The following is a 128,854-nucleotide window of genomic DNA, read 5'->3' as shown; positions in this document are numbered from 1 at the left end:
CAGAAATCTGCAAGGTGCTACAATACTAAAGACAATTGCGTCTCAGATTGAATGTGGTGAAGGAATATAATACAATTATTGTTGTGGTGCAGCTGATGTGTTCCTTATCTCTCACTTGTGAAAGGCAACAGTGTTAAAGGTAAGATTTCCTCAATCTGGAAATACAATTTATTTTCATTTGTGAAAAGGCTCGTCTGTGAAAGATAAAGTATTGGATTTGGAAATTTTTAGGACCAAGTTAATGCGTGGGCAGGTTCTAATTTATGGTGGTTCCTTTTTAAAAAAATAAAAGTTTTTTTATGGTGAATATATATTGAAACGGTGTTGTTTTTCTTTTAGTGAGTTGAAATATTTGAAGTGAGAGTATCTTTGGAAGATATAAATTGTGTGTGCTTCAATGTGTGGAGAAATTTTAAGTGATTAAGAAGTGTTATTAAAGAGTTATTGTGAAGTGAAAGTGGGTAAATTTGTGTGGAAAAGATAAATTTGATAAAGTTGTTTTAAGTCCTTGTTTGATTTGTTCATAAGAAGGCCAATATCAAGGGTGGTTTTTGCTAGATGCTTGATGCTTATGTAATTGTGTGCATGTGTGTTGGTAATTGATTGGAAAATTAACTATGGCTGGTGAGATATCTAATCTTGTGGTTAGTGAAAAATTGGATGGTTCAAATTATGCTAATTGGAAATGTGAGATGGAGTTAATTTTACAAATGAAAGATTTATGGGAACTAGTCACAGAAGAAGAACTTGAGGATCAAGATAAACTTAATAAATGGAATAAAAAGGATATGAATGCACGTGCTACACTTTTGTGGCAAATTAGTCTAGGGATTAGGCCTCATGTTCAAGGTTTAAAAACAACAAAGGCAATATGGGAAACTTTACAAACAATGTATGAAAGAACAAGTAAGTTAAAAGCAATGGATATTAAGAGGCAATTAACTCATTTGAAAATGAAAGTAGGAGATAGCATGAATGATCATATTGCTAGATTGAAAAACTTAAGAAATCAGCTTGCAATGATGAAGGTTGAGTACGAAGATGATGAAATCATAGAATTTTTAATTGAAAGTCTTCCAGAGGAGTATAATGATTTCATTCGCACTTTAGAATTAACTGACAAATTTGAAAATATAAAATTGCAAGAAGTCTATGGTGCTTTGTTAAATGAAGAAGAAAGGCTTCACAAGTTTACAAGTGAGTCTAGCAAGAGTCGAGCATTTGTAGCTAGAGGGAAATACAAGTATTATAATCAAGAAAGAACTTATCAAAATCAAAGACCTAATCAAAGGAATCAATATAGAAATAATCAAAGACAATGGTCTCAACAAAGAGATAATCAAAATAGGCAAAATTATCAAAGGCCACAAAATGAAGGGAGAAATTACAATAATAATCTCAAAGGAGCAAATACTATCAAATGTTTCAAGTGTGGAAAAGGACATAAAAGTGATCAATGTTTTAAGAAATGGCAAAAGAGATTTAATCAAAGAAGGCAATCAAATTTTGTTCAAGAAGAGGGTGATCATCATATAATGATAGCTTCTTTGGCTACTCAAGGTGATTCAAGTAATGCATGGTATATTGATTCGGGAGCTAGACAACATCTAACTCACAACAAAAATATCTTTAACTCTTTAGAAGCAACAAAAGGTGCAAAAATATTTTTTAGTGATGATAGTTCACATGACATAGAAGGAATAGGTACAATTTCAATGAAAGGTAATGATGGTAAAAATTTGGAAATAACTAATGTGAATTTTGTACCTAGGTTGGCCAAAAATCTTCTATCAGTGAGTCAAATAACTCAACATGGATATAAGGTGGAATTTTATTCAGATAAGTGTTTAATCAAGAATATTAATGATGGATACAAAATAGTTGCTAGAGGAGTTGAGAATGATGGATTATATAAATTTCAAGCTAGTGTTGCTAAGAAGGCTTATATCACTACAAGATCATCCTTAAGTGAGTTATGGCATCAAAGATATGGTCATTTAAATTATCAAAGTTTGGCTATGCTTTCAAAGATGAATATGGTTGATGGATTACCTTGGATAAAATTAAATACAAATGTGTGCGAAGGATGCATGGTTGGTAAACAACATAGAGACACTTTTGAGAGGTCTACATGGAGAGCAAAGAGAAGTCTAGAACTTATCCATAGTGATTTGTGCGGTCCTATGAATCTAACATCAAAGGGAGGAGCTAGGTATATCTTGCCATTTATTGATGATTTTTCAAGGAAAATTTGGGTTTATTTCTTGAAACAAAAGGATGAAGTGTTTAACAAATTTGAAATATTTAAAGCTCTTGTGGAAAATGAAAGTGGAAATAAGATCAAGAGAATTAGAACTGACAATGGTGGAGAATATGTAAACAATAGGTTCAAATCATTTTGTGATCATCATGGGATCAAAAGAGAGATGACTAATAGATATACTCCTCAACAAAATGGTATTGCTGAAAGGAAGAATAGGACTTTAGTGGAAATGGCACGTTGTATGCTACAATCTAAGAATCTTCCTTTGTTTCTATGGGCTAAAGCTATTAATACCGCATCTCATGTTTTGAATAGATCTCCCACAAATGTTTTGCAAAACATTACTCTTGAAGAAGCTTGGAGTGGAAGAAAACCTAATGTTAAGTATTTTAGAGTGTTTGGATGTGAAGCCTATGCCCATGTGCCAGATGAGATTAGAGAAAAGAAATTTGATAAGAAAAGCATTAAGTGCATCTTTGTGGGGTATGATGACCAAAGGAAAGGATATAGGTTATATGATCCTAGTGTGGAAGATGTGTTTACAAGTAGGGATGTCAAGTTTAATGAAGGGTTTGATGATATGCCAATATCCACTCCTATTCCACATGTGGCCATTGAGAATCATGAAGATCCTAATGATTTTGAAACTGGTGAAAGTTCTAAGGAACCCTTTGACATGGATGAAGAATCTAGTCCTTCTCCAAAGACCAAGAGTATTCAAGAAATTTATCAAAGGACTCATCAAATTAATTATGCTTTGATGACCACCATAATGAAAACTAATGATCTTCAAACATATGAAGAGGCCAAAGGAAAACATGAATAGGAAGAAGCTATGAAAAATGAGTATGATTCATTGATAAAGAACAACACTTGGGAATTGGTAGAGTTTCCAAAAGGTAAGAATGTGGTTAACAATAAGTGGGTATATAAGACCAAGTTCAAGTCAAATGGGAGTATTGAAAAACATAAGGCAAGACTAGTAGCCAAAGGGTATTCACAATACGATGGAAATAGTAAATACAGTTGGGTAAAGTTGCACAATTATTCACATTTAAAAAAAAATTGTTTTCATTATATATATATATATATATATATCATTGTAAATATTTTCCTATGTAAATATTTTCTTGTACAAATAAATAGAGAATTACTTACAAAGAACCGGGCATAATTAGTTGTAAAATATGGGGAAGTGGGGAAATGCACCTATAATAGTTGGGTGGTCAAGGTGGTCGAAGCCATTCATTTATGCTTATTCATAAAAATTAAAGATTATAAGTGTTTTCATTTATTTTGAAGAATTTAAGATGATTATAGCAAATTAATGATGTATTCTTTTTTTTTTAAAAAAATTAATAAGCTCTTTTGGTATTGGATCACTTTCTAAGTGAAGCTAACTCATGGTAAATAATCAATATTTAATGTGACCATTATGTAATCTTAAGAGCTATTTATTTAATTAATATTATTTTTATACTAAGAGTGAAATTGTATGGATATTCTGATTAAGAGTTGGGGAAAATTTCCAAGATCACCCTCTCTCATTTATGCTGATTTCAATTAAAAACTATAGGATAATGTAGTTAATTGGTTGAAAATATAATAAGATAATGTTTATAAGATTAAAAGGTATTTTTATTAATTATATTTGTGTGCGTGTGGGTTTGTAAAAAATTTAAGATTTTCTATTGATAGGTTGTTTTATTTGTAAATTTGTTTAGAAGTCAAAATTATGTTTACAATTTCGTAATAAAATTTAGATCCTTTCTTTAAATATCAAATAAATCATTCATTTTATATAATCAATATTGATTTTTCTATTTATTTTAATAAAAAATAAGCTTTTATTTTTTAAAATTTTAAATATTAAAATTCCATCTTATTAAACTAATAAATTGTAGTATTTGTTTTCACTCAAAATTCTATGTTTCATGAGTAACAATTAACAAGAATCCCTCACATGAAAGCAAAAAAGAAAAGGAAATGTACTATACTACAATCTATCTACATGTGAAGATAACAATAAGTAAGTGTTCAATTCATTGCATAAAAGATAGTTTTGGTGAATAATACTCATGAAATATAGGTCAATAAGTTTGAATCATAATGACAATATATCACAATTTAACTTATCGTAGAACATATCTTCCTTTTGGTGTCTTTTATTTATATATATTCATCACATTCCAACATTCTCAAAACTTATAAAAGAACCTAAAAATAATATTATATAATTAATTATATAATAGTATCACAATTTAATTTTTTCTAATAAATATTTTATATTTATAGAAACTACAAATGACAAATTTACATCTTTACAAATGTCAAATTTGAATTTTGAATATGTTTTTTAAATATATATAAAGTTTTTCATCTTATCTTTACATACTTAAAACTTATTAAATATCTATAATAGTACTACTATCTACTATCAAGACATTGAAATTTTTCCACATATAAATACAAAATATTTATATCTATGTATGTTCACGTCTTTCGAAAATTGTGGATTTCATGTGGAATTATAAGTATGACAAGTGACGCAAGTGTCATAGTTCCTGCCATTTGAATTTTTAGTTTAAAAAAAATAGAAGTAGCAATGTTCCCATTCAAACATTGATAATTACATGAGACGGTCTATGTTGAATCTTGAAAGTAGCTTATTTGCATTAGATAGGAAATCTAGCTTCAAATAAGATGGTGCCTTGGTATATTAGCACCAAATTCACCTTATAATATAAGAAATATAAAAGATAAATAAGTTAAAAGAAAATAATGCAAGAATAGAGAAAAATATTGATAACAAAATATTCGAATTGTTGGTCTTTATATTGTTTAAAATTTGCAAATATAATTTAAAATGTAAAAAATTACTAAATTTTTATGGTAATTTCTTTGGTTTTTTAGAATGTAAAAGCTTAATTCCTAAAGTTTTTATAATGTTCTTAAATAAACTTTCATAAATAAATAATTATGAATAAAATAAAATCTAATATATTTATATTAAATTATTGTGATTAAATATTTATATAAATATTCTAGTTCGCAATCAATAATTGAAAAAGTAAAATCGATTAAATATTCTAGTTTTCTATCATATCTCATAGAAATTTTTTGTGGTTGAAAAGATGGAGAAGTTTGCTGTCATAGAAAGAATTGTCAAAGAGGGAGAATGAACTTGGCAGAAGTTCTAGCAAATAGAAGTTTTTTGACAGATGGAGAAACTGAAGGCAGAAAGAGTTCACACTGATAGAGGGAGTTCTCATGGATGAGAATCAAAATAAAACTAAGGATATGTTCCTTACTTTATTCTTGCTCCAAAATTTCATTGTACTATGACATGTTGTGTTTCCATCAATGCCAAAGAGGAAGATTGTTGGAACAATTGATTAATTGTGCATTATCTTTGATGTTACACAAAATGTCATATCATTTCCAGTCAACGCATGTTGAGCTCACTCGAGCATTGAAGACAATTTTCTATGGCCACCAAGCAATCCAAAGTTTGCCTAGTTCAGAAAGTAGTGTCTACCGAGTTCACTCAAGCGCCAAAGGAAAGTCTGTGAAAGATGAGTGTTAACTAAGCTCACTCGGTTAATGAAGGAAATGTTGGATGGAACCAGTGCTAACTGAGCACACTCGATTACTAAAGGAACTTTGTATGTATGTAATATTGATCGATTTTTAGTTGGTTAACACAGGAAAATCATTTTTGAGTTAGTGTCTACCAAGCAGGGTCGAGTAACAAAGGATTTTCTTGTTTTGACATATTGAGTTGAATTGTTTTATCTGTTGTTTCTAGTCGACTGAGAAGATGGATATTAATTATTCTAAGTTGTATTTGAGTCAACTTTATAATATTAAAGATATAAATAAAAGGTCAAGGATTAGAATGTGTGAAAGTGTGGTGTATGTGAATGAATGGAAGATTTTGAAGATCTAATGATGCAGAGAGGAAGCGAATCAGAAGGATAAGCAAAATATCCTTGAGAAGCTAAAAAGATATATTTGATCAGGAAGGATCAAGTATACAAGCTAGAATTGAGATCTATAATCAACAATTTAATTGCATCCAAATCAAGTCATGTCATTGTTACACTCTGACCGTTATAGCAGTGATCTAAATCTCTTAACAGAGTTGGCTTAACAGCTATTTGTAACTCCTCTAACAAGGTGGTAATTCTATTAAATTGTCTTAAAGACCTCTAACAAGGCCACTCCTAACAAGATGATTAAATTCTCTAATAGGGTCACACCTACTAGTGTGTTTTGTAACCTTTAACAGGGTTGGCTCCTGTTGGTGTAAATAAGTATTTACTTATTACACTTACTTAAGTTTTACTTAGGTTAATGCATTATTTAATTATTTTGCATTATTTTATTATTATTTTAGGTGAGACACTTAGGAGTTTGTGAACTCTCATTGAGTTACGCAACTCTAATTAGGCACATGGTGTCTACAACACAGGAGTATGCATCATTTACTTAGTTGTCATGGTGACAACACAGTTTTCCACACTCCTCATTTAGCACATGTTGTCTACTCCACTGATTTCCCCGCTACACCATTGTAGTCTTATCCTCACATCATCGCACTTATTCCCGTGCTTAATGGAGGATAATCCATATCTGGTGGACATGTGCCTGGTTGTATGACATGTCATGGTGCTAACTTCTAGGCATTCTAGAAGCTCTCCTGAGGCCTTTATATTCAGGCACTCCTAGTGTACTCAGAATATGTTGGTTTTATCCATTATTGAATGAATATCATCATTCTGATCATACTCCGCCTATTTTGGTCTACTGTGTGCTATTGTTGAGTTCTTTTGTTCTTGGGTGAATTCTGGCCTAAGCCAAATTCTTACATGGTATCAGAGCTGAGGATAATTCTCATCACGTAGCCGTTTGAGACCTTTCATGCTTCAGCACATCAATTCCAGAGGATCCGCAGAAATTGGGAGCGTCTAGAGCCAGATCTGACCTCTTCATTGCGTCCGGAGCGCTGAATCGGTGAAGATTGACTATAAACTCGCCTATATTGGGTGAAAGTTGATCATGAGGCAAAAAAAATTTTGCAAACCGGCACCCGAACACACCGATTTGCAATTGGGTATGATCTTTTTTTGATCTGATTTGCATTTTCGGATCTATTAAATTCTCTGTAATTTTCGAAATTATTTTCGATTTAATTGGCCCAACAGAGAAAAAATGTTTTGCCGAACCGGGCAGTGACACCTCGGCTCGGCTCTGTTATTATTTGGTGGAATTATTATTTCGCAGGCTTTATTTAAATCTATGGGCGCTACTATAATCTGCGGCCCGTACCCACCGGCAGCCAAATTCAATTTTTCGGCATTTGCATCACATTATAACCGGCCCGGCCACCAACATCCGGTGACCCGCTGTTTGGTTTGAGTCTGCGGGAGTTTCTTTTTAAACTACGCATTGCGCATTCAACCCACGCATGTGGGACTATTTGTAGAGACTTCTGGTTCCGGCATCGCCAAAGCAACATCCGGCGACGATAATTCATCTGCGACATATATTCTGGCCGCAAAGTGACATCCAGTTGCCGCTGCTTCTGCCCTCGTCACGCCTGTAGACCCCGCCACACGATCGAATCCGCCCGCACCACGCCAACTAATCAGGGTCCGACACGTCGCCAACAATTCCACTGCGCAGGCTCCGTAGCAGTGACTGGACTGCCCACGTCAGCACTGCATCAGCCGGACCAATCAACGCCACGTAGGCAGACACATCAGCATTGACACATCACCTTTCACGTTGGAATTTTCCGTACAATCCGTACAGTACGGAACGCCAAGTTAGTAGCCACGTCATCCAGAGGGCCAATTTTTTGCTGACGTCATCCATTTCGCGAGCCTAAAATTGACGCCTGTCTGGACGTCAACCCAGGCCGTTTTTTATCTGCTGCGACGGCCATATGACCATCAAATTTAACCCCATCTTTTGCTGGTGCAACCCCTCACCAAATTAATTTTGGTTTTGGCAGTCCGACTTCAAGAGGCTATAACTCGCACATCCGGACTCCAAATCAGGTGCAATTTTTTTTGAAATTGGGTAAAATTTTCTAAATTTTTCAATGGTGCAACTATTTTTTGGTTTTGGTGTACGGATTTTTTAGAATTTGCATTTTTTGGCGACTGTACCTAGATAATCTTGCATTTTGCAACTTCAAACGCTCCGTTCGGGCACATCTAGAGTCGAAAACAGGTTCCATTTTTTTTGAAAGTGCGTATTTTTTCATCTACTTTTCAGATCTGGCATCAGATTGTAGTGTTGTGTGGACAAAATTGTTACTTTCAGAATAGGACCTTTCTTTGCTTTGTATTGCTTCAGTTCTGTAGCACATTGTAAAGTTTCAGATTTATACTCTATTGAGAAGTTGTAACAAGCAAAATCAAAAGTCCACAAAGGCCAAAATTGGCAAGTGGCCCATTGTAATCGCACTACTGATAAAGTGTCCAAAGCATCTCTTTTGGGGGGGTTTCTTGATTTAGTGAAAAGGGGGGGTATTCTTGGTGTTGTGTTCTCTCTTTTCTGCAAATTTCTTTCATTTTTCTACATCATGGGCAACTTTAAGTTTCCTAAGTTAACTCCTCATAACTATGCTACGTGGTCTATCAAAATGTTGTATCACTTAATGCATAACGGAGTTTCACAATATGTAGATGGTACTCTTCCTAAACCAGCAGGTGATAATGTATCAACAAGTGAAATTTCTGAATGGGTAGCCATGGATAGGAAAGCCCTAGGTGATATATGTTTGGGGGTAGATGATAAGATCATGTATCAAATCATAAAATGTACTACATCCAATGAAGCTTGGGATATCCTCGAAAACCTTTATGGTAAAGTGTATGAAGAAGATGTGTTCAAAATAGAAGATGAGTTAGTTTCCTTAGATCCTAAGTCGTATGACTCAATACAGGACTTCATCATCAAGGTGAATGAATTAAGGACAAAGCTTACTAATTGTGGGAATTCTATCAAAGATGACAGACTGATCTATCTTATTCACAACAAGCTGCCATCTGAATATTCCACATTTGTATCTTCTTTTAACACCTCAAAGACTACCTTAGGGTCTGCCTACAAGAAAATAACTTTCGATGAATATGCTAAACTGTTGGATGATGAAGAAAAGAAGTTGAAAACAATGGGGATTCTCAAATCACCTCAGATCAAAGCATTGGTGGCCAATGAGGGTTCTCAACATTCAACTGGACAATCTTCAAACAAAGGAAAGGGTAAGAAGAAATGGAAGAGCAAATCTGAGGATGCAGAAAAGACAACACCTCAATCTAATCAACAAGGCAAGTCCTCGAATTCCAACAAGAAAGGGGACAACAATAATAAGGAGAAGAAGAAGTGTGCTTATTGCAAGAAAACGGGTCATGAAGAGCATGATTGCTATCTTAAAAAGATTGATGAATTGACCAACATCATGAAGAAACATAATGTTCCATTGCCTAATGCTTATAAGGAGAAGGGATCTTCTTCAGATTCAAAGAACAAAGGGCAAACACTCATGGAAAATGCAAACTCTTCGAAGGAATGGATATTTGACTCAGGTGCCTCATATCATACGGGTTCTTCAAAGGGGGATTTTTCTTCATTGAATAGCTCAAGGGTACCACACCTCTTCATGGGGAATGATAGCAAAATGGAAGTTGAAGGAAAAGGAAACGTGGAAATGGAAAATGGAGAGTTTCAAGAGGTTCTCTATGTTCCAAACCTAAGTTCAAATCTTCTTTCAATCTACCAAATTACACACCTTGGAGATGGACATAGAGTTGAGTTCCTTCCTGACTCAGTTCAAGTGCACAGTCTTAACGATAATTCCTTGGTTACAGTAGGGAAAGTGAATGATCACAAGAGGTTGTACTCTTTCTTGCATTTTGTATCCAAGACTCCTTCAAAGGCCTTGTTATCACAATCACATTCAAACATGCAATTATGGCATGAGCGGTATGGTCATCTTGACTATCGCTATCTTCAGCAACTTTGCACATACCACGTGGTCAAAGGTCTACCTCAAATCAACTTTTCTAAGGGTAAATGTTCATCAGATTCAGTGGATATGCATCCAGAGGGGAAGTTACAAAGAGGGAAGTCTTCTAGAGCAACAAGTGTTCTTCAAATGGTTCACATGGTATTAGCAGGTCCTTTTGCATTCAGCCAGGGTCGCTACATACTTACCTTAGTTGATGACTTTTCAAGGTTCACTTGGGTCTACTTTCTGCATAGTAAGGGTGAAGTTTTGGATGCATTTCTAGACTTCAAGGCTCATGTGGAACGACAATCCAGAAAGGCCATCAAAGTACTCCGCATGGACAATGGAAACATGGATGTGAACAGAAGACTTAAGGATTTTTGCAGACATGAGGGCATTGATCTTCAGATTCCTTCAGCATTTAATTCGCATAAGACCGATGTTGCAGCTTTGAGGATCTGAACTCTTAAGTCTATGGCAAGTTGCATGATTCATGCCAAGTCTCTAGATCCATCATTAGAAGTCGAAGCAATCTCAAGTGCCACTCACATTCTTAATCGTTCTCCTCATCCCGCCTTAGATGGAAAAACTCCTTTTGAGGCATGGTGTGGTAGAAAACCTATTGTGACACACTTCAGAGTCTTCGGTTGTCTTGCTTGGGCAAATAGATCTTCCAGGGGTCGCAAGGCACAGACATCTCGACCTTGTACTTTCATTGGTTATGAAGACAGTGTGAAGGCATATAGACTTCTTGATCCTGAGACACATCAGATTTTTGTGGAGAAGGATGTACATTTTGAGGAAAGTTCTCCGAGCTTGTTCTCTACTCCTCTTCGCACATCATACAGTGTGGAAACTGATAGTGACACCAGTGATAGTGCTTCAACAGCTTCAGACACGTGGAGTTCTGTCGACAGATACAGTGAGAGGTCACTTCATCAGTTCAGTCCGCATGCATACATCGCCACAGTGATAGGTCAAGAACAGCAGGGTACATTCAGTCTTCCAGATACAGGTTCAGTGACAGATTTGGGGGACAGTATTCATGATCTGCCTCTTCTTCTTGATGCAGAATTACCTTCTTCAGTTGTCACGAGAGTTTCAGACTCTCTTGTTCATTCTCTACATGATCGATCCTTACAGGTTGAAGTGAATGTGGATACTTATGATCAGTAGTTGCAGCAGGGTTCTTCATCAGTTGCAGGGACAGACAGTTCTTTGGGATAGGTTCTTCAGCTAAATGAGCAGGTTTCAAAGACATCACTTATCCATGGGATTCTTTCCACACACAGCGGAAGCGTCTCATTTGTACCCTTGGCATTGTTTCTTCCTAAGGGGAGGAACACCATTCTACAGTCTTGAATCAGCTTCTTTACTAGAGCATTCACTGTTCGACATTCTTCTTTGGGAGGGGGAGCCCATTCTGTCTCTCTTCCTTCTCTCATTCTCTTATGTATATATTGGATGTATGTCATAATGGGGGGGTCTTGATTACTCCATCCATCCATGCATCCTATCTATCTCTCTTTTTGGGGGAGGGTTTTTCCCATGAGGTTTTCCCTCTTTCCCCGCTTTATGGGAGATTGCATATCATTATGTACATGGGTACCTAACATGGCCTAGTAGCCGGGACCCATCTTGCATTTTCATCCTAGATTACGTAAGCTTAAGGGCATTCCCCTAACTTGCACTTAATGGGGGGTGTTGGTGTAAATAAGTATTTACTTATTACACTTACTTAAGTTTTACTTAGGTTAATGCATTATTTAATTATTTTGCATTATTTTATAATTATTTTAGGTGAGACACTTAGGAGTTTGTGAACTCCCATTGAGTTACGCAACTCTAATTAGGCACATGGTGTCTACAACATAGGAGTATGCATCATTTACTTAGTTGTCATGGTGACAACACAGTTTTTATCACTCCTCATTTAGCACATGTTGTCTACTCCACTGATTTCCGCGCTACACCATTGTAGTCTTATCCTCACATCATCGCACTTATTCCCGTGCTTGATGGAGGATAATCCATATCTAGTGGACATGTGCCTGGTTGTATGACATGTCATGGTGCTAACTTCTAGGCATTCTAGAAGCTCTCCTGAGACCTTTATATTCAGGCACTCCTAGTGTACTCAGAATATGTTGGTTTTATCCATTATTGAATGAATATCATCATTTTGATCATACTCTGCCTATTTTAGTCTACTGTGTGCTATTGTTGAGTTCTTTTGTTCTTGGGTGAATTCTGGCCTAAGCCAAATTCTTACAGCTCCTAACAGGGCTCACTTCAGAAGAGTGAAAAATAGTAACTAGTTGTAATTGGTGTTTTTTTCCAAATTAGGTTTCCACGTTAAATCTTGGTGTCAAATGTGTTCATGATATTTCTTTTATGTTTTTGCAACTAAGTTAAGGTAATAAGTAATCACAAATAGCATCTTAAGATTTGCATGTTAAGTGTTTGCTGAGCATTTACAATGTTTACTAAGTTATAACATTTCTTTGTTTGTTGAGCATCAACAGAATTAAGTTTTCACAAAATTGTTTTATACTGACATCAAAGGGATCTAGGATTTATTTTTGTAGTAACTGATTCACCCCTCCCCTCTCAGTTACTCCTCTTATATTTCCAATAGGTGGAGGGTGTTAGTATACAGTTTTTCCCTCTTCACGATGATAATTAAATCTTGGCTCTATTCCCAAATTAAGATAAAAATAAAAACACTAACAAATGATTTCTTTTGTTAACAAACTCTCTATATTCATAGGTGTGACTCCCAAACTTCAAAGATATAGCAATATGAAACTTATTATAAAAGAATTATTGCAACGATCAATTTTTACCAAAAAGCATAAGGTAAATTCAGTTCACAATGATGAAAAGAATGTGCAAATTGAAAAGTAACTAAAATTTCACAATAATTATTAGCCACATGACTACATATTACCATGAAACAATTTTAAATAAATGCTATAAGAATGAAGGCTACTCTGTTATATGGATTCAATGACCAATACATGATGCAAAGGAAAAATTGATTGCACATACAATTACTTCCATAAAAAAATAAGAATCTGTTTTAGAAAAATCATACGATTTACTAGCCAAAACTCATATATCAAAACCACACGATTTTAAATATTATTGCATTTAACCATATATCTATCACAAATCCAAAATTGATAGCTTAAAACAAAAGTATTAATAACTAGAGTCTTGACCCCATCAGAGTTTCTAAAACAAACTTATATAGCCATGCAGGGCTTTCAAGATTCAATTTTTCTAAACTAAATCCCGCGAGGAGTTGGAAACTAACTTCCTTCACCAAAGTATTTTTGCAACTAAAAATAAAAGAAGAACATACTAAGGCAATTAGCCCCTAAACCTATCTAATCAATTCCCAATTGTCACGAAAGGATTAGTCTATTGCTCCAAACTTTTAGGAAGTCTACCACTGGCGTCCTTCCACTTTTTATATGCAACAACGAATTCAACCAACTCCTTTTGTAAGGGCACTCCAATTAGTTCCAGCCTTAGCCTCCAGACATGCTCAATCTTGTGGATAAAGTCCACCTTCTTCTCATGTACTTCCAAATGGTCCCTGCACAAAATCACCATAGAGTCCACATGGGTGATGGTGATCATGAAATCTTTTATTGTCAATTCCCAGATTTCCTTCATTATATTAATTATGTCCTGAAAGGATGCCAATACTTCTTGGGTTCCCCTATTAGGTTTATCTTCATTTTCCATGATCTTGACATCAATGCACTTGATGTCATTGTCCATGATATGTTTGAGACATTTCATCTCCCTTAGTAGCTTTGAAACTTCTTCTAGGCCTTTATCAATGGTCATGTTCCTCCATTCTAGATTGATTCTCATGATGAATAGGAAATCAACATTTACAATGGCATCAAGTACATCTACCAAGAATTTGGCAATACTATGAAATTTTTGTGATTTTAATGATGTGTTCATCTAATTTCACTTTCTCATTCTCCCACACATTCAATTCATATTCTAGCTCTGTTACCATCTTAGCTACCCACACCTTAGTTTTGGTGAATTCAAAGATGTAGTTTATCCCATTAGTCAATATAGTTTCCACCCAATCATTGAAAACCTTGGGAACTAACATGTTCATCTTAACTATGTCAATGAATTTTTGACTAGTAGGAGAAGTGACATCTATCATCAAAGTATTACCTAGTATGGCTAATGCATCAGGGCTTTAGAGGACATAGATATATTCTTCCATTAATTGAATGGTATGTTTCATTTGCTTTTTGTCTTTCCAATTCTTCCAAATTCTATGCTTACTCTTCTTATTGCTAGCATTGAAAATCTTCATGTCTACAGCTCTACTCACCATCCCAAGATCAATCCTTTCAACCATGAAATCTTGTGGTTGAACTTCTTCCTAGATTTTGTCACTGGTGGGTTTGTAAATGTTTGTTATCCAATGCCCTATTTTATCATCTACATATAACATAGCCTCAACCTTTGGCTTCTTACTTTAAGGGGTCCTACCAAGGTATTTTCCCACCATTTCATGTACTAGAAGAGTGACTGGTACTATGCTTCTCTTCTTATTGACCAAAAGATCAAATCAATTAGGAGTAGAAACATTACCCTGAGTCTAAAAGCTTTGAGGTGCTACAGGGGTTCCAACAGCTAGTGTGCCCATATTAGGGGTACTAAATCCATCATTTTCCTTTTGATTCTGATCCATTTGATCCAACACCTTCACATGGCTCTTGATAGTGGACTCTATATTATGTTATCCTTTGCTAGGGTATTTGTCTAGAATCACTACAACTTGCTTAATCTTCTTCCCTTTTTGACTTTGAGAGTGAGTGATCCTCCCAGGCACCCAAATTTGAACTTGAATTGGCTCCTTTATATTGGGTTCAACTTCTTGTTCCAAAACATGTTCACTTGTAGGAGAATAGGGTGTAACCTTGTCAGTATCAGGGTGTGATATTGTTGAACTAGAACTAGTTGAGGTCATTTGTAGGGTATGATCTGCATCTTTTAGCCTTAGTTTTTTTTTAATCTTAAGCCAAGCTTTAGTTTGGTCAAGTACATAGATTTTTTAGCGTGGAGATATTCTTCTTCTAGCTTGCTCCAATCCAGGTTGGGCATAGGAAATTTTTTTACTTGTTCTATGAACACAGGGTCTAAGACCTCTTAACTTTCCACTTCTTCAATTTTCGAGACCTTCAATGGAAGCTTGAACTCTAAAATTTTCTTGATTTTGAACTGGGACCACAACCCCTTCCTTATTTCTAGATCATCCTTATAGTCCACCAAATAATCCTCTTCACGAGGTTCATGAACAATTGAAGGGTGAAATTCAAATTAAGAAATGGCAAAGTTCTTGCTATCAAAATTAGGTCAAGAAGATTACAATTACAAATTCATGGTTTTTTGTTCTTCTTTGAGGGAGAGAGCATCTTGAATACTTTTGCAATGGTAATGGCCTAGTTCAATAGGGAAAAAGTACCTTGAACTTTTCCTACCCTTGCAATTCTTATCAACTTTAGCCACTTGGAGACATGCTTCAATCAAAGCATATTTGTCTAAACAATCTCTAGGTAATTCCAAAGGCTTACCTTAGAAACCTCTAATTCTTAGATACATACAATTGGGAAACTGTATAAAGTAGCTACCATAAATTGTAATCAATAGTGTGGCCTCTTCTAACAATCTCTTATTTTCTCAGCCTTTTAGTTCAAAAACCAATTTTCTCAAGAATGTATCTTAAACCCTATGAAAATCCTTAGAATTCCTCTTTTTCTGCAATAGGGGGTAGAAATAAAAAATGACCATATTATCAACCCATATTTCATGGGTCAAACCTTCTCATTGTATACAAGAAGCTAAAACATAGAAGATACATGTGCCAAAATAAGAATGATGTCGCAGGCAAAACATATCATTGGGTGGGATAATTTGCCACATTGATACTTGCCACATGTTTGAATCCTAGCGAAAAAAGGGGATCATTGCATTCCTTCATGTTCAAACACCCACAATCTTGCCACATGTTTGCATCTCAACCAAAAGGCAGAGTGTTGCATTCCTTCCCACTCAAACACCCACAATCATATCATGTGTCCAGAGCTTTGTGTCATGCATCTTTTGATGGTTGATAAAGTTGAACCCTCATGACATGAGCCAAAGTCTTATTCTTGGGGATGTTCGTTTACCACTTGTCATCATTTTTCAATCCGTTATATCAACAATTCATATTGATTTCAAGGAATAAATGAGGAAATAAGTAATGAGAACCCATGAGAATGTGATATGTTGCCACATGTTCAGAGCCTCCGTACAACCCTTCACTTTTCATGAAATCTGGTCTTATAAAGATGCACCACCTTCAAATAGGAGAAGCAAATTTTTTTTTTTGACATGAGGATTTGGAAAAGGCAAATATTATTTTCGTCAGGCTCTAGACTTTCGGTTTCTAAAGGGAACCACTTTGCCTCCAATGCTAGAGAAGTTATTACACTTCTTTTTTGAACACTCATTATACTTAGCCTTTTCTCCTTTTCGGGAATCCTTAGAAACAAGTTCTCCCTAAGTACTTCCTTTAACATTTTCTCTGATTTACTTTCACTAAGCTTTAGACTTTCTCTTTGTCTAAAACTCCTTGAAAACACTTCACTTCTAGTTGAGGAGTAGCGAGATAATGGAAACTCTGAAAACTAAATTCCTTAAGAACATTGTGAACTTAGGCATACTTCTTCTCATCAAGGGGAAGCATAAATTGCTTCTAAGGGGAACATATTATAATGATGAGGCAACCCACAAGCTCACCTAACCAAGTGATTTTCCACACAAAGCCGATGAATGGAGTGCACACACACACAGTATTTCCTAAAACTCGACTAAAGAGAAAAGGGGCTTTCGATGAGAAGTAACTCCTAGCCAAATCCAACTTATGGACTTAACTAATTTTTTTATCATGATTTTGGAAACTAAGGGGAAAGATTGAAAAAATAGGGCGACCAAGAATGGGGTAACAACTAGCTCTAACTGGGTACTTAAGCATGCAAGTTCCTAAGCAAGAGAGCTAACAGCTTTGGTTTCTCAAAAGGATGACAAGAGACATGTAGCAAAATAGAAAAGGGAAACACACAACACAAAGCAAAGAAGACGGAAAGGAAAGTAGAAATAAAACCTAAGCTAACTATGTATAGCTTAGGGGTTACCTGCTTTCACTTCAAATCTAATGGAGCTTTAGGTCTTGACCATTGTAGGACGATGACAAGACTTCTCTAGATGGATACGCCAATTTGAATATGATGTGCTCGTCCACCTAATGGATCTTGAATATGCCTTTCCAAAGACTTTCAAATTTGGAATGCATGCCTTTCAGCTCTCACCTCTTATTCCATAACACAAAAAGATTTCCTTCCATGAACTTATAGGGTCATGCCTTCCTATTGAAGAGGTTCTTCATACACAACTAATGATGTGTGATCTTGTCAACCATTTTTTCTCGCACTTCCTCCTATTTAGTTAGATACAAAATTCTCTTCTCCAAGTTGTCTCATAAAATATTGTCTTCCACTGATGTATGCAACTTGCATACTAATAACTACAGGGGGAGTGGAAGATTTTCCTCTATCTCGTACACCATCTCAAATTGTGAAATCCTAATGGCTCACTTCAGAGTTATCTTGTCCGCCAACAAAGCCTCACGCAACCTCTTGTGACAGTTCTTTTGATTGTCAGAAACAGGCTTCTTCATAATGTTCACCAAGTTTTTATTGCTCAATTATGTCTACCCATTGCCTTGGGGGAAGTAATATGACAAATGGCTTAGGTGGATACCATGGTTGTAGAAAAATTCTATAATCTCCACCAAAGAGAAATAAGATGTGTTGACCATAACTAGCTTTAATGGAACTCCAAATCTTACTAAAATGATTTCCTTTAAGAACTCAAAAACTACTCTAGATATGGTCTTCTTTGTCAGCTTTGCTTCCACCCATTTCATGAAGTAATATTTCACAGTGATGATGTATATATGACCTGCACTCGAGGGGGGATTGACTGGACCAATGAAGTCTAACCCTCATAGCTAGAATGGGCCTTCAATCACCACTAGCTTCAATGGCAGGGAAACCAACTGTGATTTTCCTGAGAGCACCTTTCATTTCTCACATTGTGCTTCCCATTGGTATGCATCCTTAAACATCCCAGGCCAATAGTAACATTGTCTTGAAATTTTCAAGGTTGTGGCTAAGGAGGAATAATGCCTGCCACAAGCTTCATCATGAAATGTCCATAGCAACTTCTCTTGTTGAGGCTTGTCCACACATTTAAGGAATGTGTCATCAATTGCCTTCTTACACAATTGGTCTTCCCATATCACATATTTGGTGGATTTTATCATCATGTCTCTTCTCTGCTTATAAGTAAGACTACTCAAACATTCTTCATATGTTAAGAAATAAGAAATATTTGAGAACTAGGGGTCTCACAAACTCACCATTATAAATTTAGGCTTGGCATTGCACTTCTCTACTTGATTTTATGCAATCTTCTTACAAAGTATGTTTCCACGAAGTAGCTTGGTTGGCCCGATCTCTATGTCATACTCCTAAACCTTAGCAATCCATGTGCCTCTACTATTGCACCCAACTTCTTTCTATGTGAGAATGCTCTTCACTACTGATTTGAGAACGTAGAGTAGAACATGAGAATTGAGGATATAGAATCAAAAGTTCTTTAGAGCCTGCACTACTACATATGTGTATCTTTTAGTGGTATGCTCATGAATCCATTGATTCATCCTAATAAGTGCATCAGTCCCAAATCCTTTAATAGGGTGGACCTAACAATCCTTTGCAGAAACTCATAACAATAGTACATACTTAATTATATTGTATAAATCCTTTCACAAGGTGGACCTAATAGTCTTTATTACTCTTAACCAAGTAGATCACCAGAAGTGATCAATTGTAAGCCTTAACAGGCCAACTTTATTACCACAGTAGTGAAGCATTGGGGGTGTCATCCCAACCCTAGTTTTACCTTCTACTTGGAGGGTTTCTAGATTACCATGATAGAATAGAGACGCTAGAAGAAACAACTTTACCAATCAAAAAGCTATCACACCCTTCCCATTGAGAAATAAGAAAACTTATTCTATTTTCTTAACAAATGCAATAAAGAAAATTCTAATCCAAAATGACATCACCATAGGAAAGTTTAAAATAGACACTGCACCCTTGAACTTCTTATTTGGACACTCCAATATGCTAGAACAAAAAGCTTTGTTGTGATGCATATGCATACAAATGCATAGGAGTTGGCTAAACTCAGAGCTTTTCTCAAAGCTGTTAAGAAAATTGTCAACATGATATTGTTAAATGACATTTTAAACTCTTGGAGACCATCAACAACTTTGAGCCTTTTATAGCCATAGTACGATATGACAAAAACAATTCAAAAGACACTATTCTCCCTCATAGTTTATCAAATCTTATTAACTATTATGCTTTGATATCTTTCTATGCTTTAATTTGAGCTACCTGTTCATGATTTTCCTCATCTCAGAGAACGATCATGGATCATTGAATCGAACTGCCCTTCAGCGTCAAACTTCGTAATACCTGCATTAAATGTTAAAAGGGTGGATGGTTTTATGATTTTTGGGCATTCTGACAATATGAATGAATCATAAAATTTTGCAGTTGTAGGCATTTGATAAGTACCTGAGATAGAACATTGGACAAATCACATTCCAAACAATTACAGTAAGATATCGCATAATTCTTGGGAGTGTATTTTCTGCTACATTACTTTCTTTCAAGTTAAAAATGCAACATTGTAATATATTTTATTACAATGAAATGTTAAATGTCCGACGCATGTCCTATCTAATGTTTTTGGTTTTTTTTTCCAAAATTTCGGGATAACTTGTTAGTATTTTATTTTATTAATTAAATATAATTTTATTCTATTTCAACCTCATTTTAAAGATATTTTGGATCCACTTGTAGTTTGATATGCCCGAATTGAAGTGCAGATTTACGGAGCAGATAAACGAAAATTGATGTTGGTGCATCTTTTTGAAAAATTATAAATTTAGGGAAAAATATGAATTGAGATACTTATTTTAAATGTTTAGAAATATTCTTTTATTGCAAATATTTGTAATAAAATTTTCAATTAAAATCTAAATTCAAGCAATGACCAAGTTATACATTTAATACTTAAAAATTTAGTACAATTCAATTGTTTATTAAATTTTTAATTTTTTTCTTAGTTAATAGGATTTTATCAAAGCATATGGAAGAACAATTTTGATTCCATTGTTTAGCTAAAGTAACTAAACACATCCTTCAAAGAATCTATAATTAATTTTCACAATTAAAATTTATAGTGTCATATGCATTATCTATTTGTAGAAACTCAAAAATAAATAAATTAAAATTAAATTTTTTACATAATTTACATTTTTAATAATTATTAAATTATACAATAATAAATTCATTAAGTTTAAATATACATGTATGTTGCAAATTATATCATATATTTATTGACATAAAATTTAATAGAAGTTTAATTTTAGTTAAATATTGATTATGTTTTAATTTCACTATGTCAAATATTTTTCTTCAACATTTTGAGCCATCTATAAGGGGAGTGAAATGACAAGGAAACCAAGATCAAAAGGGCCAAAAGAGATTAACCATATTAATTCTTAATTATCACAATCAATACATAAACATTTTGGTATCATCCATGTTGTACTTTTACCAATTTGGTTTAAGGGTAAAGGAGTGACGGGTCCAAACATTTAGATATTTTATTTTAAAACTATTTTTAATTTATTATATTATAACCCAAATTAATTTCTTATATAAGATTTTTTTTTGTTTTTAATCATTTTCTTTTAATATATTTGTTATATATCTATGTATAATCATTCTTCCATGGCCAAAGAAATGGCTAGGGCAATCATATCCGCCCTTCTTTTCTAGTGGTTGTGAGTTAGATTCTTTTTCTTTTAGAATTTTTTTGTTTCTATTATTTTAGTCTATTTTTTAATGTCTTGGAGTGGAAGAAAAATATTATTATTTTTTAAATATGACAATATCAAATGATTTGAAAATATTTGGAAAAAAAATGAATTAATTAAGATAAAGTTTGGAGTTTAGGATTATAATTGAATTCAAGTAAGAATTAGCAACAGGGTTCAACTACCATATAAGTTCCTTAGATATAATGTAGATTAAAGATAGTATTAGGTTTACGATTTAATTAGTATTAGGAAAATGGTTAATATTATGTTTAGAGTTAATGTGCAATATACTAGGCTTGAACAATCTCTCAAATTCTCTTGACTATCGACCTAAAGCATTGCACCTCCTTTTAGTGCAAGTGCTAGTAGATATAGAGTGAATAATGATATACCTCATATTTTCTCTCAACTTTTTTGGACCTTGGGGATCAAAAAGTAGATTGCCTCCTTTTCTCTATGAGGTCTTCAAGACATGCTTCTCAGCGACATTGATATTATGGTGGTCGCAAAATTGGGGGAGATTATTTTTTGGATTGCTTGGACATACCAATACTCTAGCAACTAGGAGCAGTGGTTGTGAAATAGCTTTTCCATCTATGACTGGATTTTATATGCCTTACTGTTGAAGGTGAGTGGTTATTGGGTGAGACTTCCTAAGGAAATGGGTTGGTATTGATGATGTGAATGACGACCAATGGTTGGATGTTTTTGTTGACTCTATCTATACAAATTCCTTCTATGATAAGGCCTAAAGGGGTGTGTGTAGTTTTTTTTTTTAGTATTTGTCATAGGCTATATACTATTGCAATCATTTTTGTTAACTAGTTATTAATAGAACTTTATATTTGTAATGCCCCGCCAAGGGATCCAAAGAATTTTACTAAGTTTGCCAAACAATTTTTTTTTTAAACATGAAAGATAAAACCATTCATAACATTTGCGGAAGCAATAGCAACAATTCAAATGAAAATAAACATAACATATATACATAACAGGCTACATTCTTTAAAGATCCCTTAACATTGTATCACATCTAAATTAACTATTCATCTAACATCTCATCCTTATGAAATAACAATGATACATCCAATGTACTTAAGCAATATACAAGTGTCCTTTTGTAATTATATTCTAGTTTAGCTCAATCATCCACTGTACATATCACAGGGTATGAAAAGCTTAAAAGAATAAACATCCAAGTAAATAAAGTACATCATCATCATCTAATATTAATCCATGATGCAATAACATAAATGAAACCACATATCATACATGATACATCATCACAAAAGATATAAACATCCATCACAAAAGATAACCATATATCACAAACATAAATAACTAAGTGCACGGTTCCTCCCAACTGTAAATAGCATCATTAGACCATCGTGGATCCTAGCCATCCCTCTGTGCGTAACATTCCAAAGTACCGAAGAGATCATCGGTATTAACATAGTAGAAATGTCACTCCTAAAACATCCTGCTAACATGCAAAGTAAAGCATAATAAATCATCAACTAACATATGCAAAGTAAAACAAATCATCAATATAAGAAACATACCAGTAAATACATCCATCATAAGGTATATTATCTATCATAATGCTCCAAGAACATAATGAAGAATAAATACCAACCAAGGATACTCCAGCCACGGTGTCTCGAACGGATCTCAAATGATAAGAGTGAAAATACACTACCATCCGACCGCGTGGAACCTAAGTGGTCCACTCCCACCGTGCTGAGGAGATAATCTCAAGTCCCAAACAAGATATCAATACACATAGCATAAAAAGTTCAGGAATCCTAAAAGTATACTAACTCAAAAGTTCCATCACACAAAACCGACATCTAATTCTCAGAGGCACACAAAGACATGTAGGAAAACCTACTCTGCAAGCAGGAAAGTGTCATCGCAATTATCACGTACAAGTTACCCTAGCAGTTAGCTAAACTCCACGGGTCCATACTGATCTCATGCGGCCACTAGTATCCTCTCATACTGACGAGGCATACTACGGAATGCACGGTCGCAACCATGCGTTCTCACTACTCCCATCATAGCATGTACAAGCGCTCAAGGCATGGGCGATAACATCAAAACAATTATCTTTTTAGGTTCATTTAATCTCCATTTAGTGTGTAAATGTTATCACTTATTATCCAAACTTACAATGAGTTACCCTAGCAGCCACTTATGGCCTCAGCCCCCATTGCAAGCCACTTCCCGACACTACAAGTAGATTACCTACCCTAAGCTCATGGAATTATAAATCTCAAAATCATAAAAGATAATCCATAATAAAATCATTAAATATGCATAAAAGCATCAAACATCCATAATAAGAATTATCGAATCTCCAAGATAAGAATCATCAAATCTCCATGAGCATCTGAAAAAGCATCCATAGAAAATCATGACCACAACAGTTCTCTATTGGCAACTGAAGGCATCACTGATAATCATAAGTATCAATTGGTTCTCAATAACTAAAATATATCTCAAGATAAATGGTTCTCAACAAGCAACCAAGAATATCTCAAAATCATACTGATTGAAGACTCCAAAATAGTTGAGTCAAACATGTCACAACATGACATCATCAAGAAATAAATCCACATTTTAGTCCCATCATGGTGACTAAAAAAAAATCCAAGGATAACTGATCGATAACTCAAAAATGATTAGCTCAAGTGTCTCATACACATACATCTCAGCTTCACACATGAAGACTGATGAACAAATACAAACATTTCATAGAGCATAGGATCACATAACCATAGTTGGGCTTATAAAGATCGAGACCAAATAAGATCAACATGCCATCACAGCTCATAACCTCTGAGCCTCTGGTAACAACTTAGGACTGGTCAACACTAGTCAACCCAAAACTCAAAACAAGAAGCATATAGAATACACGATGCAAACACATGTTTTGGTTTACTAAATTCACATAATTGAATAATGTGTAGGGGTTTCCAGTTTTCTGTTTGCAAGTATACTTTCAAGTGTTTTAAATTTCATCATTTGACCTACAAGTCAACCCATTTGTTCCCCGATAGCATTATTCTAAGAATAACTTAAGGATAATTATTTACTCATTAAACTGATCATCACTGACCTTTAATTAAATTGTTTTCTTTATTTAACTAAGATCCATATTCTAATTGATTAACTCTTCTTCATAAATCAAAGATCATTATTCATTTATAAAAGAACCAATTATCAAACTAAGAAGAATTATAACTTTATTAAAATGATCAATTAAATCAAACAATTAACATAGGTACACCATCTATGACCTATTAACATCTAATAGTTTCCAATTCAATAATACTAAGTCTCACCATTAAAACATCTAAGGTCGTTATTCAAGTCATGAGAGTACGACTTATCAACTTCGATGTAAATACTTCACAATTTTGCTAGAGGAATCGATATTAACATATCAATTAAAACACTATTACATAACTTAATTGTTAATTAAATCTAATTAACTCTCATTGATTGATTTAATTAATAGTTACATAATCATAACAACGTTCCAATTAATATCAGTTGACTAATAATTAACTATAATTCTGTAAGTTAAAAGTCAACTATAATTCAATACTCAAATGATCATATTAATAATTCAATAATAATTATTGAAAATCTTAAATGACCATATTCGTCATCTTTCAAAGAATACCAACATTCTCTTAACAAATTCGTATTATCATTAATCTTTTCAAATAAGACTCTATCGCACAACTTAATTATTAATATCATAGTTATAATATCAACTCAATGAATATCAATTGATTAAAAATCAATTATAATCCAACTCCAAAAATTATTATCTTTTATCAAACTTCAATCAATAAATAATCTCCACTAGATTAATTCTAATCGTATTAATTGATAACTATTTAAACTATTTACACTATTATTTATTAATAGTTTGTTAGTCCCAACAAACATTAATAAATAATAAACTCATCAAAACTATTATTAATCGATCTAGAGAACTTTACATAAGCTTCATTAATTAACTCTTAATACCATTAAGGTATATCAATAATTTAGTTAATAATATATAACGTATTAATAATACCATAGTAATTCAAATTATAACAATGTTATAATAGTGACTTCATATCAATTAAATCTTAATCCATTATCATTAAAGTCTCTTCATTTAAAGACGTAATATAAAATTACCATCTCTAAATTATTTAATATATATTAAATAATATTTAATATACATTACAAAAAGTTCACTATATAAACTATATTAAAAATCTCTTTTCTTTTAATTTTCTCTTATTTAAAAATATATTTACTTAGATTGACTAATAATTAATTACACTCCTACTATTAACTAATCTTAATTAAATTTGATTTAATTAGATTAGATAATAAACCATATAAAACTAATGCATATTAATAAGATTCTAATAAAGGAAGATTGCAATAATATCTTAATTCATTTCATGCTTTTATATATTATTTTTGTGAAGTTTAAGCATAAAGAACTCTTGGTTATGAGAAATGGAGAAATATCTGTCCTTGAATAAAACAGTCTCAGTACGACGGCCATATCTCCCTAATGAACTGTTGGATCGGACTAAAATTTAAATATGTTGGAGAGGGCCAAGTTGCACTACTTCTGACTGGAGCGATCGAATAAATTTGATCCCAATAAAAAGTTATGAATGACTGAGTTCGGGTCTATCCAAGGGGCAGCGACAGGACAATCTGTGATGAATTAATAATTTCCTCTTAAAATGTAATTGTTTTCTAAATTTACCCATTCATCCATCTAATAGGTTTGTCCATATGCATCTGAAAATATAATTTGATAGAAAGATTACATCTAATCATACGAATTTTCAACTTAGAATTTCTATTTTAATTTCAAATCTTGTCTTTCTAATTTAATATAAATTCGAACCCAAACTCGATTAAGATCTAATTATTTCTTCTTAATTGGATCTAAGATTTTTTTATTGTTTTTTCTCATCCAAATAAAATATCTAGATTCCAATTTCAAATACAAAGAGTATTCAGACACATAAAACAGATATGATGAAGACAGGAAGAGAAAGAGTGCAAAGAGAATATGAGAATATCACGAGTGCACCTGGACACTGATGCTAATTTGTCATGCCTCAGAAGTCCATAGAAAATCTCTTCCTGCTCCATCATTCACAAATCTTCCAAAAATCCAAGCCGATCGAATCCTCCAAGTGATTAGAAGAGCTAGAAGGAGCATAGAAGCAAGTAGAAAATATATGAGCATATGAATCTTCTCCCATGCATGTAAGCTTTGAAGTTTCTATTTTTTTAATTTTTTATAGCTTATAGCTCGAGGCTTCCATTAAGCTTGTAGCTTCCATTCAACTTTTTCATTTAAGCTTCTATGAATGCCTGAATATCAAGAGCTCTCAAGAAACCTTTGGAATGCTTCTTAAAACCGCTGAAAAGTGTCACCAACTAAGCATGGGTTTTTTCCAACCTTTTTGATGAGTCATAGAATTGTAGACACCTTGTGCTTAATTGATGCACTAACCCCCGTGTTGTTGACACGTGTTAATTCTCATGCAAGTTTATAACTCCAATTTACTTTTTAAATAATCTCTATTTAAATTTTATAACTTTCATTTTAATTTTTATAACTTTTATTATTATTATTTGATTTATTACTTTATTATTATTTTATAATTATTATTAATTTTAATTTCTAGTTTTCTTTTATTTAATTCATTTTTCTCAATAATTCACATTTAATTAATTACAATCAAAATATCAAAGATCATAATATTTTATTAATTTTTTCAAATAAATAATTTATTAATTAAACCTATTTATTAAGATTTAATTAATGAAAAATTCACCATAGACTTCCAAGATAAAATATGAAAATTCATCATAGAACAAATCATACAAAATAAATCTAAAGGGTTAAAAATCACAAAATATGTCATCCGACACATTCGGTGGGTATTCAACTCAGATACTTCTCCTAATTTTTCAATTAGGACAAATGGCTCAAAGGGTTGAGATTTAGACTTGAGAATTTATCTCCCCTTTCTTATCATTGAGATAATGTGATAGGGTATGCTCATCTTGGCAATTCAGGGAAGTCGATACCTGGTACTTGCAACCTGCATAAAAACCATGCATGTACAAACACAATATATACTAAATTAAACAGACAATGGTAAGAAGTGGTGCATCATGTAGATCCTGACTAGCAGGTGACTACGACTCCCTTCCTTAATCACATCAGACACGCCATACAAAAGCAAACACGCAAGGTGAACACACACACCATACACATGCAATTATGGGGTAAGTATCCGTAAGAAAGCACATATGATAATAAATCATCTGACTAATCATCATTAATAATTGAAAGCAATGTAATAATCATCATCAATAATTGTGAACACTAAAAATAATCATCATACATACATAAAATGTAGAGTCTAAGTGATCTCATCACATAATAAACTGAATCCATAGCACAATATCTAATAATCTCAAAAGAATGTTGCTAACCAACAATATAAAACTAGCTCCAAAAGAGTTCAGCAACGATAACAAAATGTGAACCAGGGGCAGGCACTGCATCCACCCCCTCTGGGATTAGGCTTACTCCTGAAAGCCTACAGGAATGAAAAACTAAGATACTCACTATGTGGGTCCCATTGAACCCTTTCCCTCTATAGGGAAACATGTTTCCACTAAGGATATTACAACACTCTTAGAGCAATATGATTTTGCTTTAATGGTAAACTGAAAATCATATCGATCCAACATTGATTCTTTTAACAACTACTAGAATAGATCTCTTAATTCATTCTAAACAAGAGCAACTTAATGATTGCAAAGATAAACAGAGGTTTACTACCTTACAACATAAATAAAAGATACATGTTTTGTAGCTAGAATGAGTTTCAATTTTTAGTTTTGCCTTCGTTTAGATTATCAGTAAAATTTTTAGTTTTAAAAGCTAAGTGTTGAAATATAAAAAAAATATGCAAGTAACAGTTTTAAGTTCTGTTTCAGTTCACCTAGTTTCAAGTTTTCAGTTTGAAAAAAATACACATGATAGTTTTAAGTTTTCGTTTTATTCAACTAGTTAATAACTAGTAGCATTCCAATATATGCAGAGCTCCCAATGTTGAAACTCGGGTTCTGATACCAAATGTAATGCCCCACCAAAGGATCCAAAAAATTTTACTAAGTTGTCAAACAATTTTTTTTTTAAACATGAAAGATAAAACCATTCATAACATTTGCAGAAGCAATAGCAACAATTCAAATGAAAATAAACATAACATATATACATAACAAGCTACATTCTTTAAAGATCCATTAACGTTGAAGCACATCTAAATTAACTATTCATCTAACATCCCATCCTTATGAAATAACAATGATACATCTAATGAACTTAAGCAATATACAAGTGTTATTTTGTAATTATATTCTAGTTTAGCTCAATCATCCACTGTACATATCACAGAGTATGAAAAGCTTAAAAGAATAAACATCCAAATAAATAAAGTACATCATCATCATCTAATATTAATCCATGATGCAATAACATAAATGAAACCACATATCATACATGATACATCATCACAAAAGATATAAACATCCATCACAAAAGATAATCATATATCACAAACATAAATAACTAAGTGCAAGGTTCCTCCCAACCGTAAATAGCATCATTAGACCATCGTGGATCCTAGCCATCCCTCCGTGTGTAACATTCCAAAGCACCGAAGAGATCATCGGTATTAACATAGTAAGAATGTCACTCCTAAAACATCCTACTAACATGCAAAGTAAAGCATAATAAATCATCAACTAACATATGCAAAGTAAAGCAAATCATCAATATAAGAAACATACCAGTAAATACATCCATCATAAGGTATATTATCTATCATAATGCTCCAAGAACATAATGAAGAATAAATACCAACCAAGGATACTCCAGCCACGGTGTCTCGGACAGATCTCAAATGATAAGAGTGGAAATACACTAACACCTGACCGCATGGACCCTAAGTGGTCCACTCCCACCGTGCTAAGGAGATAATCTCAAGTCCCAAATAGGATATCAATACACATAGCATAAAAAGTTCAGAAATCCTAAAAGTATACTAACTCAAAAGTTTCATCACACAAAATCGACATCTAATTCCTAGAGGCACACAAAGACATGTAGGAAACCTACTCTGCAAGCGGAAAAGTGTCATCGCAATTATCACGTACAAGTTACCCTAGCAGTTAACTAAACTCCATGGGTCCATACTGATCTCATGCGGCCACTAGTATCCTCTCATACTGACGAGGCATACTACGAAATGCACGGTCGCAACCATACGTTCTCACTACTCCCATCATAGCCTGTACAAGTGCTCAAGGCATGGGCAAGAACATCAAAACAATTATCTTTTTAAGTTTATTTAATCCCCATTTAGTGTGTAAATGTTATCACTTATTATCCAAACTTACAATGAGTTACTCTAGCAGCCACTTAGGGCCCCGGCCCCCATTGCAAGCCACTTCTCGACACTACAAGTAGATTACCTACCCTAAGCTCATGGAATCATAAATCTCAAAATCATAAAAGATAATCCATAATAAAATCATCAAATATGCATAAAAGCATCAAATATCCATAATAAGAATCATCAAATCTCCAAGATAAGAATCATCAAATCTCCATGAGCATCTAAAAAAGCATCCATAGAAAATCATGACCACAACAGTTCTCTATTGGCAACTGAAGGCATCACTGATAATCATAAGTATCAATTGGTTCTCAATAACCAAAATATATCTCAAGATAAATGGTTCTCAACAAGCAACCAAGAATATCTCAAAATCATACTGATTGAAGACTCCAAAATGGTTGAGTCAAACATGTCACAACATGACATCATTAAGAAATAAATCCACATTTTAGTCCCATCATGGCGACTAGAAAATAATCCAAAGATAACTGATCGATGACTCAAAAATGATTAGCTCAAGTGTCGCATACACATACATCTCAGCTTCACACATGAAGACTGATGAATAAATACAAACATTTCATAGAGCATACGATCACATAACCATGGTTGGGCTTATAAAGATCAAGACCAAATAAAATCAACATGCCATCACATCTCATAACCTCCGAGCCTCTGGTAACAACCTAGGACTGGTCAACACTAGTCAACCCAAAACTCAAAACAAGAAGCATATAGAATACACGATGCAAACACATGTTTTGGTTTACTAAATTCACATAGTTGAATAATGTGTAGGAGTTTCCAGTTTTTTGTTCGTAAGTATACTTTCAAGTGTTTTAAGTTTCATCATTTGACCTACAAGTCAACCCATTTGTTCCCCAATAGCATTATTCTAAGAATAATTTAAAGATAATTATTTACTCATTAAACTGATCATCACTGACCTTTAATTAAATTACTTTCTTTATTTAACTAAAATCCATATTTTAATTGATTAACTCTCCTCCCTAAATCAATGATCATTATTCATTTATAAAAGAACCAATTATCAAACTAAGAAGAATTATAACTTTATTAAAATGATCAATTAAATCAAACAATTAACATAGGTACACCATCCATGACCTATTAATATCTAATAGTTTCCAATTCAATAATACTAAGTCTCACCATTAAAACATCTAAGGTCGTTATTCAAGTCATGAGAGTACGACTTATCAACTTCGATGTAAATACTTCACAACTTTGCTAGAAGAATCGATATTAACATATCAATTAAAACACTATTACATAACTTAATTGTTAATTAAATTTAATTAACTCTTATTGATTGATTTAATTAATAATTACATAATCATAGCAAAGTTTCAATTAATATCAGTTGACTAATAACTAACTATAATTTTGTAAGTTAAAAGTCAACTATAATTCAATACTCAAATGATCATATTAATAATTCAATAATAATTATTGAAAATATTAAATGACCATATTCGTCATCTTTCAAAGAATACCAACATTCCCTTAATAAATTCGTATTATCATTAATCTTTTCAAATAAGACTCTATCGCACAACTTAATTATTAATATCATAGTTATAATATCAACTCAATGAATATCAATTGATTAAAAATCAATTATAATCCAACTCCAAAAATTATTATCTTTTACCAAACTTCAATCAATAAATAATCTCCACTAGATTAACTCTAATCGTATTAATTGATAACTATTTAAACTATTTATACTATTATTTATTAATAATTTGTTAGTCCCAACAAACATTAATAAATAATAAACTCATCAAAACTATTATTAATCGATCTAGAGAACTTTACATAAGTTTCATTAGTTAACTCTTAATACCATTAAGGTATATCAATAATTTAGTTAATAATATATAACATATTAATAATACCATAGTAATTCAAATTATAACAATGTTATAATAGTGACTTTATGTCAATTAAATCTTCATCCATTATCATTAAAGTCTCTTCATTTAAAGACGTAATATAAAATTACCATCTCTAAATTATTTAATATATATTAAATAGTATTTAATATAAATTACAAAAAGTTCACTATATAAACTATATTAAAAATCTCTTTTCTTTTAATTTTCTCTCATTTAAAAATCTATTTACTTAGATTGACTAATAATTAATTACACTTCTTCTACTATTAACTAATCTTAATTAAATATGATTTAATTAGATTAGATAATAAACCATATAAAACTAATGCATATTAATAAGATTCTAATAAAGGAAGATTGCAATAATATCTTAATTCATTTCATGCTTTTATATATTATTTTTGTGAAGTTTAAGCATAAAGAACTCTTGGTTATGAGAAATTGAGAAATATCTGTCCTTGAATAAAACAGTCTCAGTATGATGGCCATATCTCCCTAATGAACTGTTGGATCGGGCTAAAATTTAAATATGTTGGAGAGGGCCAAGTCGCGCTACTTCTGATTGGAGCGATCGAATAAATTTGATCCCAATAAAAAGTTATGAGTGACTGAGTTCGGGTCTATCCAAGGGGCAGCGACAGGACAATCTGTGATGAATTAAGAATTTCCTCTTAAAATGTAATTGTTTTCTAAATTTACCTATTCATCCATCTAATAGGTTTGTCCATACGTATCTGAAAATATAATTTGATAGAAAGATTACATCTAATCATATGAATTTTCAACTTAGAATTTCTATTTTAATTTCAAATCTTGTCTTTCTAATTTAATATAAATTCGAACCCAAACCCGATTAAGATTTAATTATTTCTCCTTAATTGGATCTAGGATTTTTCTATTATTTTTTTCTCATCCAAATAAAATATCTAGATTCCAATTTCAAATACAGAGAGTATTCAGACATATAAAACATATATGATGAAGACAGGAAGAGAAAGAGTGCAAAGAGAATATGAGAATATCACGAGTGCACCTGGACACTGATGCTAATTTGTCATACCTCAAAAGTCCATAGAAAATCTCTTCCTTCTCCATCATTCACAATTCTTCCAAGAATCCAAGCCGATCGAATCCTCCAAGTGATTAGAAGAGCTAGAAAGAGCATAGAAGCAAGTAGAAAATATATGAGCATATGAATCTTCTCCCATGCATGTAAGCTTTGAAGTTTCTATTTTATTTTATTTTTTATTTAGCTTGTAGCTCGAGGCTTCCATTAAGCTTGTAGCTTCCATTCAGCTTTTTCATTTAAGCTTCTATGAATGCCTGAATATCAAGAGCTCTCAAGAAACTTTTGGAATGCTTCTTGAAACCGCTGAAATGTGTCACCAACTAAGCATGGGTCTTTTCCAACCTTTTTGACGAGTCATAGAATTGTAGACACCTTGTGCTTAATTGATGCACTAATCTCCGTGTTGTTGACACATGTTAATTCTCATGCAAGCTTATAACTCCAATTTACTTTTTAAATAATCTCTATTTAAATTTTATAACTTTCATTTTAATTTTTATAACTTTTATTATTATTATTTTATTTATTACTTTATTATTATTTTATAATTATTATTAATTTTAATTTCTAGTTTTCTTTTATTTAATTCCTTTTTCTCAATAATTCACATTTAATTAATTACAATCAAAATATCAAAGATCATGATATTTTATTAATTTTCTCAAATAAATAATTTATTAATTAAACCTATTTATTAAGACTTAATTAATGAAAAATTCATCATAGACCTCCGAGGTAAAATATGAAAACCCATCATAGAACAAATCATACAAAATAAATCTAAAGGGTTAAAAATCATGAAATATGTCATCCGACACATTCGGTGGGTATTCAACTCAGATACTTGTCCTAATTTTCCAATTAAGACAAATGGCTCAAAGGGTTGAGATTTGGACTTGAGAATTTATCTCCTCTTTCTTATCATTGAGATAATGTGATAGGGTACGCTCATCCTAGCAATTCAGGGAAGTCGATACCCGGTACCTGCAACTTGCATAAAAACTATACATGTACAAACACAATATATACTAAACCAAACAGACAATGGTAGGAAGTGGTGCATCGTGTAGATCTCGACTAGCAGGTGACTACGACTCCCTTCCTTAACCACATCAGACACGCCATATAAAAGCAAACATGCAAGGCGAACACGCACACCATACACATGCAAGTATGGGGTAAGTATCCATAAGAAAGCACATATGATAATAAATCATCTTACTAATCATCATTAATAATTTAAAGCAATGTAATAATCATCATCAATAATTGTGAACACTAAAAATAATCATCATACATGAAATGTAGAGTCTAAGTAATCTCATCACATGATAAACTGAATCCATAGCACAATATCTAATAATCTCAAAAGAATGTTGCTAACCAACAACATAAAACTAGCTCCAAAAGAGTTCAGCAACGATAACAAAATGTGAACCAGGGGCAGGCACTACAATTTCAACCAATTATGATTAAGTATTTTTATTTTTGAAAGCTTTTTAAATTATTTTTATCTAAACATGTCAAAATTTTAAGTTTTAAATTGATCAAAATTATTTTTTTACACACTGATTGACTAATCAATTTGGGGTCTCACCACATGGATTTCACAAAGACACTATGTCTATCACAATTTCTAAGGCACTTTTCTCGGACATGTTACCTAATATTTATTATGAAATATTATCATAACAAATATCTATTTGTATTGCATCAAATATATGTGCACACAAATAACATATACACAATATTTTATTAGGGAATCTTGTTATTACTTATATTGTCTTTTACTTCAATTTTTTTTCAAATTTATCTTCTAAGAAATAATATTACTATTTATATTTGTTAAGCAATATACGATTCAATAGAGTTCTAAATTATTATTTTTAGATAATTTTAAATTATATATTATTAATTGAATAGTATAATGTTAATTATAGTAGATATTATAATTTATTACATTAATTATTATAACTATGATTAATTTCTCAACAAATACTAGCCACCATGTGACACTTTTTTTTTTGGCTATTTCGATCTGTATCTATTGAAATTTCCTTGTTTGAGTAATGGATAGCTAAAATAGTGTGAAGTGGTTTGAGATCTTAGTTATATTTGTGGAAAGTCATCATTGGCCTAAGTTGATCATGGAAGAGAGGTTGGATAGAAGAAAGAACACGTGGATGAAAAAAAATGTTAAATGGATGAAAAAATGGAATATCAATATGCATGAATGCTTGAATAACAAAGCTGAGATAAGGAAGCTCATGAAGGAAAAATTCAGGAGTTGCATATGGTCAAAATAAAATGGGTGCAAAAAAGACTATTATGTCAAAGAATTTAACCCAACAACAACCCATGAGGAGAAAGCATATATAGGAGCAAATATTAAATGGAGGGCCAAGATGCTCATGCCGCAACTTAGGATGGTCTCTCATCATCTAAGACACAAAATGGGTAGGTGGACGGCACCCAAGGAAGATTGGGAGGAAAGAATACATCTATTTTGCAACATGGGAGAGGTGTGGATCGAGTGACACTTTCTCATGAAATTCTTGACATATAGTGACATCCGCTCCAACTATCGAGATATTCTAGAAAATGGCAATTTAGATACTCTTTTTTAGGAAGCAAGATGGCAAATTTTGTAGTCAATATTCATTTTTGAAGGGAAAACTTAAAGAAGCAACTCCAAAAGGCCTAATGTTTTTTAATCTTGAGGGGGTGCTTAAATCTTTTGTCTTGTGGGTCCCATAGGATTTTTTGGCCTCGTGGACATTATTAAAATCATTCATTCATTCATCCAATGATGGCTTTAGTGAGAAATACTTTGGATAGATATAATTGGTTATTATTTCACGCTAATGAAAGGGAGTTTGGAGTCTTTTGTTTATTTTAGTCTTAATGTTCAGGGAATCTACAACTCTTAGTAATTAAGCTCTAATATTTTTTATGAGAAGAGATTTTTTGCATTTTTAATAGGTCTTCTTGTTCTTGAGTGTGGTCTTTATGTTTTCTCTAATTGGGGTGGTGGTTTTGGAATTGCTATGGTAAATGGAATGCCATTTCTTAATGGGTTGTCGAGTTATGGATGAATGCTTAGCCAACACATGTAAATATCTTCTTTTAGTGGTATAATATTTTTACAAGATTGGTTTCATTTTTTGAATAAAAAATAAATTAAAAATAATATTAAATATGCTATATAATTTTACAGCGTAAAAAGAAACTAATATACTTATAATATTACATGGTAAATTATAAAAAATATTATTTGTAAATTTTATACATATTATATAATAAATAATATATATTACAATAACACAATAGTATTATAATATACTAATTATCATATCTTAACATACAATAATATTTACCTAAAACTCCTTTTCTACTCTAGAATCAAATCATCCTACTTAAATGAAAGGGGTTAAGGTTCTAGTTGCTTCCATGACCAAACATCATGCTAATTAGATTCAATATCCTTCAAAGTGATGCAAATTAGGAAATCTATCGAATCCTAACCAAAAAAATCCCTAGGATCTAAGGCAAGGGTTAGCAAGAAACGAGAATCTTTGGGTGATTCCCACTCAAATCCCTTTAGTGGCTACTAGTGCTAATTCCATACCACTTGGATATAGGGTAAGCAATCAATCTCCCCCAGCTATTACACATGAGTGGGAGATCAAAGTCCCTAGGGTGCCAAACCTGAAGAAACATCATGTGGAATCACATTAAAAAATCCCCATAATGGGAAGCTATAAGGATTCCCCCACTAAATCTTTGAACCCTAATTATCAACAACTCCCATTCAAATGAGATGTGGGAATTTTTTAATTCTTAGGACATCTTTGTGAAATGGAGTGGAAGCAGTTCATTCCCAACACATTGTTGAAAACAGATTGATCCATGTATGAGAATGTGTTTTAATCATTGTTTTGTCACTGATGTCAAACCTGCTACTTGCTAGTAAGACAACTGCTTAGTTTATTTGAGTACTATCATTTGTTTGATTGATGAAGAGGATTTGATCAAATGAGATAACAAAAGGACCTAGAAAAAAGGTTGAGTTATGGTATATAAAAAGGAGTACAAAGACCACTTAAGATAGTGATGATATATTACATTGATTATCTACTTAAGGTTGCAAAGGTTGGATACACTAACAAAGTCTAGAAGAACAAGTAAAAGGAATTAAGTCTGCCAAGCTTGACCGAGTGGATAGTAGGTGTCAAGCAAAGTTAGTGCAAGCCAAGCAAAAAATCAATTGGAGTTGAGCAAAGTCAAAGTTTAGTGTATGTCGAGTGATATAGTGTAAGCTGAGTAAAGCTTAGTTGATGTCGAGCACTAGTAAAATTTAGTGTTTGCCGAGTGATCTAGTTGAAGACGAGTAGAAGAACAATATGGAAGTTGAGTGACGACATATTGATGTCGAGTGCCAGTACTCATGTTAAATCATGGATTTGACAAATCTGAGCTGACTATTTTATTTTCTTGAATTTTGTGAAGCGTGTGGAAGATAACTATGATGAGTTGATAGCATAGAATTTATGGTAAACTATTTTGAGGCAAATTCAAAGAGGATTGAAGAATAAGTTTCTAGAAAGGAAAAAAATGTAAAGGTGGGTGGATTCATTGAATCCTACCTAACCCTAAAATGGACGATAAAGGATGAATGATAAAAGATCTTAATTTTCTATTTATAGAGATGGTTGGTCAGAAGCAAGGTTGGTCAATGTTTGAGAACCTAAGTTAGACAAGAGGTCTAAGGTATTGCTTCATTTAGAGACTAAAAAAAGAGATTGTTATTAGCAAGCAAAGCAAGAAGGCTTAAGGGCATGAATGCTTGAAGGGTGAACAAGATAACAGAGTTGAAGTATGAAAGCCAAGCAGAATGGAGGACTGAAATAGAGATCTATAGTCTGCAAGTGAGTTGTAATTTGTTATTAGATCAAGCCTTACTATTACTTTCTAATCATTGTACTAGTCTAGGGTAAATCCTTTGGATTAAGGTTGACCTAATAGCCATTTGTAAATCCTTTAACCAGGTGATATTCCAAGTGAATAATCTAAAGTCCTCTAACAAGGCTCACTCTTAACATGGTAATTGAAATCCTCTAACTAGGTCACATTTAACAGTGTGTATTGTAACATTTAACAGGGTTAGCCTTTCATAGGGCATCACTTCAAAAGAGTGAGAATGAGTAGCATGTTAGTGGTGGTTTATCCCAAATTGGGTTTCCACGTAAAATCATTTTGTCAAAGGTGTTATTGAATCTATTATGTTTCATTCTTACATTTATGCAAAGTTGATTTGACAATAACCTACAAGTTTAAGTAATTGTATGATCTAATGGATACATGCATGATGAATATGTTTTATGGATATGGGTTCACTAAGCTATGAAATTTTTTATTTGTACCTCTAGACTTTGGATAATTGATTCACCCCCCCTCTCAGTTATTCTAAAGAATTCCAACAATTGGTATTAGAGCCCAATTGCTTAAGAGGACTAGTTTGAATGTACTAGAAGCAAAAGATCAAGATGTCAAAAAGAGAGGTACCCAAGCTTAATAGGGACAAATTTCCTGCGTGGAAAAGTCTAATGAAGCTACACCTAGGAGGTCTTGGAGACCATGCACAATCTACCATCACTAATAAGTATGTTGGTCCCACTGGAGCTCTAACTACTTAAGATCTAAAAAATTAGAAAGAACATAATCAAGCAATGTTGGAGATTGCCTCTTCCCTAAGTTATACCAAGTTTGATGACATCAAGGGTTGCAATAGTGCAAAGAAGATGTGGGATGCTCTTCACACCATCTATGGAGGTGATGCAAATATTTTGAGAGACAAATCTGAAAGTCTTAGTGATAAGTTTGATGATATGAGGATGCAAGAAGGTGAGAATGCTGCTCAATATTGCTCTAGGATAAAAGATGTTGTTAATGTTGTAAGAGGATATATTGGTAAGATAGATGATGAGATTGTATTAAGCAAAGTTTTGAGAACACTGCTGCCCATTTATGCTATTAGAGTTTCTGCAATACAAGAATTGAGATGTATACCAAGTTCTAATCTGACTCTTGAAGGTTTGGTAAGTATGCTCACTACTTTTGAGCTATCTAATTTTGACAACTTCAAATATGAAAATGTTGAATATGCTTTCAAAGATAATCTATCATTGAAGGAACCTAATGACAAGAAGAAGAAAAAGGTAAAATATGTTTCCAATGACAGTGATACAAATGAGGAGGATGTAGAACAACTTGAAGCACTACCAAAAAGGAGATTTCACATAGGTAAAAAAAAATTCAAAGGTAAGTTACCTATCATGTGTTTTAATACAATGAGGTTGGTCATATTGCTACTAGATGTCCAGAGAAGAAGAACTATATAGGTGGAGACAAGTACAAAAGTAGAAGAGATGAGGACAACAAAGATTACAAAGACAAAGGTGGGAAGTCTTACTACATTGCAAAAGAGGAAACCAAAGATGGATCTAATGATCATGATGACGAAGTGGTGTATGTTACAATGAAAGATGATTCTGATGAGGATGAGGCAACTGAATTAGTGTCTTTTGTGAACAAGAATGACAGATGGATTATTGATACTGGGTGTTCACATCACATTACTAGAGATAAAAGTAAGTTCATTACCTTGAATTATTATGATCAAAATAATGTAAGGTTTGGTAATGATGCACCCTGTCTGATAAAAGGAAAAGGTTCTATCAAACTCACAGAAAAGATTTTATGTGGCAATGCTTATTATGTTGAAGACTTAACTACAATCTATTGAGTGTGTCACAACTAAATAATTCATGTTGCATGGTTGAGTTTGAGAACAAGATTGCTAAGATATATGAACTGATGGAAAACTAATGGGAAAAGGTGATTGTAGAGGTAATCTATTCTATCTTGACATGAATGATGCTACTTGTTTAGTTGTAGAATTTGATGATGTGTCGTTATGGAACAAGAGGTTATGTCATGTTAACTTTGATAATTTGGTTAGTATAAGTAACATGAAGAGAGTTAGAGGTTTTCCTAAGTTGAAAAAACTTGATAATATAATTTGCAAACAATGTTAGTTAGGCAAAATCACAAAGTCTAGTTTTAAGAGTAAGACTCGCACCTCTAAAGGAATTTTGGAGATTGTTCATACTGACTCGTGTAGACCAATTGATGTGCAAAGCTACAAAGGTGATAAGTACATTATGTTATTTATTGATGATTATTCTAGGATGATGACAATTATGTTTCTAAAACAGAAATTTGATGCTTTCTAAATGTTTAAGTGGTACTTAGCAAGAGTTGAGAAGGAAATATGTAAAAGTCTGAAATGTTTGAGATTTGAAAGAGGAGGAGAATTTACACCAAATGAGTTTGAGATGTTTTGTAATGATAGAGGAATCAATAGACAAACATCTGCACATAAATTCCCTCCACAAAATGGAATTGTTGAAAGGAGGAACATATATGTAATGGACTATGCTAGGACACTCATAATGGAGAAAAATGTTACTTTGAAATACTAGAGAGGGGTTGTAAGTACAATTGTCTATACCTTGAATTATGTGCAAGTCAAGAAAGGTATTCATTCAACACCTTTTGAACTATGGTATGGATACTCACCCAATGTAAAATATTTTAAGGTATTTGGAAACAAGTGTTATATTCTCAAAGAATTTAGGAATGGTAAACTAGATGCAAAAAGTGAATAAGTTATATTCGTTGGCTATTCCACAAGAAGTAAATCTTATAAGTGTTTAAATACTAACACTAACAAAGTTGTAAAAAGTGCAAATGTGAAATTTGATAAATATATAAAAGTACATGAGGTTGAACCTATGAAGGAACCAAACGAATAAAAATCATTTGTATACTTTCATGAAAGTATGCCTATTGATGAAGATGTTGTAAATCAAGTTGCAAATCAACAGTAAGTTTCAGTGACTATTGAGTCACATACAATGAATGTCAAGTTGCATTCAGGAACCTAGCTACAATTAGATGTCGAGTTGCAGAATGAAGTTGAGGCACATTCTAATTCTAAGATTAGTGTACATGAAGGAGATGTTTAAATACCTAGTAGAGAATTATATAGCGACTCAGCAGTTGATAGACCAAGTGAGGAAAATAGAGCAAAACCAAGATTGTCAAAGTATGTCAAAAGACATCACCCTGCTGCACAAATTATTGGAGATAAAGATGCAAGACCAATGACAAGAAATAGGTTGAGAAGTGATACATGTTTACTTATCATGCATGAACCTAAGACAATGAAAGATGCCTTATAAGATGTGGACTGGAGTAAAGCCATTAAAGAGAAGATTGAATAGATTAAAAAGAATAAGACATGGACTCTAGTTCCTAGACCGGAAGATAAAAACGTGATTTGCACCAAGTCAGTGCATAGAAACAAGTTAGATGAAAATGGTGAAGTCACAAGGAATAAGGCAAGATTAGTTTGCAAGGGGTATGCACAAGAAGGGATATATTATGGAGAAACGTTTGAGATAGATTATGGAGAAACATTCGCTCATGTTGCAAGATTGGAAGGTGTAAGAACTCCACTTGCTTACTTTGCATAAAAAGGTTTCAAAGTTTATCAAATGGATGTTAAATATGCATTTCTAAATAACATATTGGAAGAAGAGGTCTATATAGAACAACTAGAAGGATTTGTTAATGCTAGCAACAAAAACATGGTATGTAGACTACACAAAGCTTTATATGGTTTGAAGTAATCACCAAGAGCATGGTATGAAAGGCTTCACAATTATCTTGTGAAGATTGGATTTGAGAGGACTGATGATAATAGTGATCTGTACTTAAAGATAGAAAAAGGCAAAGATATTTTACTATCTGAAATTTTTGTTGATGATATCATATTTGGAGGTTATGATACTTTATGTAAAGCTTTTGCAAATGAAATGAAGAAAGAATTTGAGATGTCTATGTTTGGAGAGATCAAGTTCTTTGTGGGTTTGCAAGTACATCAGATGAAATATGGTATATAGATCACTCAATCAAAATATGTAAAGGAGATGCTGAAAACTTTTGGATTGGAAGATTCCAAGCCAGTAAGCACACCTATGGCGACAAGACACATTGCCAAAGAATGATGATTCAGCTGAGGTGAATCAAATATTGTATAAGTCTATGATTGGAAAATTGCAATATGTAGTACATAGCAAACCTGATATTGCATTATCTATTGAGATAGTTGTAAGATTCTCTGCTAATCATAGGGTTAATCATTTGAAGGTTGTTAAGTGAATAATGAGATATTTGAAAGGTACAAAAGACTATGGTCTGGACTACAAGAAAAATGAGAAGTTTGAGTTGAGAGCCTACATTGATGCTAATTGGGTTGGAAATATTGATGATATAAAGAGAACTAGTGGAGGAGCATTTTTCTTTGGAAAAGGATGGTTACATGGACTAGCAAGAAACAAAACTACATATCTCAATCTACTGCCAAAGCTGAATGTGTTGTTACTGCAGTAAATTATACAAATATTGTATGGATCAAATAACTACTCAAAGGTATGAAAGAGGAAATCACTGAACCTGTGATACTTTATTGTGATAATATAAGTGTTATAAATATATCAAAGAATCTTGTGATGCATACAAAGACTAAGCACATTGCAATCAAGTATCATTACTTGAGAGAGTTAGTTCAAGACAAAGAGGTGAAGATGAAATATGTGAATACAAAAGATAAAATAGTTGATATCTTTACAAAAGCATTACTTAAGGATGCTCATGAGTATCTAAGAGGTAAACTAGGGGTGTTACCCCTATCCAAGGCTATTTAAGAAGCATGAGAAGTGCCTTGAATCAATTGAGTTGACTATCATATGTTACACATTAATGCAGTGGATCTTACATTAGGAGTTTCCTAATGTAATCAAAGAGCTAGAGCTACAGATCAATCATAGGCTAGGTGATAGAGGGAGAAATTGGAAATGTTCTTATTTGCATATCAAGATGACAAGTCTTTAGCATTGTTGTCAAAGAGGGAGAAACAAAAAATACCAAAGACAATGAGATCAAGGAAGAAACATGGAATATCTACTTAGAGGGAGATAGTGTACCTATTGACTACTGCAGAGGGAGAAATGATTACATCTACCTAGTAAGAGGGAGATAGTGCTAAGTGAGATATAAGAGAGATAGATATCTAAATATTAAAAAGTGGAAGTGATCAAGAGGGAGTCATAAGGATGAGTTGATTGTTTGTTTATCATAACAAAATTTTTGTAACCTATATAGAAGATGAAAGCTAATAGAGGGAGAGATTTCAATACAAGGAATTATTTTCTTTTTGGTATTGTTGTTGGTACTTGTTTTCCATCAATGCCAAAGAGGGAGATTGTTGAAAATAGATTGATCCAAGTACGAGAATGTGTTTCAATCATTGTTTTGTCACTAATGTCAAACCTACTACTTGTCAGTAAGACAACTACTTAGTTTATTTGAGTACTATCATTTGTTTGATTGATGAAGAGGATTTGATCAAATGAGATAACAAAAGCACCTAGAGAAAAGGTTGAGTTATGGTATGTAAAAAGGAGTACAAAGATCAATTAAGATAGTGATGATATATTGCATTGATTATCTACTTAAGGTTGCAAAGGTTGGATACACTGACAAAGTTTAGAAGAACAAGTACAAAGAATTGACTCTACCAAGCTTGATCGAGTGGACAATAGGTGTCGAGAAAAGTTAGTGCAAGCCAAGCAGAAAATTAGTTGGAGCCGAGCAAAGTCAAAGTTTAGTGTATGTTGAGTGATACAGTGTAAGTTGAGTAAAGTTTAGTTGAAGTCGAGCACTAGTAAACTTTAGTGTTTTTCGAGTGATCTAGTTGAAGGCAAGTGGAAGAATAGTATGGAAGCCAAGTGAAAACATATTTTTGAGTGCCAGTATTCATGTTAAATCATGGATTTGACAAATTTGAGTCAACTATTTTGTTTTCTTGAATTTTGTGGAGCGTGTGAAATATAACTATGATGAGTTGGTATCACATAATTCATGATAAATCATTTTGAGGTGAATTCAAAGAGGATTGAAGAAGAAGTTTCTAGAAGGGACAAAAATGAAAAGGTGGGTAGATTCATTGAATTCTATCTAACCCTAAGATGGATAATAGAGCATGAACGACAAAAGATCTTAATTTTCTATTTATAGAGATGGCTAGTCATTAGCAAGGTTGGTCAATGTTCGAGAACCTAAGTTAGATAAGAAGTCTAAGGTATTGCTTCATTTAGAGACCGAATAGAAGAAAATGCTATTGGAAAGTAAAGCAAGAAGACTTAAGGGTATGAATGCTTGAAGGGTGAACAAGCTAACAGAGTTGAAGTGTGTCAGATCAAGCCTTATTGTTACTTTCTAATCATAGTACCAGTCTAGGGTAAATCCTTTGGATTAAGGTTGAACTAATAGGTATTTTTAAATCCTTTAACCGGGTGACATTCCAAGTGAATGATCTAAAGTCCTCTAACAAGGCTCACTCCTAATAGGGTGATTGAAATGCTCTAGCCAGGTCACATTTAACAGTGTGTATTGTAACCTTTAATAGGGTTGGCCTTTCATAGGGCATCACTTTAGAAGCGTGAGAATGAGTAGCATGTTACTAGTGGTTTTTCTCAAATTGGGTTTCTATGTAAAATCATTGTGTCAAATGTGTTATTGAATCTGTTATGTTTCATGCTTACATTTATGCAAAGTTTGATAGTAACCTACAAGTTTAAGTGATTGTATGATCTAATGGATGCATGCATGATGAATATGTTTTATGGATATGGGTTAACTAATCCATGAAAAGTTTTATTTGTACATTTGGACCTTGGATAACTGATTCACCCCCTCTCTTAGTTATTCTAAAGAATTCCAACACACATTTCTTCATCTAAATAATTTTAGTGTTGGGAGAACATGTAAGTATTACTTACTCAATAATACTCGTTTTATTAGATGTAAAAGTGTTGATCTAAAAAAATCTACTACATGGTAATCCATTCTTTTTAGAAGGCCAACATGTTAAGTTATTTGAATGGAATCTAGATTTTAATCCCCAAACCCTAAATGATCAAACTATTTTGAAATGGGTTTCCTTTAAAAAAAATCATGTGGAAATCATCAATAAGAATATACTCCATCAAATTGGGGATTCCCTCGGAGAATTTAGGGGTTTGATTACCTCTACAAGGGTCAAAATATTGGTTGATCTCAATATTGGGGAAACATCCCTGAAACCTTTGAGAATTATTACTAATCATTTTTTTTTTTATCTCTGTCCTGAAATTTTTTCAGGCATTTGTGAAGGATTCTTGCTATAACTCCCTTTGGAGAAAAACCCTAATGTGATGTTTCATAAAATTAATTTGTCAGGAACCTTCTTGAAAAAGGTTGTTCATCGAGCCCCTATAGAGGAGTCCCTTAATAATCATTCTCCCCATCTTAATATTCAATCTAAACATGCAACAACTAAGTCTCCCTTGCATGGTTCCAAGGTTCATGATAAGTCTATGACTGCTCATAAAGATCCTATTCCTACCCCATTATTGAAAATTTCCTTTAATCCTAATGTAGGAGGTTTTATTGTTTTGGATAGCCCATCTTCCTATGCAGAAGATATGGTTGTGGGCCTTACAAATATCATTTATGATAACATGGGTCTAGATGAGAATCTAGAGAAAAGGGATATTGCCCCCTCCAAGACTAGTGAGGATCTAAGGCAGCCAATCTTCTCTCCTGATATGAGGGGAAATAATGTTTTTGATCTTTCCCCAGACAACCCTCCTATTCCTCTTAATCCTAGTTTAAGGCCTGGTGTCATATCCTCTCCAGAAATAGTGAAGGAGGATGCTTTATCCTCAAATAGTAAAGGCTCCTACAATTCCAAGATGAATGAGGAGGAAAAAGATGCTTTTTGGGTACAACTTACTAATTAACTTATCAATATGTGTACAGAGGAGGCAGTTTTAGAAGGTCTAACAACTATGAAAGAAAAAATCATCATTCAACTTTTGAAACTTGGGGGTGAAGGCTACACCCATGAAGACCTTCGTTACAATTTAATTAGTTTGTAAAATGAGGATAATATTCATGGTTTGGAATAGTCTTTGGAGCCAGGGATCTGTCCAAATTTGAGGAGGATCCAAAAAAAGAAAGGGATTAAATCTCTGAATGAACTCAATCTCAAGATCCAGAGGCCTATGATCAAACCAAACTTACTACACTATTTGATGTAGGGAAGGGGAAGTACCTTCCCATGGAAAATTGAAGATCATTACATAGAATGTTAGGGGCTTAAACACCCCTAAAATTCAATGCTTATTGAAGTGATACCTTACCCAATAGAAACCAGAGATTATTATGATACAAGAGACTAAAATGAATCAAGATGGGCTCAATATATTTGGTAAGAAACTTGGATTTAGAAAAATATTTGGAAGCCTGGCCATAGGGGCCTCTGGAGGGTTGGCTATAATTTGGAACCCTTGATCAATTTTTCTTACACCTCTTAAAAGGGAAATCTATTGGATGTCAGCCATTGTCAGGATTTAGGGTCTCCAATTTACTCTTTTCAATATTTATGGCCCAATCTCTTCAACTAATAAAAGATCCCTCTAGTCAGAGCTTGACATCTCTTTGCAATCAACATTTTCCCCATCTATGTTGGGGGGAGATTTCAACTCTATCACGTTGTCCTTAGAAAAAAGTGGAGGCCTCTCAAAATTGCCCCAAGCAACACTTGACTTTAATAATTGGTTGCATATATTTGCATTGTTAGAAATTAAATCCAAAGACAACTCCTTCACTTGGAATAATAGAAGACAAGGCTTTAGCTATATAGTAGATAAACTTGATAGATTCTTGATCTTAAGCAACTTGCCTAGAGAAGTCCTCTTATCAGTAGAGACCGAAGATACCCCAACCAGAAACCCATTTAGATTTGAATTAATGTGGTTCAAAGATGGATCTCTGATTGCAACTTTGGAATATTGGCGGGTTAATGCCAAAATTGCAGGGTATAGATCATATAATTTTGTTCAAAAACTAAAAATAATAAAACAAAGCCTTATTTATTAAAATAAAACTAACTTTGGTAAAATCTTTGAAATCAAAAGGGAAATTGAAGTAGACATAGCCTGCATTAATTCAAAATTTATAGAAAGAAGTATGGATGAAGAGTTATATGTCAAAGAAAGAAACCTAAGGCTAAAACTAGAGGATATTTTAGCCAACAAAAAGATATACTGGAAATAGAAATCTTGGGAAACATGGTTAAGCAAGGGTGACAAAAATACCAAATTTTATCATATAGTACCAAATAGAGAAGAGATATCAATAGAATAACTAAAATTAATAATAATAAAGACAATAACGTAGTGGAACAACCCATTGATATTACTAGTGAGGCAGTTTCTTACTTTGAAGATACGTTAAATAATTTAGAAGGACCCCCCTTGAATTCTCAAAATGCACAGCTTAATAATATTCCTAAAATTATTACTAAATAATAGAATACACTATTACTACAAAAAATATCGAAGGAGGAGGTAACAAAAGCTCTTTTTCAAATGGCCTTGGATACACTAGGATCAGATGGTTTTCCTGCTTGTTTTTTCCAAAAATGTTGTTACTTTATGAGTAATGAAATCATAGATGCCCTGGAAAGTTTTAGAAACTCAAGTGGCCTCCTTAAAGAGGTTAATCACACTTTCCTTGCTCTGATTCCCAAAATGGATTCTGCAAAAAGCTTCAAGGATTATCAACCTATAGTCCTATGTAATACTCTATATAAGTTACTATCAAAAACTTTATCCAACTGCTTGACTAAACTCCTTCCAATGCTAATTAGTGACAGAAAAAATAACATTATCCTACGTAGATCTATCTACGATGGAATTATAATTGCACAAGAAGCAATCTTTTCACTTTTCATTAATAAGGCTCCTAGCATGATGCTCAAACTAGACATTACAAAAGCTTATGAAAAACTTTACTAGAGGTTCCTCTATAGACATTTTCATGCCTTTGGGTTTTCTAACCAATTTGTAAACCTGATTTATGAATGTATCTCAACTCCTAAATTTTTAGTTTTGGTTAATAGTTTTGCTGAAGGCTTCTTCTCATCATCTTTTGGATTAAGACAAGGGGACCCCATCTCCCCATCTATTTTCATTACTATGTCTAAAGTTTTGGGAAGACCCTTGAACAACTTCAAAAACAACCACTCCCTTAAAGGTATTTAGATATCCCAAGATGAAGAGGTAACTACCCATCCGTAATTTGTTGATTATACCATGTTATATGGGGAAGCTAGTGCTAAAGAAGCATATGCCTTAAAAAGTGTCCTTGATTCTTATATGAAAGCCTCAAGCCAAGATATTAACCTGTCCAAATCTGAGATCTTCTTTTCCAATACTTATGTCATCTAGGAACATGATATTAGCAAGATCTGAAATATTAAGAAAGGTACCTTGCCATGCAAGTGCCTTGGTGTTTACCTTGAATAGGGCAAGAAAAAGGCATCTATTTGGGATGCCCTCACTAGTAACGTTAGGACAATACTTTAGTCCTGGAAAGAAAAGTGTATTTCCTTGCTAGTAGAATCATTATGCAAAAGTCAGTTCTATCTAGTATGCCAATCTACTAGTTATCGGTGCTAGAGTTACCATCAACGATAAGAGATGACCTTAATAAAATCTTAAAAATTTATTTATAACGAGAATCAAAAGATAAAAATGAAATTTCTCTCCTAGCATGGGATAAGGTTTGTCATTCCAAGCAAGAAGAGGCCTTTTACATTAAGAATTTGAAGGATCAAGCTATGGGTTTAGGAGCTAAGTTGATTTGAAGAATGATTCGATGTCCTCACTTAAAATGGGCTAGAAAATTATCTAACAAATATCTACAACCTAATGACACCTTAAGTATCCTTAGAACAAAGAATCTCCCAAAGGGTTCTAACTTATGGAACTTTATGATAACCTGCAGACCAATTATCTTAAATAGGATCACCCAGAAAATTGGGAAAGGAGATCAAATAAGATTTTGGACATACTCTTGGGGTGGCTATCCACTTATTAGCAAACTAATAGCCATTCATTCCACTAGATCTATCCTAGAAGATAGATTAGGGCCTTTCTTAATCAATTACGTAGAGGAGGATAATGATTACTTACATGGATGGAAATGAAAATTATTCTCTATCTTTTGTATCCCCCCAAAAGAAGAATCAATTCTATTGAATATTTTAAAAGATAGAAATATTACCTTTATAGGATCAGAAGATATGATTATATGGGATGGATCCAAAAATGGAGAATATAACACCAAGGATGGATACAACTATTTGACCAATCTAAATCACCACCCTAAGGTGGAATTTCCATACTCTTTATTCTAGAATCCCCTATGTTTACTAAAGGCTAAAACCTTCTCATGGTTGGCCCTTCAAAAAAGAATCTTGACAACTGTTAGAATTAGAAGGATAGGCTTTGAGGGTCCTCCAAGATATCTTCCATGTGATCCCTCTAAGGTTCACATCCTTCTCAACTGCTCCAATTCATCTAAAGTCTAGTACTAGCTCTGTGGTAAATTGAACATTAAGTTGGCTTTTCCTGATACAATTATGTCCCTCATGCTTTCTTGGCCAAAGTTGTCTTTGGGTAGAATCTTCCATGGTTTGTAGACAATTTCCCCTTCCATAATTCGTTTGGAAAAATAGAAGGAATGGAATAGGAGGATCTTTAAAAACTCTAGTATGTCTTGGGACCAACTTACCTTAAAAATAGAGGTTCTTATTATAGAAACCCTCAACAACAAACTATTAAACCTTAATGGCACATCAAAATCCATGTCGATTTGGGATGAAAAATGAGAAACAAATGGTCGAGTCTCAAACTACCATCTTTCTATGGAAAAGGAGGTGGGGAAAGTAAATTAAGAAGAGTTCTTTGCAGTTGGAATCCTCCAATTGAAAATTGGGTTAAATTGAATTGTGATGGGGCCTCAAGAGGCAACCCAGGAACAACTGCGATAGGATGTTATATACATAATCATGAAGGAGAACTCCTAGCTCAATGCATGAAACATATAGGAAAGGCCACCAACAATTAAGTTTAATTTAAGGCCCTCATTGAAGGGTTGAGGTTATGCATCAAACTTAATCTAAACCAAGTTGAAATTGAAGTGGATTTTGCAATTGTGGTCAATACATTTAGGAATTATTCTTTTCCTAATTGGGGATTAAATTCCCTCTTAATTAAGGCTTTAGATCTAGCCAATAACATCCATAACTTAACTATTAATCACATCTATCAAGAGGACAATGGTTTGGCTGATAAACTTGTTAATGAGAGAGCAAATGTAAAGGAGGGAACCACCCTTTATCCTCATCCTTTCCCTCCTTAAGCCTCAGATCCTAATTCCTTTTATTTTTATTTTTATCTAATGCTCTAACTATTTTATTTTATTTATTTGGGTCATTTAGGAAGGAGATAGGTAACCCCTATTTCCTCCTAGTCTTTCTACCTTTCTTTCTTCAACTTCCACCCTTGTATCTTCAATTTGCATACCTTTTCCTTTTGGCAGCCCGCTTTCATTATTTTTAGTCATGTCTTTCTTTTGGTGGTCTCACCCCCTAAGAATATAGTCCTATGATACACATCCTCTTAATTAATACTTCGAGTGGTTTGTACTTCTCGTTCAATTTTAATTGTCTACCCAAAATGAGGACATTTAATTAATTCATGAGGATAGGGTGGAAAACATTCCCATCCTTATTTATTTTGGGTGGTTTCTATTTTGGACTCACAATTCACCATGGATACTCCGATTAAGCTCTCACACCCTTCACATCTTATGACATTTGACAGGCCTATCAAAATCAAGAGAATTATGCAGATCATCAAAGTGAAGAACATTGTTATCTAGAGAGCTACCTTGTATTGTCTTGGAACTCAATTCATAAACTACCCTTACATATTTTGGTCCAATGTGAATATTGTATCTATGTTCATTGTAGTTGCATGTCACTTCTATGCCAACCATGACTTTACTTCCAATCTATGCCATGAGTTATTTAATGATGTTCTTCTTGAGAAACTAGATACTATCCCATTGATAGAGAACTATGATATGTTGCATGTTAGAAGGGAACTTGTCATTGCATACCCAATCATCTTCACAAAGAACCTTGCTAGATTTTGGGCAGAGAGTGATATTTACAAGAGAATTTTTTTTCTTTCTCATTCATTTATGCTATATCTTGGACCCTTTGGAAGAGTATTGGTTGCAATGTTATTTTGGTGAAGATGACATTTTTCAAGATAGGTCCCTTAGGTCCGCTGTTGACCATCTTCGAGAGGCCTTTAGAGTGGACTAGTATCTCAATCTTTGCTCTTTTTAAATGAAAGTCTTTATCTCAGATGATTTTTGGATCTTAAAGACTTAAACCTTCATTTTATCTCAATATTTCTCAAACCTTTTTTAGTTTATAGCTCCAATGAACTTTTAATTTTATTGCTTATCTTTTATAGTTCAAAGACTTCTTCAGTTTTGATCTATATCTCATTTCGTCTTTCTAATATCATAGGTTAAAGTTCTTATGATGAATGTCTTCTCACTCTCCCATTAAGATATGGTTGGCTTATGAAACTGATTTAAGTTAATATTGAATAATATTATGTGGTAGGAATTGTATCTTGCAATTTGTGCAATTTGCATTTATGTTGAGCGATCTCCTAGCTATATCTGGCTAGTATGATAATAATGCATCTATATCTAAGTTATGGTTTTTCATGGTGTTTGGTTATCTAGATTGAGCATATTTGGGTTTTCATTTTTTTTCTCATGAGATTATAGGCTTACTTTGATCTTTTTAGCTTGGATTATTAGCCTATGGAAGTAAGTTTGATGGATTCTTTAAGCACATTTGATTAAACCACCTTGTGATTTTTGAATACTAATTTTCTTGATTTGAAGAGGCCAACATCCTAAGTAATAGACCATTTCTTAAATATGCTCGGGTATGGTAATCAACTATTTTGGCTAGAATAAATTAGTAAGATCTAACAATCTAACTGGCTTCATTTACTACTACAAAGCTTGTCATCTTTTATTTTCTCAATGGTGGAAAAGCTTAATAAATTTGTCATAAATAAGTAAACAAGGGCTATTGAAACTATTCTTGCATGTGACATTTTTCTGAACCTCGCTTCTAGTTAGATATGTTAGCGTTGGTGCATTGTTGGGATCTATGATTCTTAGTTTATCTGAGGTATTTTGTTATAAGATACTAATTTTTTTAAAGATGTGGTTGTTGTGGTTTCCTATCTGTTTATTTTGACATGGGATCTTTTGCAAGCAACTCCTTCTACTGCCTAGGATTTCTCTTCAATTTCCTTCATGGTAGGGATGGGAGTTACCTATCACAATGTAAATTGACTCACTTAGTGAGCGCTAAGATCTTACTTTCATTTATGTAACAAAATCCTTAAACTTTTGTAATGGAGGGTATATGCCCTCTAAAAATGTTGTAAAAGAAGAAATACCCTCTCAAGTCCCTCTTAGGGCATTTGTACGTATCTAGGACTTTAGTCCCACTACACCAAGGGTTTATCATTTTCATTGATTTATAGTAATTTTTTCAAAAAAATATAAAATAGTTATTTATTTCATTGGTTTTTATTGAAAATGTTATAGTGGAAATTTTCATAAAGGTATAATAATAGAGGTGCTATATTATTCTAATTTTTTTCCACCATAATTGTATGTTGTGTTTGTAAATAGTTGCATTCAATAACAATTTGTAGCAATCACCATGTGGAACATTGTTACTTTAGGATCAAACTTCAATTTTAAACAAATGTCACAATTACATTCGAAGCATCATGATAATAGAAAAGATTTGCATATATGTGGAAAATAAATAGTAATATAAAACTACACAAAACAAATGCATAGAATTCATTATTTAAAATCATTTACTTCTAAATAATTTGCGATAATTCTTCCTATTTGGGAGAATGCCAGATAATAAAACTTCACATTTTCTAGCGCAAGATGCACTATGATAAATAATTTGCTCAAATATTATGAAGCTAAATTCCTTTTATATGATTGAATCCACAAAATCCACTATAAGTCACATATAGATTGTGTCTATTTAATCAAGAAGATCATTTGTCTATGGAGAAATTGTACACAACTAAGTAGCCACAAAGAAAGTGAGCAGGAAATATCATTTTATATAGTTTTTTCTAAAACCCTAACTAGTCACCAATTTTTATTTTCATTTTAATCTTGTTAAAAATAGTATATTTTTACATTTTTCCAAAACAAAATTGCAAGATTAATTTGATTTTTTATTGTATGAGGCAAATTGAGGAGAAAGGATTTTGGAGTGGAATTTTTAAGGACCATATTTTCAAAAGAATAATAATGAAATAAATGACAAGGTAAACAAGAGGGCACAAAAGCATTCACCCCCAAAGGTACAAATATTATGTGAAGAAAGAATAAATACATTTTATAAACAAACCACACATGCTTCTTATTATTTTATTTTTTATTGTATCATGTAACTTAGAATGTTACAATTAGATCTCTCTCTCTCTCTCTCTCTCTCTCTCTCTCTCTCTCTCTCTCTCTCTCTCTCTCTCTCTCTCTCTCTCTCTCTCTCTCTCTCGATTCAAAGATCTCTCCCTACCCCAATTTTTACCAACCCCCTCTTTAGAGATCTCTCTCGATTCAAAGATATCTCTCCCCCTCACCCCCGTATGGGCTCTCCTTCGTATTTTTAACCAACCTCTCTCTCTCTCTCTAGACATTTGTAGATCTATCCACGCCCCCTTCTCCACTCTTGAGCTCTTCATCTCCCTATTTATTACAAAATGTCTTTGTGTACTCTCTCTCTCTCTCTCTCTCTCTCTCTCTCTCTCTCTCTCTCTCTCTCTCTCTCTCTCTCTCTCTCTCTCTCTCTCTCTCTCTCTCTCTCTCTCTCTCTCTCACTTAAATATATTCAAAATTTGTGTCTTTTATATATGAATTTTGTGTCCTAGACTCAAGAAGCAAAAACAAAGGCAAAAGTTGAAAGCCAAATCTAGAGATATTGGAGTAGACAAGGCTAAAAAAAATATAGTAGAAGACAAGGAGGCCTAAGTTCAAAAAATGGTTGATGGAGAAAATTTGAGATCGCGTCCTTATATTGGTATGGATGAGCACATAAATATAGCTATAAACAACTAAAGAGAAGCTTATAGAAATTTAGATCATTTATTTGAAATGGATATGGGGAAATTAAGATTTTATGCTAAACAACCAATACATACTACAAAGAGTTTAATAGATAAAGATATAAATGAAGTAATTTCTCATTTGAAAAATATTGATACTCTATCAAAAATATTATCAATTCTACTTCTTTGCAATGAGTTAAAAGAGATATTACAATTGTTGGGTGTGGATTCGATGTTGGAAGGGAGGACAATTTATCTCCTGCAACAAGATATTGTTAGAGGTGTCGAGAAAGGTTTGGGTTCCATTGAAAAATAATCTCAATCAATGAATTAAAACATTTCCAAAAGAGTGATGTTGACATCTATTTTAATTGAGGAAAATGCCTCAAAAAGACAAATCTACTCACTTTCAAATAAGTCTGGTTTTGATAGAAAGGCAATATCACAATATGTGAAGAAACATATTTTGAATGGCAGTACATCAGAAGAGAATTAGGCAATTATGTGTAGAGCTTCATTTTCTAATTCGATTGAAGATATTATTAGGAACTTGATCTCAACGTTTTGGAAAGATCATACTCGTCCTTCATCAAATAGTAAAGAAGTTATCAAACATGAGATTGGGCTTAAAACATTATAATCTACATACAAATAATTGGTTTAGACATAAGACAACATGAATTGTATGTGATGTTTTGTAATTCAAATTCTCATACTAAGATATTTCATTGAGTATGATCTGAAACATTGATGCTAATAAACTCACACAATCTTACTCAAAAGCATGAAGATAATTTTTGAAGGTTAAGGCCATATTATGTGAAGACAAACAATTTTTTTGAAACTTGTTCAAGAAAAGATGATGATTTAGGTGGTTCAATAATCTTTTACTCACCTCAAACCTCACTAATATGTGGGAAAAATCAAGGGTGATTCCAATCCTCCTCCCTCGTCTACTTTTATTTTAGTTTCCTAGTAGTTGTGTATTTATTTCAATGTTTTAGATTCTAGCCCTAAGTGCACTTTAAGTTTGTGAATTTTAATCACGTATGCCTTCAGAAATATTTGGAACATAGATAAATACAATATTCTATAGAAGAACCACTCAACACAACAATAAGATTCCCCTAACATTCTAGTATAGCATAAAGTAAAAAATAAGAACCACCCTCTTCTAGTTCAACATCAATATTACCTAGCCAATTGAAAATGGCATTATAATATTTCAAATGCTTAATCTCCTTTATTTATAAGGAATATAAATTTTCTATTTAGTTTTTTTTGTTTACGAAACTCCTTTGATTGATCTCTTTGATTCTTGTATAAATTATTTTTGGATTTGATTGTGTATGTTTTTTAAGATTGACATTTCGGATCACATTCTATGATCCATCACAATTTTTATTCTTGCATTCTCTCATCTTGATGATGGATCATGGAGTGTGATCCAAAACGTCAATGCTAAAAAATATACACAATCAAATCCAAAAATTATTTATACATTTCAATAGATTGTGGAAATCTGATAATGTTGATCTTTAATTCTTCTCCACACAAAAATAATATTGTCTTCTTAGAAATCTGTACAATAAAATGTGCAAGGCACTACCATATGGTTTCACTTGTCGTTTTATCCAATTTTTACCTAATAGTCATTTAAACCACCCAAAATTTTAGACTTTAATTTTATAACTCTCCATTGATATATATCCTCTAAAAGATCCTCTATTTTTAGCTTTCATGGTTTATACATAAAGCCATTAGACTTACCAAATTCCAAAAAAGATGTTATTTCTTTACAATATCAGGATCTCTACAAGACTATTAAAACAAGAACTGGAGGGCAACATAGTTCATGCCAGTACAAAAAAAGATGTGAGCAATTGTTAAAAGTCTTGTATCCAACAAAGCTAATTGGTCCATGTCTATAAGTTTGTTCCACTAAGTTTGTGATAACATTGATTTATTTCAAGAACTCTATATTCTACCAAATAGAGTTGGTGCCTTTAATATTTGATTTGATTATAGCTTTTTGAGTTGGTGTCTTTTAATATATGTTATTATGCATGAAGTATTGATTTCATTGTTAAATATTGATGATATAAATTGTTGAGACACATCATGATGCACCAAAGTTTAATAGATAAAGATATAAATGAAGTAATTTCTCATTTGAAAAATATTGATACTCTATCAACAATATTATCAATTCTACTTCTTTACAATGAGTTAAAAGAGACATTACAATTGTTGGGTGTGGATTTGATGTTGGAAAGGAGGACAATTTATCTCCTACAACAAGATATTGTTAGAGGTGTCGAGAAAGGTTTGGGTTCCATTGAAAAATAATCTCAATCAATGGATAAAAACATGTCCAAAAGAGTGATGTTGACATCTATTTTAACTGAGGAACATGCCTCAAAAAGACAAATCTACTCACTTTCAAATCAGTCTGGTTTTGATAGAAAGGCAATATCACAATATGTGAAGAAACATATTTTGAATGGCAGTACATCAGAAGAGAATTAGGCAAGTATGTGTAGAGCTTCATGTTCTAATTGGATTGAAGATATTATTAGGAACTTGATCTCAATTTTTTGGGAAGATCATACTCGTCCTTCATCAAATAGTAAAGAAGTTATCAAACATGGGATTGGGCCTAAAACATTATAATCTACATAAAAATCATTGGTTTAGACATAAGACAACATAAATTATATGTGATGTTTTGTAATTCAAATTCTCATATTACAATAAATCATTGAGTATGATCTGAAACATTGATGCTAATAAACTCACACAATCTTACCCAAAAGCATGAAGATAATTTTTGAAAGGTTAAGGCCATATTATGTGAAGACAAACAATTTTTTTGAAACTTGTTCAAGAAAAGATGATGATTTAGGTGGTTCAATAATCTTTTACTCACCTCACACCTCACTAATATGTGGGAAAAATCAAGGGTGATTCCAATCCTCCTCCCTCGTCTACTTTTATTTTAGTTTGTGTATTTATTTCTATGTTTTAGATTCTTCACCTCATGCTCACTACTGAATTTGATCTTAAAGGCAATTTGAAAACTAAAGACAATTTTTTATTGATTGGTATTAGATACAGAGGAAGAGGGAAAAACCAAACTCAACTTTATCCTTTGTTCATTCAATTGAAAATTCGTCAAGAGCAAAGCAAATTTGGTTTCACCAGTCTGCTACCAAGGCGATATCATTCATTATTCTTTTCAATTCAAATAGTTTTTATTTGCTGAAAACTACAGAGCTGGTGGGTCTTTAAACCGTATATTTATATTCCATCCATATTATCAATAGATTGTGTGGATAACGTGTTATTTGGTTATTAGACCGTGGATGAATTTATATTTGATCCATGATCATATGCTATAACTTTTTATGCACAGTATGTAGTTTACAAGACAAATGTCTATAATAGGACAGATTTGTCTACATTTTCCACCGATCCTTGGTCGAAGGATACAGTGTACAACAAATAGGTAGGAATCAAACAAATTTGAAGAATGAGTGAGAGAAGTGACTCAGCACTTCGCCAGAGCAACAGGATTCTGAGAGGCGGGAACGTTTTGAGGAGATTGGGAGGGCTCTCAATTTTGAAGGATTCTAAACAGTGAAGTGGCTTTATTTCTGGCTCGAGGACTGCCCGAAGTGAAAGGCTATACAAACAAGGCATAAGTGACGGCATTCTCAACAACATATTTATAATTTGAGCTCCATTATGGCAGCAAAGCGTTAGAAAGATAGCAACTGAATTCTCCTTGCATTTGGGTGAGGAAGAAGCTGATCTAAGAAGACTGATAAGTATGGGTATTGTAGAGGCTTCACTAATTGCAGTTAAAACCTCAGATTGCCTGGAAAGCAGAGCAACAACAGAGCAAGGGTCATCTAGAAGACCTGTTCTTTCATCTGTTAGAAGATCAACAAGGAAAGGGACTGCCCCAGCTGCCACTACCTACAAATCATTTCCATGAAAAGATGATAGGTGAAATAGGGCATTCGTTGCATTGCTTTTGACTCTTGCAGTTCCATCTCGAAGAAGATCTAGCAATATTGGAAAGGCTTCTAGGGTCTCTCCTATTAGTTTCCTATATTTGGCTACAGAGGAGATACTAAAGAGTATTCGAAATGCATTATCCTTCGTTGATCCATCTGGTAATGGATGCCAGATCATATGTTTGCCCTCCGCATACAATAACAGGCTCTTGCATTAAATCTAGTGAGAACAGGAAAGACAAATAAACACATGAACAAAATTTTGTGGTTGCCCTAAATTTTAAACTTACCTGTGGCCATGTTAGCTACATAGAAATCATGTAAACGATCTGGGACAACACAGGCTTTCATTACTACCAAGATGAGTGAGAACCTGTAAATAAGCATAAACGCAAAGAAGAAGAAAACTAAATAAGATAGTTTTAGACGCCAAGTTGAGTAATATATGCAATTGATTGCCCACTGTACCCAATCCAGGTTTTGCAATTCCCCTAATTCTAAGAAAACAAATTATGATTTACAGCCTCTTTAGTTGATATTTTTTACCGTTTAAACCAGATTTCCCCTGAACCTATTACCAATCCTCAATTTTCAAAAATCACTATTTGCAAGAGAAACAAATAAATGATAATAGGAACAGCTTAAATTTGCTGAATGTTGGATTGGGAAACTGAAAGTTGACAAAAGAAAACCCAAATTTACCTTGGACTAACTGAAAGTGGTTTTGTTTGGACAATTATGGTCGACTGTAGCTCAGAGAAATCAATGTAGCAGTATGAATATATCTCTACAAACGAACACAATCTGTTAGAATTCAAAGAATTTGTTCCCAAAAACTGTGAATACGCAGTTATACGGCGGAAAGAAAATCAATATATTATTGTTAAAAGCATTCAATGCCTTTCTGTCGGTGCAGCATCCTCGAGGTATTAGGGAAGATCAAATCGTTGTTCTCTCGCCTACACTCATTGCACTCTCCAAAATTTCTTTTTACCCTTTCATCTGGCTGCCATTGTTGATGCATACCATCTGCTTGGTAATAGGAATTGACAACTGTTACTGCTTGGTAATCGGAAGACTAAGATTTTTGCGTCCTTCCTCTATACATGAGCGGTCTCTTGCGTGAAAATTTTCACAGCCTTCAGTTCGGCCAATGAAAACCCCCCGGCCTCCGTAATGTGTAGGGAACTGTTAAAGCTCAATCATTTCCTCCAAACAAACATATGAACAAAAATATAACACTCACAAAATAGAACAATATTATTGGTTGTGGAAAAAATAGTTGATCACTGTGTAATGTATATTACAGTCGCAACGTAGAACAACATTATTATTGGTAGTGGGGAAAATAGTTAATCACTGTATAATATAAAAGTCTACAATAATACAATAAAGCATTTCCTTATAAAATAAAATTATGTCTCGACTATAAAGTTTGAAGTAAAAGGTAAACAATATAATAGGAATATTATAACGCAATGTTAAATCTAATTAATACATGATTAAGTAAAAAAATATAACAATGAAACAAAGGAAAATTAGTAAATTCTTCAATTTATACACATAAGAATGGAAGGATGTGGACAAACCCGTACAAGGAAAGACTCCATCATCAAAGAGTCTCAAGCTTACATCAATACTCAAATAAATATCAATTTTAGACTGACATTAAATGATTCAATAATGATTGGTTTGAATTGATATATTACATTGTACAAGAATCCTTATAAAGACAAGAATGTAGGAGCAGGTAGGTACTTCTCCAATGGTAAACTCTCCAAAAAGGTATTTATTTGTTTTTTTTTCTAAAAACCAAAATAAGATAAAAGGTGATGTTAGATAAAAATGAAAAGAAAGGTCAATTTATATTCCATGATACCACCCATATATTATCCGTCTACATATAGTGACAACAATATGAGACTACCGTGTATTCCTTGTGAGAAACACCTATTAGTGTGACAAACAAGGCATACATTCCCTATCCCCTAGTGGGATTTGAACTTGTGACCTCTCTTACAAGAGTATTGTTGGAATGTGAACCTGATGGTTACCATTGTGGTTGTCATTGATGCAATCAATAACCTAGCAAGTGTATGTAGCATGCTTAACTCAACCTCTAGTATTTTGGTGGTGCATTGCTAATTGTAAATTGAATGGTTTCCAACAATTGTGGTGTATTCATTGGTTACACATTGATTGTCTTTCTCACTAATAGAGTTTCATATGTTGTTCATGATGGTTGGTTGAGCATTAATGGTAATTATTCCATGCCTTGGTGGTTGCCTGGAGCTTATGTTTTGACTCAATCAGTTGTGAATTGTGTTTATGATTTTGGTCCAAGCAGTTTTTCCTAGAGTGCTTATCATATCTGTCAACACCTAAGATCATGGTAGCATGTTGACGTGCTCGAGGATTGTGTCGTATTACTCAAGATGTTGGGTCCTATTTTAAATTTGTTTTGGCTGACTCAAGTCAAAGAGTGTGCATTCATGTGATCATATATATGAACCTTTTGTATAATGGAAGTTTGAACTACTTAGACAATTGATCGAGGAGGTGCAATCAATTCTTAACTAAAATTGCAAAGGCTTGACGTGATACTCTATTTTAGTCTTTATTTTATTTTATTTTTGGCAATGAGCACTTGTATCAACAATTAGCCTTCTTGTATTGACAAAGAGCCTTTTTGTATTCAAGGCATAACTACTCAAGCAATTAGCCTACCAACAACCCCTTATTTGGGGAATTAGCCTTTTTAACATGTAAAATTACTTGACCAATGTCACCTTCATCATCGTTGTTATCGCTTCATGAGAATTAGCATGTACTTAAACTTTAATTCTTATTTTTTGAACATGTGTATTGCTATGCTTTGACCAACATATCTTAAGTAACAATATTTGCATGTTAAGTGTTTACAACAATGAAATTTTTTTTTATGGGTGGAATAAGTAATCCATTCCTCCTTAGTTATTCAACAATGTTCAACAACTACAAATTATCCACCACTAGGCCAAATCAAGTGTACATTATTTAAGAAGTAAACATTATTAGAAGAAAAAAATCAACTCTATATGAACACCGCTCAATTTTTTGGACATTTAAAAATACTATCATAAATCTCTACACAACTATTATTTTATTTTAAAGATCAACTAAGATACACATTTCTATCATACATATTTTACTTAAATAAAATGAAACCTATCCTCTGTGAAAAAACCTTAAAATTAAAAGTTTATTAAACTAACCCATACCTCTATATTTTATCACCTAAAAATGTTAAATTTATTAAACTTGTATATTTTAATATTTTATCGTACTTTCCTTTTGACTTTTTGCTGCTGGTATTTAATTTTTTTAACTTTCCCATAACCCTTTTCCTCAAAAATAACAGTTCCTTCGAATGTAAAAATTGTTAACTCCACCACCATAGCTTTATATATTTCCCTTCTGATAATAAGGGTAGTCTCCCGAGAGTCTTGTTTGCTCTTGCTTCATGAATCAACATTAACACAAAATCTTATGTAACTTTAACGGGTTCTCTCAATCAAAACAATCGCTTTCAACTACTATCTAGCACTATAATATGACAAGTCCCATATTTCATATTAAGTTGTATTCATTATGTTATCTATCCACAACTGCTCCAACCACCAACCTTTTAAGCGTAAATACCATCATAATGTGCCTCTACTTAAATTAGATTGTTTTATATACAATTGATTTTTTGGTAACAAAATATTTTCTTATTTATGCATCAATCATCTTGTATTTTCTTATTTGTAATTAAATATTTTTCTAATTACATTACTCAGAAAAATAACTATCCCAATGCCTTAGAGAAGGTGGCAAGAGGCAAACTCAAAACAAACTTAAAACGGTTCAGAAACAGCAAATTAGAGAAGTCCTACTTTTTAAGAGTCTTTCAGTTTTAAATCCCAAAAGAAAAATCAACACTAAAACAGTCCATACCTTCTATACCCCATACGCGGCCGTACCCTTCTCGAGTATACATAGCCACTAATTCTATGGGCGAGATACATAGCCAGGGGCAAATCTATAGCCGTACTATAGTTCCCCCCTTTCAAAAGAACTTAAGTGTTTCGCTTCAAATTAATAAAATAGTTTGATACCAATTTACTCTCAAATAAACAACAAAGAAATATTTGCTTAACATTTTGATACACAACTTAAAAAAGAGTATTTATCTAAAAGATTAATAAAGAGATTTTACAAAAGAAGCAACATCCAATGATCATATGACTTTCAGCAAGCATTTAGCTACTTTTAACATGCAATCACTAATTGCATTATTGCACACATTTATTGCATTCACTGAATAAGTAAATTTCAGGCATTGCTGATTTGTGGGTATCCTACACCTGATGTGAATCTCCAGGTCATAATTCCACTTGACCCCTAGCTTCAATTTTGGTTAATCAAATTTCTTGAAGTTTGTACATTTTCTGTATAAATAATTTCATGAACCCAATAGTTCATCTCAAAGGAATCAATCCATTACTAGTGTACTCATGGCTCACACCAGTAAACAGCTGATGGATTTACTTCATTTTACCAACTTTTTGCAAATCGAATCCCTTTAACTAAAAGGTATCCCCGACATAACTTATAAGCATCCAATTTCCTGTTTCCTTTGATAATATGGTCTCCGACATAAACAATCCAGAAGTTCAATAAACAAGTCACCATCTGAGAGACATTACTCACTATTTCAATATGCTTTATGTTTCTTCTTATGGATGCACAAAATGAAAGAAAAAGATGTTCACTTGGTTTTGTAAATTCCTAAAACTTAAAAAACAACTGTATCAAGCATGGTGCCTAGGGTTTGAACTATATTTGAAGACATCAAATTTGTGACATGCTCCTCTAGATGTTTTTTGGCATCTTGTCTGCCAACATTCGCAATAGCAAGTTTTTCAGGAGGCAGCTGGTCCTCTTCTTGTACAGCTTTGTTATACTTGACTGCGAGGTCAAGCATTTCCTGCATACATTGTTCACAATATACAGAATGAAAATATAAATATGCATACATAGCTGAGAATGTAATCATGGAATAAAGGAAATTCAGGAAAGTTTCTGTACACAGGATTCAATACCTGAACTGTTTGTTCATTTGTTTTAGCATGACAATCGAAGCGTTGGAGGGTCAAACCATCAGTCCATTTCTTCTTGTGTAAGTTGAGAAGCATCTTTTCTTCAAGCTCATTTTTGCGATAATTGATAGCAATAGAATAATAATGTCGATTCAAGCCATGGATCAATGCCTGTAATGACAAACAAAATGAGGAAGAAGAGCAAAGCTCAAAAGTAATGCAATAACTTTTGTACAGATTAACCACAAGTCTCTTACCTGGATGGATGGCTTATTCAAATGCCCAAGATTGGAAGTTGTTTGCCGAGGCTCCTGGCCAAGCATCATAGTTTGAGGATTGATTAGGCGGAATGCATCAATCACCACTTTCCCCTTAACACTTTGAATAGGATCAACCACCACAGCAACTGCCCGCTGATTAAGTGCCTCAAAACTCTGCAAGAGTACATTCATTGTTTAGTGTTTCCCACAAAAAAGTGCAGCAGGAGAAAGATACAGATCTCCAGCATATGTTCATGTATCTTCGTGTATCTTATTAAAGTTATAAATAACCTATGGCTTGTTTTTTACATCTTAAAATGTTAAAGACAACATACTTTAACACAATTCTAAGCTACAAATTTGCAAATGCCCAACACAACTTGTGAGACTGCAGTTGAACATCTTAATCTTAGCAGTGAGATGCATCTTTCTAATTGAACGGTTACAATATAACAATTGCCATATATTTCATGCCAAGTGAAAAATATGATGTACTATCATAACTATCCACAAGATGACAAACACACAGGGTAGAATTAAGTAATGACATGAAGCAGAAGAGCAATGATTATAACCTGCTGTGTATTGATATCAACGCCTGAAAGCCAGCATCCAAAGCCAGGATGAGAGTGGTACCATCCTACAACCATCTCTGGCCTACATCATTAAAAGACCAAATCAAACTTTCATCTACTAATAGAATTTAAAGGGGAACATGCTAAAAAATATCAAACAAGTTATCCAATGTCCACAGAAGTTTTCGGCAGAGGAAAAAACATGAGATGCACAAAGCAACATGACCCAAAATTGAATGTCATATTTGATATTACTCTAAACCTCATCAAATTATAAAATCAAGATCACATTGGAAATGTCGCCAGCATCAATCACAAAAATCATCATTGCCAATGCAAACTTTCTATTGGGTAATAAAAATCAACTGTCCAAACATTCTAATCAAAGCAAAACCAAGCAATGATATAACTAGTTTCCACAACCTGAAATATAAAACCTATATGAATTCATACATATAAAGTGTACTGTTAAAACTTGCAAAATCAGTTAATATATATTATTATGAAACTTTGTTCCCCATATCAAGAATCTACTCCACATTGCACCAAAATGCCATAACTCAGACCACACGCAAGCAACTAGGTGCCATAATTCAGACAACATACAAAAGTTGATCGGATAGAACTTGTATATACACTGAGAAAAACCCTTCAGAGATGTCAAAATATATCACCTAAAGCCAACAATTTATGCGAAGGAGTAAAAGTTGAAGAACGTGATGTTTTTATATTTCAAATACAAATTTCAGCAGGGTACACAATACAAAACGAAAAATTCAACAAATCATACCAAAATATATACACACACACCTACAAGTCAAAAAGGTGATACCTGCCATGCGTTAAGTGGACAACAGCACCGAACACCTGCTAGTACCAGCACCTTCCCCCACCCCTCCTATCTCTAAAGTATATCCAAGAAGTACCAGAATGCAGGGAATCCAAAAGATGGAGTAGACATTACTGGTCGATGGATCTAGTGGAAACTTGGTTATATCTTTAAAATATATATGGGTGTGTGTAAAGATCCATTAGCACTAAATTAGGATTTGGAATTGGCAGGTAGTGATACAGAAAATAGGCTGTTTGGCTTTAGCTTTCGTTAACTGATGCTTGAAAATGGTAGCTTAGGAATTTTTGGTGGCTCCAAATGTCGTAGAAACAAAAAGATACAACGGAAGAAATAGAAAATGATCTAAAACTGGTTCAAGTTTCTTTGAATATGTCAGCAGAGACGTCTTGAATACAAGCTATGGAAAAACTGCCATCAAGCAGGAACAAATAGATGGAGAATGGTAATCCACAAAAGCAATGTCTATCACAATATAAAGTTTGTGCTCTCAACTTATCCAATGAAAGAGAACCACGAAAATATAGAGTGGATCACACATAAGCAATTAATGAAAAAGTCACTCAGTGTGCCCTATGCAATGTAATATGTCCTTGGAAATAGTACAGCATGTTAATCTGTAAACTACATTGTTGCTGTACCATGCAACCTTCTGCAGTGACACACTTGGCCTAGATGTGATAACAAAGTATTGAGGTTAAAACCGAGAAACATAACAAAAATATCCCAAATTATCGCCACCAAAAGAAACGCATTGAAATTATTAATACTTAAACCAAATGAAATATTTTGGCATTTTATAAACAGCATGTTCTCAAATCGCCTGCTTATATAAATATGGTACTTTTAATTGTAGATTTTGCAGTTTGAAAATAAGAGGAATCTGAGTGAGCATTTATCAGGTAAAATGAGAACTAAACAAGACAACGAAAAAAAAGTACACAAAGCATCATGAACTTTAAAAAAAAACACTCAAAAAGGTGTTTGCATGTACAAGGATGGAGTTTTCAACGTTTTTAAAGCATAAGAACTACTCGATAACTGTATGACAAAACAACAAAATTTCCAATATCAGGATCCTCAAGCAGGCAATGGCATCATGTTGACGTAAGCCTGTGACTATGAAACATGGTGCTGACATGGCAAATGACTTGGCAACTTAGTTACAAATTGTGAACCCGAACCTCAAACCCGAATCCGTACCAGCAACTTAACTTGGCAAATGAATAAGGTGATGACATTCGGCAAAATTTGATGTGGCATAGGAGACAGAAAATGCTGAATTGTTTGCCTATGAATGATAGATGTTGAGTGTTAGAGTTGTAAGCATGGCAAATGATCCGGCTAAATAAATTAACACAACACTGGACATTGTTTGTATTTATTAGTTTTTCATTTCAACCATATTGCCTCAAATTGTGTTCTAAAACTCTGCTTGGAAAAAGGTCGGACATCTAGGAAAGATGTACAATCAAAATATTTGATAGAGACAATCTTAGTGTTTTTTGCTGCACCATGAATAATTAAAAGCTTAGCTTCCCTCAAACCTTCTCCAAAATAAAGTTATCTGCAAACAAGATAAATAACAAGCTATTTAAAGTTTAAAACCCTCATTAGATTGAACTTCACATGTTCAGACTGAAGATCATCTTCCCGGTGGGAGTTCAGGGCCAATGTAAACTTAGAGGCCGGGAAGATCAACATAAACTTCGTTGGCATTCCTACGCGATTTGGCTACATGGCCATCACAGACCGTGGCCTAGAGTTTCCTGGATCACGAAAGTGGATTTGCAGAGAAAAGAGGTGATTGGCAAAGTGGTGTTCTCAAAAGGGTGGTATGACACGAAGCCTTATTTCGTCCCCCACCGACCAGATTCTTCAGAGGACTACAGTTTTCTGGTGACTTTTGTACACGATGAAGGAAGTGGGAAATCAAAGTTTATGATTTTGGACACAGAGACTGAGGGCCGGGATCAACTTGCCTCTGTCAAATTGTCTTCTGGAGTTCTCTACAGTTTCCAAACCACCCTTGTCCCACATCACAAGCTTCGCTGCCACAAGTGCTTCATCAATTATAACTGAGTTCAATCCTGTCAATTTTAAAAAGTTTGAACATTCAGAGTTTTAACCAATTGTTTTGATTCTGTAATTTTTCATTGAGCTAAATGAATTGAGTTATAGTTACCATAAAATTCTGTTGCAACTATCTATGTATTAGACTCAATCATATTCTAAGATCTAGTACTCACCCCAGATGAACCACTTAGGAGCCCTCTTTGCACAATGACTTAGGAAACCCAACTATAAGATATTGAAGATGTCTGGAGATTATCACAACAAATTCAAATTCACATCACTTTATCTTTTAAAATCAATAGATTTTATAGTTGGAATTGTAGGGCCAAGATGTCAATTTAATTGCTCCTAAAGAGATAATATATGAAATTGTTATAATATTATAGTGTCAAGATGAAAATACCTATAATCTAAGACCTAAAATATGCCAATAAAGTAAATAAATTTTGTTATAAAACATTAAACAAAATTGTTATTAATAAATTCGAACACATTTATAATAATAATATTATTAACATTATAATATTAAATTCAAAGTTAAGTGAAATTTTAATTTAGTTATCCAAATTTTAGTTTATATTTATATTTGTTTAATAATAACATTTTATAAAAATATTTTATGTATTTTAAATTTTATCAAAAATAATAATTTAATAGTGAATTGAAATTTTTTATATTTTTATTATTATTTTATTATATAGATTATAATATTATTTTTGACAAATACTATTGATATATTTTACTTTGCACTTTCCTTTATACCACTAAAATACCTTTAGAATATTATATTTTGTTTAATCAAAATTAGTGAATCAAACTTAACATAATGGGATTCACAATTAGAATTAAAGATTCCAATACTAGAATATAGATGATAGAAGCCTCAACATGTATTACATTGAATTTGTTATTTGTATTTGTTACAAGTGAACAAAAGACCACTCACATTAAAAATATGCTTAAAGTAAAATCTACCATTAATACACCCCTATGTAAAATATATCAATAAACAATAATATATCACAAAGAATATATGTGCTTTGTCTACCACTGAGTAAACTATCCATACAATGGTCAAGAATGGAGTTCATAATAAAAAACTAAATTTTGTGCACTTCTTGAATGAAAAGGAAGTGTTTGAATGGACGTATGTGACTTATTAGAATTTGCAGCAAGTTCGTTAGGGGAAAAATGAAGTGGGTACGGGTCCTCAATGACAAGAGGCCACACCGGTGGCTTCCAAGATTGGCAGATTTCCAGGACCTCTGACAAAAGGGAAAGGGTGTTGGGATTTCTACGCAAGTCATTGCAAGCTACGGGTGTTTTGCCATGTTTCACAACCTCTAATTTTTTCCACTTTGCATGTAAACAAGGCATCAACAACCATCAAAGCTGGAATTGGGCACGTGAGCCGCCTTAAAAAGTTTGATCTCCTGGAATCTCACGGTTGCAAAAATACACACAAGTAGATTTAATGAAAATCTTTGCAAGTCCCCAAGCTAATGTGCATTTGCATTCTACCTTTTGTCGACAAGCATTGGTGACTTGGTATGGATATGCGCAAAGAGTTGGTTAATGTAGAATGGATATTAACACAAAATAATACAACATAAATTCAATAGTACCAATGGAGCATCTATTACTAATACCATAAATACCAAAATTGGTGAGGAATTATTATTACTTTTATTCATGCCAAAACATGATTACATCATCCATATTCCAAAGTTCTTATATAAAGGTCAGTTGGTTGGGAAAACCATGCTTAATTACAACCTTACTTCATTATGTACTACATCTATCCCCCCCCCAAAAAAGAGGAGTCGTCTTCCAAACAACTAGACAACAACTCAAATAGAAATGAAGCTTCAGCAAGAGGGTTGGAAGACATCCCTGGGCTTGAAGCTCCACGGAAGCGTAAAAGTTCCTTTTCAGCAGCCTTATGTTTGGCACGTACCCCTTGTAAAACACGCAATGCATCCATCTTCTTGGCTTCTGCTGTTTCGAACTGCGCTTCTAGGGCAGCCTTCTCTAACTTCCAAGGCAGCGTACTCAGTTTTCCATTTCTCCTCTATAGCTGCTCTCTCACCCTGCCAACATTTTATCAAAGCACCTTTCTTTGCTTCCATTCTCGGCCCAATCGTTCTACACATTCCTTTTCTTGCTGATGACACAAATATGTCCTTCTAAATGCCACTTCCATGTCTGCAAGTGCTTGAATGAGGAGGAGTTGCTCCTTTGCAGGACGTGTGGTATATTGAAGTGTCCACTGGCTAGCTATAGCCTCCTACATGTACCCACCTACTGAAGTAAATCCCAGTCTGTATGACAATCCTTCTGCATAAAGGCTGCCAAGGATTTTGTTGCTTTAACTATGGCCTCCATATTCTAAGTCTTCGCCTCATGTATAATTCATTTGGTGGCACACTCCATGTATAAATCTTTATGCTTTATCCTATAAGGAGAATGTCCCCAAGGGTCCCAAATTCTCACTCTATATCTCTACTTTATCTTCTCCTTCTACTTCTCCAAGTGGTGATGGTGGAGGTACATACCTTCTTCTTCAAGCAACTTATCTGCCTCTTCTAATACTATGTCCCCCTCTCCCACCTATATGTCTTCATTAACCTAGTTGTAGGTTTCTTCCTTCTGGACCTCATTCTGGGCACCCATAGCTCCTATAGGTTGTACCACCAAGGCAATAGGATGTACGACTTCTATGCCTAGTGTTGTTTGCAATCAAACTCTGTGGCCACATTTTTTCTGACACTTGAGATTGATTACCTTGGAACATGTCTGCTGATCTGAAGAAACTAGATTTGCCACTCTAGGTAAGGAAAGTTTGGTGGTGCCCCATAGAGGAATCTCAGCCTGCTACTACTATTGACATTACCTGATGTATAGACAACATCCATATCTACTCCTGGTGTACAACATTTGTCCATACGAATGATGTATCCTAGGTACATACATCATCCGTATAGATACTATCTCCTAATGTACAAATGTAATTCATACAACTATCGTCCTTTGCATGCCTTTGATGGATCTTGGCACTAACTGGAATCTCTCTCAGCAGTGGCCCCTCAATAGTTGGTAGAAAAGTGACCTACCTTAGCATACCTTTTAGATGACTGAGATGATTTTTTGAATCCTCTGAATCTGAGGATGATGTGTCCACATTAGTCTCCTCCCCATCTAAATTGTCTTCTTCCTCCTCACTTTTGTTCTCACGTACCACCTATCTTGATTCTTCTTCTCATACTTCTCTATTGTATATACTTGATGTATGTTGTAATGGGGGGGTCTTGATTACTCCATCCATCCATGCATCTTATTTTTTAATCTCTCTTTTTGGGGGAGGGTTTTTCCCACGAGTTTTTCCCTCTTTCTCCACTTTATGAGAGATATTATTGCATTTTTGTACATGGGTGCCTAACATGGCCTAGTAGCCAAGACCCATCATGCATTTTCATCCTAACTTTTGTGAGCTTAAGGGCATTCCCCTAAGTTGCACTTAAGGGGGGGTGTTGGTGTAAATACATATTTACTATATACACTTTAATTAAGTTTAATTAGGTTAATGCATTATTTTATTATTTATTTTGTGACACTTAGGAGTTTGCGTACTTTCATGAGTTGTCATTGTCGTAGGTAAATATTGGGTAGCCGACGGGTCCCTTCGGGAAGGTTTTTGTTATGTAGCCGATGGACCCTTTTGGGAAGGTTCTTGTTATGTAGCCGATGGGCCCTTCGGTAATTGTCATTGTCATGTAGCCAACGGACCCCTTCGGGAAGGTTCTTCGGAAAGTATATTTATACCTCCTTCGGGAAGCATTGTAATCATGAGATATCAGCGAGCATAATGTACTGGTTGGCATATGCGAATAATAATAAGAAGTTTTGCTATTCATATCTATTGTCTGTGCGTTGGTTTCTTTTACCCAGTACGGTAAAACATTTGGCGCTGTTGCCCGATGGACCTGGTGCACAGACAAACGAATGAAGACTAAATGCCGAATCAGTTGAAGAAAAATAAGAATAAGTTGAAGGAAAAGGATGAATTACGCGCAACGCAGGAAAATTTAATTTTGGCACAACAGGCTGAACGCAGACGGAGATTTCAGCAAGTTACCGACGAACACAAAAGCACTGAAAAATTGTTGGAAGAGACTCGACAGCGGCTTGATTTGGTGGAAGAAGTAAGGGAGGAGTTTCTGAACCTGCATAAACCGAGGGAAGAGAATCCAGACGAAAGGGGATCGACTCGCATAGCTCGGAGTGCCGAAACAGCGCAGGTACACAACAAAACCCACATCTAGTAATGATGGCAAGACCAAAAGAGAAACTGCCTAAGTTCGATGGCGATGGTACCATCAATCCCATTCGACATTGCAAAACATGTGAAACGATCTGGAGGGCAAATGGGATAACTGATGAAGACGACTAGGTGAGACAATTTTCGGCCACCCTACGAGGCGTGGCAATTGATTGGTTTACTAGTACAGATCCGCAAAAGCTGGACAGTTGGAATAACATTAAAAAGGAGTTTCTAGCCGAATTTCAACTGTTGCGTAATGAAATTGTAGCAGAGATCTTCAATACTAAGCAAAGGAAGAACGAAACTGTCCGTGTCTACACCAGGAAATTAAAAGATTTGATAAACAAAATGGAAAATAAGCCAGCAAATGGACTTCAGAAAAGGTGGTTCGTGGAAGGTCTACGCCCAAACTTGCGAAAGAAAATGAAAATTGTGCCGTCGTTGTCATACACGAAAGCTTATAACAGAGCATTGAACCTCGAAAGTGAGCAGAAGACAAAGAAGAAGACTAGTTCATCTAATTCAGATGATGATGAGCCTTCCGGAGAAGATAGCAACGACGATGAAGGCAGTAGCAAGAAGGTTCGCGGCCTACAGAAGGACATGATCCGCATGATGGAGTTTAAAAATATGCAGGAGACAAAGAGCAGTGAGTTGTGGTGCATAGAGTGTAAAACCGACGGTCATACTAAAGGATCCTGTCCAAAGAACCAATTCTACGACATTTGTCAGATCATGGGCCATTCGACAAAGGAATGCCCCTTTAACATGGAAACCAAAAGATCTCCGCAAGTGCTTCTTACACAGGCAGCTTCCACGTCAGGAGGGAACGAAAATGCAAACATTGATGGTGCCACTTCGAGTGGGTACAGGAATAATAGCAAAGGGCAAAACAATAACAATAGCGGCAACAACAATAATGGCAGGAGTCGAATTCAGTATGATGCGAATGGTCGGCCAATAGTTCAATGCCGCACATGCAATCTATGGGGTCACTTTGTTCGAGAGTGCACAGCAGCAAACACACCGAAGTTGCTATGCTGGTGGTGTAGACCTGGCAATCATGACGATGCTAAGTGCCCGAAGTCTGGAGTAAACTTGATTACCGTCGGGACGGACGAGGAAGAAGTTTTGGCAATCACTCGGAAGCAGGCGAAGCTATACCCCAATCCGACAGAAGAAAAGAAGAGACTGGAGGAAGCACGGGCAGAGATCGAGAGAGCAACGCAAATAGAAATGGCACACCTGAAGGACACACCTGGTACCTTCATACGGAACTGCGCAGAACATAACATTGTACAACAAATATTGCAAGCTGAGGTACCCATCAGGATAAATGATCTGTTGCTCACTATGCCTCAATTCCGTACGGCACTCATGAATATAGTTTTGATTGCTAAGCAACCAGTAGAGCAAGAAAAGGAGAAACAGGGGGGCGCAAGTGCAGAAGACCCGATGCTGTTAGCTCTGTCATCCGGACGCTATTCGACGGTTGTCAAAATGGGCATTCTAGGGATTGTACTAACAGACACGATTATGGACGGAGGGTCTGGTGTCAATGTGCTGCCAGAGGATACCTGGAAAAAGTTGGGACAGCCGACATTGTGGCCACCTACCTTCCAGTTGTTAACAGCCGATCAACATGGAATCAAGCCATTGGGAATACTCACAGCGCAACCAGTAACAATTGGAACACAACCATTCCTGTTGGACTTCGTCGTGATTCCCCTGAGGCGGAAAGGATACGATGCTATTCTGGGTCGGGGGTGGCTGATACAAGCCAAGGCGAAGCACGATTGGAAGAAAAATACTTTATCACTTGAAAGCAAAGGGCAGAAGTACATCATCGATCTACACACTCAAATGGTCGAGGAAGAAGCTCTATCGTTAGATTCTGAAGAAGAGGAGGATAAAAGGAGGCAAAATATGGAACTAGATCAGGAGGGAGTTCTGCGGTTGGAAGGAGGATCTTCTGCGGTTGGAAGGAGGATCGACAGACGACAATCTGGATTCGGTGAACGGTCTTTACCACTGGCAAATAGAGGACTACGAACTCTTTTCGAGCTGTAATATGTTAGGGTCGACAAAGGTAAGAAAGAAGGAAATGAATGTCCGAAGGAACACAAAGAAGCCGAAGAAGGAAATGAATGTCTGAAGCAACATAGAGAAGCCGAAGAAGGAAAGGCGAGTACGGCTGAAGCTGAAGGGAAGAACACACAGTACAAACCCAGAGGAAAGAAAGATTCCACCGTACAACCGCGCAGAAAGGAAGTGTTATGTCGAACCATGGATATAGTAGAAAGGTGTCGGCAGCAAGGAAGACACATCATATGGTTTGCACATGATACAAAGAGGAAGGGTTCAAAGAGGAGTTTAATAAAAGTTGCAACAGTACGGAGTGGAGGTGTTATTGATGGCAAGAAGGGGCAGCTAACGGAATCCATGGTACCGAGCTTCGGGAACAAACTGGGCGATATGGAAAATCGGATGGAGAGATCATGTACCTTAAATAAACTTGATGAGCAACAGTTGCAAGAGTGGGCTACGGAGTTGACACAGAACAGGCGTAGAGCATGGCACGATAAGCACTTGAAATTGAACAGGTTTCAGTTAGGAAAATGGGTGTTAAAGTATGATGGCCAGAATGAGATCAAGCCAGGCAAGTTCAAAGTTAAGTGGGTCGGACCATATCAAATTCGGGAAGTGGGTGATAACAGAGCAATAAAACAATGGATGCTAGACGGAAAGGAAGTTGCCGACACAGTGAATAGGTCGAAGTTGAATGTCTGCCATGAAAGAAGTAACGCACCTCCATGGACGAACAACTAAGAGAAGACTGTAAGTACTGTACATATGTAAATATTGTACATAGTTGTTCGAAAAAAAAAAAGAGAATGGAAAAGATATTGTACGGCTTTTTAAAGGATGGTACCGTACAGATTTTATATGATAGTGATGTTACCGTATGGTTTCTAAAAGACTCCCACTGTACGGATTTTTTGGAGGTTTTGAGCAACGTATGGAAAAGCATTAAATCTGATATGTACTGTACGGATTTTAAAATGAGGATGCAGTGTGGTTTCTAAGGGTTACCGTACGGATTTTCTAAGGATTGGTTGCTGCACAGTTTTTAGACATTGTACGGATTTTTAGGAGTCACAGTACAGAGTTTTGGAGTGAAGCTACCGTACGGATTTTTATAGTCAATTTTTTGATAAGCCATCGTACGGCTTTTAAGCCTGTGTTCTTGTACGGCTTTCTACCTCACCTACGGATGTTATAAAAATCTAAGCACCGTACGGATTTAGCAGAGCACTTGGTGAATGGACTTTCTTGACATACGAATTTCCCAGGCAAACCCTGGCGTACGAATTTTTGAGACAAAGCATGGCATATGAATTTTAAAGTTTTCATTATATGAAACATTAATTAGATACTAATGCCGTACGGATTCCATTTGCTGTACGGATTTGTATGGTTCTGAGGTCGCCGTACGGATTTTGCATAATGTGGCGAATTGATTCTATAGGTTTTGGCGTACGGCTTCTACCTGTTATTGCATTCAGACTTTGGAGGACGTTACAAGATATTGCATAAGGATTCGATACGGTGGCAGGATGTATGGTGTAGCTGTACATTGGTAACACAGAAGGGTGACAGGAGGTTTTCTTTATAAAAAAAAAAAAATCGACAAATCAGGAATGCTCAGAATGAGTAACGGATGATGCCACAGGGTAGAGGAAGAACCAGCGATTGCCAGAAAGAGTGTGGGATCAAAAGAAATCGTAGAAATAGTGTGTTCCATGTAGTTTTGTGTGAGTTTCGGGGTGCTAATTTGGTCTTGGTGGCGAGGGGTGCTGCCCCTCGATCCAACCCTGTATTGCGACAGGGAGCGCACTTGGGGCATTGCCCCTCGACCCCGCCGAGGGGACCCCCAGTCATTGCGGATATCAATCGTAAAAAGTGTGACCAGTTGATGAGACCTGGAGCTGCTGCAAGCATAGCGGTTTAGAGGTGAAAAGATTTACGGAACAAGCATTTCGAGAGAGGTGTTACACTTGGAGTAGGTGTTGGCCGTGAAGCTGTCTTGGTGGATGAATGGAGAGCTTGGGAGGAGTTGATCATCCAGTTGAAGGCAATGCAGCAACACTTGGCTCAGGGCACCTAGGAGTTGGAAACACAGAAAGCAACACAAGTGGTTATCAAGGTCAGCTTGACTTAGGAGACAGTGGCTATAGATGCCATGTGAGCTGGAGACCAGTTTAGTTCAGGCACGGAACGAATGTGAAAGTGATGTGACAGAAGCAAATTTATCTTGTTGAAGTTAGTCAGTTAATGTATTTTGTTTTGTAATTGTCGTCCAGAGACGACTTTTTCTTTTGGGGGGGATGATGTCGTAGGTAAATATTGGGTAGCCGACGGGTCCCTTCAGGAAGGTTCTTGTTATGTAGCCGATGGACCCTTTTGGGAAGGTTCTTGTTATGTAGCCGATGGGCCCTTTGGTAATTGTCATTCTCATGTAGCCGACGAACCCCTTCGGGAAGGTTCTTCGGAAAGTATATTTATACCCCCTTCGGATGCATTGTAATCATGAGATATCAGCGAGCATAATGTACTGGTTGGCATATGCGAATAATAATAAGAAGTTCTGCTATTCATATCTATTGTCTGTGCGTTGGTTTCTTTACCCAGTACGGTAAAATAGTCATGTTGACAACATAGAAGTAAGCAACTCTAATTCAACACATGGTGTCTACAACACTAGAGTTTGCATCATTAACTGAGTTGTCATATTGACAACACAGTTATTCGCATTCCCTTTTTAACACATGTTATTTACAAAAAAAATTTGCATGTTACACCCTTGCAGGCTTATCCTCTCATCATCGCACTTACTCCTGTGCTTAATGGAGGATAACCCATATCTGGTGGACATGTGCCTGGTTGTATGACTTATCATGATGTTGATTCCTAGGCATTCTAGATGCATCTCAGAGGCCTTTATATACAAGCACTCCTAGTGTACTTTCACATTGAATCGAATACATATCGATATTCTGATCATACTCTTTCTGGTCTACTGTTGTGCTTGTGTTTGAGTTCTTCATTCTTGGGTCAATTTTGCCCTAAGGCAAATTCTTACACTTGTCCTTGGAAGATATTCCTTTGGTACTTGTCCCTTGTGTTATTGCTACCCACAATTGTAGTAGTGTTTCTAATAGATCCACAATTTTCATGGGAATGGAGGTCTCCTTTACTTGTTTCATGATATTTGATACTAGCTGGTTATTTGGGGGTTTAACCATACTTGTTTCTCCCTCCTTTATCATATTATCTCTAATGTCCCTTCTAACTTCCTGAAATCTTTCTTTTTCTGTAAATGCAACCGGATATTCCAATTTCTTGGCCTGCATTCTTGTGATGGCTAATACTTCACTCTTAAGCTCGGCAATATCAAGCATGTTCATCCCTTTTTATCTAGGGTAATTGGCATACTCATGTTACATGGTCCACACCATTTACACAACATTCCTCCGTTCTATCCTTCAACATTCTGACATTCACATGCGAAATGTCCCCATTTGTTGCACTGTCTACATCGGATCATTGCCTTCCTTTGGAATTGTATTGGATTGCTGTCCTAGGTGTGTTGTTAGTGCTTTTATTATTGCTATTCTTATTGCTCCCCCGCATGTTATTTTTGTATCCTCCAAGTGAGGCTTTTGTATTTGCATCTGGTGGAGGGGTGGAGGGTGGTGTTGATTGTTCTCCCCAGGTGAAAATGCATGTGCATTCCTTGCTTTTAGATTGTACAGACAATCTTTGATTGTGTGCCTCAATACCTGACAGATATCACAAAACTCTTTATGCAGACATGTCCCTTTTGTGTGGCCCTCCTTTTCACAATTTGTGCACCATAGTTCCCTCTCTTCTCTTTTGTCTTCTTTACTTCTCGCTACCTCCTTCAATAACTTCATCACATCCTTCCTCAATGCTTGGATGGTCTTGGTTTCGTCCTCACTTTCTATATCCGTTACATGGTTACAAGCGTCCACAGAGGATGATGGTGACACTATTTTTCATCTTTTTTTCTTAGGGACAGCACCAACCCTTCAATAAACAACCTATAAACAACCTTTTTTTCAATCCATGGGAAAAGCTTGTTATCAAGCTTTCCTATCAATTCCTTCAGCATCCTGTTGTACGCTCTGACAGATTCATTCTTCCCTTGCCTTGTATTATAGATCTCTATCACTATTTCATCATCATCCCAAAGGAGTCTGAATTCTTCTTCAAAGGCTACACGGAGATTATTCCATGTGTTCTTGCCTACCTCCAAGTCGGTATTCCAATCAATGGCTATACCTCTTAATGGGGCGGGAAATGCTTTGATTCATTCATTTGCATCATTCTCTCCCTTGGCTTCCCATATGGTTATACATGTTTTGCAATGATGTGCAGGGTCCTCTGAGCCTTTCCCCGTGAATTTAGTAAGGTTTTGTTTGTCTATTGCCATTCTTCTATTTTTTCCTCTTGCTACAACTTTCCCTCCTACCAAGACACTCCCTCTTGCTTGTAGTTGCTCCCTCCTGATGCGCTAGATTCCTTGTTGCTTCGCCCATTTGCACCCTTCCTTCCTTGTGTCTCAAAGATAGCCAAATTTGCTATTCCTTCAATTATGTTCTCAATCAACCCTTCTTCGATTTGGATGTGGTCCACTCATCCCCTTAGATGACATTGTCTTTCCTCCTATTGGTGGAGTCGTAACGTCCTCAGGGCAAGTTCATCCCCAGTTTCTTCCTTTGGCACATTCCTGAAATATTTGTTTGGAAGTAGGGGCATGAATTGGTTTACTACCTATTTATCTTTCTTGAATTATCACACTCCTCCAGTTCTTGTGTCCTTTTGACACATTGTTGGAGCACTTGTATTCTTCGTTCTCTTTTTGTTTTTGCTCTTTCATCTTCCACATGTACCAAGTTCCTTGCCAACAATTGAGGGATCTATCCAATTAGATCGTACACTGCTAGTGGTACTGCAAGTTCATCCCATACTGTGCCCTCCTGAACCGCTCTCCCACAGGCTTCCCTTTACACGTACTGGTCAATAAAAACTCACGAGGTTGTCACCAAATTGCGTGTCAACTGATCTCTGGTATTTTCCTCCTTTTCAACGTCATTGTTCATTACTTGTATATGTGGTAAGAAGGATCTTCCCATTATTCCATCTTGCCTTGCCGACGAACTCCAAGCTCGGACTTAGGCAACGCTGCCAAAATGTAGAATGCATATTAACACAAAACAATACAACATAAATTAAGTTGTACCGACGAAGCATCTATTACTAATATCGGAAATACCAAAATTGGCAAGGAATTACTTTTACTTTTATTCATACCAAAACATGACTATATCATCCATATTCCAAAGTTTTTATATAAAGGTCGGTTGGTTGGGAAAACCAACAGATGCATCCCCTTGCTTCCTGAATCCTAACTACCCATCCAACAAAGCAAAACTAATGCTTAACTACAACCTTACTTTATCATGTACTACAATTAAAAAAAATGCTTCGCCTAATGTTTTTATTGCTTTGAGTCAATGTTTCAATCATGGAAACCACGGCCTATTATAACCCGTTTCTTTATGGGGCAATGAAAACACGTCTCTTTCCTCCCTCCGTCTTACTTCAGCACCAGCTCATTGATTGTGACTTTAGCGTAACCATTAAGACTTTGCACTACTTATGATCGTTCTGATTGTTGTATCTATTTTTCCCTTGCCTGGAAGTTTCTGTTGCTTTTTATATTCGATGATCGGATTAATTCTTAAGTATGAGACATTATATTATCTGGCTGAAGTCTCCTTTATAATAGCCAATCAGCTATAACTATCATATGTAAATAACTACTGAATGTGTAAATATAAATCTAAACAATAAACTTATAAATAAAATTCAAACTCAATTTTTAATTTGGGCACCCAAATTAGAGCCCTGGGGTCCTATTTTCCATCCAAATATAATAGGAGATCTGGTCATCATTTGAGAATATGCATTTTTAACAACTGTCAATTTGGTTTTGCAGTCATTTTTTCTCAAAACAGGGACGAAAACCCTTACTGCAAGATGCTGTGAGACTAAAATGCCAATTCCGGTTCCAGCTCAGGTATGGGTACAGAGTTCAAGTACTAGGGTACAATAAATAAAAAGAGTCCAAATACACACACACATATTTCAAATTTATATATACATGTTCAAACATCAAAGTTGTAACCTATAATTTATAAATATTAAAAAAAGTTTGAAGCATGATACTCATAAAAAGAAATTCAAAGTCTTTGGGTCTTACTTAAGCAAGTCTAATAAGCTTTTTTCCATAAGGTGATTTGATGTTGGAGCATGAAATGGCCATAACATTAAGCTTGGGCACCATAAAGAATATCTCCTGTAACTTGCGTGCCTCCTCCTTTGTGCAGCAACGTCCATGGCAAGAGGAATTTGTAAGAGGTTGTGATTTGGTGAAGGATTTGGCAGAGCCAGGCCCGAAGGGAACCTGAGTGCACAGGCTCCACCCTGGCCTAACCCCACCACACCTGGACCCTTTGGCAAGAACCCTTCATTGCAAACTGCTGTGAAGCTAAAATGCCAATTCCGGTTCCAGCTCAGTTATGGGTACAGAGTTCAAGTACTAGGGTACAACAAATTAAAAAAAAATTTGGGTACGGGTTTGGATTTGTCCAAACACACACACACACGCATATTTCAAATTCATATATACATGTTCAAACATCAAAGTTGTAACCTATAATTTATAAATATTAAAAAAAGTTAGAAGCATGATACTCAGAAAAACAAATTCAATGTCTTTGGGTCTTAATTAAGTGAATCTTATAAGCTTTTTTCCATATGGTGATTTGATGTTGGAGTATGAAATGGCCATAATATTAAGCTTGGGCACCACAAAGAATTAACACAGTCTGCACATGAATATCTCCTGTAACTCGTGCAGCCTCCTCCTTTGTGCAGCAACATCCATGGCAAGAGGAATTTGTAAGAGAGTGAAGGATTTGGCGGAGCCAGGCCCGCAGGGAACCTGGGTGAGCAGGCTGCATCCTGGCCTAACCCCACCACCCCAGGACCCTTTGGCAAGAACCTGGGAAGGTAGTTGTGAGGTGAGAAGGATACCCCTACACCACACACATTTGGCCAGATTTCCAACTATTTTACATGTGATATAATTTGAAGATCTATATGGAGTTGATTCAATCAACCTAGTGCCGGCACAACCTGATCGCCACCCTTATAATTTACCATCCAGTTGCAGGTCTTCATTGAAAGAATTAAAGAGCACTTACTTGGAGATTGACCCCTCCAGCTTTCATCATCTCCCAGCAATGAGGTTCCTGCTCCAAATTCACCAAATTCAGACAGTAGGATCAACTCACTTCCTAATTCTATGCATTGCTGGTTTAATCAATCAATCAAATCTGGTTACAAATTGGGACCAGGTGTCCAATTGCAGAGCTAATCACAAGGCCATCCAGCCAAAGGGAAATCAAATAACTTTTCTTTGTCAGCTAGATCCAGGTGAGAGGCTATAGTGAACCGGAACAAGCTAGGAAAGGCAGTATGAACACACTTAAGCTTCCACAAGAATACCATCTGACGTGCCAAATGCACTCATCAGCGTCCCAATAAATAGTGGTACCTAACTCCACTAGGTTGACTAAAGGCACACTCGAACAGACATGTTAACTTGCATATTCAAACTACAGAAGAGTTTAATCACTCAAATTGAACTTACCTAACTAAACTAAACATTATTTTACCCTAACAGGATGGATATGCAAGCCTAGATGGTAGTGCACAAAAATATAGCGCACCTAACTGATAATGGTGTCGTGTCCCCTTTTCCAGTATGTTACCGTGATGATCCATAAACCTGTTTCTTGTGGGCTTGGGGAAATTATTCTATGGAAATGATTAAGAATCTTAAAGTAAGCTATGCTTTTTACATTGATATCAAGAGATCACTTAAAGTGTTTTTAATATTTATTATGTGGATAGCTAAAGTGGGGTTCTTTGTAATTAAAAGAGATATTTTGTCTTCCCAAGTGTTGTTGGAGAGGACCTCAAGAATTCGAACAAAAAATATTTTGAAGAAAAGGCTCAGCATCCAAGGGCTATATAAACAAGGGTCCTAAGTTCTAACCAAAGGATGTAAACTTGTTTATTATCTCAATCCCTCAAATAGATTGGACAACCTATTCATCTATTGCTGAAGATGGAAGAACAAAAAGCCCTAGATTTCCATCATTGGATCAGCAAAATGAAACCCAGTGTAATCCCATTTAGAGATTCTGTTTTGTTGATGTGCAGCTACATAGGATTCCCTTCTAGGGCCAACCTAGTACACCTGATGGCTAATTGGCCTCTCGGCCTTGGCCATGTCACTAATGAATTTTGTCAGATCAATCCTAATTTAGGTCTGGCCCTATTTGGGTGATTCAGGTAACTTGCAATTATGTAATTGGCAAAGACCTATATGAATGTGACTTGTAATTAATAGGTCTGATCCTATTATTGGCACCAAAACTACAAGGCCGACTAGAAGTCTATAAGGAGGCATTGATTCATTTATATGTGAGGTCATTCTTCCATCAATAATGATGAATTTTGCGACGTGCAGAATATGTAATGTGCTTGGGGGTGATGATAAAAGCTTATCATCTATGCATGGTAAGGCAATAGATCTAATGGTTTGCCTGTGGTTAATAAGAACTACCATAAAACTAACATGGTATCAAAGCGGGTCTAAGGAAATGATTCGAACTTGAATAGGAAAATTGGATTCTAGAAGATTTCTGATGACTAAAGGGTGTCAAAAATGTGGTTCGATGGATTATTGAATACTGGGAATTATTGCTTGCTGATGGAAATTTAAGAAAAAGAAAATATTCAGATTCTCGTTGCAATTAATTTCTTCTCCGAGGAAGAAATGACATTTAGAGGGAGACTATTCAGCTGCAGAGATCAGAATCAAAGGGAGCTTGAGTGGCAGATGTAGAATGCCAAGTCCTTTGCAGAGGATCAGCAAATCTGTGTTGCAGTGTAACTGCAAAAGCTCTTTGGTGGACAAATATTGCAGAGAATCTCCTACTATTGTGATAATTAAAGCTATGAGAATGTTGCTCCTATTGAGAGAGAGTCAACATTTAGATGATCCTTTATGTGCTTAATGAGTTATATGAGGGGGAAGTACAAGATAAACTCCCTTGTTAATGCATTCTTCTTTATTTGATATGTTTGAGATGCGAGCCCTTGACAATGCGTTCTTCTCTATGATAAGTTTGAGGTGAAAGCCCCCGTTCCCCTCTGCGATTAGGTATAGTGGAGATGCATTCTTCTCTAGGAAAGCCTTAGTTGAGCCCTTGCTCCACCCTGTGCGAGTAGGGATGGTGGATCCATCGTCTGTGAGTAAACAAGGTGGAAATGCATTCTTCTATGGGAGAAATCTAAGGTGAAAGCCCTCATGTGAGCAGGCATGGTGGAGATGCATTTTCTCTAGGAGAAATTTAAGGTGAAAGCCCTTGTTCCACCCTTTGCAAGTAGATATGGTCGATCCACCCACTATGAGTAGGCATGGTGGAGATGCATTCTTCTCTAGGAGAAATCTAAGGTGAACGTCCTCATTCCACCCTTTGCGAGTAGGCATGGTAGATCCACCCTCTGTAAGTAGGCATGGTGGATGTCATGGAAGAAATTCCATTATGTAGCACTTGTATTCATACACCCTCTAGAAGTAGCCATGGTGAATGTCATCACATCTTTGTGATACGCACTTGTGTTTCCATTCATGGAAGTAGCCATGATGCATCCACCCTTTGGGAGTAGCCACGGTGGTTGTGTTCACTTGCATTTTTATGGCAGTAGCCATGATGGTTGTCACTATGTAATTCGGATATTGAAGGAAGCCTCCCTAGCTAAGAGGGCTGATGTGTAGCTAGGTTGGATCCCTTGTACGGCCGACCTAGTACATGTAATGGCTATTTGGCTTGTCAGCCTTAGCGATGTTGCTAATGAACTTTATCAAATCAATCCTAATTTGTCTGTAGCCCTATTTTGACAATTCAGGTAACATGCAATTATGTAATTGGGCCAGACCTATATGAATGTAACTTGTAATTAATAGGTCTGATCCTATTCTTGGCACCAAAACTACAAGACCGACTAGAGGTCTTTGATTCATTTATATGCAAGGCCATTCTTGCATCAATAATGATAAATTCTGTCATATGCAAAATATGTAATGTGCTCCAGGGTGATGATAAGCGCTTATCATCTATTAATGGGAAGGCAATAGGTCTGACTGTTTGCCTGTAGTTAACAAGCACTACCATAAAATTAACATGTTTGAGCTTCAAAGGTTGCAGGTTTGAAAGAGAGTTAATTCGTGGACCTACTCAATGTTTTGGGCAGCTTCCATAAGCACCATTGTTATTCTAACAAGGTGTTTTTCACAATGCCAAATCTGATTGGTTGGTGACTTCCACACCATCAATTTGTGGTGTTCAGGGCAGCAATTTCAGCATCATATATGCAGGTTTGTAGCAGCTATTTCAGCACCATTCCTACAGGTTTGTGACAGCTACTTCAATGCCATCTATGCTTGACCAACTCACTGCCGTTCTTTGTATTTGCAGGGCAGCTTGTTTAGAGCCATACATAATAATCAAGTTGCTGTTCTGCCATGTGTACTGTGGTGGAAATCTAAAATTATAGAATTTGTCTATTTAAAAATAAATGATAATTGCTAATGGGCTACCGTGTTTATTCATTTCAGTAATTCTGATTTGTCCAGGAAAAAATTCAATTACAAAGTGTTGAAACTTGTTAACGAAGTAATATTTGATTAATATTACAATAATATTTAGTAATGATGACTATGAAAATGATTGGTCTCTGCAGAACTTGGTGTGAGGCAAATAGATAGAATCAAAGGAGGTGGATCTGGCATTATACTGTTTGTTCGTGGCTGTAGAGCTCATCCAATTCAGTCAAGTAGTTTAAAGAGTCTTTTTTAATAGAGGCTTTTTTTTACAATAAATCTTAATCTTGTCTCGTAGTTTGGCATTTGCAGAGCTCTGCCTGAACCAATTTTTAGACAATTTATGAACGTAAAATTAATATTAAATGGGCACAAAACCCAAGAGGAAAAACATTCCGTTGATCTATATATGTGTCACAGATATAGAATAGGACATCAATATTGGTGGGTAATTATGAGTTGTTAGTACTTGTTAGTTAGTTAAAGGGGTGGGTACTTGGTGATGGTCTTGACGCTCGGTGCTCGCACCCCTTCGACCCTTATGCATGTTATGTACTATATTTGGCACACATTATTATGATGGTTGTTGCCATTGTCAGGATGTTGTTGAGCACTTTTTGTCATACATTGTTAAGAATTTGATCAATTTATACAGAAGCAGTTGTGAGTTATGTCATTAAATGTTTTGTTACATTTTCTATTATTCTCATATGTATTAAACTAGTTACCCTATGGTGCAAACATTTGGCAACGTTGTCAATTTGAGTTTGAGACTGATGGAGAGTTACATGGTGAAGGTAGCATGATGGGCAAACTAGTGGACGAAGGTAGACCAACAGTGAAAATGACAAATTGTTCGAAGGTGAAAGGGCATTGATAATGGACTTTACATCCATTCTGCAAGCATCCTATTGAAATCTGCATACAAAGGGAAGCCACACTAGAGAAAGTTTCATTAGGTGCAGTGTGGACTTCACTCGGTGTGAGCACCACCATAGATCGGTTGATATGTTGTTTCCCAAGCTATTGGCACAAACCTTCCTTGCCTTGCAAAACTCACGAGAAAAGACTAATAGAGAGAACTACTGCCAACAGATCTTGCAGCAGAATGAAGAGAATAGATGTAGGCAAGAGGAGGAACAAGACCTAAATCCATGTGAGCGAAACGATTAATGCCCAAACTTTTGAAACAAGATAAGAACAGCACAAGGAGGGATCAGATAGAGGAGTACAAGGCCATCCAGTGACTGAACGGCTGCAAAAATCTGAACTACAAGGTCATTCAATGATTGGACGGCTGCAAAAATCTGGACTACAAGGTCATCCAATGATTGGACGGCTAAGAAAATCTGGACTGCAAGGAGATACGCATTCTGTAATATTGAATAGTATGTGATTGTAGCATTGATCTCTATTATAGTTGATTTTATGTGTTTTTAATATCTCTCTTGGTTGCAAGATGCAATAATAAGTAATGAGATGAGGATGTTGCTTTGATGATACATATTCAGAGGGAGATGTTTTAGCTTCAGAGGCAGGTTGCGTCAAATATTTTATTCTGATGAACAAAGTTGTCCCTACTAAGAGGTAGTCTCTGTTGAGAGATAATCTCAGTTGTTAATGCATTCTTCTCTGGGACAAGTTTGAGGTGAAAGTCGTTGGATCCACCCTCTACACTAAGGCATGATGGAAATGCATTCTTCTCTAGAGAAATTTGAGGTGAAAGCCCTTAGATCCACCCTTTGCATTGAGGCATGGTGGAAATGCATTCTTCTATGGGAGAAGTTTGAGGTTAAAGCCCTTAGATCTAGCCGCTACAATGAGGCATGGTGGAAATGCATTCTTCTTGTTGGGAGAAGTTTGAGCTAAAAGCCCTTGTTCCACCCTTTGCGAATAAGCATGGTGTAAGTCATGTGCGTATCTCCGTGACTTCAATTTTTATGTGCTTATGAAGTAATTATGGTAAATTATGTTATGCTGAGATAAAGTGTTTATGGGAATATACGTGATATTGACATATTTCGTTGCAGCTGTGTAAGCATGCCATACTAAAGATCTCTCTCTTGCTAGGAGGGATTGTTGAAGATTGTAGCTGCAGTAGAGATCTTTATCTCTGAATTAATGAAATTGTAAACTGTAATATGACCGTTATGACAATTATGGTCACCTTCAGTTGAAGAAGACATTTATGATAATATTTGAGATAATATTACATGTAGCGATATGTATCATACAAAGAGGAATGCGTATGGAAATATGAAGAGTTTTATATTTGGAAATTGAAGTTACCTTCAGTTATGCAATGAAGAGTCTCTCAATTCTTTATATATACTGTATCAAGGATCAAGCATTGTACTCAAACATTTTCATTTAAAAATAATAATGTGCTGGTGTGGCTGAGTTTTTCCCTTCAAGTGGAAGTGTTTTCCCAAGATAAAGTCGTCATGTCTTTTTGTGCCATTTTCTAATTTTCTTATCATTGTTTATCATTAATTTTTAGGCCAAAGCATTAACAATTATGAGTTGTTAATACTTGTTAGTTGAAGGGGTAGGTAGATGGTGATGGTCACAACGCTTGGCGCTTGCACCCCTTCAACCCGTACATGTGTTATGTACTACATTTGACATACATTATTATTACGGTTGTTGGCTTTTGTGGTGTTTCTATTTAGCTCTTGTTGTCATACATTGTAAAGCATTTGATGAATTAATAGAGATGAAGTTGTAGGTTCTCTGTCATACTATGTTTTGTTACGTTTTAGATTATTCTCATATGCATTAAACTAGTTGACCTTCGGGGCAAACAATTAAAAGATTAAAGTTTTAAACCTGCTGCCTGGATGCAGAAGCAGTGCATTTGAAGGTAGTTGCAGAGTCGGATGTGTTGGGAAGCTCATAGGGAGTGTTACAGCTCCTTGTGGATGTGTATCCAAGCACATTCCAGGGAGCTGTAACACTGTGAGATTCCCCTAGATTTTCCAGCCCAAATCACACAAAACTTGGTCTTTGTAATACTGATGTCTTCCATCAACCATCGCATATAATATTGTTGTTAACATGTTTTTAATCTTTGACTTCTATATTATTGTTGGTACACAAATCCCTTTTTTTATTTTGACTATAGCCAATGCTATTTATCTTTGAATATAATCGCATCATATAGTTGAATTTTGTCCTGTCACCGAATATTGGAATTATCGGTGTCCATGTTATTATACAGTGGTACTTTTATATTATTGATGTATTAATTTGCTTTGTGATTTATTAATGAAATCCTTCACTATCAGTTGTATGTCTCCAATTGTTTGATCGCAAGAACCATTACTTCTTATAACTGTTCATAAAAGAAATCAGTATTACTTATAATATTTTGAATCCTTCCTTTTTAGCAAATCATTCTTATGACAATTAACATAGATTTGGCATTTAATATTTACCGTGCCCAAAAGCACCCGAAACCCCCCGAAAACAAATTACATGTGACTGTGTACCAGATTCTTGTACCCAAGACAGCATCTGCACCCAAATCAGTAACTTAGTTTTAAACCATTATTTTCTGCAGGTATTGCAAAAATTTAACCACAACAAAGAACATAGATACTTCAATGAGCTTGCTGATACTCAAAGTGAGTCATATAAACGCATGAATATGCAAACCAATCCTCAAATGAATATTTAACCTAGAACAATGAAAACTTTTCATGCATTGCTGCAATAGAGCTGCTAGAATGAATTACATGAACAAAAAAGAGCTCTCATTACAAGACATTATTGAAAGAACTAGAATGCATAACTCTACTTTTGTTACATTTTGCTTCAACATAGCATCAAAAGAAAAGATGGCGGGCCCTTTCAAAAGAAGCTCCAAAATGAATAAGATCAAGCTAAGATACAAATAACATCAACTATGACCTAAGGATTTTAAAAATACAGTCTTTACTGATATCTCACTATTGAAATGAATCACAAATAGAATGCAGTATTATAATCCTTTGGTGGCACTGCAGATCTTCAAACACAAACCACAAAATTGAATTCCACAGATAAAATATACAATCAAATAAATGTTCTCAGTTTCTGCACTGAACAGACTTTTGTCAATGACGAAACTTATTTTTCATTACACTGCACAGCATGAAAGTAGAATGCAAAAAATGCATATAATTTCCTCTCTTTACGAATGTCCATGTTTCCGGAATGGGATTTGAATTGTGCATTCCTATTAAAACTCCTTCAGCAAAATTTATCCTATTTTACAGGGCTCAACCATACAATATAATCTCAAAAACTTGGCAAACATTAGAGTCTTAACATGGATTAAGTGCAAAACAGACATTTGGGCTTATGAAGAAAAAAATGACTCTAAAAGGCTCGGTGAAAGATAAAGAGGTATGGTATATGGGTCTAACTGTAAGAGCTCCAGAAAAAAATACCTGCCAGTCTGCTTAAGCATGTCAAGCATGTTGGTCTGAAAAACATGATCGACAGCTTCTACACTGACTCCAGTACCACTCTGGGGCATGGCAAATACATCCACAACACGAACAGTGTACTCATCAACAAACTCACCAAGCATTAATCCCATAACCTCCATCGGAACTCCAGCTCTACCTGATTTTGTAAAAACACAGGTTCATAACACCCCAATGTCCAATCATAAGCCAATGAAACCATCTAACATAACGTAAAGTAGAAAAAGGTATGTTTACCTCACTTCAGATGACTTTATTAACAATCATGTTTCATGATCTCACCATATTAACTAATAGTTACCTGTCTATATAATATTTGAATTTCAAAAACCTAATACATATATAAAAATATATAATAATATAATTGTGCTTCGAAATAAAGTAAAATTGATGGGAAAGAAACTAGTACCATGCTTGAGCATTTTAAGCAAGGCGAGTGATGAAATGTAGACCTGCTCAGAAGAATCAAGCATGGGACCATCTGAAGCAGGTGGTCCCATGCCACTCGCCCCTGAAAAAATCCTTTGTAATCTCTCCATTGTCTTGTGGAATCTTACTCTTGTGAGCAACAACTGAAATTTGCAAGAACCAGATACATAAGCAGTTGTATCAAATGATGCCAAATTTAAAGGAAGACAAGCTTTTGGCAAATCTATAAGGAGGCTAACTATACAAAATATTATTGCAGTACAGAATGGCTAAGGATGGATATTCTCTTTTATTCATATATACTTAATATTAAGCAAGGGAAGCAGGCAAGAGCCTATAACATAATGGTAAGTTATAAGCCTCTCATCTGAGACATCTTGGGTTCGAGTCTGCTTGAGCTGAACACGCAAATAGTATTAATTTCAACAAATAATAATAAATCAATAATAAATAATCAAGGCTTTGGCCCATTATCTATCAAAAAAATTAAGCAAGGGAAGCTAAAAGATGAAAACTAAATTTGTTGATGGTGAGCAGCAGATTGTGTACTGCATTTTGAAGCATTCACCAATCTCTAGCATCATCCAATTAAACTATCAAACCCAAATTTGCCGTCACTTAAGTGAATCACACACAAACATAGAGTTAACAAGTGTCTTTATTAGATATAATATAATTCCAGACATAATGTTAGACTGCACTCCATGCATGTAGTCATTCATTGTTAATGATGTAATAATATTAATTATGTGTAAAAGAGAAATTTATAATACAAGTCATAACTATCAATGTATTGTTTCATCTCAATGGCAAATATAAGCATACACACATTAAAGCACATGCCAATTCATTATCCCAAAAACTGCACTATCCTTCCACCAGTAATATGACATACAGGTGTCATTAATGTAAATATCTCCTTCAGTATGATAATTAGTAAAAAGGATCAGAAAATCTATTTCTGATTGAAGCGGAAAATAACTGAAGAAAAGTATATGTTGAAATGATTCTTTCTTTTAGAGGGGCACTTACTGTCTAGAAAAGCTCAAAGTCCTGAGATCCACTAAATTGGCATTTAATGGACCAAATTTAATACAAGAACATAATAATAGTCCATGATATTTTACTGACAAGATTACAATTATCTTCCTAAATGACCAATTGACAATGTTTTCTCAAAAGGTTTTTTACCCTTAAATTTGGTGTCTCCATGTGTTGATGCTTATTTCTATTATGTTGAATGTGCAATTAGAAGATAAGAGTATCTTGTTTCTTTGTTCTTTGCTCGAATCTTGGGAAAATCATTGTTGAGCCTAAGATTGAGTTCCTAAGGTTGGCCTTTGCCAACTACAAGGGTAAATAATACCAATATGGTATGGCATTTTATTTAATATTATATCTGCGGATTTAATCATTTCTACTAAATAAAATCTTTCTAATAGTAATTGAATGAAATAAATGTTTGCATGGGTCTATGTATGGGGTTTGAATAGAGAACATCATATAGGGATTCAATGTATTACCTATATGCATTGATAAATTGTACCCAGACTTGAAAGATAACTAACATGTTTTTCAAATCCCTTTCAAGTAATGATACTAGATTAATAAGCCATGATATTAATCCTTCCCATCATTTGTTTGAATCGGTACTTTCTAATGTCACAATTTGAAATTTAGATTCTCGACTTCTTAAGCAACACAAGAGAGATTGTGTACACCCCTTAAGACGTAGACTACTCCTCTCCTTCCAAGGTGATATCAGTTGATAAATCCTATGACCTGCATAAGATAGGGTTATTAATGCTCCAATCTGACAGTAGTTAAGGAGTAAGCTTTGCCTGTAGATTGTTTAGAAGTATCCTGTCAATAGTGCATTGTATCCCACAGATAGTGGGATGAAGCATGCAATTTTGTAGAAGGCATACATTAGCTAGAGTTAGTTTTTACATGACCTGAATGCCTCATAGTCCAAACCCAATTGATGTGAGCTATTGAGGAAACCACCAAAGCATTGACCTTGTATCTCATCGCCATACAACATGCCAAGGTCTTAAAAAATAAAGTTTCCAAAATTGTGAAACACACCACAGTTCTGAAAACAACTATTCCCTACTGCACCCTTAAGCCCCTCTTGCACATTGAAAGCTGGTAACTGTAGCAGCACTTGAGCACATCAATATCTTAATTCCAGGACTAGCAGACTGAAATTAATAAACTTCCTTTCAAAATCAATCTTTCATAATGACTGTGAGAAGCTAAGAAGAAATCGAAGCTGTAGATGTAGCAGTAAGCTTTGATGTTGGGACCTTCTGAAGCAGGAATGGCGAACTGCAAGTTGGCTAGAACTCAATCAGAACTTGGCCTGATCTAAATAGGGAGTGGTTGCTTCTTAAGATCTAAGGATCAAATTTTACATTTTAAGGTGAAAATACATCTGCATGTCAAGCATCCTCTTTTTCATCTTTTTTCACTTGTCCACATGCAATATGTCAAAGTTAATACTTATAGTGAAAAATGAGTCTGTAATACTCACACAAATGTCAACAGTGTTCATCATCCAGGGGAATCTACGACTTGTCGAACTACTCTACTGACTACAGAAAAATTCACTAACTGCAGAACCTATAACCTCATCAACTTGTACGGGATGAACTATGATGATTAGCCACCAAGGAATGCCACATCTTCTAGAATGTCAATTGCAATAAGCCCACACATGTAAGTACCACAGGGCACACATTGCTGCTGCCATCTGAGCCACAATGCAAGCGTCTACCACCACCTAAGCCACCACAAAGGGATCTTCCACTAGTCAGTCACTATGCAAGCACCTCCTGCCACATGCAGCATCATCCATTATTTAACCCCTTGCCATGTACATGACAACCAAGTGTGTCATGCAATCAACAAACCACTGTGCATACCACCAAATTATTGACATTATATTTCATCCCCATCAACATGCCAAGCTCTTATGGTGAATAGTGTCCAGAATTGTGAACATGTAATAGTTTTGCAAACAACTACTCACTACTACACCCTTAAGCCCCTCTTGCAAACTGAAAGCTGGTAATTATAGAAGCATTCAAGCACACCAATTACTATCTTAATTCCTGACCCAGCAGACAGATTAAAATGATTTCTTTCAAAATCAATGTTTTATAACAACTATCTGAGCCTGAGAAGCAATTTAAGCTGTAGATGTATTAGTAGGCCTTGATGTTAGTTGATTTCTAAAGTGGCGATGGGGACCTGAAAGTTCGGCAAAACTCAATCAGAATTAACCTGACTTATAAAGGGAATGATGCCTTCATAAGATCTGATGATCAGAGATTAAATCCTAAGGTGAAACATTTTTGATTGCCAAGCATCCTCTTTTTGACTATTTGCCACTTTTCAAAATTTAATATGTCAAAATTCATGTTCAAAGTGAGAAACGAATCAGTAACAGTCAAACACATGTCAACATCCTCAATCATCCAGAAGAATCTGCCTCTTGTCCACCTATTCTACCAACTTCTGAAAAAATTGTGACACTATAACTGCAGAAACTAAAACCTCACAAATATGTGTGTTATTAACTATGATGTTTCACCACCAAGGAAAGCCACATCTTCTAGCCTGTAAAATGTAACAAGCACATGAATATAAGTTCCGCAAAGAAGACATTGCTGCTGCCATCTGAACCACAATGCAAGCCCCTACCACCACTAGCCACCACAAAAGCACCTTCCACTAGTAAGTTACCATGCAAGAAACTGCCACAACATATGCCAAAAAGGTCAAGCCCCAAGCACCCATGCATTGGTTAACTCCTTGCCACACACATGAAGTGTGCCATGCAATCATCAAATGGCGTACCACTAAAGCATGACCGGGTAGCTCATCCCTATACAACACAGCAAGATCTTAGGAAAAAGTGTCCAAAATTGTGTGATATGCCACAATTCTACAAATAACTATTCACTACTGCACTCTTCAGTCCTGCTTGCAAACTGAAAGCTGGTAATTATAAAAGCACTAGAGCACACCAATAACTATCTTAAGTCCTCGCCGAGAAGACTGAAATTAAAAATTTCCTTTCAAAATCAAATCTTTCATATTGACATGTTGAGCCTGAGAGCAATCTAAGCTGTAGATGTAACAGTAGGCTTTGATGTTAGGCTTTTTTCTAAGGTGGGCATGGTGATCTGAAAGTTAGGAACAATTCAACCAGAAATTGGCCTGATCAAAATAGCGAACGTTAAAGTTTTGACCCAGAAATATAGATAAACAACAATCAAAGAGTATAAACAATATACAAAAGACACAAAACATTTATCATGGGAAAACCCTTCCACTTGAAGGGAAAAACCCGGCCAAGCCAGAAAAAATCTCTTTTATTAATCAAGAAACGTTCATAGTACAAGGCTTTCACTTGATGGATTTACAATATACCAAGCAATCATATAAATAGATTGCATAAGACTCTTCATCTTACAAACAAAGGTCTCTTTAAGTCTCAAAAATAAGACCCTTCATATTTCCACATATTCAACACTTGACATTTCTATATGCATGCCTCTTCGTATAACATATGACACATGTCTTTTTGCATAATATTCACTTAAATTTAATCGCAAATATTTCTTTCAGATGAAGATAACCATAACGGTCATAACACACATATTTCTATCTCATAAATTCAGAGATAAAGATCTCTATCGCAGCTACAAACTTCAACACTCCCTCTTAGCAAGAGAGAGATCTTTAGTTAGGCATGCACACATAGTTGCAACCAAAAATGATAAATTCACATAACATATGCTATCTCACCATAACATAATCCACCATAGTTACTTCATAAGCACATAGAATGGAGTCACACATGTGACTTTTACCATGCCTTCTTGCAGAGGGTAGAATGAAGACTTTTATCTCAAAAATTCTGCTAGAGAAGGATACATTTCCACCATGCCTACTCGCAGAAGATGATCCATCGTACCTACTTGCACAGGGTGGAACGAGGGCTTTCACCTTAGACTTCTCCCAGAGAAGAATGTATATCCATCATGCATACTTGCAAAGGGTGGTCCACCGTACCTATTTGCAAAGGAGAAGAATGCATTAATAACTCAGATTTTCTCTTAACAAAGACTCTCAAGAAGGACAACTTTAATCACCACAATAAGATGGCTGACTATTACATAAACTTGCAAAGGGTTGGACATCTCCCTATCTCATGTAATCTCCTTTTGAAGTTGAATAGACTCTCTCTATAAATATGATCTTCCCCCTTAAATAAAGTGCCACCAGTTTAGCATCAAGACTGCAAACAACGTTGCATAATCTCTCTACATCCCATTGCATCCTATAGCTAAAAACAAACACTATTTATTATCAACATTCACGAGATAATCATAAATACTTATCTCTTTGAGATCTAGTCTCAACATGCACACAAATAAATACATAGAAGAGATTTTGTCTTGTGCCTCTACAACTAATGCAATGCTCATGGCATCAATTTGTTATCAAAAATTTGCTACTAACGTCACAAAAAATGATTGAAATACTCCCTCTCGATAGGGATGGCTTTGATCTACACAATAAAATAGTTGATGTGACCTCCCTCTAAGGGTGAACATCTCCCTCTAGAACACGAGCTCCCTCTAAATCTCATATGCATATAAGTCCATTTTACTAAGCAAAATCTTATCTTATGATTCTTGTTGCAACCCTACAAACAAGAGGGATTATTAATCACTTCATAAAATCAAACACTCATCTTAAATATATAATTCAAAATACTTATCAATTTGAATTATAATCTCCTTGATTGTGCTAAAAAAAACTAGCATCTTTAGAAGTAATGCATGTGGCCAAGCTACTTATAACTTCAAATATATGTCCAAATATTCCATCTAAATAATACATAGGCTCCTTACGGTTAGACTAGATAACAGAGACTTAGCTTTTAAGAGTGCTCAACCAGCAGCCAGCCCACCCAAAATATAACATGAGCCTGATTTGAACTCCACACAAAATGTTTTGGGTTCAATGATGACTTTGACGTTGAGATAAAGATCATGCCTTTTTTTGCATAACCTTGCCATTTTGGAGATTCACACATGAAATTGTCGTTCTAGTGATGTACGCATGGAATAGACTACGGCCAATTGTCTTCCTTTGACACACGAAACATACCTAGGAATAACTGACTAATCGAAAATAAGTTTTTCTTGAAAATAATAGAGAGGCACCTCTTAAAAAAACTTCCGCCCTTCTCAAGTCATAGCTTCAATGAGACTCATGCATCAAGACTCAACTTATCATCACCATCTCCGAAGCAAAAGCACATTTTCGTAAGGGGAGATACGATAATGAAAACAAAAAACAATTGCCAAAGAATACAAAAAATAATCTCGATGCTTCAAAGAATAACGCCCCTCTTCGATTCTTCAACCTAATAAACAAGCTATATAAAAGAGCAAGTTCCCATGAATGTTGAGTTGTGAGCTTTTTCTACTTCCACACAACCTATGTGAACTTCAAGACCAATTCTGAATTGCTGTCAAATTTTGATATTGAATCAGTGATCGCTAGTACTCGTGCTTGATACAGAGTGCATGAAGTGAAGCTCCATGTTGGAGGGTGAGAAATAGGAAAGCTAGACAAAGGCCTTTCAATCTTTGGGATTGTCCTTGCCTTTAACATCCAAGACGTAGATGAGGTCACTCAAGTGAGCTCTCGAAGATTGATGAAGCGCACACTCGACACAAAAAGGATGTCAACCATCATATTCAATCTTGCCATTTAGGAGACCAGGTAGAACCTCATGCTTTGCTTTAGGCAGAGTGAGCCACCTTGCCACCACCGTCCTTCAAACCCTTCCGCTAACAATACCTATGACTGATTTAGACTCTAAATCCTTCTTATGTCGATGAAGGGCCTATTATCTCTGCACTTCTTTCTCAATTGCCCATTGAATTGGCCTCGAAAAACTACAACCCGACCCATCCAAAGGATGACAGTGGATAAAATGCAACCACCTATATGCCTTCAAAGATTCGTTCCAATCCTAAATATATATACAATCACGTAGAGGCACGAGAATGGAATTCGAAATGCATCTCTTTTCCCAAAATCACCGTCATAGTTTCTCTAGAAAAACAAGAGTCTCCACCTCAAGCATAGAAGTGATGACGGATAAAGAAGAAATTGAAGACATCAAAATAATTAGAAAAGAAGAAACGAATTACATCTGAAGAAAATGATGACAGATAACAAGCAAACAAAATGGAAGGGGCGTGAAGAACTCGCACCTAAAGAAGAAAGAAAGATCTCAAACCAATTAACTAATGGCAATGAAGATTCTGCATCTTTGCAAGCAAAAAAGTGGGGTCCTTTTTGTTGTAGACGACAGTGCATCCTACTTCTACTACAGTTGTTTGCTCCACAAGGCAAGAAATGTGACTTTTTCACTGAAGAATAACCATGGTTGCCATGAATTTGAGAAATCGGATCATTGAATGGCCATTTCTATCAAATCACTTGAAACATCCATCCATTAGCAACATGAACAACATTTCTCTATCCATGTTGGACAAGGAATCGTCAACCGAACAAGAATTCCAACAAAAAACAATGAAACTGCTCCATCTTTGTATTCCCGAGGCACAAGAATAACCTTTTATTACAATAGAGAAGGTTCAATGATAAGATATCAGACGAAATTATACATGGTTGATATCCTCAAGAAACTTGACTTCCCTTTCGACAAACTACTGATGAAGATCCTTGGGGTCCTTAACAACAATAGTGCATTCCAGCAATATGAGAAATAACACAAACATAGGCTACACCTTTGAAGGCATGAATCAAATTGCCGCAGTTACTGCTAAATCCATTAAGCAACACAAATTCTTATTGACTGACATGAAGCTCCCGATCTCTTTCAACTACATCTACTTGGAAATTTGGAATGACACAACTCATTACAACACGTCTAGACTAGGGCTCCAACTTAAAAAGAAAATGTATAACCAAATATACACTTCAACGGAAGTTCGAGTAACTACAATGCTACAAATATCATACGATTGTAATCATAGCCCTACAAGATGAACTACTAACTTCCAGAAACAAATTTATGTAACTAAAAGGCTTTAGGCTATCACACCTCTATCATAAACTTAAAAAAAGAACTTCAACACTCAGCCATAAAGAAATGATTTTCAACACATAAATTGCACTATTGTTGTTTACTGAACCTAGCTCTAATACCATGCTAAAGTTTTGACCAAGAAATATAGATAAATAACAATCAAAAAGCATAAACAATATACAAAAGACACAAAACATTTATCTTGGGAAAACCCTTCCACTTGAAGGGAAAAACCCAACCACACCAGCAAAATATCTCTTTTATTAATCAAGAAATGTTCATAGTACAAGGCTTTCACTTGATGGATTTACAATATACCAAGCAATCAAATAGATAGATTGCATAAGACTCTTCATCTTACACACAAAGGTCTCTTTGAGTTCCAAAAATAAGACCTTTCATATTTCCACATATTCAACACTTCACATGACATATGACACATCTTTTTGCATAATATTAACTTAAATTTAATCACAAATATTTCTTCCAGCTGAAGATAACCATAACAGTCATTATATACATATTTCTATCTCATAAAAGCAGAGATAAAGATCTCCATCGCAGCTACAAACTTCAACAGAGAATGATAAATTCATAAGAAGTGAGAATCAAATTTTAAATTTCAAGGTGAAAGTACCGCTGCATGCCAAGCATTCAGAAGAGATTCAAAACTGAAACTAATACTACCTAGATTTAAACAGGCCTAACAAACAGAAATTTAACATTGGAGACACATAAAGGTAGCAACGAAATCCCTAGGGAAAGGTGTTGATGTTTTGTAGCTTTACTTGGATAAATTACATCAAGATATATATATATATATATATATAAGAGTTTAATTATGATAATGAACAGACATGTCACATGAAGGGACATATAAGAGTTTAATTATGATAATGAACAGACATGTCACATGAAGGGACATGTCTATTCTCTCAATCTTTTATACATATAAGGGGAAGCTGCAATTGGAAAACACATACCAAATTCATGGCAGTGCTTATTACATTTGCCGCAATCCCCAAAAACCAACGAAAGGGAGCAGCAGAAATCTGTTGAAAGCCAAAAATTGCAACATAACCTCTTGATAAAGTGAAAAGGTGACTATATTAGAACCCAAAATGAACATTCAACAAAGGAATCACATAAAGTTATTATAGCAACACTCAGAAATGTGAGAGATAAATCATATTAGCCTTCAAAAAGGTTGTTCCACAAAGGAATCATTGTGAGGTTTTCACTCCATTGCCCCATTGCAAATGGGGACTGCATCTTTTTGCTAGGTGGTGGGGTTGCTGTCACAGCTAGTCTTAATTCAGTGGCAATATTCAAGTCTTTGAATCTAAAGATGAGTTTGAGCAACTTTGGCTCAGTAGGGAGTCAAATCAGACAGGGGATAGGAATGAAAGCTGGGCCAAGCTAGTCAAGGATGTAGAATGAGAGCTAGGCCAAGCTAGTCAAGGATGTAGAATTTAAATCAAGGAATTTGTGATAAAATGGATTAGCCAAAGCATAAAAAGAAGTGAAGATTGCAAAGCAAGAAGAGATGAAATTTTAACCTGAAAGAGTGAAATGTTATGAAGATTCTTGATTTCAATATAAGAAAAGTTGTAAAAAATCTTGGAAAATCCTTGTTCCAATATCAAATTTATCTTGAAAAAGTCAGGAAAAGCTATGGAAAAGAACACTGATGGCATGCTGATTACTGAAATTTGGCTGTCTAAAAAATCTTAGATCTTCTTCAATCTAGAATTTCCATTATAACTCTTAGAAGTCACAAACATCCAAACAGTATATACCATATACGTAAAATATAACTTAAAGTCTAAGACTTAATTGTTATATTTTATGTTCTGCCCTACCACTTGACCCTCTCATTTCCAACCTACCCCATGAGGGCCTGATTTCTGATTTCGCTTTGTCAAATGGACAAACCATGAAGCTTTACAGATTTTGACAAAGGAGGCAATATAAGGAATGAGGTTTCAAAATAAAAGAAGATACGGAAGTTGGCTTTAAAAGAGGCAAGACGAAGAACAAGCCAGGAATCCTGTCCAAAGGCAAGTCGGAATCTGACCATGCCTTGGACAAGCATGTCCTAGCGTCCTCAAAATCCCACCCTCTTGCCTTGGGGAAATTTCAATTGTATAGGCATTCTTTCATAAAGAATGGACATCAAGGTGTAGGCCACTTTTCTCTACCCAAAACAAGTCTGATCCAAGTGGCTGAAAGATCAACTTTGCAATGAAAGTGTGTTATTAGGACTTTGCAATGAAAGTGTGTTATTAGGCCTTTGAACAGAAAAAGTTGTGATCAAATCCAGAATTCCAAGGGGTAAAATCAATGCCTAAACCATCACATTGCAATGAAAATAAAGAGCAAAATGAATTTTTTTTTGTTATAAGTGACAAAGGAGGCTAGATTTAGGCTGTTCAAACCTTGGTCGGATTGTGACCAGGGCTCGGACAAGCCGTACCAAGGCTTGGACACATATACATGCCCTCCTAATTGTTTCCCAACTACATTTCTAAACATGAGATGAGTTGCCGGACTTAGAATAGGTTTGGGTGATGAGTTTCAAAGGTGATTCCAAGTGATAAAATGTGCAGATCTAAGAACTTAGAAAGCTAATGTTGGAGTCCGAACAATTGGTAATTGAATTCAAACTCATGATAATGAAATCTGATTTTCAAGTGTAGGATAAGCAAGTGTCAAACGATCAGGAATTTCTTAAAAAATTAAAATGTCAAAGAAAGTATATAAGTTTTAACAGCTTTTGTCTATGACACTTCAAATCTTCACCTACATCCACTTGTGATTCAGGTTCAAAGATCAATTGCCCCTCCATTCGATAAAAAATTCTTGATCAAGTTGGTTTTGAATTGGTATGCATGAAAGGTAAATCAACCAATTTAATCAACAATTGGAAGGAATTCAGATCTGAAATTGAAAGATCGTTTATAAGTAAAGTTTCTTTCATAAGCATCATGCCAAAATTACCTTGAAATACTCCAATCTTGTCCATGATCATCAGGTCCAGAATTAATTCAATCATCTCTCTTGTTTCACACGGTGATTACAGAAAAGGCGATGCTTGGAGATCAAAGGATGGTAGCAGGATCATGTTCAAAACTTTTATGGATGGCTCAAAGTTAAAGATAAAGACGGAAATACAAAACTCAGTAGCAACACGAAGATGCAATCAAAGTATCATGGCTACAAGTAAGAGGAAACTATAAGCTTGAATTTCCTTCAAAATCCAAGTTCAGGATTTAAGTAAATGGCGTGCCATCCTCACTTTTAGAAGTTTGAAATCATGGCAATGAGAAGATTTCCAAGAGAGTGGTGAAGAATTTGAGTTCAAAGCTTAAGAGATGATAGTCTACAGAAAAAGCTTGCTGAGGTGGCACCCATTCATCTTCAACCAATCAGAAAGTTCCAACTGCACATGTCCAAGCACAATCAATCATATCATGCCAAGTGTGCATGTGAAGTCCACCTAACACTTCTAGCTACCCTATTTTGTCACTGAACAATTAAAGCAATGTAATTTTCTCATTGGCCCATGAAGTGATGCTTTATTGTAATTGGACAAGCATTTAATTCTTGTAGCTAGCAGTTACCTTTCGGCTATGGTAGCTAAATCTTGGCCCTTGATCTTGAATCTATGTTGGCCACTCATTGTATTTGTACTATAAAAGGCCAACTCAAATCAATCGTTAAGAGGAGACTTGTTGAAATTGCCGCCATTATGCCATCCAAGTAATTGCTAATTTATTGTTGGTCTTCATGGTGGATTACTTGTGTTGCTTTGGAGTAGTGCACGGTTTTTACATTCTCACTAAGAATAGGATTTCATTTCGTATTAATTAGAAATCGCATTCAATTAACTGGAAGATATTTTGGATGCATCTTTGTTGAGCTCGTTTAGACCATACCACTAGTTGCTTATTGAATATAAGAGAGCCTTGTGTGGTCAACAAACATATTCATAAGCTTAACCTTGATTATTGCTAGCACATTGGTATGATTGATGGATGGTGCACTCCCTGTCGTAGTACAGGGTGGGATTGAGGGGCGTGGGGGTTTTGAAGCCAAAAATGACCTCATATTGTAAAAGGCCCAGCTGCTATTTTTCCCATTAGACAACTTATTCTGGCCCTAAGTTTGTAAGCGGCAAAAGCTTGTATAAAAAGGCTTAGGGTTAGGTATTTCATAACGTAATGGTGATATTGTAGCTTCTTGTGGCAGTATTGAGCTGTAAGGGATTATGGATTGTAATTACTAGATAATAATAATATTGGACTTGTTGTTGGTCAACGTAACCCAGGGATTGGGTGAACCACGTTAAATCTTGGTGTCTTGTGTTCTCTTTTGTGCAATCTATTATTTTCTGATATTGGTTATATTTGCATGTAATGCTATTTCTATCTGAGGTTTAATCCTAACAATAGCTTTCTCAACCCTTAAGCTTTGCAGTTTTTTTGGTTAAAGAAATAGTTGAAGATATTGATGTCTATAGAATGAATAGCATAAGTCCCCTTGTACTAGTAGCATATCACAACATTATAACTAAGTGAAAGTCCACACTAAGACGGAACCTTGGGGTTGACCCATTTGATCATACATTCTATATACATTGTTTAGTATATGAGCATCCTTATTCAAGAGAGAGTTGAAGATTTGGTGTTTCATCTCGGAATACAAAGTATTCGATTCTGCATGTTGTCGTGGCATAAATCTCACAACAACAAGAATCACCATTTGAAAAAATAGCAGTCATTAAACAAAGGGAATAGGCTTTATTTCCTCAAAGAACCTGTGCCACTTGTTGAGGAGGCAATAAGAAGGAACCTTGGGGTTGTCTCATTTGATCATACAATCTAAATACATTGTTTAGCATATGAGTATCCTTATTCAATAAAAAGCTGAAGATTTGGTGTTTCATCTTTGATTACAAAGTTTAGAATCGCAATTGGAAAACTCTCACTCGGCAAAAACTCGCCAAGCCCAAAGAAAACTTGGAAAAAACTCAGAACCTGAAAAACAGATTAAATTTAATTAAAAGTATTTTTCTACAAAATTCAATGAGAAGATGCATCCAATGAGTTAATTAATGAGAACATAAAATAAACAAGCAGAGTTTAGATATATATATATAAATGCAAAGTGGGTACAAAATTGGATTCTCATATGGAATGTTGATGGAAAGAAGCACACTAGTAAATAGTTTCTATAAAACTAGAAATAAATACATCATTGTAATTAGTTTCTATAAAACTAAATACATCATACGTAAATAGTTTCTTTAAAACTAGAATTAAACACATCATAGCAAGATAGTCTAAGTGTGAGTTTGAGCAATTTTGGCCTGCTGACAAGTAATGCTTGTCTTGAGTGTGAGCAAGTGATTGAGCTAAGTCTATCAGGATCAAGAATAAAGAATTGAAGCCAAGTGATTTGTGAGAAAATGAAATAGAATCATTAGAAAATCATTGTTCTAACTTCAATTTGACCTCAAATAGCCAGGAAAGTTTGTGGGAAATAACACTGCTGAAGGCATGTTGAATCCTGAAAATTGACTATGCCTGGAATTTTTTGAAAACCCCCAAAATCTAGAATTTGCATTGCAAATTCTATGAAGCTGAAACCTTTCTCAAGCATTCTAACAATATTTACACAAATATAACAAAAAGTATAAGAAAACTTATACTTAAATATTATATTTGTATAAATCCTCCTGCCCCTAAGCTGCAAAAATGACTAAACAATGCTGCAACTGACATTTTTGGGCATTTAACCCCTAAATTTGCTGCATGGCCAAGTGTTTTCCCAAAACTTGCCGAGTTTTTGCTATAAACTCGCCGAATCACGAGTTATTTGGGGAAAAACTCAGCAAGTTTTAGAATATTCATAAACTATAAATTACCAGTAACGTTCTCATATTTTAAGAGATGACAGCATTGTTAGTTTTATGGCAGTGCTCATTAACCACATGCAAACCGTCAGATTTGTTGCCTTCCCAACCATAGACGATAATCTCTTATCATCACCCCCAGGCACACTACATATTCTATACATTGCATAATTCATTTTCTATTGCTGAAGTAACAGTCTTGCATATATATGAATCAACACCTCTTAATAGACCTCCAATTGGCCTTGAAGATTTGGCACCAAGAATAGAATCAGATCTATTAACTACAAGTTATATTCATGTAGGTCTTGGCCAAAATAATAGGTCTTGCCCAATTACATGAATCACCCGAATAGTGTCAGATCCAATTAAGGATTGAAATGACAAAGTTCATTACCAACATGGTCAAGGCCAACAGGCTAATTAGCCATTAGGCGCACTAGGTCTGCCCTAGAAGATTTCCAACCTAGCTACACATTAACAAGCATCAGGGACAGTGAGTGCTGACAGTGATAACTGTGGCAAATTTAAAAATCAAAAGGATGATGATAGATAAACATCTTTCTTTACATACTACGTACATTGAGATCATGCTTCAAAAGGATTTTCCAAGGTTGCATGGGTACTCGTACCCACACCCTTGGTACTCGTACGCACCGAGTACCCACGTACCCAAGTACCGGGTACACGTATCCCACGTACCGGGTACTTGGTGGAGAGCATCATAGCTAAGGACCTTGATTAAGATTCTGATTTTTTTTTGGTTTTTTATTTTTGTATTAGCTTGTTGTTTATCAAACTTAATTCAATACCAAATCAGTTTGAAACTTTGATACTCATTAACAATCAACTTTATCACTGTTCAAGTCATAAGTTTATCAATTGCAATATGTCATTGTTATATGATTTAGGATCCTCTTGTTCATGTTTAAAGTCTGCCTTCTTTGTTATGCATCTAAGCATTTATCATGTATTATTATTTCAAACATATAGCAAATCTGAAATTGAAAACAATACATTACATTTGCAAACTTTATCACTGTTCTTGTTTTGAAAAACCATTGTCATGACTCATAATTTCAGATTTTTTATAAATATAAAGGTATAATTTTTAAATAAGTTTGACATACCCAAGTAACTCTGTCCCCTATTATGAAAAATACTTTAAACATTAAACATTCAACAATAGCATATATATATATATATTTCAAATTTCTTGTTTTGAATGCTCAATGTCATGACTCATGACATATATTTTGATTTTTATATTTTCTATAAAATATTAATTATATAGAAAAAATAGGCATACACACGTACCCCCGTCCCCTATTTTGAAAAATATGTGTACCCGTACCCGTTCCCATTCCCGTACCCACGTACCCGTGCAACCTTGGGATTTTCTGGCTGACTAAAAGGATTTAACCGTGATATGGGAGGCAGCACATCCCCATCACAGCTATTCTGGTGTAGGCAAGGCAGAAGAAGGTATGGTGAATATTGCTCGGAAGGTGTCAACTGCACTGAATTTCACTGTTAGAGTTTGTGCTCTTGAACAAAGGTTCAAGGCATAGAAGAGGACTTAGGTAGATTTTCAAAGTTTCATTTAATCCAAGTGTATAGATGTTGATAGGTAGCAACCATTTGCTTGTCAGCAATCACCTAGGCCCAGTATTTCAATTTTCAACAATTGCCCACATTGGATGCTGAGGGGGGATGCAAGCCAGTGTGTACTGCACTGCACTTGCTGCAACATTCTCTCATAGTAAATACTAAAAATTGAATTCGGAAGAACTAGAAGTCATCTAAGTGCCTTTCTACTCTGTTGCTTGGAATATCACCTTCATGCTTGCTGTTTGCGATGATTTGCAGCAAGAACCCTTCCTGGCTGAAGGCAAGGGTAAGAATTCTCAACCTGATTTCCACTCAATTGTTAATTCCTGTGCTAAGTGAGGAATACAGAGCCAGCAGTGGCTAAGGCAGAGCAAGAGATGGAGAAGGTGTCAGAGACAGAGCTTGTGGAGAACTAATTGCTTCAAAGAAGCTGGTGTTTATTCTCAAAGATGAATTAGCAGCTTAGAATGGTAACTCCAGCTCACCAGAATGAAGATGTCTGGGTTTACACTTTTATTCTGTTTTTCTTGCACATAGTAGCATTACACTCTTTAAAAAAAACCTTAACCCAAAGCAACTGCAACCATTCATATCTGCTGGGCTATTTTGTGAGATTTTCAAAAAAGTGGTACTGAAAATGTTTCACATATATCTAATCCCTTTTTAGCTCACTATTAACCTAATGAAGAAAAATAAAAGCGCTAGAAAGGTTGAAAGAATTAGTTCTGAGAATAGGATATTTCATATATAAGTTTTACTTCGATTAGAATAGAGAACAATCTAAAAGACTTGTTTAGGGTGGCAAAGTTGGCACAAACTGAAAAATTATTTATCAAAATCCACAGTAAAAGATATCACGTAAAAAAGGCTTGCAAACTTCATAGGGCTTTGGAAACTTTGTGTTTTAACATACATTCTCTTAGGTAAGAGAGTAAAAACTTTTTACTTTTTAAATCCCTCGAATCTGTTAAGAGTTCCGTGCATATTTCTAATTTCTACGCACTATATTCAACATGATAGTAACAAAAGCAATTCTTTCTCTACTCTTATCATAATGCTTTTCAGTTTCCCAAGTTTTTGCTCAGACTTTCCAGTCTTGTTAATTAGAAAGATACTTTCGTGCAGAATGCAGTTGCCCCACTCAATACAAGCATCTAATTTCTCTGTTCTCACCGTTCAACCGTCCCTCCACCCCAATGTCTTAGCACATCAGCCAAGATCCACAATGGGAAATGACAAAGAATAGCATAGTTCCCTCAAGCTTTCTCATTTTCTCTTCAACAGTAATAATAGAATAATGAACCCTTAACATTCAGGAGGAATTCTAACCTTGTTTTCTTCTACCCACTTAGGGCCCGTTTGGTGAGTGGAATAGGAATACGTATTCCAAAAATTGTGAATTCCTTGTTTGGATGCACCAAAACAGGATTGGAATACGAAGCAAAAATGGAATATGTATTCCATTTTTGGCCCAAAAATGGGGTTTTGCAATTCCACCAAAATAGGTGGTATTGGAATACGTATTCCTATTCCATTTTTTTTTTATTTTAGAAAACATAAATTTTCGGGTCCGCGAATTCCCATCAAATATTCGCTGAACCAAACGGAGAACAGGAATATGTTCTATTCCAGAATACATATTCCGGAATACGTATTCCTATTCCGCTCACCAAACAGACCCTTATGTACTTGGATTAAGGACAGTCCCATACAATTCGCTAAAAGATTGTAACCACTATTTCTCAATGGGCCCTTAAATTATTTAGTTCACCACCTACACGATTAGGTGGAAGCCCAGGGTAAAGCAATTAATTTAAAGTTCTTATAAGAACCATCCAATGGATGCAATTTCTCTAAATCATTTGAACCGCCACCCAAGAGAAAAGATAGTCATGTTAGAAGCTCTACTTTCACCTTCATACATATAGAACTCACATGCATATCCAGTTTATTACCACTCAACTAACTCTCTAACGTAGCTATCTCCAGGACATTTTAGGGTTGTTAGATCGAAAATAACCAACCCTTCGGAATGTGTTGTGAAATTCGATTCTCCTCATAAAATTGAAGTTTTATGTACCCTTCATTCAGTATGGCCATCTGCAGTAACCAACACTTTGGAATGTCTTGTTAAATACAATTCTCCTCATAAAACGAAGTTTTCTATACCCTTCATCCAATATGGCCATCTGCAGAAGTTGATGTCGGCACATTTCCAATTACCAACTGCTAAATGAACCGTAGTTAGAGATTTTTTTAAATAATTTACCTAAATCTTTTGATCTCCTGTATCTAAATATCTGTTGACATTCTGCTACTTTGCTCTATTAGTATCCTTCTTTTGAAGCTTTGGCCAATTTAAGAAATCCTCACATTGCATACCAAGGACACGGAAACTAAATTGGCCAAGTAAAACTTATCCTCCGAAGACGCCAACAATGTGAATGAAAACCCAGATGCCAAAAAGGAAAAAATTAAACCCTCCCTCAATCATCTATACCCTTGAGAATAAACTGCTAAAGAGCAAAAAGCCTATAAGGCATCTCTGCCTCCTCCTTACTTCTAAACCTTAATTGAACCGTTCATCATCAAGTATTTTGCGGCTTCCAATTTTTCGCAAATAATGACAAGAAGATGCAGAGAAAATTATCATAATACAGTTGGAGAAAGATGTGTAGCTTGCAGATTGAATCATCCACGTTAAGCTTAAAATACCTAGGAAAACTTGTGAATCCCGCCTGCCTATCCTCCTTTGATTTACCTGGCAAGCAATGAGAATGGCGACTTCCGACAATTTTCGCCACCCACGCTCACGAACAAAATCTCAATTAAAGGGTCTCGACTTCTCCGCTGAATACCCGCAGAGCAGTTCGACTGTAAATACTATCTTTTCTCCACAATTAAGTTAAAAACCGAAATATAGCTTGCACCATAAGAAATGTCCTTGCGCTGCCCGAATGGCTCGATTGTAACTACACAGTCCCTAAGTTAAATCTTAGACTAGATTAGTGTGAAGGTTTTTAGAAGACAGAACTAATGTTTTCTTTTACCCCCAATTTATTTTTCTCTACCAAATATAAATCATATTCTAAAGTTTGAGAGACAATATTAAAAAAATCTAACTCCACATTTTTTTATTGGTGGATACAAATTTCTTAAAAATTTTGAATATTTTTAATTTAAATTAAGAATGGAAAAAACTATCAAACATACAGTTGTAATGCAGATGAATTAAATGTGTGTGACAGAGATAAGAGTGAAATAAATGCTCATAACAATGAATGGCATTTGCAAGAGGACAAAGGTGTCAAATTATTATTATTTAGTTGCGTGGCTATGGAAGAAATTTATATGTTAATGGTCTTCAAGTTGAAATAACCTGTCAAACGTATGAATTTGCACTTATCCTTGTGCATTTATCATGGATAACTTAAAATTTTGCTAAAGTAGAGTTTGCTTATTTTGAGGGCCCTTGATCTCCAAGTTAAAAATATCGCAATTTACTTGAAGAATGTTATAATTTTTTATTGGAAAGTCAACAAATTTGTCCACGATTTGACTAATTTATTAGTAGTTTTTCTGATTAAAAAGCCTTTAATGTTGACCTTCAACACCCTGTGATTTTTGATGAAACAAAGATGCGATTCTCAATAATCTCAACGGATGAAAAATAGTTGCAAGTCAAATGGAAATTGCACTTGAATGCTCTTGAAACCTGAAACTTCTTTTGGTAATCCAATGACTTTGGCTTTGATTTCATGCTGTACAAAATAGAACATAATATTATTTTAGCCAATATTGGAGAGACAATTACAATGAGGCCCATCTCCTTATAACTCTTTGTATAATGTAATAAAATAAAGTTCATAATTTTTTGCTTTGTTTTTGAACACATGCTTATAACTACAACCTTTAAAATGATGCAAAAGGCAGGGACTCCAGCACGCAAAGAGCTCTTGTTTGTATTGATTTGGAATAGTGAAACAAATGCAAACAATATAACTCTAAAATTTGTGATGAAAAATCAATTCTGATGACACTTTGAATCGATTAATTAGTTTGAGTAATTTAATACATGTAATCTAACGATGTTTACGGAATCTTTGTAATTAAATTTGAGTAATGTGTATTTAATTTTATTCTTTATGAGTTTGATATATAGAGCATAGTTGGAAAACTTGTCAAAGTTAAAAACTCGCCAAGCCCTCCAAAAGTTTAATCAAACTCGACGATTTTTAAAAAAAACTCAAGGAAACTTGGGAACCTAAACAAATCACTAAAATTTAATAAAAAATACATTTTTTGGCAAAATTTAATGAGAAGATGCATCTAGTAAGTTAGTTAAGGAGAACAGAAAAGAAACAAGCAGAGTTTAGATATATATAAATGCATGGTGAGTACAAAAGCACACTCTCATGCGGAATGCTCATGGTGGGAAGCAAAATAGTAAATAGTTTCAATCTATCAAACTAGAAGTAAATACTAAATACATCAATACAATCACATCTTCCTCTTTCCATCTGCACTAGCAGGAAAGTGAGGGGATCTAGTCCTCGAAGAAGTGCCCCACACTAGTATTGGGAGTGAGTTACATGACTGTGAAGTCTATGGTTGTGCCTCCTCACTTGACATCCCTACTGACTGGCTTAACATCCTAGAAGATGATGTATCTCCTCCTATATGTGGCACTAGTAATGCCTCATCCTCTGAGCTTGAAACATCATCATCCTCATCCTCAATGTCATCCATTGTGAAATAAAAATTGGTTCCAACATTCTCCTCCATGGCCTGCCTCTCCAAATAAGTGATCTCATCCAGTGAAAATAATGGACCCGGCTCCTATGTCGTCCAATTAGAATAAAATTTTATCTCTTCCAGATCAAGTGGACCACATAGTACTGAACTATGTGCCCTTTTTATGCACAACTTAAGATCATAATGCATATAAACAAGGTCATTAAGTTGTCTTTGAGTCATTATATTTCTTTTCTTTGTGTGGATGGACTCAAATAAGCTCCAACTGCACTCACAATGGGATGCGCTACAAGGTTGGCATTGGACTCTAAGAGCAAAATTCTTTAAATTGGGGGTATTGCCACCCCAACTTGCCTACCAAACATCTACAAAATAAAATATAAAAATTTATAAAGCAATGGAAAAAGATAATCAGGAAACACAACTTATCAATTTATAGAAGTTTTAAAGTTTGACTCTTTACCTAGTGCTTGAGTAGCTCTTGCTCTCTTCACTAGCATAGAAGAGAACAAATTACCCCTCGATTCCACATAGACTTGTTGTTCGGTCACAATAAGGTTTCTCTTCGTTTCATTGGATATCATTCTCTCGATGCATTTAGAGAGACCTTCCATGACCTCTCCATTAGGATCTGAGTAGGAATCATCATCCCTAAAACAAATAGAAAATGATATCAAGTTTCACGACACAACCTTAAAAGGTAAAGTAAAATAAAGTCTTAGTAAAATCTCAACTTTAAGGACAATCATAGTACTTGAATTTGAGGTTGAGGAAGTAGCCTGTTGCATGAATGGGTTGGTGGAGCATATTATTCCACCTTCTATCAATTATTTCCCAAATGGGGTCAAAGCTGAGTTTGTTCGCATGGTAGTAATTTCTAACAACCTCTTTGGCCTTATCCATGGCCTCATATAGACCTCCCATTGGGGAATGTTGCTCATCACATATGCATAAGACTCTGACCAAGGGCATAGACATCTACATTTGAAATTTGAAAAATACAAATTAGTTATTAACATAGTAAGTTATGAATTAATAATGAAACTTGAATTAACTAAAAATATAATGTTTTGAATCTTGATTCTTGAAGTCACCTCCACAATCTCCTTAGCCTTTGCAAAAAAACTATCATCAAAGACTATATGTGCCATAGCCTCTCCTTTGGCTTCTTTGAGTGAGATGAAGCAACCCAATTAGCACACACAAACATTTGTTTTAGAGCAAATATGTAGTTGAGAATACTTTGCAATGTTAAAAACATCATTGCAAACCTTGTCATAGCAGGTCTCACCAAATCTTTGCCTTTAGTAGTCTTTCTCATCAAACTGAGAACCCATTGGTGATTATAGATATATTTGGTGACTCGCCTAGCATCTTCCATAACCAAACTCACTCAATCAAGTTTTCCTATGTCCTCCAAAAGAAGGTGAAGGACATGTATTGCACAAGGTGACCAAAAAGTGTGGAATGCCTCTCTTGGAGAATTCTACCTAAAAGATTAATAAAAAATCAATAATTAATTACAAACTTTTCATATTTACATCAAATCTAAATTGAATAATACCATAACATTACATTCATGATTCATATTGAACATAAAAATTTAAATTTACCTGCTGCCACATATGTTGTTGCATTATCTATGATGATTTGCACCACATTATCTACTCCCACCTGCATGACAACATTCTCCAACATTAAAGTCAATGTGTGTGCACTCTTCACTTTGTTGGAGGCATCAACAAATTTTCAAAACACCGCATCATCTTTGCAAGCAACCAAGAAATTAATAATGGTTCTACTTCTTACATCTGTCCACCCATCAAATAAAATGGTGCAGCCATATTTCTTTCACTCTTTCTATTGGTCTTCTATCAATACTCTTGCCCTACCAACCACATGGTCAAGCAACCTACAAAATTCAGGTGTAATAAAGTGTTAGTAAAAAGTAGGAAATAACAATTAAGATTTAAAATACAACAATGAACTGAAGTGAATCACAATTATTTACAATTACTAAATAGTAAAATACTAACCTTCCACTCAAATCCTTGCAAAAAGGTGACTTGTACCCTTTGCCTGATATTGAAATTACATTCACCAAATTCAACCAATACGGACTATTAGCTGCATACATTAAGATATTGTTGAAAAATCAAAAATTAGCTGTTGCAATATCAGTTTTCTTATGCACCTCCTTGTACCATTGAGTGCCCTCTAATGATGGTTGTGATCCAGTAGTGTTCCTGGACACAAAATAACTCCCTATCCTTGATGTGGATGGTGATGAAGAACTAGGAAATGTAGAAGAAGTGGAACTGACAAAAGAGGCATTTTTTTTGTGGATCTGTGGGCCACGAAGAGATCCTATTATGTTCTCGAGTGCTTCTTATTCTTCTTGCATATCAAAAGAAGCTCCTTGAGATTTGATTATTGCTACCTTCATAGCTAATTTCACCCTCTCCCTGTTCAATTTTTTCTCTTCAGCAGCTGCAAGTAGGGCATTGATGAATCTTTTTTCTTCTTCAATTACCTTGAGACAAGGATTTGAATCATGTTTCTTTATGCCTACAAGGTGGTATTTGAAGCAGTTTATGCCTCTAGAAATGATTTTTTTCACATGGAATGCATATAACCTTCCCAACATCATTTGGAGCTTCATAGGCATATTGCCATACCTTATCTCTTGCATTTCTAGGCAGAGCACCTATATATCCAGATGGGCATGGTGTTTGTGGCCAGTATTCCTACATAGTTGTCATGCTTTTTTAATGCTTAATCAATGTCTGACACATAAATTTATAGAAAATTGAATAAACAAAGTTCGAACAACTAGGGTTTGTTTTTAGAAAATCTTACATATTCTTCAAAAAAAATTGTCAAACATAGAGTTGAATGACTTACAAATGATTCAAACATAGAGTTAAAATGATTTTAAATCATTTACAAGCAACAACAAAAACAAAAGAACATTTTTTAAAAACTATAACAAAAATTCCAACTATGATAAAAAAAACATACCTAGAAAGAGATTTGTCTTCTAAAACTAGTTAGAATCCTCTACAAATCCACTCAAATCCGCCTTGAATCACTTGCAATCACCTAAGAATGCCTCCAAACCTTCTTCTCTCCACACCTCAAGCCTCTAGAGTGCACAAATGCAATTGACGTTGCAAAAAAATGGACTTTTTGCCCTATATTGTTGTCACAGCGCATGGGTTTTTTAACTGTGACTGTCATCGCGAGTTTTTAACAAAAACTCACTGATTACTCACCAATTAATTGACGATTTTTTCACCTGAGTCGAGGACTTGAATCCTACGAGTTTTTTTGGGAAAAACTCGGCAAGTGTTTGAAACTCGCCCAGTATTTTGCGAGTTTTCCAACTATGATATAGAGTATATGTGTGTAAGAATTTTGATATTACTATGATATCATGTAAGAACTTATCTAAGTCAAAGAATGAAAATTTTAAGGTCTAGAAGTCTGATGAATAACACAAAGAGAGAGGCAAAATGATATGATCAATTGATTAGATTTAATAATGATCAACAATGAAATATAATGGTCCAATGATTTACAATGTAGATATACTGGAATATATAGGCAATGCATGATAATTAAGAGTGATGCACAAGATAGAATCATATGTCCACCATTGGTGAATCATCATTCATTTTACAACAAAGTACATGCAGAACGTGCAATGATGAGAGGATGATAATGTGATAGGAGCACTAAAGGTGGATTTCATGCATAAGGAAGTATGAGATAATAACTAACTCCACCATGTGTTAAAATAAAATGCAAGCTCCTATGTGTGTACATGACAATTAATATGTAAATGTGTTATCCTAAGTAAACTTAAGTAAAGTGTAATTAGTATATATGTTTAATTACACCAACACCTCCCCTTAAGTAAAACTTAGGGGAATGCACTTAAGCTTACATTGCTAGATGGCAGTGCATGATGGGTCTTAGCTATTAATTCATGTTAGGTACCCATGTACAATATGAAAGTGTAAAAGTAATGCAATCTCCAATAAAGTGGCGAAAGAGGGAAAACCTCATGGGAAAAATCCTCCTCCAAAAAGAGAGATGAAAACAAGTTGCATAGATGGATGGAGTAATCAAGACTCCAATTATGACATACATTATACATATACAATCAATAATCCCCCAGAGGAAGGAAACAATGAGACATGATATCCCCCTATCATGAGTAATGTCCTCCAAGGATAGTGAGTGTTTGAAGGTGAAACATTCAATGTCTACAAACAAGATTTCTTCTCTTAGGAAGAAGAGATACAAAGTACAAATGCAACAAGGCTTCTTGTAGCGGATAGGAAGTAGGAAGGGGAATTTGAGTAAACTATGAAGACTCTAAAGTATGCTCATGTGTTGCCATGTCCTTGGTTGATAAAGATGTCATGAACCAAACATGATCAAGCCTAATATAAGGTGACAGACAAGGAACCAATGGTGGTAGCTTATTGTGAACAACCACTAAAGACAAGGTAATCTCCTCAAAATATGAAGAAGTGTTGTGGTTCCACATCACACACCCCATTTTTTACTTTTTCAATGGGGACCCCTTGCTTTTTTCTACATTTCAATACTTTCTACTAATAGGAGATTCACTTTGCAATCAAAAGGTTATCACTTCTAAGTGATCTTGATAGTTGGGTTATTCCCTAGACATATGTAAGTAAGTTGGTTTATCATTTTGGATCTTTTAGTTTCTTAAATTTTGAGTCTTCATGGTCTTTTTGGTTAAGTCATGGACTTTTTCAGATTTTTAGAATTTCGGAGTTGAAGTTGTTCAATAATCCCAAAACCCCAAATTCCCCTCATTGTATCATTTTTTATGGTTAACACTGCCAGGTAAGTTAGTATTTTAGAGTTCTCAATGTCTCGGACACCAACATATCTAACATGTCCAATCATCTGAAAACTATCTAAAGAAGTCTTGATGATGACGACTTTTAGACTTTCAAAGATCTTTAATTTGTGAAAGTCCAAAAACTGCCCGTTGGCACTAACAAGACAAATGCCTATAAAAGTATGCTTGAGGGTTTCATTTTTATCATTTTGTCTTTGGTGCTTGACTGCTTTGTGTATGCTTATGTCTTTTTAGGCTTTCATTGAGCTTACAATTGTGTTTGAAGGTTCATGCCCAAAATCTTATTACTCTAGGTGTATTTCATTTTTCTTTTCTCCCCTATTTAGGTTCAAATTTTTCTTGTATGAACTGTTTGCCTTCTAGGGTTTATTTCATTTTTATACAACTTCATGTTTATGCTACCTTAGGTAGGTTTTATTCACTCATTATTTTCTTGACTGGTCATCTTAGATCTTCTTTATTTTTCCTTTTTGATTCAAGGATCTTACCATAGCTTTGGGTTCACTTGTTCTTTCTATTTCATTTTACCTCCAAGCCCCTTGTTGTTTTGTCTAAGCCCACCCTAGTGTCAGTGTTTTGGGGTGTTTTTTGTCTTGGACATCACCATTCCTGAAACCTTGGCCTCTTTAGTTGTCCTAACTAAGTCAATTCCCTATGATGTGTTAGAGTTTTCAAAGTTTCAAACTATGATACCTCAGAAACTCTATAAAACCCACCCCTTTTTTGGTCAAGTTGTAGTCATGCTTCGAACCAGTTAGAGTTTTGAACTCTAAAACCATCACATCTTTGCATCAGGAAATCCCTAACCCTCTTATCACCCATTTCAAAACTTATTTCAATCTTTTGATAACCTTGAGGCCTTGAAAGTCCAAAAAAATCATGTTTCTTACATTTTCTCCCAATTTTGATCTTCTACACTCTATTCGTTCTCTCACTTTCGACTACTCCAGGGACAGTATAGTTAGTATGTCAAGTAATTTAGTTAAGTTAATTTTTAATGACAAGGGTAAGATCAATGATAGGGTCTTATATTGTTTCATGATGCTAATAAGTGCCTTACGTACAAGACTCTAAATGGTGTCATCGTCTGCAAGGATCAAGCCAGTGTCCCCTTACCCAATGCTATATAGGTCCCAAGGGATACCCATATAGTCCAAGATGATGGGAAAACATGTAGACATATGGGATACTAAACTCGAGAACTTGGATTGGGATCAATTCCTCCAAGAATGTAGTATGCCACACAAAACATCAGACATGTGCATTGTAATGGTAATGTGTGGCCTTGTATTTGCAACCTCTCATCCAAGGGCCATTCATTCTTCCAAATTAATCATGACCCTAGCTTTGTTTTATATTCTTGATGAAAAGGTGGTTGAGAATATTGCAGGTAACATGGTTCTAGACATCGGGCCTGATGAACTTGACAATCTTTCTAATGTAGGAGCACCTTGGGATAGTTGGTAATCTTGTATGTTAGAGTAGCTTTTGACCTTGGAGTTGGTGGACTTAGTTGTAAGGAAGTGGTGCCCGATCATTATTGGGATGTGTGTGGACCTATTTGGGGTTTTGGTTCTTTCTCTTATGTGCATTTAATGATTGTTGTAAGCTGACTAAGGCATATTATGTTTATTTGAGTTTTAGATGACTTGTGGTTGTGCAAGTATTAAAGAAGGTTCTGGGTAGTATTGTAGGACAGATTTAGTAAATGCATAGTGGGAGTAACAAAGATTTAGGAAGGAATCTAGAGTAACTTTGTAGCAGAACTAGTAGCTAGATTTGGGCTTCGGAAACAAGAATATTTCTTGCTGTCTTGTGAGAAAAAGTTTAGATCTTGTTTGGTTTTTCTATCAAAGCATTATTGTGTTACATTTCTAGGCTAACTAGGAGTTATTTTGGTCTTGCAAAACTATTGCTATAATTTACTTTTTTATTTGGTTGTAACTGAGAAGGACTTACAACTAGGTGCATTGCATGTAATCAGATTTTTTTTTGAAAAAATTAGTTGAGTTTGGTATCATATCTTGTATCTTATGTTATATTTTCTATTGTGGTGTTATTTGTTCAGGACTAGATCACCTCCATTGTGGGTACATTCGGTCTTGCATTGCATCAGGTAGCATTAAAGTGAAGGTTGAGGGTGATTGTTTCTTTGGCTTTTCAAAAATCTTGAAAGATACCTTTGAAAAATTGGACCTTAGGGTGATTGCAAATCTCTGTGATGTTGTGGAGATTAAGATTCCAAAAAAGGTTAGATCATATTCCAAATCTGAGATGGAATTAATGAAGAATGATATGGTTGTTGAGATCATGAGATCTATAGATGGTGTACCGAGGAACATGAGAATAAATAATGGTTTTGAGGAATCTGTTGAAGACTTTGAGGTTGTTGGATCTAGTGATGAAGATAGAATCGATTACATGTAGAGATTTTCTTGATTGGATAGATTTGGAACTCGGTTGAAACTAAAGCATAAGATAGATTTTTCTAATTTCTCAAGTACTTTGAGTCGCGAAGACCTAATTGATTGGATTGGTGATACAAAAGACTACTTTTAATTAAAGGATATTGGAGATCTGCTCATAGTGAGGTTGGTAGAAACTAAATTGAAAGGACATGTTGCTTTGTGGTGGAGATAATTGTAGCAATATAGAGAAGAGAAAGGTGAATTGAAAATCACTAGGTGGAGATTGATGATAACAAAATTCCTATATTTCAAGGTGAATTATAGCTAGCATGATTCATACAACATTTTTTTAGTAACAAATTCAATGCATGCAAGCTAAGATGTTCAGAGGAAATTAGGGAAACCCTAATGAATGTGATTAAGAAACAAACATTTCCTGTATAAAGGATGATAAATAATATTGATGTTGTTGATAATCAAATAGGTTATACATACAAGTGCGCTAAGCAGAACAAAGTTGAAGTAAAGTGTGAATCGAGTGTAGGAAAGTGAATTGCATGAAGTGTGTGTTGATCATCCAACAAGGAAGAGTGTGACGAAGTCAAGGAGAAGAAAGAAGATTTGAACAAGCAAAGGTATTTGCTATTTCTATAGATCATTTCACCATTACTTGTTAGAATGTTTAGAATAACTGAGAGTGGGGGGGGGGGTGGGTGGGGTGTGAATCAGTTACTCAAGATCCATTAGTACCAATTAAATAATCAAACTCTTAAACATTTTCTGAATTTCTTATCTTGCAACTCGAACTCTACTATAGTCTGAATAACAATATTAACTAGTAGTTTACTATCCTAAAATAATAGACTTGTTGAATGTAAAAATTTGAAATGTAAAACACCATAAAAGATTCAACACAAGTTTGACACTAGGATTTAACATGGAAACCCAATTTAGGAAAAACCACCAAAAACATGTCACCACTTTTTTCACTCTTTTGAAGTGAGCTCAGTTAGGAGCCAACCCTGTTAAAGGTTACAATACACACTGTTAAATGTGGCATGATTAAAATATTGAATCATCCTGTTAGGAGTGGCCTTATTAGAGGAATTTAGAACATTCCATTAAAATGTCACCCACTTAAAGGATTTACACAAACTATTAATTCCTTAATGACTGTTAGGTCAACCTTTGATTAAAAGGATTTCAATACAAATTGTTTACAATGGTTAGAAATAAAATAGTAGGGTTTGATCAATATGATTAAAACTCACTTTGCAATTTTACATCTCTATTCAGTTCATGTGTTGAATCCCTGATAAGCCTTCCTTGTCATCTTTGTCCTCAATTTTCTTGAAATCCCTTCAAGCATTCACTCTTCTCTTCACAAAAAACTTAAGCCTTCTGCTTAGATTTGCTTATCAACCTCAATGACTTTGTTCTATCTCACTAGAAATCTTTCAAACCGCACAACTTCTTTGCTCTCTCCTCTTCTTTATGTCTCTCTCACTAAATTTTGCCTCTATGCCTCCTTGAATAGATAATTCTAGTCCTTTCTCATTTTTCACAATCATCATAGTTCTTAGGGTTTATGATATGATCCAACAAATTCATTGAATCTATTCATCTCTATCTCTTCTCTAGAAACTTCTAGCAAAATTCATTCATTAGGTATCTTACCTAATCCTCTCCTTGAATTAAATTATCCAATGCGTCAATCCTTATCTTCAACACTTTTTCCATATACCAAGAAATCAATTGAATCAATTGGAAATCACCATTTCTCGCAAACAACTAAAATGTTGTTCCTCGGCTAACACTAAGTTCTGACCCTCAGTCATCACTGAATTGCTCGATCGTTATAAAGCTTCTAGCTCAGCATCAACATTATCACTTGGTCGATACTAATGCTCGATCAACACTGAATTTTCTTAGCACTTATAGTGGCTCGGTTGACACTAGCATTACTCGACATAAACTTCAAAATTCCTTGATCTTTTACTCAATTGATCGGTCAAGCTTATGTAATCTATTAGTATCTTCACATATCTTCATAATATAAACAAGCAAATTGTCTTGTGAAAATCTAACTAATCAAATGTTTATTGTAGCTTCCTTTTCATAACTCAACCTTTCCTCTAGGTGCTTTTGTTATGAGCAATTTATCAAATCCTCTTCATCAATCAAATAGATATGACATTTAGATCAAATAACAACATGTCTCATTAGTACATTTGAGATCAATAACAACACAACAATTATTTCAATTGTAGTTTCCAACAATCTCCCTCTTTGGAATTGATGGCAATAGCTCAATAATATTAGTTGATGAATACATGCTCCCTCTTTGTTACCATCCAATCCATAAGAGTTTTCTTCCATGAGTAACAAATATCCTTATTTTCATTCTCAATTTCATCCATGTAATTTTTGAAACTCCCTCTGTCATAGATATTTCTCCCTGTTACATCTTGGATACAATCTCTTTTATATCTTTGTAATCTTGTATAATCTTGTATACATACTTTCCCTTTTATATATATATTCTTCCTTTTATAATCTGGTATACATACTCTCCCTCTTTGACAACAATGCCAAAGACACTATCTCTCTTGGCTTCATTTTCTTCAAAGTACATGTCAAGGCTCAATTTTTTCATCAATATATGACTGATTTATTATGTTCTTCTTCTTCTTTACTTTACTTGACTACTTTAGGCACTTCCTAAAGTATAACTATTTGCATCAATATGTAAGATATTCTAATTAGCACATTTGATGCATAACACCATCTTTCTATTGGAAATATCATGTTAGGCTAAGTTACTGAGAGGGGAGGGGTGAATCAGTAACTTATAAAACTTAATCCTTAATTAGAAATTAATCCTTCATGAATATTATAATCTAATTGCATGCATGAGAAACTGAAAACAATTAAAAATTCATAACACTTTGACACACAATTTGGTGACCCAGAAACCTTCCAAATATAAAGTAGAACTGGGGTGGGGATGATACCCACAAGCTTTAGTACTGCAATGTAAATTTGGCCTATTAAGGCTTACAATGATCACTTCTGATGATCTACCCTATTAGGAGCAATAAGAACTGCTAGGTCCACCTTGCAAAAGGATTTACAAACATACAATGAAGTATGTACTCGGTAAAGAGATTTACATAAGACTATTAAGTCTACCTTGTGAAAGGATTTGACTAATCCATCTTTTAGGATGAAATAGTAGCTGATCTTTGATTTGCAACTCGGTTTGCTGAATGAGATTCCTTTGAGTAAAGAAATCACCTTGCCATGATAGATAAATCTTTGTTGCTCCTTATACTGTTGTCGCCTTTGTAATTCACTCTTTTTCTCTTCTCTACTTATTACATTATATCATTCCTTCATATTGGATGTGATACAATATGTTACATGTATACTAATCCAATTTACAAATTAAAAAGTTAGCCACAATACAAGTTTACACAAAAATCACAAAGTCGGCCCAACTACAGGAACTCAAGTTCTAAATACTAGCTCAGTGAGGTTCTAATACTCAGTATTCACTATCAATGCTCAACATTTTCATGTACTCAGTAGACGTAGAAGCATGATCCATATTGATCACTTCCAAGTAGTCTTGAACTTGGTCTGTACTAGTGATTCAACCAATACTATGAAACTTGGCATATAAACTGAATCACTTGATTCACATTGCATAGCTCAGTCAATGCTATCACTAAGAACTTAGTATAAACTGATTCACTTGGTTAAAACTGAGTAGCTTGGTTAACACTAGACTCACATCATAGTAACTGTAAACTCAGTAAGCACTGCACAACTTGGTTTTGTGACAAGGAGTGTAGGAAGGATTTGTTGTAGAGGGTTTACAAAGATCTTGGGAGATGGCTCTGAGAGGATTGAACCCTGAGATGATTGCGAATCTTCATGATGTACTGGAAAGGAGGTTTTTTGAGATGTCTACTCGGGTTGAAGCTAGTTTGGCTGATTGAACTAAGGAGGTGGTTGCTCGGTTTGAAACTAGTTTGGTTGATCGAGATAAGGACATGATGAGGAAGGAATTTTGTAGATGTTTGTGGAGTTGAAGTCTACCAATCTAGAAGATATTTAATTGGCCGGTTAAGAGACTTGTTTGTGAGAGAAGATGGCTTAGCAAGGTAAAGTTGGAAGAGGTTGGTTTTGTTGATCAGTTTGTGAAGTCTAATATAGAACTTGCAGAGCAGTTGGAGGTTGTTGCTAAAGATATTCCTAACCTTATTGATGCTGGGATAGACATTGGTTTTCATGATCAGTTGGTTGGATCTGACGTGGAAATTGGAGAGCACTTGGTCATGGATGATCTAGTTGTTGTTGGTGATGAGTTGTGTGTTGTAGAGAATCTTGTTATGAGCAATGAGATTGCTGGTACTATGAGTTTGGCATGTGTTGATGGAGATCTACATATGGCTGCTGATATGGAGTTTTTTGTTTCACTAGTTGTTGATGTGGACAAGGATTTACTAATGAAGCATTATGTTTAGTTTGTTCTTGGGTGTGAGCATGCTGATTGGGTTGTTGATATGTATTTGATTTTGGTGTTTTAGTGGATGAAGTATAGATGGTGGATTTTTAGATTTTTTCTATTGACTTTGATGAAGTGGAAGCCTTTGGTAAAGATGAAGTTGGTTGTGGATCTTTCTTTGGGCATCAAAGTATGGGACCACACTTTTCTATTTACCTAGGGAGTCTGATGCAGGAGCATCGAGCTTGGATTTTGGTGGAGTTATGCTTTCATGATTAGGATGTGTTGGTGGCACATTGGAGAACCTTTCCTCATGATTGCATAGAGATTGGATGGATTGAGTTAAAGTTTGAGTTGTTTTTACCTTGCTGTTGGAACTGGGTTTTCTGGTTTTTGAGTGCTTGTTGCAGGTTGTGTAACTAATTGTTCACAATGAATGAGAGGATGTTATTTTTTAGGATTTAATATGGCCTAGATTAATTCCTTGTGTTAAAGGTGCAAGTTTTAATTCCTCATAAGTTGGGAGATATGGTAATTCTCCCGAAGTATCAATTTCTAGCAGTTTTGTACGATAGTTTTATGTGCTTGAATTTCACGATGGATGTGCACTTATCCTTGATGAATTAACATTTGTGCATTTAAGAGGTTATAGAGGACCTAAAGTTCTACCTTCAGTTTGAAGCACGAGTTCTAATTCAATCAAAGCTAGGAGATATCACAATTTTTCTCAGGTATCAATTTTTGGACATTTAATTGCTATTAGAGGCCGACTTGTGGCTCTTCAAGTATTTAATGTTAGTTTTTGGCATTCTGGGCTGACTTGTAGCTTATATTGGTATAAATAGGGGTTGTGGTGAATTCTTTAGTCATTCATGTTGGAGTGATTCATTCATTCGAAGGAGGCGTGAGTGTGGAGAGTAGTTGAAGGGTGAGTTTTCTTGAGTTTATGGATAAAGTGCTGAATGTGAGGCAGTTTATAGCAAGATTATGATGGAGCTATGAGTGTGTGGACAAAGTGCCAAATGTGAGGTATTTTACACTTGGATCTTGGATAAGTTGGAGCAGAGCTAGGGTTGTGGTTGGAAAACAAGGAGATTGCTTGGTGGGCTTGCAAGCATAAGTTTAGATTTCCTTGGGGGTTTTGTCTAGATTTTTGTTATGTTATAGATCTGGGCTAGTTGGGATAGTGTTTGGATTGGATCTTGAGGGATCTTGTAGAAGTTTTATTGTAATTACTGTTTGTATTTGGCCCTAACCCAGAAGGCCTTATAGTTAGACATATTGCATGTAATCAGTTATATTTTTATGAACAAATTATTGTAATTTGGTATCAGATCTTGCATTGTTATTGTGTTTCCATGATGTGGTTATTTGCGGGGGGCTAGGACATCTCCTCTGGGGATGCTCCTGCCCTACAGTGCATCAGATAGGGCAGAAGAGCATCATGGTTTGGTTTAAAAAAGAAGGATTTTTAGAGATAAACCAAAACACTTTAAACCAAAACTAGGCATAATAAAAATTACATAGAAAAATAGTATAATGCACTTACAGTTCTTAATAGAGCTTAACCCTTCACCTCTTTTGCTTACCAGTTGACACCAAGAGCTCATAATTATCAAATGAGCAATTATACTAGCCATAAAGGTAAATTTAAGAAATGATTTCTAGGAAATCTTAGGGCAGATATGAGTGGGCAAAAGCATTAATAATAGGTGTGTCACCTACACTTGGCAAGACTTGCAAGTATATTTGTAGTTAATACCCATCAAATCTACACATAGATCAACTCCTCATGATATCATGAGATCTAGATGCCACCTTTTTCTCATAAAACCAATTGTACTTAGGCACACATTTTCTTAGCTATCACATTTATATCTTTACATGCCTTCAAGATCACCATCAAGTGGAGCCCATTTTCCATTTCAGGAATTTCATATGTCACTTGTGAGAAAACAAGAAACCATTAGAAAATCATGAAGTTGAGGTTGAAGTTGAAGTTTGTTTTGAATCGACTCCGACTTCAACTTCAACTTCAACTTCAAGAGTGTGAACTCAAGCCGACAGATAAAGACTTTGTCGAGTGATGAAAAGTGAGTGGACCTGAACTTGAAGTTGAAGTAGGTTAAAACTTCAAGTTTGACTTCAAGTTATGGAAAGGACTCTTGGCCGAAAACATTGCATATTGGGTAAAAGTGGGGTAACAAAATAAACTACTCAATTTGATTGGGATGGATTAGCAACTATAATTGAATTCAATCTATTCTTAGGTGCTTCACTTGATTGACTTTCTAACACAATATGTGAAATTTCTTCATCTTTACCTTTAAAAAATGATTCATTAAGAGTTCCTACAAGATCTTTCAAATTTTCGTTTTGATTGCTGCTATTATTTTCATTTCTTCTATCATTGTTGTTCATGTTCCTTTTGGGATTGGAATTTCTCATGTTGTTCCTTATATTGTTCATCCTATAATATCTTGTTGTATGACCCATGTTGTTGCAAATCTAATAGATTATGACATTGTTACCATATCTTAGTCCCAAATAGCTAATCTATGCTCTACAATTTATAACAATGTTTCCAAAGTTGTTGCACTTATAACATACTATTCCATCTCTTATCACGTGTGTCCCAATAGGTCTACTAGTTATAGGGTTAGTACCTCTAAACATTCAACTATTATCATTATTGAATTTAGGTTTCCTACATTCATTTGCTCTATGACCAAAACCATGATAATTATAACAATAACCATAAATAAAAAAATTTGTTGCACCAAAAGATTGACCTATTAATGCCCAATAAAACCACTAGACTTATTGAACACAAGAGGTGGTTAAGCCATGGTCATGAATGTCAAAGGGGAACTTTGGCAGTTAGTCCAACAATCCCCCCCTCAACATTACCTAAGGAGATTCAAACCTATGATCAAGCTCTACTACTGCTTGTTACAAACTAGAGTTGTTGTTGCACCTAAAGATCAACCTATTAATGCCTGATATGACTACTAGACTTATAGAACACAAGAGGTGGTTAATCCATGTGACAAATCTCGAAGGGGAATGTTGGCAGGTAGTCCAAAAAATTTATGTGACCAAATTTATTGCATGCATAACATACAATTTTTAATTCATTCCCCACTTCTTTAGGTGATTCAACTTTCTCAAGTTGCTTATGTTCATCTTTAGATTGATTTAACTCAATCTTGTTTAGATCTTCTTTTTCATGCTCTGGTTGTTGGATTACAATATCTAATTTCTTTGTAATCTCATTCATCTTAGATGATTCCCCTTTAAGATATCTAAGATTAGTCTTATCATAAGAAGGTCTTTGTATAAATATCTTCTCATCAAGTTTTTCACTACTAGAATACAACTTCTCGAGATGTTATTTAGACTATATTATTTCTCCTTTCACAATTGCATTATACTTCTCAAGTTCTGCATATTCTAACTTTGAAGACTCAAGTTGAGATGTCACCTTTGTAATCTTAGATCTTATATCTGCATTCTTGGATCTTAAATCTAATTCAATCCTGTTGTAATCATCCTTCATGCTCAAATTTAGATTTGTAATCTCTAACTCATGCTTCAAAATTTCATTCTCTTTCTTAAGTCTTGAAAATTTATCACTATCCTTGATCTGATTTTTAGGTTCTTTCTTGGATCTATAATATTCTATCTTGTCTTTTAGCTTCTCAATATAATAATTTTCATCTTCATATTTTTTTCTCAAAGTATTTCTTTCTTTATTAAGTACTTCAATCTTCTCAAGAGCTTCTTCGATATTTTTTTGTAACTGATCGATATAACAATCTTATAACTTACATATGAAAGTAAACTAATTAAGTTGAATAGTAAACACAACCATTAAGTAATGCAACACATAACACCATATTTTTTTAACTAGGGAAACCTTGACCAAGGGAAAACCACGGTGGGGATGGTACCCAAAAAATCATCCACTAATCAAAAGTATCTTGTGAAAGATATTGACCCTGTTAGGAGTCTATTACATCCATATAGTGTCTCGGTTCTTGTTAGAATCCTCAACCTTGTTAGGAGTTGTTATTACAATTAGATAAAGTATGCAAGATGAGCCAACTACCCAAACATGCAATATACAATGATAATTAGTATACAAAAGACATACAAAAACCTCTCACAATTTCTTGATATGTTCAATATTTGATTTTGACTTTTGCTTCTCTTCAAAAAACTTGATCATATATTATTCTGATCTATCATTAGAATTCACATCTTACACAATTTCATTTATGACATGTATTCCCTACAAAACTTTGCATTCCAAAATCTTTCTTTTATACCAAACTGTATATCTAGTAGTCCTTCATATCTTTACAAATTTCTCAAAATGTAAAATTGACTCTTGGTGACTTAGGGTTAATATCTAGGATATTGTCCCTAATTAGTTAAGAAATTATTTTGATAAAAAAATAATTCCTTAACCTAAAATATCCATTTCGTTGTTTTGGCTGCTCAACACTATCATTGTAAATCAATAATATCTTCATATGTACAGACCGTACAACCTTGTACACTTACATGCATGATCATTAGACTCCACTCTATCTGTCCTTAAGTTCACATGTACTGGTATTGCCTTTGTAAAATTGTGTTGATCAAAACTTTGACTATGCTAACATATAAACTATTTGATACTTAGACAATTTTCTAAGTCTTCAACCAAAACTACATCTTCAAGATCTTCTCACTCAATCTTGATTATATATTTCCATAAATGGAAAATTCATACTATGTAACCTAGCCAAATTGTCAACATGCATGGTATTACTTTTTAGTTTACTCATATATGCAAGTTTTAGATTTATAAATGATATCCATATTTGGGCATAAAGTTGTTGAGAGATAACAAAAAGATTTGAAGGCAAATTGAAGTGCTAGGAGATCAACAAGAACTTTACCTATAGTTGTTAAGATAGAAGTTATAGAAGAAAAGAAGGGGGAGAATACTAAAATATCAGTAAGACCTAAGGCTATGACTCATGGCTCTTCTCCTAAGAAAACCAAAGCTACAACTAAGTACAAAGGTAATAAAAATCAAGTTGAAGAAGAAGAAGCTACTCAAGCTGTTAAGGAACAAATAGGAGTGCAACAAGTTGAGAAACCTTCTAGAAAAAGAAAGTCATAGAAACTAGAGATTGGTAGGCTCAACAACAGGATAATAGATCAAGGCAATTTAAATCGATAGAATAAGTTTTATGATAAATATGATGAGAATAAACAGAGGGAACTAGAAATTTTTGTAATTAAGTACCTTTTGAACTTCAAGAAATTAGTCGTTGAGTTAAAACAAAGTATTCTAGATGATGTTTACAAGAAATTAGAAGAAAGAAGGTTAAGAGTAGTTGAAGAACATAGGAAGATGAGGGTAGACACTGTAAAAAGACTACACACAGTAATAAGTGATAACCACAAGAAGAATATTATTAAGAAGTTGGGTTCACTACCGAGAAGAAAATGAGACCAATTTAGACAATGGTAGGAAATTACATTGAAATAATAAGTGAAACAAAAAATGCGGTGATACAAGTTTTGAAGGACCTAAGTTTGTTGAAGCCAAAAATCATTTGGGATAGAAATTAAAGAACCAAGGAATTTGAAAAGTGATGAATGATAAATATGTTGAGAAATTCACAAGTAATTTTCAATAACTTGAAGTTTATATTGAAGGAATACCAGTCACTTTAGATGCAACACTAGATGAAGACCCATTTAGAGAGAAAGAAAATGTTGATGTTGGCAATTTCAGTGACAAAATTGACAACATTATTCTAGAACCAATTGAAATGGAAAAAAAAATTAAAGAGGTTCATAGTGAAGACAAGACAAAGGATGACAATACAAAGGTCAACATTGAGCAAATTATTCAACCAGTGCAACTAGTGATAGTTAAAATGAACCAAGTGAGCAAGTGTCAACAAAAATAATGAATCAGATAGAGAACATTATGCGAAGTAAACACCAAATGAAAATATAAATATTAACTATGGTAAAAGAAGATACTCCACTAGTACCATCATGACCTAACCCCACTGGCAAAACTAAAGAAAGAAACACAACATGAAGTCATGATAGTGCAAAGGATAGAGACAAAACAAAGATTACAGAAAGTAAGGCAAGCTAAGAATATTGAGACATTTATGCAATCACATAAAAAATTGATGGATAAAGGAAAATATACTATAAATACACTATCTACATCTATATTGCAAACCTTGTTAGCTAGTCCAAGCATTGCATGAGATACTACCAAGTTAATAAAGAAGACATGGATAAGAAAAGTGTTTGAATTCTTTAGACTAACTAAGAGGGGGGTGAACCAATTTTCCAAGGTCCAGATGTAAAAATAAAAATTTTCAATGCTAATTAGATCCACATCCATAAAACCTCAACATGCATGCATCTATTGGATCATATAATACTTTAACTTTGTAGGTTACTGTCCTAGGTCAAAATAACTTTGTAGAAATGTAAACATGAAATACCATAAGCAAATTCACACAATTTGACACAAGGATTTTATGTAGAAATAAAATTTGGGAAAAACCACCAGTAACATGCTATTAATTCTCATTCTTCTGAAGTGATGCCCTGTGCAAGGCTAACCCTATTAAAGGTTACAATACACACTATTAAATGTGACCCAGTTAAAGGATTTCAATCACCTTGTTAGGAGTAAGTCCTGTAGAGGACTTTAGACCATTCCATTAGAATGTCATCTGGTTAAAGGGTCTACAAATGACTATTAGTTCAATCTTAATCCAAAGGATTTTATCCACACTAGTACAATTATTAGAAAGTAATAATAGGACTTGATTTGATAAAAACTTACAACTCACTTATACATTACAATTCTCTGTTCCAATCCTCCATTATGCTTTGCATTCATACTCTATAGCTCAGATAGATTTTTTACCCTTCAAGAATTCATCCCCTTAAGCCTTCTTGGTTTGTACGCTAAGTGCAATCTCTTCTATTCGGCCACGAAATGAAGCAATACCCTAGAATCCTTGTCTTCCTTAAGTTCTCGCACATGACAACCTTTGCTTTTGACTAACTATCTCTATAAATAGAGAATTTAGATCTTTTTATGCTTAACCACAATCATCCATTTTAGGATTAGGTAGGGTTCAATGAATCTACCCACTTTTCCATTTGGTTCCACTAGAAAATTCCTCTATAATCTTCCTTGAATTCACCTCAAAATGATTTACCTTGAATTATGTGCCACCATCTCATCATAGTCATCTTCCACACATTTCACATAATTTAAGAAATCAAATTAGTTAGCTTAGATTCATCAAATATTTGATTTAACACTATTTTCTGTCACTCGACATCTATACTATTTTGTCACTTGGCCAACACTAGTTCACTTGTTAAACACTTAAGTTTACTGATGCTTGACACCAACTAAAATTTACTCGACATATACTAACATTCACTTGGCTTGCACTCTTCATCTTTTTTTC

The 128,854-nt window shown here is 34.8% G+C and overlaps 1 protein-coding gene and 1 long non-coding RNA gene across 3 annotated transcripts; both read right to left on the bottom strand.

The window, feature by feature from the left end:
- Window positions 1–22,686: 22,686 nt before the first annotated feature.
- On the bottom strand, window positions 22,687–59,321 carry LOC149570758 (uncharacterized). Its single transcript, XR_016361826.1, has 3 exons — window positions 58,846–59,321; window positions 58,434–58,516; window positions 22,687–22,819 (listed from the first exon to the last, which is right to left on the bottom strand). It is a non-coding gene; the product is annotated as an uncharacterized LOC149570758 (long non-coding RNA).
- Window positions 59,322–62,537: 3,216 nt separating this feature from the next.
- LOC149570757 (26S proteasome non-ATPase regulatory subunit 14 homolog) lies at window positions 62,538–107,718 on the bottom strand. 2 transcript variants are annotated; one of them, XM_089823303.1, is made up of 7 exons: window positions 107,471–107,718; window positions 89,059–89,221; window positions 88,611–88,788; window positions 64,102–64,183; window positions 63,524–63,700; window positions 63,270–63,437; window positions 62,538–63,154 (listed from the first exon to the last, which is right to left on the bottom strand). In XM_089823303.1, exons 2-7 carry the CDS (start codon window positions 89,186–89,188, stop codon window positions 62,963–62,965), a joined length of 927 nt encoding a protein of 308 aa, XP_089679429.1. In that variant the 5' UTR covers window positions 89,189–89,221; window positions 107,471–107,718; the 3' UTR covers window positions 62,538–62,962. The 2 variants fall into 2 exon arrangements, with proteins under 2 accessions (XP_089679429.1, XP_089679430.1); XM_089823304.1 differs by having other exon boundaries at window positions 107,517–107,718.
- Window positions 107,719–128,854: the final 21,136 nt, after the last annotated feature.

Source organism: Cupressus sempervirens, chromosome 3 (assembly GCF_028749045.1).
Source record: "Cupressus sempervirens isolate cs-2001-9-10 chromosome 3, ASM2874904v1, whole genome shotgun sequence".
NCBI lineage: Eukaryota > Viridiplantae > Streptophyta > Pinopsida > Cupressales > Cupressaceae > Cupressus > Cupressus sempervirens.
This window is presented reverse-complemented; position numbering and strand designations above follow the sequence as displayed.

Coding starts and splice junctions, on each gene's coding strand:
- LOC149570757 (XM_089823303.1), bottom strand. CDS start 89,188: ATGGAGAGATTACAAAGGATTTTTTCAGGGGCGAGTGGCATGGGACCA. Junction 63,701..64,101: donor TTGATATCAATACACAGCAG/GTTATAATCATT, acceptor GTACTCTTGCAG/AGTTTTGAGGCACTTAATCA. Junction 63,438..63,523: donor TGAATAAGCCATCCATCCAG/GTAAGAGACTTG, acceptor TTGTCATTACAG/GCATTGATCCATGGCTTGAA.